This window comes from Danio aesculapii, chromosome 7 (assembly GCF_903798145.1).
Source record: "Danio aesculapii chromosome 7, fDanAes4.1, whole genome shotgun sequence".
NCBI classification, from domain to species: domain Eukaryota; kingdom Metazoa; phylum Chordata; class Actinopteri; order Cypriniformes; family Danionidae; genus Danio; species Danio aesculapii.
This window is the reverse complement of record NC_079441.1, coordinates 44,738,285-44,882,463: the sequence shown is the minus strand read 5'-3', so window position 1 is coordinate 44,882,463 and position 144,179 is coordinate 44,738,285. Positions and strand designations below refer to the sequence as shown.

The window sequence follows — 144,179 nt, the reverse complement described above, 5'->3', positions numbered from 1 at the left end:
GCTCTAGGTGAATTGAATAAGCTAAATTGGCCATAGTGTATGTGTGTGAAAGAGTGTGTATAGGTGTTTCCCAGGGATGGGTTGCAGCTGAAAGGGCATCACTGCATAAAACATATGGTGGATAAGTTGGCGGTTCATTCCGCTGTGGCAACCCCTGATTAATTAAGGGACTAAGTCAAAAAGAAAATAAATGAATGGAATCCCTGATATTTCAAGCTTGTTTGGTGGCGATAGGAACCCTGAGCCTTCGAAAGTCACATCCTGTCTGATTTATTGCAGTGCACTTGATAAAAGCCCAGTTAAGTGTGTCAAAATTCATAGTGGAGAGGAGGTGAGAAGGAGAGGAACAGTGGGAATACAAATGGAAGGAAGGCTGGGATTAATTGTCCGAGAAGCGAAATGGCTGCGGTGCGGTTGCTGTGCTTTGAGGGCTGGGGGGTCTCACTTGTTGTTGGGGTTGAGGTCAGGAGCGGGTCGATTCTAATGGTGTCACCCAGCACGCTCACAATTCCACACTCATTACACCATTCACAATTACTGCTACCTATTTCCCCGAGAGGGCTGGGCCAACCATTATCACGGCGACTCAAATGAAGTGGATAATTGTGTCTCTCTGCGGCACATCAGGAAATGGGAGAGAGAGAGAGAGAGAGAGAAGATAGAGACAGAGAGGCAGAGGAGGAGGAAAGACAGATGGATCAGGAGGTGTAAGACAGATATCAACAGACAACAAGCCAGTTCAAACACAAGAAACCCTTGTCACATTTACGCGCGCAAAAACCACATCATTGCAGATCAAGCCATCTAAAGTTGGAATAACTTCAGCAATTCATGAGGGAGAGACGCTCTGATTCGAGCTCGCTAATAACACAACCCTCGCGATCGACTGATCTGTACGGGCTCTGAAAACACTCTGTGCCACTAATGTTTAAGGAGTCGGAAAAGGGAATTCATTCATGGGAAATGACCAAAAATAGAGGCGTCTCTTGAATGCTATATTTATAAGAAATGGAGGCCAACTCTCAGACCGCAATCCTACACAGACTTGTCAAACCGCGTGCCATTACTATCCCTTGTCTTAGCGCACTTGTCATGTAAGACTTGTACTCAAATGAAATATTTATTCTGCATAATAACTTCCAAAGGGGAATAAAGTATGGAATTAATTATTAATCATATGTATATTCAAAGCTTTTTCTTTTTTGGGAGCGTTAGATATTCCCAGACAGCCTCAATCTGACGAGAGACCCCCGATTAAGTCTAAGACTCTGCAAAACATAAGCTGAAAGACGATTCGGGGAAGAGAGAAAGTAAGGGGGAGAACCGTAAGCTTTTGCCCCTTGATTTAACTAGTTCACAGGTGTCAGAAGCGGGATGTTTTGCAACACAAATTACACGGCTCATTTGACGGATACTAACTGTGCTCTAGTTCCGCGGAACAAAGTACATTTGCTGTGGAAGGGGAGTCAAGGTCAGGTCATCGGCAGACGTCATAAACTCCCATTAACGGGAGTGAGGAAATAAAGAAGGCCACTGATGAGAGGAAATGCGATCTGAAGCGATAGATATCTCATTTACTGCATTCTGCCCCATTTTGACACAATTTGCTTCAAGCCAGTTAATATGCAAGTTATCCATCTGAGAGGGCGTGAGACAGACCATTTCAGTGTCAATTTACAGCAAAAAAAGAGAATGTGAGTACCCTCCATTCTTCAGAGCTCTTTAGTCTAATTCAATTGTACCTTTCAATACCTTATGATATGCAGGAAGTGCTTGGATCGCTATATCACATTATGGGAGGATAAAATAGTAAAACGGATTTTTCTTTTTTTTTTTTAAAGGCAGCGAGTATGCACAGAGATAAAAGCAGATAAAAAGTCAAGCTTACTTTTGCCTTGTCTGGGGGTTGAAAAGTGCCTATAAGTGCTTTAGATAGTGCTTAGCAGTAAATGCAAGGCATCCATCAACTAACTGCCTCAAACAGTAATGGGAGAAGTTATTCCTTATTGACTTTATTCAACCCTCTGCCTGACAGACTATTCATAACCAGCTCTGGACATCACAGGAGCTCTAAAGGATGCAGTAAAGCAAGGCTGGCCCATGTTCACACAAAGAAAGAAACTGCAAATAAAGAGGTTAAGCAGCTGTCAAAACTGATTTGGTGTTTGTAAATTGTGAAAAAAATATCATGAAACTTGTTTAAGTACTTAACCAGACAATTTATAATTCACTTCTCTTTGTATGTTCCTTGTATGGGTCCTGAAATTAATAATAATAATTATAGTAATAATAATTCCATTTATATAGCACTTTTCTGGACACACAAAGCGCCTTACACATTTTTGGGAGGAATCTTCTCATCCACCACCAGTGTGCAGCATCCACCTAAATGATGTGATGACAACACAACACACAACAGCTGACAGAGTGATGAAGCTAATTATGATATGGGGATGGTTAGGCTAGACAAAGGCCAGTGGGCAAATGCCAGGATGCTGGGGTAAAACCCCAACTCTTTTTCAAAGGACATCCTGGAATTTTTAATAACCACAGAGAGTTAGGACCTCAGTTTAACGTCTTATCAAAAAGACACACACTGAGCAGTATAGAATCCCCATCAATATACTCCTGCTGGTCTCGCTAACAACCCTTCTAGCAGCAACCTGAATTTCCCATGTGGTCTCCCATCCAGGTACTGACTGGGCGCAGCTCTGCAGATCTGCCGGCTAAAGAGCTTACTTTAGACCTTTAATTCAGGTAAAATGTTACTCAAATTGCATTTTCTCACCCAGTAATTATTCATTCATTTAATTTACTTATTCATTTCATTATAATAATTAATAATGAAAAAGACTATTGTCCTAACCTTTTAATTTTAAAATAACATTACATACAATTTAGCATTTTTTATGCATTTTATTCTATTTTTCTGTTTTGTAATTGTTTTTTATTCTAGGATAGAGCAGTAAGGGCGTCCACTGATAAAACATATGCCAGAGTAATTGGTGGCTCATTCCACTGTGGAAACCCTGCTAAAGCAGGGAATGAGTACGTGAGTGAGCGAGTGAGCGAGTGAGCAAGTGAGTGTGTGCGTAATTATGTGTATGCAGTGTGCATGAGTGAGTGAAATTAAAACATGGTCAAAAAATATACTTTAATAACATTATTATTATTATTATAAGGGCATTCATCTTAGTAGTAGTAAGTAAGTGACATTTAGTATAAGTAGTAGTAGTTCTGTATTACTATATTCTGGCTTGGAATTTTTACTAGACCTCTTTCTTGATTTCACACAGAAACAGCAACGCGTGCGGCATGACATCACTTTATTGCAGAAACGCTATTGGTTAAATGGCGGCAAACTAGAACACGGAAGCAGCATGAAGCAGAAAGCACAAATATGTCTGCGGTCTGGAGGTATTATAAAGTTGATGATGACAACATTGCCATAGCAAACTGTGAGATATGTAAACTTGGGATTGCCTGCCGGGTATTTTAAGTTGAGGTGCTATTTGATTTTATATTACATTTTTTAATATTTACTGTTGTACTAATGTCCAAAAGTGAAAAATTTATGTTATTTATTTTTTAATTATTCAAGCCACCTCACAGAAGTGCTCCGTTTGTTAACAGATTTTTTTTTAATGTTAAAATATGTAAATTAAATAAAAAATAAGAAACATCCTGGATCAGTTTCTTTATTTATTTATTTTTGTGTGTATTAAAGATGTATCGGATATAGGGTTTTGGTATCGTTAGATACTCAAAATCAATTTACTCAGAGTCGAGGGTAAAAAAAAACTTATCACAAGCCTTAAAAACACATGCCGATGATAAACTTTTTAGTAACTTTATGGTTAAACTTTGCAATGACTTCACAAATCATGTGCGTTTTCTGCTGTATAATCACAATTCATCATTGCAGATCTTGCTATTTGACTATTGTGGATGTACACATTGCGAAATCAATGCTGCAACTATATATTGTGCAGCCCTTTTAAACACATACTCAATGTCATGTAATGAAGGCAAGCTTGTAGGAGCTGTGTGAGTAACTCACTTGGCCTCATGAGGTATACTAGCAAGTAGAAATGCACCGAAATGAATATTCTGAACCAAAATCAAAATGAATTCATAAATTCTGGAAGCGCCTGGCCAAAAACCAAAAATACTTCGTAATAATAATTTATTATTTTACAAAATAATATTGAGTAATTTTGTAATATCATGGTTTATTGACAGTGAACACATCGAGAGGCATCATTCTGTCATTGTTACCATGGCAGCATACAGTAGCACTATTGCAACAGCAAAAGCAATTCCTATCGTAAGGTTATTTGAGCAGACATTATTTTTCCGGTGAGCATGTATGGTACATGCATAGATAAGTGTGTTCCACAGAGTGAAATATTGAGCTATTTTGAACTTTGACTGTGGTATGCAAGCAAGCTAGTCAGAGGTGCACTTTGCTGCCCTCAAGCTTTGGTTAAGCAGCAACAAACTACTCTTGCACAGCACACGCCATTGAAATGAATGGGTTTCATAGCACAGCATAACATTTTGCGCATTTGGTGAGAAAGTGGTTTTAGACCGCAGGAGAGTGAAACCAGTGCACTGAATACTGCTGTAAATCATAACCTTTTTTTTGGCAGCCAAAAATTTGGTGCATGGCTACTAGCGGCTGTGGTTTTTAGTGGATTGTTAGCACATCCGCATCCCATGCCAGATGCCAGAAATGCTGGTTACATTGGTGCCATGATCTGGATAGGATGGAGGTCTAGAAAGGTGACATGCAGCTTTTCTTATATGCTGTATGACAAAAATAAGCATTTGAAAATTGCCAAGGTTCTACAATTAAATATTTTAATACATAGAGCAAAGCTTATGCAATTTGTGAAGCAAATACAGAGGATTAATAGAGCTTCAGTCTTTTGCTTCTACTAGTTCACAGGCTTGAGAAATAAAAAATAGTACATTTGCTAGGGGCGGGGGTAAAATCGGGTGGGTGGATTCATGTCACAAAATCATCGCAACTAACCAGTGGAGTGCATAAAAAGCTTCACTGGGCAAAGAGAATTTAAGTTGCAATTTATGCAAGGCATCTACATGGCCAATGCAATAAAGCAACAGCGAAGATGTGCAGCTCCTGTCTCAAGCATCCTGCATAACAGCAGCATTAAATCAGGGCATTTTAAAGCACTAGGTTTTTTCTGTGATCTATTAAAATGAAACATTTAATGTATTTGTGTGCTGTGGTCCAAAAAGTCCAGGACACAGGAATCCTACAGACTTGCAAGTAGCGCATGCATCCATACCAAAGGATATGAAAGGAAATTTCGAGCCGACTTTAAATAATCCTCACCTAAGCTGTCAGCAGGCATATTTCATAGCATTAATATTTACATCGCATCAGAGTCGAAGGACTAAAATCTGAAGATGTGTGCTCGGACAAATTTTAAATGCATACATAAATATCAGCAGCTGGCATGAAATCAGGTGACCTACACTTGACATGCACAGAGACTTGTCAAGCATGGAGAAACAGCATTTGTTTTAAATAAGTGATGTGCTTTTTAACATGCTATTATCTGGTAGCATTTACCAGTAATGGAAAATCTTTGGTATCATAATATTTTTTCAAGTTGAAACTTTAATATGCATCTAGTTTAAAAGTTTAGTAACAGTATATACTGTTATAAGGCCAGGGTTACATACAGACTGTGTGTTATGATAATCATCATAGTTGTCTGTCTGTCTGTCTGTCTGTCTGTCTGTCTGTCTGTCTGTCTGTCTGTTTATTATTTGTATGTTCGTTTGAAATCAATATTTAAATTTTTTAAAGACACATTATTTGATAACAAGTGACCTAATTCATAATTTTAGAAAGCATGTTTAACTTTTGAACTTGAAGAATCCATTAAAAAAGTATGATGGTTTCCAGAAAAACATTGAGTAGCACAACCATTGTCAACATGAGCAAATGAGAACAATTTCTGAAAGATAAAGTGACACTGAAGACTAGAGTAACTGCTAAAAATTCAGGTTTTATATTATAAATGTAAATAATATGAATAAATTAAATATAAAAAAATATATTAAATTGTAAAACTATTTTAAAGTATGTTTTTCATTTTGGTGACACGGTGGTTCAGTGGTTTACGCTGTCACCTCACAGCAAGAAGGTTGCTGGTTCGACCCCCAGCTGGGTCAGTTGGCATTTCTGTTTGCATGTTCTACCTGTGTTCGAGTGGGTTTCTTATGGGTGCTCCGGTTTCCCCCACAGTCCAAAGACTATCTGTGTGAGTGCAATAGGTTATGGGTGTTTCCCAGTACTAATTTGCAGCTGGAAGGGCATCCGCTGTGTAAAACATATGCTGGATAAGTTGGTGGTTCATTCGGCTGTGGCGACCCCTGATTAATAAAGGGACTGAGCCCAAGGAAAATGAATAAATGAAAGTTTTTAATTTTATTGTATCTTATTGCGTTCTCATTCGTTTTATTTTATTAAAAAGTTAATCTTTAATAAAAAGCATTTAACCCTCAAAAATACTGAATTATTTTATATATGTTTTTATTTACTTAATTGTTACTTACTTAAACAGACCCAAAAATGTAACCTCCAAATTCACCTTTTGCTAATCTTCAATGCCTTGAATGTACAGACCTAAGACTTTTTATTGAAAAAGTTTTAAAGCTGAAAGCTGAAAAAGTGGTCAAAGAAGTAGCATAAAAAAGCTATACTCTACTGTAAAAAAGTCATAAAGTTTAAAACTCAGTGCTGATTTCTCCAAAAAAAAGAAAAAAATAGTAAAAACATTTCGGGGTTTTTATCAAATGTCCAGACTTTTCCAATATTCCTTTCCAACAAACATTTAAATTCTGGATACATTTTAAAATGGAAATTTTATTTAATATAATGCATTTTTTTTCTCTCACAAAAAAATGTTGAAATCTGTATTTTTTCAGGAGCATAGTTAAAATGTGATGCAATATATGTTGTCATAAACTGCCATTGGATATACAGTGCTCAACATCATTGAGTACAGCCCATTTTGAAAATAAATATTTGTATCCATTTCTCAGTGAATTTAGGCAATGTATTTTGGTGCATTTAAACAAAACAGATTTATTAAACGGATAGATTTATTAAAATAATAATTTAGTCACCAAACATATTTAGAAGATAATACAATTAAATTCAAGCTAAATAAATGACAAACTACAAAATTTCAACCAAATTTTTCTTTTTTTTTTTTTTGTTTCTTTTGATTTTTCCTCTTTCTTTAAATTTGCATTTAATATTTTTCTATAACATACAAATTTGGGTAGGGCGACGCAGTGGCGCAGTAGGTAGTGCTGTCGCCTCACAGCAAGAAGGTCGCTGATTCGAGCCTCAGCTGGGTCAGTTGGCGTTTCTGTGTGGGTTTCCTCTGGGTGCTCCGGTTTCCCCCACAGTCCAAACACATGTGGTACAGGTGAATTGGGTAAGCTAAATTGTCCGTAGTGTATGAGTGTGAATGAGAGTCTATGGATGTTTCCCAGAGATGGGTTGCAGCTGGAAGGGCATCCGCTGTGTAAAACATATGCTGGATAAGTTGGTGGTTCATTCTGCTGTGGCGACCCCGGATTAATAAAGGGACTAAGCCGAAAAGAAAATGAATGAATGAAAAAATTTGGGTGTACTAGTTTTTGGACCGTTATCATAAGTTATTTTGTTAGATAAGCTCCAGATTTGGCTTCAGTACTGATTAATCTAATGTATTTGCACAAATATAATATTGTATAGCTTCCTATTAAAAATATGAATTTAAAAGATAGATTTGTGAGGGGTGTACTTATATATGCTGAGCACTGTGCATACCTACTGCACATCGCCTGTAAAGAGAAGTATATCAGTATATAAGAACAATGAGAGGCTGAACTCTCCATCTTGTTATTGGAAATGATGAGCCTCTCTTGTCGATGAAAATAGCAACTGCTGCCGCAACCCAATTATGAGCAGAATCTTCCCCATTTTGTTTTCTCTTTTTTTACCTTGTGAACAGTAGGTCAGATGGGATCGACCGGGCAGCGGCGTTCAAAACAGACAGCTCGGCCCCTATTTGAGGATCAATAGCAGTGGCTAATGTCTGATCTGTTTCTGTCCATATTCAAATTCGACGTGCTGGGATTGTAGCGCACGTCGTCTCCTCAAAGTCATGTACGATTAGGCACGCCTGAAAGACACAATGAGAAAGAAACAGTGAGCGAGACAGAAAAGGAAAATACGTTAATTAACGAGGGCCTATCCACGCTTCTGTGTCTCCGATTCAATATTAAAGGCCTTAACTGCATACATTTAAATGAGATCTCTACATATACCGCAATAAAAGGTAACAGAGAGGGTACTTCCAAATATGGAGGGGAAAAAAATTGAATGAGATGAAATGAAACACTGACTAAGAACACATTTTCTAGCTCAGTACATCATGATATAGCTCCAGGCGCTACCTTTTGTCTAAATCTCCACACTGACTTAAACTGCGCATTGTAACACGACACCTCTGATTTCATGCAATATGGAGGATTACTGAATTGAATTGAACGCTCAGCGTTTTTGTTCACATTTCTAAATTAGGATTTTCTGTCTCCATAATGACAGAGAAGTCTCTCTTTTTGCCGAATCAATGCCAGCTATTTATATGAACTGTAATCCTTCACCCGGCTCTGATCTGCCAGCACTGTGATGGTTTAAAGTAATGACTAAAAAACAAAAAAGACACCCGATGAATGGAAATTGGCTTCATTCCATGTAAAATAAGATTTCGCTCGGCATCGGGAGACTTGTACAATGCTGAAGTACAAGGAGTCTGAAATAAATAATCAATGTGGGCCTATATACATGTGTGTGTGTGTGCGTGATTCAGGGGGTGAAGGGGATGGTTAGCTGCCCCGCTTTTGTGAAAGTAAAGTGGAAATAGCTTGTGAGGAGATGTTATGGTTATGCCAGTGATTCAAATATCCTCCTTGCTTCTTGACAGAGCGAGTCAGCCTGACAAGTAGGCTATCAGCCAAGAGATCATTAAGCTAAAGGGTTGAAGTGCCATCGCCAATGTGTGGGGGATGCCATGGCAACAAGGGTTCACCCTGCTTGAGAGACAAGATAAAAAACAATGAGAGGCAGGGTGCGGGGCCGTGTAACGATCGGCACTGATCGATGGCTCACTCTTTCACTCGCACGCTCTGCCTCTGTTCTTGCCTCTTTAGAGATGGAGGGAAAAAAGAAAGGGCAGCACCGTTTAGACTTTGTGGCTAGCAGAGCTTGGGGGTCCTTAAACGCATGTGAGATGGAAAAATGGCGTGGATGGGCAAACTGTGAAAATGGCTGAAGGTGATGATATCAAATCGGTGAAATATTCTGAAAAGTTCTGGCAAGAATCCTTCACAGATTCATGCTATTTAGAAGACTAGTCATTGACTTTCTTTCTTCAATGGAGAACAAAAGATCCTATTTTGAAAAGCATCTGTGTCCATACAATGAAAGTCAATAGAGTGCAACCGTCATGTTCCAGAATTAAAAATCCCATTCATTCTCCATAGGGGAGTTGATTCTGAATGATAACTAATAATAAACCTTTAAACAGAGACCCACTGTGAGCTGTGAGCTTGTTAATCGATGGCATATGCTTTTGTTAAAACCATAAGCCTGCATTATTTCTTCTTTTTTTATATAATCGTTTACAACAGCAGAGATCTTGATTAAAAAGTAACATCACCCAACATTCTGCAAACAATTGTCAGAGGATCACATTAAGCAAATCATGCCTTAAGAGCTGCTATCTCTCATGAAGCACTGTAAATGATGTAGCTTTAATCTCTTTACACTCTCAAACTACATGCAGTTTCTAAATGCATAATATTTATATTCTAATAAATGTAAAATATATTATTATTATTATTATTATTATTTATTATTTTATATTATTTCTTTACAAAATCAACATCTTCGATTAAAAAGTTTTGTATATTTCAATCTTTTTTTTGTATGTGATGTAGTTTACAATGCTTTCCTCATACAGTTTCAGACATAGATGACAATGTTCATTTACGATGACGAAATACAAATACAGCTGCAAGCAGCAATTAAGGGGCCAAGCAGTTCAGAGCCAGAATAAGCAAAGAAGTCCAGAGGCAGAATGAGCACATTTGACCACATTTGTCGGCACCTATTGACACAAATTTCAAAACACTTGGTGTTCATGATCTGCCGATGACAAATTTGTTGATATTTCGGCAAACAGTTTAGGAGGAGTTTGCAAATTAAGTTTTTGAAAAAAATTCAATATGACGGACAGGACGTTTAGCCAAACATGGTATATTTGGTATCAATGTTCTCGGCATGACCCAAAGAATAAGTTGAGAACAATTTTACCACAATAAACATATGCAGTCTAAAGTTTTAAGCAATTTTTTTATTCATTATTGCTGGTTAGTGAACGGTTTATAACTTGTGACTACTAGATGGCGCTGTTACCAAATGTATGGCGTCATTGTGAGTTGCCAATGACATACCTAAAGTTCAACATGTTTAAGCATTGCAGTGTCGCAGCCTCAGATACACTTTGACATCATGCTAGCACAATCATTTCCCTGAACGATATGATTTCCATAACTTTTAGTCATCATGGTCTGAAGATGATTCAAATTTGGTGAAAATTGAACCAATTGTCAAGGAGAAGTTCGCAAAAAAAATGTTGTTGACCCAAGGAATAATTTTATATCTATTTTACCACAATAATTGTATGCAAACAACATTCATTAGCTATTTTGGAAGATTCATTATTGATAGTTAATGGGGTTAATGGGGTTATAACGCATTACCACTAGGTGGCGCTGTTACCAAATTTATGTGTTGTAGTTATTGTGAGGTGCCAATGAATTACAGCCTCAGTCGATCTGTGACATTGTGCTAGCACATTTGTCGGTGGCATAAACGAAAACCATGTCGTCTATTGACATGATTTCCATAACGTTTTGCTATAGCATGGTCTGAAGAACAACTGAGTCAAATTTGGTGAAAATCATAATTGCTGCAAGAAATAGGAGAAAGTGCAGATGTGATGTGGCAGAAAAGTCCTGCCTTCTAAATAAAAGAGCCAATCGCTAACTGATAAACGCATTGCATCACTGCAATTGCTATTATACACTCCAGATGCAAGGGGTGCAACTAAAAACAATAAAGCTTTTTTTAAAAAGTGAAGCTGTCTACACTGAATGTGGCACAATGCAAGCGACAATTCTGAAACAGTAAACTGATGATTCACTCTATTTATGATCACAAAGGACAAATGAGTTGCAGCGAGCGCTTGGTTAAGTCAAATGTAGACAGCCTCAAACTGTTGCGACATGCGAGACAACAGACGGATTTGATGTAAACACTGCATTAGGAGCTCCAGGGGCAATTGAAACAAACAGTGTCCTAAAAAGTACTCAGTATGGCACAAGCACATTGGCTGGTCCACCCAATGTTAGCTTTTCTTACTCTATATGAAACAGAATTAGAAAAGCTAATATTTGATAAGATACAACTTAAGCTAATGTTTGAGATATAATTTTGTCCACTTTCACACAGTCCACAAAATGTTCATGAAATGAATACTTAGAGCTGCGCAACATATCAAAATTACTGAAATATTGGAATGATTTACAATAAAAGGGTGCTTTAATACTAAATTTAATGCAAAATTGTCTTTTGTGTGCCTGTCACTATAACTCAATCCTCTGAAAGGCTTTCCAGCATATTAAGTAATGTAGTTATACTATATGCAAACACTCATCTCTGAAAACAAGCAGACAAGACATGCTGTTTTATAATTGTCAAAAAATTATTTTAGTACGATTGCTGCAAAAAATAACATATGATTAAGCAATCAAGTCATGTTATGTAAGCAATAAGACCTCAAAGAAGTAACTTGAGGGCACCTATGATGAAAATCATCTTTTGCAAGCTGTTTGGACAGAATTGTGTGTAGGTATAGTGTGTCCACAGTCATAATGGAGTGATATAAACACAACAAGTCTCTTTTATTTCATTTCCTGACATTAAAATAAGATCTAAATCCCTCAAATGTTGAGGCCCACCACAACGTGACGTAGGAATGTGGTTTCCCCACCCACCGAATTGATTGACAGCCACGTATTAACATGTCTCCGTAGTATCGCAAATAATCATATCAACAAGACAGGACGTGCACAAAGCAACCTCGATTAAAAGATCTGTTCAGCACTCTGTGATCATCAATCATCATCAAATATGATCAAGAATGAGTTTTACAATGTTTTTAATGCATGTTTGTAATGAATTACAGCGATTTTACCATCTTTACTTCATGACAGCCGCAAAGAAGACGCATAAATTCCAGTTTGTGGACGTTAAATCAGGTTTATTTTGTACATTAACATAACGGATATCCAACCAGCACTGGATATTAACGTGTATCCTGTCACATTTGCCGTGCAAAAACAGTGCAAAGTTAAACGTGTGCGCTGTGTGTGTGTGTCAGCTCTGTGTGTGCATGACTGTGTGTGTGCGTGAACTTTGCAACAACTTTGTGTGTGATTCACCGAAAGGCTTGAATTAACACAACAAATACATCAAATAATAATTGGAAAAGTTCTTACTGTAGTATTTCTCAATAACGTTAAATGAGATCTGCTTCCTTCATGTCCATCACTGTGCTGTTTATCTGACGCAGCAGAGGCGGATACTCTGACAGGTATGCGGGAACGGTGGGTGGTGAGAGCTAGCATTAAAGGCACAGGCAACAAAAACAGCTGCATTGTGTTCAGAGCAGAAAATCCAATATTCTGAAAGGTATAATAAATAATCTGACGGGTGTTTTGAGATGAAAATTTACAGACACATTCTGAAGACACAAAAGACTTTTCTTAAATCTTGAAAAAGGGGTCAAACAGGTGCACTTTAAAGTGTCTTTGTTTTCCTTTTTGTTCTTGATATAAGTACACCAATGCAGCAAAGTGGTGGTGATGTTTCTTTCCTTTTGTTTCTTTTTTTACATTGTAAAACGATTTGTTTTATGCAAAACATGGCTGTCTTTCAGATTACCCCCAGAAATAGCATATGTTCCTTATAACACTGTTTTTTTAAATATTGTATCGCTTATTGGATATTGCCTTATTTAGCAAACTATCGCAAATCACATTTTTCTTAAATATCGCGGTGCGGTGGCGCAGTGGGTAGCGCTGTCGCCTCACAGCAAGAAGGTCGCTGGCTTGAGCCTCTGCTGTGTCAGTTGGCGTTTCTGTGGGGAGTTTGCAAGTTCTCCCTGTGTTGGCAAAGTTTTCCTCTGGGTGCTCCGGTTTCCCCCACAAATCCAAAGAGGTGAACTGGGTGAGCTAAAATGTCTGTAGTGTATGGGTGTGTGTAAGACTGTATGGGTGTTTTCCAGTAATGGGTTGCAGCTTGAAGGGCATCCGCTGTGTAAAAGCATATGCTGGATAAGTTAGCGGCTTATTGCGCTGTGGCAATAATGATTCAGTAATTGGCTGAATCATAGAGATGCTGGATTAAGATCGTGTGGAGAGTTGAATTGAGATCGCGATCTTTTTTCGATTAATCATGCAGCCCTAGCCCTATGTTTTAAATTTTGGGTAATTCTGGACTCGTTTGACTGTCAACGTATAAACAAAGAGTTAAGAAATCAATCTTCAAAATATCCTCTGTGCTCCACAGCAAAAAGAAAGTCATGCAGGTTCAGAATTAGAATTTGAGTCAAAAAGTCCCTTTAAGTTCTCCAGAATGAAGAAGACATCTGCCAGGCTTTCCTATCAGGACAACCGAGTGTATCTTACCATTCTGCCACATAAGCACAATGAACAACGTCAGCCACAATCAGGCTCTCTGTGGCTGGTAGAAGCTCCTTGAGACAAGCGATAAGCACCTGCTAACCGAGCGCCCTCCTAAACGTCTCTGTGGGCGCGCTCGCTTACTAGCACCATGTCCTGATCAATCCAGTGAAAGAAATCTGTCAGGAAATCTTTAGCATTAGGTCTGCCTCCTGAATGGGGATCAGGCCCTTTCAGCGGGGCAGGTTGCGGATGGGTCTTAGGAATCTTCCTTTCCGCATCTCTGAGTGTCAATACGGATTATGAGCATAGCTTTTATCTTTTCAAGCGCACACACTATTTACTCATTTAACTGGATGAATAAGTGTTTTCCCCCCCGTTCTTCGATAAATAAGAAAAAAAAAAAAATAACGCAAGTCTGAATGCATTCAAATCCTACTCCAAATTCAAATGCAGCTCCCTTATGCATCCTTTGAGATCTAATCTGTCTTTTTAATCCACACAATTCACTGAGGGCAATTTCTTTAACATACTTCCTTAAGACCTGAACGGATAAACACATTCGCACTATTGTCACCAGCAAAGCACCTTTCTTTGCAACTTAAGACCAACAATTCGCTCGACGATTGACTGCTTGCCAGCGCATGCAAAGCAGGTGAGTTTAAGAAGCGTTTGCAGCGAAACGAGCCTGAGCCCTCGAGCAGCGCAATCATAAAGAACTTTATTTACTGCTCTTTCAATGGCTACGAAAATAGGCCTTTATATCGCCATGCCATCGACAGAAAAAAGAGCCAATAAAAGCTGTGAAGAAGCGCCACCACCATGAACAAATAAAAGCAAATTTTGACATTTCGCATTCAGCACATCTCTTTATAGGTCAGAGGCAACCCTGGCCGACCCTGCATTGTTTCTAAATGCCATTTTGTAAAAGAGGATCTCAGGAATTAATTAATGCATGGGTAGCTGCCACTGTCAAGAGGCACGCATTAAAATCAATGATTAATAAATTCAAAACACACAACAAACTCAGAGGGGAGATGAAACTAGTATTGTGTTCCCCAGGAAGCGGCCCCAGTGCGGGTCCTCCCACCAGCGAGGCGGCCACTCAGATGCCTAATGGAAAGTCGCCGATGCCAGCTGTGTGCCTGTGAATAAAATCACTTTAATTAAAGGCATTACAATGAACAGAGAATACACGCGGCAGAGTCGACAGGAAACGGCCCTCATACTTCACACACACACACACACAAGCAGCATAATACCTAAAAGGAACAGAGGTCCCCAATGATCTAAACACAAATAAATCGGAAAGCCTGCAGCTTCTTTCTCAGGCTATCAAGCACAACAATTACAGTAAAACACACATAATTACATTACACAGATCTTTCCTGATGTTCTTTATTATCAGGTAATCTGGGCGTAAGGGTGGGAGCCTTCGCCTTCTTATGAAATTTAATTGCCGTTCAGACACCAGATCATTTATTTTCAGACTACTCCAATCTTTTTACTCTAAACGCTTAAACATAAGAAAAGAAATCAGCAGAAGGACGCTGAACGCCCAACCGCAAATTGTTCATTCTGCGGCAAAAAGATTTTCAATTGTCTCTATACTTTTGAAATATCATACTGCCTCGCGAGCAAACAAAACAGCAAAATTACTGTCCACCCCCACAGAACAGACGAAGGGTTCCTCTTAATCTGATATACAACAAAGATGAGCCCTGATTATATTCACCCTCCTCTTCTTGTTTTAAATAGACTGGGAGCAGTGCCCAGAGACAGCTGGGGTAAGATCAGCCCAGCTGATGCCGGATCAGCCGAGCAGTTTGTCTGTTCAACCATAAGGGGGCGGCAAACACAAACGCACCCGGACATATGCAAATCATTCACAAGCAAATAGCATGCAAATGATCAAATGTGACACGTGCATGAGCAGCATCTTCTGTTTTCCATATAGAAGCGCTGCACATGTTTAAAAATAGGCTTAACAGTTGTTCTCGGGCTCATAAGCTTCATGCCAATGTGCCAATGTTTGGAGGGAAAACAGACATAGGGAACAAATGAGATTCTCAGATTTTGAACCGGTCAGAAGTTTGGGGTCGGTGGGATTTTTAAATGTTTTAAAATAAGCTTCTCCTGCTCACCAAGGTTGCATTTATTTCATCCAAAATACAGAACAAGGTGTAACAATGTGAAATATTATTGCACTATAAAATAAGTGTTCAAAAGTAGTTTATTATTTAATATAATAATTTATTCCAGTTATTTTAAACATAGCTTTTTAGCTTCCTTACTCCAGTTTTTAGAGTCACATGATCCTTCAGAAATCACTGTATTATTAATTATTAGTATTATTATTATTATTTATTCATTCATTCATTTTCTTGTCGGCTTAGTCCCTTTATTAACCTGGGGTCGCCACAGCGGAATGAACCGATAACTTATCCAGCACATGTTTTATGCAGCGGATGCCCTTCCAGCCACAACCCATCTTTGGGAAAATTATTATTATTATTATTATTATTATTATTATTGTTATTATTATTTTTATTTATGTAATAGTAATAAAAGCAATAATGACTGGAGTAATAATTTCATTTGAAACTGCATACAATAAGAAAGCAGTTGTTTAAAATTGAAATAAATATTTAACAATTTAACTTTTTTTACATTTAATAAATGCCGCCTTGATGAACAGAATCATTTCCTTTAAAAAATAATAAAACTGACCCCAAATCGGTAGTGTAGATCTTGACAAACTTAAAAACAGAGTTTGATGTCTAAAAATGCCTACAATGCTTACTATCTCAAACACTTTCACAGGAGTCTGTGTGTGTGTTTCTGCTGTGAACAAGAGATTGAGATATGAGAGAGGGGGCAGTATAACATTGTTAGCAGGTTGGTAAGTTTGTTGCTAGACTTATATACTTTTTTTAAAGAATATCCTGGCAACTTTTTCTTGATTACAAAACTACTGGCAACTAAAATTCATTTGGCAACTCTTGGAACGGCACACTTTTTATCTAAATCAAACGTCAATATCAGATACCACACACCTCCAAACATGACCAAATGCAAAATGTAAAAGATATATTTTCTTATATAAAGACAGTTTTTAAGTAAACCTCATTTTGAAAATGCATATTTGTATCATTTTCTCAGTGAATATAGGCAATGTTTTTTGGTGCGTTTAAACAAAACTGATTTATTAGCTATATTTATTAAATTAATATTTTATTCAACAAACTTTATTGTTTAACATATATTTTTTACTTATTCTAATACAGAAAACAATGCAATGTTTATTCATGGGGGGAGCAGTGGGTAGCACTGTCGCCTCACAGCAAGAGCCAACACTGTTGCTGGTTCAAGCCTCAGCTGGGTCAGTTGGCATTTCTGTGTGGAGTTTGCATGTTCTCCCCGTGTTCACGTGGGTTTCCTCGGGGTGCTTCGGTTTCCCCCACAAGTCAAAAGACATGCGGTACAGGTGAATTGGGTAGGCTAAATTGTCTGTAGAGTATGTGTGTGAATGAGAGTGTATGGATGTTTCCCAGTGATGGGTTCCCCATCCCCGAGGCTCGAACCAGCGACTTTCTTGCTGTGAGGTTTTTAATCATTACTAAGAAAAACTAAACTGTTTTTTTTATAATAAGCTACAGGTATACACTTTACAAGCACTAGTTGTATCATATACTGAAGAGTATAGCATCAAAGCAGGGTTGCTGACTAACAACATCTTTGCACAGCACAAGAAAACATTTTTAGAAATATTACACGTTTTCATGATCAGACAGAGTCAGGCAGCACTTGCTGTAACACACAGGATGCAGAATTTCACTTCCAGAGAGCATCAAGTACAATTCAAAGATAACATATTTCCTGTTCTCACAACAAACTAAACAAATAATAATAAATGGTTGTCTTGAAACTTTACTACTAGCAATTTATTTTTATTAGTTTAATTGACTCATCTATTCAGTTTATTTCTCTCTCTCTCTCTCTTTATATATATATATATATGTGTGTGTGTGTGTGTGTGCGTGTGTGTGTGTGTGTGTGTGTGTGCGTGCGTGCGTGCGTGCGTGCGTGTGTGTGTGTTCTTGTTCTTCCCTGAATTGTATGTATAAAATAATTAACACATATATTTTTACATTTTCATTCAACCACTTAACAGACACTTTTCAATGACATACAAATGAGGATAACATTAACAGAAGCAATCAATGAAATGAAAATGTAAAAATATATGTGTTAATTATTTTATACATACATGTCATGGAAGAACAGGGGTTTTCAACCATCAAATCAATAACAATATTGTTGATTTTGTTTCTCTTTAACATAATAGGTCGGTCCTGATATTTTGTGTTATAAAATGTCATTTAAGATAACAGTATAATTTGATGGCATTAAGATTAGAATGAACTGTCATTTTATAGTATATTTTAATCATATTTTAAGTGATCGTTTAATATATTCATTTGTATATAAATCAAAACTTTAATTCAGCCATCCTATAATTCAACATTAAGTCTTGCAAAATTAGCATTTTTACCCAAATTAAAGATGACATAATCACTATAACTTCACGTAATAAGATTCACAGCTAACTTCTGTAACTTGCTTAATCCTTTAATAACTCTCTTAATGACAATAACTTAACTTTTCTCTGCAGGTATTTGCTGAAATGCAGTTCTGTTTCGAACATTTTCGAAGTAAAGGTTCTTAAATGTTAGAATGTTAAATGTTTGTCTGACGTTAACTTATTTGCGCCAATACTTCGAAGGGGGGATCCTAATGTGAAGTACTTTGAAACTGGACTTATCGGTTGGTTCGTCATTACATTAAAGCATTGGTAAATATAATTTAATGAGAACCTTGGGACAAAACTGACCTGTAATATTTAGATAGCCCACTAAAGTCCATCCAGCAGCACAGTTGTCTGCGTTTTTCTTCCAAGTTTCTGCGCCTGACAGACTCAAAAAACCGCGCCCACGACTTTCGCTGATGACGTAAAGACGCCACAGTAAGTCACGTGTGTAAACAAAGTTGCCGCCACGTGCTTAAGCGGGAAAGCTCTTCCGTGACAGTTGAGTTTGACAGCTGAGGAGCTTATAGGTCTTGTCGAAATAGAGGTTAAATTTAAACTGATATCATTCTTTTAACAATAAAACGATTTCAAATAAGTGACATCGCATTGAGATTGAAGCTATGATAGAGTTATCATGTAGTCTGTCTTGCAAAAACATCAATATAGGATTAAAAAGATAATAAATTTAGCATTAGCCACCGCCTGTTCTCTGTGTTTTGTATGTGCGCCATTTTTGTTGTTCATGTTGTTTTAGCTGATATTGGCTCTGTTTGTTTGTTTATATATTTTTCTTTATTTTATTTATTGTACATTCCTGTGTTCATTTTGTGATCAAGTTTATATTGAGACAATAGGCATATTTTATGTATTTGTTTGTGTTTGTTTATTCAACCATATTTTAATTAATTAACTAAAGTTTTAAGCTTTTATATAATACATGTTAAAGCATTCATTGTGATAGCAGCTGAAATTACACTGCTGGTGAAAAAACATTTATTGTTTAATTGAATATACAAAAATAACAACAGCAATAGCAAAAATCATAGTAAAACTAATACAAAAAAATAAACATTTACTTAATTAAAAAATATTATATAATATATATATATATATATATATATATATATATATATATATATATATATATATATATATATATAATATATATTCTTTTTGACCCCTTATGATAGTGAGTTATGCAAGTATACAGTTTGATTCTGATAAATGAAACATGATTTGAATAAAAAACTATTAAGGAATATAAACAGACAACCGCTTATACCCTATTAGCTGAACTGTTCTTGGTGAAAACAGAAACCATAAAGATTGAATTTTCTCCTCTGAACTAAAGAAAAGTTGTGTGTGAATATAGCTTTTTAGCCCCCGCCACCTCTGAGAACCGTAGGGGGCTTTTGATGAGGATGGCTTGCTAACAACCCGAGAAAAGCCTACTTGTTTTGCCTAAAACTGAGTCATGTAAATGAATTATATAAAACAATTTACTCCCCACCTTGTGTCGTGCAGGAGACAGATCAACACAACACCGACTCATTAATGCATGTAGGCTGATTATACATTTCAACCCTGACAGCACCTGAACTACTCAATTAACAATTACAAACAAGCAATTCACTCAAGGACTGGAAAGCTGACCCTTTGTTAATCTGAAAAGAAACTCATCCTTGTGTCTGCCACGCCATTGCGTGGAGTGGCTTACATGTTAAAATGAGATGGCTCAAATCTTAAACAAAGATTTTAAACATTTTATGGCATTGATGGTTTCATGAAGAACATATAACGTACATGGAATCTTTTTATTCCACAAAAAGTACTTGTGGAGTTTGCATGTTCTCCCCGTGTTCACGTGGGTTTCCTCCGGGTGCTCCGGTTTCACACAAGTCCAAAGGCATACAGTATAGGTGAATTAGGTAAGCTAAATTGTCCATAGTGTATGTGTGTGAATGAGAGTGTATGGGTGTTTCCCAGTGATGGGTTGCAGCAGAAAGGGCATCCGCTGTGTAAAACTATGCTGGCTAAGTTGGCGAAATCTGCTATGTCAACCTATGTGATTAATAAAGGGACTAGGCCAAAAAGAAAATGAACGAATGAATGAAAAAGTACTTGGAAGAAAAGTTTTACATTAATAAAATCTGAGAAAATGGTGATTTAAAAAAAAAAAACTTTCAGTAATAGGTTGGTTGGCAACCAAAAAATGGTCCTTTTGAATTCGTCTTGGCCTCTTTATTTTTTAAGAGTGTAGATTTGATAAGAAATTTGTAAAAAATTCAGCCTTTTTACTTTTTATTTGTGACGTTCATTTGAAATTTCCAAGCGAAACTTTTTATACAGTTTATAAATCATACAAGTTTAGGTCTTACAAAGTCTTTTCAGAATTTCAATAGTATATCTATTTATCTTTTTACATTCACACAACTTAAAGAAAGTGTACTCTTCTGTGTTTTCAGTGAGAAATGATCATGAACTAATAGGTAACAAATAATTGAGTTTATATAGCAATTGTGTTACCAACTATGTTCTATTTTTTGTCACATTTTTACAATAAAACTTATTACTTTGAAAATTCTGAGAGTTACAATCTGAAAGGGTGAGAAATGCAAGTATTTTACAAGACAAAAATCAGAACTTCAAGATTAAAACAATTCTGAGAAATTAAAATAGTTACTTATAACTGCAATATAAAAAGCTGAGACTTTTTTTCTTGAATTTAATACTCAAGACTTTTTCTTAGAATTGTTGAAAGCACATGTATTTTGCTATTTAAAAACTTAAAATTGCAATTAAATCTCAAATTTGTGAAGAAATAGTTGCATAATAAACTTTTACGAGGGAAAATTAGCTAATTATATAAGCTTAATGAGAGACACTTCTGGGGTGGATGGGTGGATGGGTGGATGGATGGATGGATGGATGGATGGATGGATGGATGGATGGATGGATGGATGGATGGATGGATGGATGGATGGATGGATGGATGGATGGATGGATGGATGGATGGATGGATAGATAGATAGATAGATAGATAGATAGATAGATAGATAGATGTGATCAAACCTTTCACTGGATGATGTGGTAGTAGTTGATGGCATTATGAATATTAGTGGCAGACCGGGGACACAGAGCTCCGACTAGGTGTGACTTTTGGCAGTGTTGGCTGGGAGATCATCCAATGGGCACCTGCTGCTGCTGCCACCAGCGTCTGTGCGCAGAGAACAAAAGGGGCCATTGAGCACATAACAGCTGTTGCGCTGTTGCCTGCCTGAGGGCCCCCGGCCCCCAAGGTCTGTCTACTGGGGGAAGCCCCCTCCTCCTCTTCAATGTTGACCTCCATACAGCTCTTTCAAGAGACTGCATGGTAGCCATCCTGCTGCCACATTGTTAAATACAGAACAGTGACGTGGGATTCACTATCAGCCTCGGTCAGGTTAAAGGGGTAGTTCACCTAACACTGGAAATTCTCATCAATCACTTGAAACCTACTTGTTGGAGTTTCTCAGCGCACATGAAAAATGTTGGAAATCTGCAACTATTGACATCCATTATATTTGTATGTCCGTATATAGTACATATTTCTAACATTTTTCAGAATATTCCTTTGTGACACTCAAAGGTTTGAAACTTGAGAAAGTAAATGCTGATTAAATGTTCATTTTTGTACAAACTATCCTTATAAGAGCTTAGCATGATGGACCAAAGCTGCTTGGAGAATAAAAACAAGCTTCCAGCATCTCTTTCTTCTCCAAAACCTTACTTCATCTGCCACAAAACATATGGCGGATTTCCGATGTTGCATAACGGCCATTGTTGTAGAACAACAATGTACATGTGCACTGCTTTGTTCAAATAAATGTAAGCAAATTCAGCAGTTTGCCATTTTTATTAACCGAAATGTTACAGCCAGAGCCCCGAAATTGCCTTAAGCAGATTCCAGTCACCAGCACAGCACCCAAAACACTGCCAGACCAAGGCAGCAGAGCGATTGTCAGTGTGCAATGTAATGAATTACCCTTGTCTCAGCAGCAGCTGTTGAGGAGCTCACAGACCTCAAGTCCAGCCGTCTGATCATGACAGACAAAGCATCACACTGACATCTAGTGGATCATGTCCTGGGTCTCTCCCTAACACTCGTACTCAGGCTGCAAGCAGAGGGCACTGTGTTATGTAGATGCATGAGCGAGACAGCCATTACAGGCCCTGTTCACCATTTTGTGACGTTTCATAGATCTCATACATGATGCTGCAGTTCAGTGCATCTGCTGTTTTGGACTCATGTTGTGAAGCAGCCCCATATTTTTTTCCCAATCTGCATGAATTGCTTTTTGATAATCAGATCAGCTTAATGTAAGACTGCTCATAATGCAACCATTCCAGCTCCATTAACAGCCAAATTAGGCTGTTTCTGTACATGCATGTCAGATTAAACTTGCTGGGGGTTTTCTAATAAACTGTAATGTGGTGCACTACAGGATGTAGCCTTGAAAGTAAATTGAAGTTGTCATTAGTGTTTCTTTTATTAATGATGCATCTTTGCTTGCTCATGTGTCTTAATAAACTGGCAAGTTTATTTATTTATATTTTTATATAAATATATTTTATATACACAAGTTGGCAGTGTAATAAAGACGCATGAGCAAGTAAAGATGCATTATTCTGTAACTGCACATATTTTAGGAGAGATCGTACTGTATTTAAACCATTTTATCAAATAGAAAATAAACAATGTCAAGTTTTTTTCGAACAAGATTTTAATGTACTTTGCTACGATCCTTCAAACCACTTTTACTGATCTGTCTTAAAGAGGCATGATACTTAAAATCTAGCGATACAATCTTTCAGTGACTTTCAGCCACTTTTCTACATTGTACCTAGCATTAAATGGTGTTTAAATGTTTTATAAAATGAATATAATTTAGTGAGGTGTTACGAAAAAAAAGTGTAACACTAACTGACAAATGGACTATAGGCATTTTTTTTATATCTTCAAATGTTACTTGTTAAAACCAAACACTTCACAGTCCTTTCCAAGTGCTTAAAACTAATAAAAATCGCATTTGTGATCCACATATTACAAAAGGTGCCCGTTATTACAATCAAACTCAGGAAGGTTAAGGTGTTGTGTAAAGAATGGACTGTACAGCTGTCAAGCATGTATTGAACATAGGTGATATCCATGTTTACAAATATAGATTTCACCGCTTTGAAAATGCAGGTTAACTAAATGCTTGACAGCTGAAGAATCCACTATACACAACCCTACCTCTTCCTGTGTATGATTGTAAATTAATAACGTTCAGATGAACGAATTAACATTCAGAACCTGAATCGATCTCATTTTTCCAGGTTGATTTTGTCAATTACTTCCTCTATGTTTGAAGTCACTCTGTTAGTCTGAGGCTGATTTATACTTCAGCGGCCACTTCGCAGCCAAATCTGATCGCTGGTCAAGTGGGACGATGGACCCGTTCTTGAGTCTTACTAAAAGCATCACATTGATTATGACTGGAAGCTGTACCAGTATTCACAGGATATACAAGTTATTTTATTTAGAAGAGACACTTATTTTATATGAAAAACATTGAAATCAATAGGAAACATCGATAATTTGTTTCCAAAAGTGCAAGTTATCTATTTTCACTTTTTATTAGAAAAGTTTGTTTCAGCTAAAGTGTTTTAATTTCAATTTTTCACCATTGATATTCAATAAATAATCATAGATGGTAGATAGTGCGAGTTTCCTTCAGTTATTTTAAAATCAAGTAATGCACCCTTCATTCAGAAATCTCTCATTTTTAATATGGGAGCATTTTTACTGTCCAAAACTTGTCCGTCAACTACAAGGGCAAAAAAAATAAATAAATAAATAATAATAAAAAATAATAATAATAATAATAATTAAAAAAAAAAAAAAACTTTAATTAATAAAAGTTAAAATGTTTAATTAAACAAGATTTTGATTTTAGGCCAAATCTCCCAGCCCTAGACATGCACTTTTTCTTAAAGCTGCTTTGGAACGAAAATTGGGAAAACCACTGTATAAATAAATTTGTATTTCAAAAACCCAAATCAATAAACAAACCAAAATGGTAAACTTTAAAAACTGTCTGAGACAGCAGCTTTATTTAAACATATGATATAGAGAAATGTAGCAGCATCTCATTTAAAAACAAACCTATAAAAAAAAAAGTGAATGGTCAAACTGGGTTACAAACACTCAGAAGAGGACCAGAGGAAAATCTTAAATATAAAAATCTGAGACCTAGCTTCTGAAGCTGGTGATTTCTCTGGTCTATTCTGGCAGTGGAGACTCCACTCCCCATGACAACCTGTCAGGATTGTGCTGGTCCAAATGGCAACCTGAGCCACAGAGAGTCATGCCCATGTTTGTGTGGGGGGGGGTTCTCTATGGTCATCTTTCCATCTGCTCCAGACCCACCCTTTTTTAGCAGCAATCAGAGCCGTAACAGCTCTGATGTTTTGGCAGGTAGTCTACGTTTGGGAATTTAAAAAGATTAAAATACCACACATTTGGACCATTAAAAAGTGTTTCCTCCCCCGAAGTCGCATAGAGCGAAAGAGAGCTGAGGAGAGAACCAAAAAAAAAAGAAAAAAAAAAAAATTTTTGGTCTTGTGTCTTATGCCAATGCATCCTGTAATGCCACTGATTTGTTAAATCGGAGCTGAATTCATCAGTCAGCACTGCGTCCTATTCCATACATGAAGGAAGTCAGGAGATGGTGCTCTCTGGCTTCTCGCTGCTAGGTGGTGGTGTGAGCACTCCAGTGGGAACTGGAGACCTCTGACAGCTCTCTATGTCCACTAGCTGATAGGAGTGAACCTTTCCCTGAAACACAAAAAATAAGAAAAACTTAGAGGCATTAAAAGAAACATGCTGTGACCCTGGGGCTAATTTATGCAAAAATTCTTAACTGAGAACAAGACAGACTACCAAACGTTCAAGAAGAAAGTCTGCTCAACTGGACAACCTAAAGTAAACGTGCATGCGCGCATATGCAATCAATCAGTTTATATACTATAATATTTTGGTCTCAGTCATAATTTCTTATATTTTAGAAAACACATGTTCTTTCATTTCTAAAATTAATGAATTCTAATTCAAAATGGTTTCTATCAAGGCATGTGCACCCTGGGATTATTTTCTCTCATGCTTAAAAAAAAAAAAAAAAAAAAAAAAAAAAAAAATCACTGATGTCTAACACCTCATGACTAAAAGAAAGCCAATGCAAGCATGCACACAACATTCATTCATTTTCTTTTCGGCTTAGTCCTTTTATTAATAAGGGGTTGCCACAGCGGAATGAACCGCCAACTTATCCAGCATGTGTTACACAGCGGACGCCCTTTCAGCTGCAACCGATCAATGGGAAACACAAATACACTACGGACAATTTAGCTTACCCAACTCACCTATAACGCATGTCTTTGTACTGTTGGGGGAAACCCACGCGAACATGTTAGATGTAAAATTCTATTTTTTGTTAAAGCAGTGCCTGAAAACAGTTCTGAATTGTCTAATCGCAAATATCTTTGTGGTTACAAAGCATGCTCCCAGTGCAAAGAGAGACGAACTATAATTATACATTTAAGGAAATTATGAAAGGTGATATTCACCAACATGATGATGTATGCTGCCATTTAGTTCATCTGCTATTTGAGTCCTATTGTAAAGCAACCCACCAGTGCACACATTTTTTCCCTCCCAATCTGCATGGATTTCTTTTTGGATAATCAGATCATCTTAAGATAAGACTGCTCATAATGCAACCATTCCAGCTCCATTAACAGCCAAATTAGGTTGCTTCTGTACATGCATGTCAGATTAAACTTACTGGGGGTTTTCCAATAAACCCTAATGTGGTGTATGTTAAACAGGTTATCTAAAGCTTTAAAACGCCTCTTTAAAAAGGTCTATGCTTGACATGTGGATTAAATGTTTCCTGTTGATTCCATTATATAGTTTGTTTTATACTTTTCTCACTGTTCTGAATAGTTACAATTAATGTATTTGTTATGGAATGAGGGGAACAAAGATACACATTTATGTATGTAAACCCCGAGTAGTAACCCATTGCACATCATTTCAAAATGAAATTATGTGTGCTACTCCTGCAACACTAGTGTTTTTCCCCCTCAACACAAATGATAAAAGTGCTGTATCCAGAAGTTATTAAGAGCAAATTAGAGAAAAAAAAAAAAAAAAGATGTTAAGGAAAACTTTCAAACACCAAGTAAACGTACCAGCCATTCCAAGTAAGGCACATGTGTCTGGATATTGTGCATGTCATCTGCTGCTATTCCTTTGAATGTCTTAAGGGCTGAGCTGCCTGCTTCACGGATAGACATGGCGAAAGGAACCATCCATCGTACACACTCCTCCAAATCACACCACTTCAGCCCTGAAACACATTATTAAAAGGTCACTTCTAATTAAATTGTGTGTCATTTCTATAATATGGGGAACACCAAAAAGAAATAAAAAAACAACATAAAATAAAAAGTCAGTATTATACCTGAAACTTTTATTACTAGCTCCAAAGAGGAAAAGTGGAAGAGCGCAGAAGCTGCAAGAAGGCTGTAGGAAAACTCCAGACTCCTTACATCCAGAATACACAGATCCAAGAGCTTAAAGATATAAAACCAATTTGTTGGTGATTTGAATAACTATCATAACAGATTATTTAAAAAACATATGCCATTCATATTTCTATACAACTTCTTTTAGAATTACAAATGGTTCTGCTGATTTACTTGTGCTTCATACTTTCTGAGATTTAAAGCCTAAAAGAACTCCAGTTACAGCAGTTTTTCTGTTCTTCATTGAATGAAGTTCTTCATTCCAAATGTGGTCAAACAACTTGACTCTTACAGTAACTTTTAATAAAATGTCTGGATTAGCATGCATACGGAGTATTCTTAAAAGGGCCAGTTTAGCCAAAGATGTTAATTTTCATTCATTGTTTGCCTCCAAGTAGTTCCAAGCCTATGACTATAAAATGTTTCTCAAAATGGCATCTTTTTCAGTCAATATACAAAGTCAAACAGGTTTGGAACCACAAGAGATTGAGGAAAAATTACAATAGTTTAGGGTACAACACCCGAACTTCATACTGTCATTTTTCCTGAAGTTCATCTTTCCAAATGTAGTAAAACAACTGATCTAATCCAAAAAAAAAGCATGGTTTTGCTTAATTATATGTCTAACACCTTGTAGGGAAATGTCTGGAATGCATGCATTAAGTGTTCTTAAAGGGACAGTTCCCCCAAAGATCTAAATTATGTCAATCATACATTTTCCTTCAAACCTGTATAACTATACAGCGTTTTTCAAAAGTGCTTCATTTGCAGTCCATCTAGAAAGTTGCACAAGTTTTGCACCATAAGAGAATTGGTGAGATTTGTTTTGGGTAAAATACCCTAACTTCACAGGGTCCAATTATATTTTGTGACTGCTTTGAGAAAGCTAAAGAAAACAGAACACTGCCAGGCTACTGGCAGGATACAACATGTGCAGAATATAAATTTAATTGAATCGCATCCTTATTCAGTAAATATAGTCACACACCATATTGCGAATTTAATCCAATTAATTGTGCTATCCTACCTCTGCAATCTGCACAAATGTAGCCTGTGGGTACTGGGCCATGAGAACCTCAGCAGTCTCCTTTAGATAGGCCATCTGCATATAGATGTTGAGCCAAGCCACTGGGGTTAAAGGACTCAAACTCCAGTTTAACTCCTAAAGAACAACAAATGGGGTAAAGTCAAGTCAATTTCATCATATTACACAGGAGCTGCAGGTTTAGGCATGGTACAGAGGTTAACTGATATGAAGACAATATACCTTCATGATGATAATCTCCATGCTAAGAATGTCATCCTCTGTGCAGGCCCCATCAGTAACATAAGCAAACTGATGCACCTTAGGAGGGTAAATTTCCTTTGGAAAAAACATTTAAAAAAGCAAACAGGTTTATATTATTCTGATTATTCTGCATTTTCACTACAAACGCAAGAACACTCATAGGATATTACAGCCCTTATCCAAAGTTCAGGTTGAAGTGCAAGGGCATGTGAAAGTAAAACTTACCTCCATTTTGGCAGCAATGAAGAGACACGAGATGCCTATTAGCTGTAGCGTTGTTTTCAGGACATTCTCTTGTGTGGCCATGAAGCGATCAAAATAGTCCTGACCCAAGTAAAATGTTTCTCTGTGTAACTTGTACACCTCACAAACCTGAAAGACAGCAGACAGAGGTCAGTTAGTCAATTGTTTAACATTTTAGTACCAAATTTAAAAAAATAAACAAAACAAAATCAAACATTTCCTGAAAGAGTCCTTTGAGCTCAACCCCCCCTCAAAAAAGGACTTACTTTATGCAAAGCATAGGTTATGTACATGGTAGGCATGCATCATGTGATGTTCATAACTATGTTTTAGCACAGCAAGTGATAAAATGCAAGATGGTTTGTTTTCCTTTTTTATATTAGATTAGCTATGGCTTGGTCTTTAAATAGAAAAGTCTTTTAATAGCCTGGAAACCTTCTCTGTACTACAGAGTATGATTAGTCATAACTGCAAAATATGTATTAGTCTATTATCATGCACTATGTTGCTGCACGTGAGTTCGATGCACATGGATTGGATGAAATTTACACATCATAATAGGAGAGCAAGTTGCTTTAAAACTGAGATGTGGAACATAATTTAGTATGCATCAACTGCAAACCAGGAATACATGGTTTCTACAGGTTTCATCAAGTCAAATTTAAGACCTTTTTGAGGTAATGAATGACATTTTAATCCAACACAAGGCAAAATGTGAAAGATTTTATTTAAATGGCCAAATTAAAAACTTAAAAGAAAATTAAAAAAAAAACATTAAAAACAAATATTATTGTAAGGAAGATAATTAAAACCATATTAATCAGTAAATAGAGTTAAGTAATAAACGTTTCTTAAAACTTCTATTGAAATATACTGTTAGTGATTGGGTGGTTTTGGCCCAATAGGGTATAGCTTTTATGTAGGGAAACTAAACATAGCAAAATTAAGACCTGTTTAAAGACCTGCAGCACAATATTTCAGTGGATTTAAGACTTTAAAGCCTAATTAATTAATTAATTTATTTATTTATTTATTTAAGACATTAAGATCCCACATATACCCTAGAATAGTTACTCTTGTGGTGGAACTGAAGACTTTAAACCAGGGCTATTCAACTAGTTTGTCATGGGGGCCGGTTCATGAAAAGCATCTCAAACAAAGGGCCGGAGGGATATGACTGACTATACGAGTGATGACAACTGCATATAAGAGCCCAAATGCTGTATTTTCCTTAAGACATCCACTTTGGCTTTTTCTACATTAAAATGTTAATATATTGTATTTTGAAACTACATAAAGTCTATTGTTCAATGCACTGATATTTTCTTTTTTTTTTACAAACATTTAAATGTATTTCAGAGCACAACAAAAGCAGTGCATTGCTGAAGTAGGCTTCTTCTGTATGCAGACACATTCATATGTTATTTTTTGAACTGCATAATTAGGGATGCAACGATTATAGATTTTGGATGTACGATTGATTATATAGTCTGAAGAATAATCATGGTTTCACGGTTATCCCGTCTAATATAAATTCAAGCTTTATTTTAAGTAGCTATTTAGATTAACTGTTGTTGCCATCTGCGTTCATGCATACGTAATCAATTTAGTAATAATTAGTCAAACATTTTTGTTTACATTGCACTGAAAGACACGCACAACTCTCACCATGAGATGTTTTCTACTGCGTGCGCACGGAAAGACTCAAGTGCATGGCTCCGCTTGTGCGTGCATATTGTCATATATTCGTACATTAGAAATAACAAACTTGCAAGCGGAAAAGACGTGATATGGGAATGGCCGCTGCTATAGTTAATCCGGTGTACGTGCGTATTAGCCTCGGTATACATACTTGAAACTAGTGCACAGTTGACAACTTGGCATAACTTTGTTTAATTGCAGCGGTTTCGTTTTGTTCCGTGCAACAGAAATGCAGGTTAGAAGCCCTTACGATTAATTAACTGTGACAAATTAAATTGCAGTTAATAGTGAAATCGGCTAATATCGTTGCATCCCTATTGACGAGATCAATGCCTTTTCTACAAACATCCACACGTTTTCGGCTGCCACACCACTCGCTTTAGTGACTCATGCTCTGCGCAGCCTCTGCAGCTCTTTGGAGGGCCGGAACAAATTGCCTCGTGGGCCGGGTTCGGCCTGCGGGCCGCCAATTGAATAGCCTGTTGTAAGTTTAGAACTTTAGTCCTGTTGTTTTCACACAGCACCTTTATGTATGTATTTTCTTGGTGCCTTCGATCATTCAGACACAAACTCAAAATAAACTTGATAAAAACAATGCTGTCTTAGCTAATTTGTTTATTCTGCAATTCATTTAGTATAAAAGCTAAGCCGACAGAACCAAAAACAGAATGCATGTATGATTGTACCTCTAGTGTGATGCAGCTTTCATAAGTGATGAGCATTTGTCTAAGAATTAAAAGAGGGCAAGTGTATTCTAGACACAGTAAAGTATTTTAGTTGCAATTTCTGAAGACAAATATTGCAGACAAGGATGAAACTTTCATTCACCAATCAGAGTGCATAAAATGGATTGTTTTCTGGGATTTATTTGCAGGGATTTTCCTTTTAATGACAGGAAACCTGACAACTTGGGAAAAGCCTTTGTAAACAACTTGAGATTTAGACAAGAAAGGCTGAACTCGCAATGTCTCCACCCTTGTTAATGAGATTAGGACGTGTAAATGGTTAAACAACTATTACAAACCTCCATTAGCCAGTCCAGCAGAATCGCTCTCATTTTGGGTTGAAGATTTGGATGTCTCTCCATAACATGAGTATCTCGCAGGTATAGCTTGTCTTTTCCGAGCAGGTTGTTCCAGACTTCATCTTTGCTTGCCCAGCTATGGGAAAAAGAATTACACAGTTAGTACACTCCAAACACAACCCAATTACTTAAATCATGTCTTCTTTGCACCATACATGCACATCGGGCTGAAGATCACTCCTTAATAAGAAATGTCAACCCTTATACATTTCCCCCTGAAGACATGAAGAATGTAAACAAAGATGACTAGTCAGACAAGATTTTTTTTTTGTACAAGAAAAATTTGAAAGAATCTAATGTTGCTAAATGGCTTTTTGAAAGTAATAAATCTCACCAAAGAGCCGGAAGAGGGGTAGAGCGTGTGGGGGTGATGAAAATGCTTTCTGATGTATACTGTGTAAATCCCATGCTGCCAAAAGCAACCGGTTCCTCGACTTCATCAGGTGTGGGGATCCGCCTGCATGGGCTTGTGTAACCTGTGTCGGGATTCCAGCAGGCCTGAGCAGGAGGACAAGATGAGAGGAGAGAACAAAAAAAAAAGGCAAGTGCTCTAACGGATATAAACAAATACAAAAGCCCGCCCTCTGCAACTGGGGCAGGCTTCAATGCCATTTTGAATAGGACCATCCATGGCTCAAAAGCTTGTGACGTAAATTCAAGCCATGAGGTTAACACTTATCATATATGATCAAAAGTGTCAGTGATTACTATCAGAAAACGCCATGCAGAGGAGAAGCCCTTAAAATGTCATATTCTTGATTCTGCACTTTTTTATTTTATTTTTTGATAGGATTACAAAATGTTTTGAAGTTACAATTCCTGACTGGTGTGCCCCAGCGGTTTAACAGCACTGACTGTGTTAAAATCAAAACAACGTAGTTCACATATACTAGACTGACACGGTTTCAATTTACTAAAACTTCTACGTTAAGCTGCTATGACATGATCTACATTGTAAAAGCTCTATATAAACATGAATTGAATTTAATATATGATGAACATTAATCCTAAAGATTGATACTTCAGTTTGTGTGTGACTAAAACAAAAATAATCTGTTAACACGTTTTCAGTGTACATTTGACTTTAATAATTGACATTTAACATTTGTCAATATTACAGTCGGATCTACATTCCACCACTAAATCACTTTGTAAAGACTTGCACAAGTGAAACTGTGAATGAAACCTAAAAGCGACACTTGTATGTGTTCAAGCTACAATGTCATTAGCTAATAGGCCATTTCATATTACAGTTTTATAACGAGCACTATAACAACCAATTTACATTGAAATTCTTAAATGCAAACTTAATCGTGACACTATTTATAGGATTAAAATGTCATATTGAGTAAAATAATTTAAAACTTTTACTTTTCAATTACCATTTTCCTTTACCTACATTTAAATCTCTTATTTAAAGACTTAAACACTCCTCCTTAAAAATAAAAAGTTATAATTATGATATAAGATTACCTGCTAAATAACTTTAGCTCATCCTGGTGCATATGCACAGTTATTAAAATCACCTTGAGATCTACATAAGGGACCATACATAAAGTGGGAATTGGCTTAGCACCACTGATATAACTGGTGAGGCCATATGATACACATATCCTTACCTGGGATGCACATTGTTTCTTTCTTGTCATCTCTGTGACCTCTTCATCTGGATCTTGCAAATGCTGTAAATGAAAACAAAAAACATTGAACGACTTAAAACTTGCATTATGCTTATTAATAGAAAGTACACAAAGATGCAAGCATAGCTCCCTTACAATAGCCACGTCTGCTTTTCTCTTCCTGGGACGCACTGAAGTTGTTTTAGGAGCTTCATCTGAAGTGTTAATCTGTTCTGTTTGTAGCCTGCATCGAAAAGAAAGTTATCTTTACATTTCCAGATTGGCATGAAACTCTGTGCAAGTCACTAACTGGGCCAACTCTGCTGCAACTTTCCATGAACATCGATGGTCAAAACCGCCTTAAAAAGACACGAACACGAAACTTACACTTTCTTGCTTGGCATGATATCCACGCGTGTAACCTCCTTGAATGTCGAGAGCCTAAAAAAAACAAGTGTTACTTCATAAAATGTGCGATTTGTAGCGTTTAATCCCAACCCCCCCCCTCATGTGTGAAGTCTTCACAAAGCGCTTTGGCGCGGGGAAGTACAGCTGGCCACAGTGTTTAGGAGGTCAAAACTACATGAAAACCTCAACATATTACTTCAAGAACACAGATATACGCACTCCACAGTCTATATTTTCCAATCAACCCCAGCAGCCGCCGATATTGGCCTTGTATTTTTATTAAAACAGCACGTTTTCGTAGCTCTACCCAAGGGAGTCAGAAAATGGCCGAGCCAATCATTATTCCTCATTTCATTGAAGGCGCTCTCGCAGGAGCTCAAAGTTAAAAACTGAAGTCTAGGCAATCCGACATCCACAAAGTTGCCTTCTCAAAACCATTAAGTGTGTATTATAAGTTTAATTTTACTTTTCTCGATCTTAAACGACAACTAATCGATTGTGGAACGCGCGTACCTTAACGTGATGCTCTCCGAAAATGACTTCTCTCCAAGGGTATCCTCGACTGCAAAAGTTAGTATGATGTTACACGAGGCATTATTTAGTAAAACTCCTCCAGTAGTCTGTAAGCAGGCAGCATATGGCCGGGATGTGATGTGTTCCGCAGTCCGCTCGTTCTGCGCTGGCGCCAGTATTTTTGCGCCTTGTCTTATAACCCGCCAGCAGTCGTTAAAAGGGGCCGTCAACGCGGGTCATTTAAAATCCCCGCTCTCCTAGAATGACAACGAAGCACCGCGATCAAAAACTCCAAAGGACTGAAGACAGCGCGCAACGAGCTTGCAAAATATCTGCGATATACTTCAGGCATTAAGTGGTCAATAAAACAAAGTTTAGAAACATGAAGATTTTGCCGGCAAAATGAGGCGTGTGTTTGATGACGTCTTGTGGGGGCGGTGTTGAGGTAGCGGAAGTGCGTTGAGCACATGGCTAGCAGGCTCAAGATGTAAACAATACAAGTGCGCGGGTTGAATAGTTGGATTTTATCGATCTGTAATGTTATATATGTACGGAATGCGAAGTTTGGGCTGTGTTTGGCTGGCCGTTTGAGATGGCAAGTGTTGTCAAGGTGATAAAGCCCATTATTTTGTTAGTTTCTGCTAGTGGGTCATGCAGGCACATACGTTTCCAGTGTATTGACTGGCGCCCCCTTAGACATGCACTATATACTGCAATATACAGCAGCAGCAGTAGCAGTGTTTTAAGTATATTATTTAAGCTGTAGACTTTGTAGGGGTTGGCATTATGTCCACACTTTCTCTCAGTAACCTTTGACCAGTCACGTGATCATCATAACACAAATCTGTGCCTTTGTTGCTTGACGAAATGAAGTTTTTAAATCTTTTTGGAAGGTTACAATCAAATGTCATTGGCATGATTCACGTCCGAGCTTTGCCAGGTAACGCATTCATTTCACGAGAGTAGAAGTTTGTAGGCCTTGAGGAGAAATGCTGAATTCAATTTCTTTTCTTTTGCAGGAACCCCTTTGAACCGCTCGACTATCTCCGATATCACAGAGGAGGCCTGTCGAGAGGCGGAAATTTACCACAACGCGGGACTTGTATGTAAAATGTATCATAAACGTACATGAATGTCTCAGTTTAAAACATTATTTAAAGTAGGCTATTTTCAGTGAATCCGTGCATCTGAACGATTCTACTGAGTCGTAAACCGTTCACGAATCAACTGACTCAATGAAGCGAGTCATCTCCACCTCCTCCGACCAACTGATAGCAGTGTTGCCAACATAGCAATGTTGCTAGAGTTTGGAGGTTTTTAGACTACCCTCGCAATATTTGTTATGATAACCTCTATTTAACATTCGTTAGGCAACATTTAACGTTTGAAAAGTGACTCAAATGAAAAAGCACATACTTTATTATAATTGTACAAAAGAAGAAACCACAGCTAGTTAGCCAATTGTTAATGCATAATATATCTTGAAATTAGCTTGTACCTAAAATTATGTAACAATCTAATATCTGAGGAAAAGGCACTGGTAAGTGTGTTATAGAATGTTTACAATAAGTAAAATTTAAAGGATATTTCACACACACAAAAAAAAAATCTTTCATTTACTCGCATCCTTTACTTGTCTAAAACCTTTATGAGTTTCTTTCTTCTGCTTAACACAAAATAAGATATACTGAAGAAAACTGGAAAACATGTAACCATTTACTACCATAGTATTTGTTTTTTTCCTACTATGGAAGTCAATAGTAAAAAGTTTTCAGCTTTCTTCAAAATATCTTATTTGCGTTAAGTAAATGTAATTTTTGGGTGAATTATCCCGTTAAGATGTCTGTATGGACTTTCTTTTACACTTTTTAGTTTTCATTGTGTTTAAAGAATTGAAATTACAGGTCCAAATATTTGTAAAATGCCTCAGAGATAATGCATGAAATTGTGTAACGTTGTGTTTAAAATGTTTCCCAGTAGTGTGTTGCAGCTGTAAGGGCAACCGCTGCGTAAAATATATGCTGGATAAATTGGCTGTTCAGTCCACTGTGGCGACCCTAGATTAATAAAGGAACTAAGCTGAAAAGAAAATTAATGATTGATTATATTTAAAAAGGAAAATTTCTGATATATATATTTGATATATATCACATTTTTGCAATACTTTTTTGCCTAACCAATCTAAGTTAACATTTAAATTACATGTTTACCGAAGATGGGCAATCATTTTAAACAATCCCACTTAGTATTTTACACAGTGATGCAAATTTGTATCATGGCTATGTAAATAAATCATCACACTACATCAGAAGATAATTTAGCAACTTCTAGCAAAAATATCAACCTGCTTTTAGCAACTTCCTCTAAGGATTCATTTGCAACACTGATTGGCTGAAAACACAAGGCAAAATAATTACTGAAATTTGGTGACAAAATAGGAAATGTTTTTATCCCAAAGGGATTTTAAAAAATCTCTATTAAAACAGTATAAGCCATGAAACAATCAGGATGAAAATCACAGCATTAGTCGAGTTTTATTGTCCTTTCTCTACATGTGTGTACATACAGTAGAATTAAGTGTCATGTCTCGCAGGGTCACGGTGCAACAAAAATAAACATTGTCATAAATATGAACACAACACTGGAAGTAAGAGCTATTTTCAACCTATACATAATTAACACACAAGAGCAGTCTAACTATGCTAACTAATAACTATACATGTACTATAAATACTTAGCTATGCACATGACCTATAAGACAGACTATACAAGTAGTTTTACATAAAACAGAACAATATTGTTCGAGATATTGTGCAAAAGAGGTATTTAAGGTTGAAGAAAACAAGCAGTGCAACATGATTTGTGGTGCATTCACAATGCCCTTATTGAGTCCTTATAAGATGGAGTTTAAGTAAAGTGTCCGGTGCATATGGAGAGAACATTTCTACAGGTGGTTTTTCAAGCCAACTCATACAATGTTTTTCTAGACATATGGAATGATTGCAAGTAAATGTCAAATATGCAAACTGCTGCAAGTGTCTGGAAAAAATGTCAGAGATGAAAGAGTGTTATGTACAGGTGGTTTGTCAAGTCCACTCACCTGTGTGAGCACACTGAGAATCACATAATGTTTTGAGGTATTCAGAATTGCATAATGTTTTGAGGTTTTCGTGGTGTGGTGGGGAGGAGAGGAGAGGAAATCCTGGGTTTTGAAGTTGAGAATAATAACAACAGCTTGTGTAAAGAAACTGTTGTGTAGTTTACTGACTTTGATTAGAAAAATGTATATGAAAATCAGACTGTGTGTGTGTGTGTGTGTGTCTGTCTGTGTCTGTATACATGATTGTACCTATACAGTCAACCCCAGGTCACATGTCAACTCTAATGTCGCATGTTGTCATTTCAACATTATGCTTATTATTATAAGAGTTCTCCAAGACCTCAAGGATGATACATTTTTTAAAGGTATGGTCCAGAGTGTATTTTTAAGGCTTGGTTGTGTTTATAAGATGCTAAGCAATGTGTGCTCAAGCTTCATTTGTAAAAAATCACATTATTATTTAATATATCTTACTTTGATTAGAAACTGCTACTCAGCTAACATGAAAACGACTGTCATATTTCATAGTTCCTACCCTCAAGCCCACCCTCTCACCCTTTCATAGCCCACCCTCAAGAGGTTCTGATTGGTCAGCTAACATAATGTGCTGTGATTCGCGGATTGGCTCCATGTCACCAGGAAAAGCGTCATGCCCCTACAAGCACGCGCTGTGCCTTTGCTGTGTAAATACTGTCAGTCAGAGTAGCTGTTATCATTTCCAATTTAAGCTTTAATCGGACAGAAAATAAAATCTGACAAGTGTTGTCACATATATTCTGGTTATAAGCATGTGTAAGTAATATGAAACGTTCATATATCTTTTGGGAGTTTGTTATTTGAGATGTAGAACGCAGGGAAAGCATCCACATAGAGAGACACTGTAGCGCTGGTGAAAATTGTGAGTGTTTGCAGAGGTTTGAATGATAAATATGAATTTGTAGCTAAACTGTTAGCGGTGCCAAACAGCATTACCTGTTGTTTAAATCCTTGTTTACGTCCTCGCTACAACACACCGTTAACGCTAGAAAATATCCATGTAATAGATCAATTAATTGATTTGCCAGTCAGTACGTGTTCAATATGTGATTGCTTCTATTTATGTCCTCTGTAACAGGATGGGCTGATCATTGAAAACATGCATGATATTCCATACACCCTTGATGTGGGTCCAGAAGTGGGTGCATGTATGACAGCTGTGTGTACAGCAGTCAGAGGCCTTTATCCATCCTGGCCGCTCGGTGTACAGATTCTCTCAGCAGCAAACCACTCAGCTCTGGCTGTAGCTCTGGCCTCAGGTGGATGCCATTTCCAACCAAGGCATTCACTGACATGATCAATTTAACAAATATTAACTTGCATCTGCCTTTGCACAGGGCTGGATTTTATCCGTGCAGAGGGGTTTGTTTTCTCACATGTTGCAGATGAAGGCCTGTTAAATGCCTGCGCCGGTGAGCTGCTGCGCTACCGCAAGCGCATTGGAGCAGAGCATGTTCAGATCTTTACTGACATCAAGAAGAAGCACAGGTATGATCAGATTCGAGTGCAGAATGTGCTGGCTGACCACAGAGACTGATGTGGTTTCTGCTATGCTGTGTCGTATGAGTGATATTTTCTTAATGATCATTGCAGTGCTCATGCCCTGACTGCAGATGTGAGCATAGCTGAGACGGCTCAAGCTGCCGAGTTCTTCCTCTCTGATGGAGTCGTCGTCACAGGAAGTGCCACTGGAGCAAAGGCTGATCCGCAGGAACTGAGGGGTGAGTCTCGTTTTACCTACTTTCAGATAACACTTTATGATAAGGTTCCAGTAGTTAATGTTAGTTAGTGTATGTACGAACAATGAACAATACTTTAGTTTAGAGCGTTTTACACTTATATTAGAGCATTTATTTAATTTTGCTGACACCCACTGAATTCTATAGTATTTTCTTTCCTACTATGGATGTCAATGGGTCCCAGCAATCTGCCTTTTTCAAAGTATTCTCTTTTGTGTTTGACAGAATAAAGAAATTAATTAATGTTTAAAAGCAATTAATAATGCATTTCAGCTGTAAATGTTGAACTATTACTAAACAATGCTGCTTCGCATTTATACTCATTATTATTCATTATTTACTAACTAAACAGAACCTTATTGAAAAGTGTGTCCATATTATGTGCTGTGCTTCTTATTTTGCTGTATTCATTCTTAGTTTATCATTAGGTAAAGGTTTTGTGATGTAATGATATCCAGTATCTCCAGTTAAACTATTACATATGTATAGTACAGTATATTTCAATCTTGGAATTTATTTTTTAATGTTAGTCCATGTGCAGTGTGTATGTTGGGGCAAAAAAAAAAGATGTACAAAGATGCAAATCTCAAAGTCCACTCCAAAGGGAAAATATTTTTTCAAGACCTACAAGAAATGGCACATTTGGACTACAAGCATTGTTTACTAGGAATATTGGTGTCAGAATGCTGTACAAATCCTGCTTATGGGAATCGAATGGTTGGTATTAGGGAGGAGCAAAACAACAATGTTACTACTCTGATATGTCTTGCTGTTGCTACTTTTGTGTGCACACAAACAGAGTTTCTGCATGATGATACTCTTGACCAATATTGATTATGTTGTGAAATATCTGTTATTTTAATTCTCAATCTGTAATTTTAATAATAAAATGACAATTTTAATAATGCTTATATTCTTTGACTGTTGCGTGCCACATTGTTAGTCTGCACTGCGGTGGAGAGATTGGAGCTGCTGGATTTACAACATGTAAATATATAACATATTCTTGCAAAATACATTAAAGTAAGTGACCTGTTTATATATTTATGTACAGGGGTTGGACAATGAAACTGAAATGCCTGGTTTTATACCACAATAATTCATTAGTAAAAGGGCCTCCTTTTGCCTCCAATACAGCATCAGTTAGTCTTGGAAATGACAGATACAAGTCCTGCACAGTAGCCAGGTGAATTTTGAGCCATTCTTCTTGCACAACAGTGGCCAGGTCACTATGTGATGCTGGTGGAGGAAAATGTTTCCTGACTCCTCCTATAAAAACACCCCAAAGTGTCTCAATAATATTTAAATCTGGCTACTGCGCAGGTCATAGACATTCACTTTCACGTTCATTAAACCACTCTGTCTTATTGTGTGTATTAGTGCATTATCATTCTGATACACAGCACTGCCTTCAGGATACACTTTTTGAACCATTGGGTGCACATGGTCCTCCAGAGTAGTTCAGTACTCCCTGGCAGTGAGGCACCTATCCAGCACAAGTAATGGGCCTAGGGAATACCATGATTTTGCAGCCCAAACCATCACAGGTCCACCCTCATGCTTCACTCTGGGCATGCAATAGCCTTGGTGGTTTGTTACTTTGAGTCTTCTCTACACCATAACTGAGTTTGATGTGCACATTTAATTCTGCAGTGAGTTGGGCAGCTGTGTTTATGTTTTTTGGATACAATCCGGGTTTGCACCCGGATATCCCTTTCAGACAGCTTCCTCTTGCATCCACAGTTACTCCTGTTGGATGTGGATGTTCATCCTTCTTGGTTGTATGCTGACATTATCCTGGATACCATGGCTCCTGATACATCACAAAGACTTTCTGTCTTGGTCACAGATGCGCCAGTGAGATGAGCACCAACAATTGGTCCTCTTTCAAATTCTGATATGTCACCCATATTGTTGTGTGCATTGCAAAAATATTAATCAAAACTGTGCTATTACTCCACTGATTAAACCTTCACACTCTGCTATTACTGGTGGAATGTGCCACCAGGCTGGTCAAATTTAGCCATGAAACCTCCAACACTAAATTGGCCAGTGTTTCAGTTTGATTGTCCAACCCCTGTATGTCAAAGCTGATTTTTTACATAATTTCTCCAGTCTTTAGTGACACATGATCCTTCCGAAAGGTTTCTAGCATGCTATATTAGAAATACTTTATTAGATCTTATATAATGACGTGCTGTTTAAGAAAAAAAGTGTTTTTATTATAATACTTATATAATTCTTATAATTCTTACTGTTAAAAAGCTTTTGTATAATTGAATGCTTCCTTGCTAAATAAAATTAATGTAATGGGGTGTTTGCTCAAGAACTATTAAATTTTAGTAAGCCAGCTCAAGCGTTTCTGGAGAACTGTCATGCCATTACAAAATCACAGTGTTTAAGATCTGGTTTCTTTAAAAATCAATGATCTTCACTGCCTGACTGATATACGATATAAAGTAGGTATCAGACCAGACAAGAGGCACTATATAAAACTTCATTGTTCTGTGCCTTGTTCTTTAAAATATTGAAATCTATTTTATCCCAGTATTTTCAATGGAGTTTCTGCTTCGCATCTGCTTCTCCTGGTGGCTCTTGCATTAAACAGTCTTTCATCTCGTTTTATGTCTGAACAACAAAATGAATGCTTAAGCATAACTGATAATGCTTTAATTACAACGCAACATCAATACTGTAAATAAAAGCTCATGAAATCTTAGTCACGTTATCCTTTCACCAGAAGTTTAACAGTGGCTAAAAAAACACTAGCTGTAGTTACAGTTTGCTGCATAATCATTTTTTAAAAACTTTGACAAAATGCCATGTTTTAAGAAGGTTTACGTTAACGTTTTAGCGGTTTCATTTAATTATCTTATATTTTTTGAAAACACAAATCGTTTGTAATATTCTAATTGTCTTAATTATCTGTTACTTTTGAGAACTCCTAGGCTTCCTTGTTGAATCAAAAGTACAGTTGAACAGTTGATCTGCTACAGTACAAACCAGTCTATCTTCATATCTCATCTTGACATTTGCCAGTAGCTTCCTAACAACTCACAAAATGAAATCAAACAAGTCCGATGGCTGAAAGCAAAAGCACAGTTGTAAACATCATTTCATGGTTTACGAAGCATGAAGTTAACTGAATAAAATGTAGACTGCAAAAACAGGCATGTTTAAATGATGTTTGGCCTATTTCATACTTAAAAACGCATTGTCACACGTGCACAAACATTTTTCTTTGAGTTTTGAGTTAACAGGACTTTAGCCTTTTGTTTTTCAGAGTCTGGTAACACTTCTCATAGCATTTAAAAGGAAAATATTTCACTTAAAATGATTTCCCTACACTATCTATCTATCTATCCATTCATCCATCTATCTTTTTTAATCAAAGAATCTTGCAATTAATGCATTATGGGTTCATCAAAAATATTAAGCAACTGTTCTCAGTCATTTATAATGTATTAAAATATAAAATGTTGGCACCTTGACATTTTTTAAAAAGCCTGAATTCTATTTAATTAGATCTGAAAGCATCTAGGTACCAGGAGTGGTACCTCGATTCACTATGAGAGTGTTGCGATACAGCTACAGTTTGTACTGTAAGGAGAGTACCACGTTTTTCAGTTCAGTTTGAATATTGTTACGCCCTTCTTAAAAATAGCTTAAAATAATAGCCTTTTTTAGGAAAAGTTACATCACAAGATATACTATTATTACAAATAGTTTGTTCAAGTTGGTAGAAATAGATTAGACTTTTTTGAAAGTCAGTGTTTCTTATGTTCTTATGTCAAGGCTGCACAAAATACAATAAAAACTGTGATATTTCTTATTCAATTTTTTATTCTTCAGTGTCATTTGATTCTTCAGAAATCATGCTGATTTGTTGCTGATTAACCATTTATTTTCCATTTCTGAAAACCTCAGCAGATATTCTGATACTAGGTTCTCATTTGGGCCCGGTTTAGATTATAGCACCTACTGAGGAGACGGGTATAGTAAGACCCCATCTGATTGGTCAAATTTAGAACAACCTATGCATGCAACACACAAATGCTTGGCCCATTAATGTAATTTATAACACTCTCTGTAAATCTCCAGCAGCTGCTTTCAAATAGAGCAGGGTTTACCACATAGAGCTATAGTTCACTGACAAGCCATGCAAAGGATTGAGGACAATTTAATACCCGCGATTTTGAAATTGAAGTTAATCATTCTGCTATTTGACAGTTGTTTGCGTCACTTCTGAGTGATCGACATTTCTTTGTTGCTGCTACATCTGAAAGTATAGCTGTTTCTCAATACCAAGAAAGCAGAGAATATTAATAAAAGCAGTTAAACCCTGGGTCTCTTATTTGTGGTGTATTTGCACACGTGAGAGTGCCCTCAGTCTTTCGTCTGAGATTTACTACTGATCACATAGCTGTGCTTCTCTGACAAGATGTCCACTGCAATCATAGCTTTAACTAAATTGCAATTCATCATGCAGCCCTAAAATTGATATTGCGTACACTATTATACATGATAACGATATTTTTTTTCCAATACATTGTACAGCCTTAGTGGGGTCTTTTGGAAAGAATGATGTCACTTGGGTCGCTTCTGGCTGTAGTGACTGATGGCCTGCTTCCTGCCCTGCTTCAAAACCAATGGCCTTGTACAGGCTAACACAGACACCAGCAGTGCCAGCTATTTTAAATCCCACTTCCAGATGGCTGCCGATCATGGAAGGCTGTAAACATAGGCATGAAAACCAGGCCCAGACTAGTCTGCCACTGCCCTGCTGCCTACTTTGGAACTGTGCCTATTGCCTTCCTTAGTTCTGATCCATTGGACTGAGGAAGCTGTCAGATGGAGGACGAGGCATAGTCTGCCAGAATCCTCATTACAATGACGGAACAACATGTTTTTTGTATTTTTATGCATGCATGTAGCAGAATCCATGTCCTTACACTCATGTTTTCTCCGACCCTGTTCGTTTCACAGAGGTTTCCCAGTCTGTACGGATCCCCGTTCTCATCGGGTCTGGAGTAACTGATGACAATGTGGAGCACTACCTTCAGGCAAGCGCCATGATCATCGGCTCTCATTTCAAGAAAGGAGGTTACTGGGCAAATAGTGTGGATGCTGAAAGAGTCAAAAGGTTCATGGGAAAGATGCACACACTTCGGGAGTAACAAATGAATAAAATAAAAACCAATTGGAGCAAAGTGAAGATAAAATATTTATTTTTTCACTTTTTAAAAGATTTGATCAAACGTGTTTTTGAAGATAAAAAATAAAACAACAGCAAATAAAGGCATTTAAATATACAAAGTCAAGTAATAACAACTGACAATATGAATCAAGACATACATCATCATCAGATCTCATTTCTCTGGCACTTAAGTAACATTAAGATACATATTAACCTTATTATTTGATGTAAAAAAATGCATAGTCTTGGTAAAGTACAGTCCTCGACTGATTTTAGGCTTTAACAATGAATTATTTCACACAATTTTTTTATCCACTAAATACTCATGCAGCAGTCACATCACGCTAAGCTAAAAAACAAGCACACAATCTTTGTTACATGTTTAAAAAACACTTTATAACACTACTAATGCAAATCACTACTTTTTTTTTTGTTTTTTGAAAACATTTGAGTTTTTTCAGTGTCAGACTGAAAGTGAGACTTCCTCCTGAAGAAGAACATAATAATAATACCACACTGCATTTCTTAACCCATGTTAGTCTCGTAGGGGAATGGATTCATGACATGATTTGCCCCTTATTCAGCTATTCATTGCGCTAGTTTATTATTTGCTTTCAGTAGTTGTACAGGCGCTGAGCGGGCTGTTTGAAGTAGCCGTAGCGGCGATCAGAAGGAGAAAATCGTGTTCTTGCGAGGTTTTGCCTGTTGAGGGCACCACGGGTCAGTTTTCTGTGCTCATTATAGACTCTGGCACGCTGCACTGAGAGCAGGATGGTGCTGCAGGGCAAAGGGCTGCCCCATGCTGCTAACCGCCAAGAAACGTGACGTCTGACTGGCACAGGCCTGAAGGGGTACATTGACAAATCACAAGCCAAGGAAATATAGGTTACATGTCCGTGTGACATCAGTGGACCGGTTTTCTTTATATTATTTGAGTGTAACAGCTGTGTTTATGCCTAGAACTAGAACTGGGTTCCATAAGGAATGTTAATATGCCTGGCTATTTCAAAATGTTTATTAGATGATATCATTCCAGGACTACAGTACTCAACATCTGAAGTGCATCAAAAAGATTTTCAAAATTGTCGTAAGGCAAGAATGGCTGTTGTTGATTAGTTTTAAAATCATTTTAATGTAAGGTTTTGATACACTTCAAATGTTGACTGCTGTATTTCAGTTTACTAAAAAGAAAATTAAATGTAAAGTATTGAAAAGTTGAACTAAAATAAACATTAATTGAAAAAGTGTTGATTCGATTAAGATAACTAACCAATAAAGAAATAAATATTCTTAAAGTTACACAGGCACATAAACAGTTATAAAAATGGCAAAACATCTTTGACAATTTCAAATGAAAACAGAAAAGATAACCAAATAAACTATAAATACAACCTAAAATCACTTAGTGTTACTAAAATCATGCTGTTCTGTATATTTTTGCTGTGTTTGGGGTTATCACAAGTTACTTTGACTATTTTTAGTACCTAAATTATTTAAATTTAACTCATTTAATTACTCATAATACTTTTTTTAGTTTGCAAAGTTGAATTAAATTGGTCAAAAGTGACAGTAAAGACTTATTTCGGTTAATTAAGTCTTAGATAAAATCATTTGAACTATGTAGCTATCATTCACAAAGATATTAAAGCACTAAATCACTATACTACAATGATGAGTAATGGTGGTGATAATGAAGCTTTACCATCACAGGAATAAATGACCATTTAAAATAGAACACAGATCTTTAAAAAACGAATAACTTTATGTATTCTTGAGTAGGGCTGCACGATTCTGGCTAAAATAAGAATCGTGGTTTTTATTTTAAGCAAAAAAAAGGTGATTTTCTCACAATTCTGTAGATGAAAAATATGTAGTTCATACGAGTATAATATGGTTCATATGAGTAGGCTATTATTACTGTTATTTCTCAAACATATGGTAAAACAATAAAATTAGGCCTATGTGTAGGTCTACTGTTGGTTAAAATGCTCAATTTTATAGAGACTTGGAAAGGTGGACTTGACTTTAAATTTGTCCTGGTTGTTAATTCACAGTAAAGTGATGCATCATAATACAAGTCTTTCCAAGTACATGCAACTTACACTAACCCTAACCCCAACCTAACAGTCTACTTATAATCTAACGAGAATTAGTTGGTAGATGCAATGTAACTTCAATTCAACAAACGGACCATCAAAATAAAGTGTGACCAAATACAACTACTGATATTTCTAAAGTTGAATTATTGTGTTGAGACGTGTGCTTTAAATCTGTCATTTACGATATTATTAGACAATTTTTACTGGTAAAATGAGACATTTGTCATTATCAGAGACTCTCTTGCATTATATTCAACATTATAAAGGCTATAGTAGGTGTCCACAATGCCGAGTAATGTATATAAAACAATGTAAAGACTTATGCGACCGCCTTTCTGCTTCTCTCCTGAACTTGAAAATGTTGGCTGAATCGTAGAGATTCTGGACAAAGATTGTGTTGAGGGTCGAATTGAGATCACAATTTTTTCGATTAATTGTGCAGCCTTATTCTTGAGGAAATGAATTCAACCTTGGTGGGAATAAAAGACTAATCTAAAAATACAAAAAAATAGCAACCTTTTCAATAGGCATGGGAGGGATTTCAAGGTATACCATGATTTGGAAAAGTTAAGGTTTTAAAACCGCCAACATTTTCTGTTATACCGTTCCTATGATTCCTATGTAAGATTTTTTATTTACTTTTTTTTTGTTTTTGTTTTTTAGGACGACAGTATCTCCAGCAGAACTGATATCTAAAGATGCCATTTTAAATTGTAAAGAAATCAGTGTTTTTGAAACTAATGGAGACAGCAGAAGTCAGTGATTTGAAAAAAAAAATTATTTGAAGAGAGTTCTGGCTTCTTTTGTTTTATTTTGATTATTTAAAACAAATGAATTATTACATTTGTAAATTTTTTTTTAAATTGCAGCGCTTAGAGATTTGTTTGTTTGTCTGATTGTCTTTGTACTATTTGAAAATCCTTAATAAAAAAATTATAATAAATAAATTTTTAAAAATTAATAAAAATACAAAAAATAAATAGAATAAAAATTACAAACATCTTACCCACCCTAAAGCTTTAAACTGTAGTTTACATTATATTAAACACCTAGCATTTTAAGTTGCTTAAAGGGATAGTTCACCCAAAAGTAACAATTTAACATTTTCTCACTCTTAAATAATTCTATGCCTTAATATATTTTACAGTAACACGTTAGAATAATGGTCTATTAGTTCATGTTAGTTAATGTATTCATTACATTAAGTATGAATAATCATGTGAAGCATTTATTAATTAACTAATGCATTATTAAAATCCAAAGTTGTTCATTTATTCATTTTCTTTTTGGCTTAGTCCCTTTATTAATCTCTGGTCGCCACAGCGGAATGAACCGCCACCTTATCCAGCATATGTTTTACTCAGCAGATGCCCTTCCAGCCGCAACCCATCACTGGGAAACATCCATACACACTCATTCACACATAAATGTATGTGACAATTTAGCTCACCCAGTTCACCTATACCACATGTCTTTGGACTTGTGGGGGAACCGGAGTACCCGTAGGAAAACGAACGCGAACACGGGGAAAACATGCAAACTCCACACAGAAACACCAACTGACCCAGTCGAGACTCGAACCAGCGACCTTCTTGCTGTGAGTTGAACGTGCTACCCACTGCGCCACCATGTCGCCCCTATCCAAAGTTGTGCTTAATATAATTAGTTAATGCACAGTGAGTCAACATTAACTAACATGAACTACCATTTAAAAATCATAAGGCACTTTAAAAAAAGCCTTTATTAACCTGGCTATTGCTAAAACATACAACTATTGTGCTTTTTAAAACAGTTCTATCATAAGTAGAGTGCCTTGGACTTGTGATTTTTTTTGGTTTATCTTTATGGATCCCTTTTCCAAAGAGCACTGACAAATCAATTACCCCTGAAGCACTTTTGTTTAATTCATGAACTAACATTATTTATCTCAATATTAACTAATGTTAACAAATATTAATAAATACCGTAATGAATGTATTACTAACTGTTTGTTCATGTAGGTAAATACATTAAATAATGGATCATTATTTTAAAATGTTGACGTTTTTTTCTTCTGTTGAACTGGTAGCCATTGTAATACAAAGTATTAAAAATACTTTAGAGGGTAAGGGCTAACAGTTTATCATTCTTCAATATATATATTGTTTAACAAAAACAGAAAGAAATTCATATAGGCCTGGAACAAGGAAAGCAGATGGTGTGTAAGGGACATATTTTTGAAGGTAAACTATCCCTTTAAATAAAAATGTCTAACTACTAGAAGTGCAGCTGCACATCGATGGATTTACTCTTTTAGCAGTGAAAATTAAACCACACTGAAATGAACTAAAATAAACTTACTCTGAAAAACACAGTTTCAATCTAGTATAATTTTCTGTGTTAAGCTGCTTTGACACAATCTACTTTGTAAAAGCGCTATAGAAATAAAGATGAATTGAACTGAATAGAATAGAAGTTATACTGATATGTCTGATAGTTGTTAATCTCACCTAGCCACATCCTCCGTTTCTTCATCTGAAGCAAGGTCTCCCTGATCAGGCCTCATCTGGTAAACAGACATGCTGGGGTGCTCGATCAACAGGTTCTCAAGACTGTTTGTGTTTGATGAGCCAAGTGACTGATTCTCTGCACACAAAGCATAAATTACTTCAAAACTTTCCAAAACACTCAATATGAGGTCAGTGCTAATGAGAGATTTTCAGATGCTAAAACAAATGCAGGTTTGGTTCCAGTAAGGGATGATCCAAAGCGTTTTAGGGGTCTTAATTTCTGTATGTTTTCTAAAAGTGTTTGATAAGCTAGTGCTTGTGATTAAACCTCACTAGTCTGCAAGATAAAAATACCACCTTTTTTTTTACACATTTAGATATTAGACATATAATTTTTATGTGTTCACTGTTTTACCATTTAAAGGTTAAACTGCTTTACCATTTAAAGAGTGTTTATACAACACCATGTTCCTCCATTTTGGCATTTTGACCATTTCTTTAACAACAAAACCATTTAGGAATGTGTTATTATCCTCATGTTAACTAAAATAGTTAATGAGTGCTTCTGAAATTGAATATTTTTCTACTAAATAGTAGATCAAAAAAACAGTATATGACAAAAGCAACAAAAATGTGACCACAAAAGATATCATGATGACAACATGGCTGATAATATGTCCAGATTACACTCATATGACATCCATTTAATGTGGATGTGCTTATTTAGTAGTTGTGAAGGAATTCTTCAAAATAAGTAGTTCCTCAAGAAAGTATACGATTTGATGCAGCCTGTATATGTCGAGGCATGCAGTATTTATTTAAGTGTCATTGCCAACTACTGTCCTGGCATGCATAATACTGTGTTTTTGCAAATCTTTGACAACAGAGATTGTTTTAAAATTGTCATCCATAAAGGAAGTTTTTAAGCCTTTGTAAAACATATTATTGAACATAGACTGTTTAATACTTCCTTTGTGAATTTAAATTTAAAGGGACAGTTCACTGAAAAATGACAATTTTGTCATCATTTATTCACCTTTGACTTGTCCTAAACCTATTTGAGCTTCTTTCCTCTATAAAACACAAAATATGGTATTTTGAAAAATGTTGGTAGCTGGCACCCATCGACTTCTATAGTATTTTTTTCTGCTAAAATATAGAAGAAGTCGACGGGTTCCAGCAACCAGCATTCTCCGAAATATTTTATTTTATGTGTTTAACTAGAGAAAAGAGCTCATAAAGGATTTAAACCACATAAAGGAGAGTAAATAATGAGATTATTTTCTTTTTTGTGCGAACTATCCATTTAACTGTTATACAACTAGTAGCTACACATTGTGATAAGTTTGATTTAAGATTTATACAAACCTGAGAATTACTGGACTTTGAAAATTGCAAGTTTGCAGATTGTAACCACAATAACTCACCATCTGTCTTTATGATAACCCATTCTCCATCGTCGAACTCAAGGAGATTCGCACAGTTATCGGTATCTTCTGTAACATCGCTTTCCTTGTCTTCCCTTCCCACCAGCTGTGCGAGGATTCTGTTGATCATTTTCTGTTACGACTTTTCCAGACTGATATCTGTTTAAAGAAAAGAATAACAAATATATCAACAATAAGGAGTTGTGTTGCCCTCTAGAGGAACCAATCTCTATTGCAATGTTTTCCTTTTTTATAAAAGCATTGCAGTGAGCATATTTGTCATTCAAATGCAGTTATTAGTTTGTTTCTTTCTTTTTTCTTTCCTACACTGTAGATAGTGATTTATCTTTTCTTACAAGCTGTTGATGGTAAGCAATGTGCAGAATGTTCACATTAGACACTTAGACAGCCTTGCATAACAGTAAATGTAGGGTCATGTTCTGCTGCCCTGGTACAGCTAATGCACTTGGCACGTAAGCTATCAGCTGGTCGAACTGAGACATGGTGTTCCTTTCCACAAGCAGTTGGCTTATTTTTAACATTGTCTGGAATTCCTTTCTAAATTTTGCCTTTATTTTAGACTCATGATATATATTAATTTGATCATTAACAGGATAATAAAGTACTAGCACAGAGGTGTGGAAGTTATCTCTCTCTTCTAAAGGCAAAAGGTAAAAATGTGTTTTAATTATCTGCCCAGCACACAGAACTGCAATGATCTTTATTGCAATAATAACTTATTTTTACACCAAATTACATAAACTGGGTGGGTAAAACATTTTGAAAATGCAAGTACTATATGCTATGCAAGACCATTTAAAAGGCATATGTGGAATATTATATGATGAGATTTGTTAAATAGCCTATTATATGATGATATAAAATATTATATGATATAAAATTTGTGAAATATTATGATGAGATTTGTTCTGACGAATAAAAACACATCTATTTTGAGAAAAACAACTTGCTACAAAAGCACTTATGTACAATAATTATGAATACCCTAAAATTATCCCCCAGACGTCAGTAAAGTGGGACAGGAAGGAGCGATCAGCTGTAGCTCTGACCATGTAAAGCATCTAGACTTGTTTACAGTAATTATGTCGCTGACTGTACATGTCTTCTTAGTCTCTGTAAAAAGATAATCTACACTGTACACAATAGTACGAGAATAATTAGCTGGTTTTCTACGAAACTGAATTAATGATATAACTATGAAACAAAGAAACAAGCATATAACAATATCCCGACTTTTTGCGCATATATTCTTCTTTACGAAGACTTCAGCGGATCATTTAAATAATAAACAGTGTTAAAATATACTTGAGTGTTTAAAGACAAACCCGTTAGCTGAAGTTAACAGTACGCCCTTAAAACACGGCAACAAAAATAATAATCGACGTTTCAGAAACATGCAGTAAAAGCTGCATAGCAAGGTTTAAATTTGCCTACCTTATCAGCTTTCAGAAATGTATTATTTGCAGATTTAATGCCTCGGCTTTATCTGTTATGTATCGCAGTCAGTCTCTTCAGACGGGTGTATAGTCTGGACTTGTTTATGTACCCGAGGCTCCTCCTCCTGTTCTGTAGTGTCCTCGAGCTGACGTGGGCAGGCTCCGCCCACAAGGCGGGGCGCCTGTGGAACATATGCAGGCCTACATGCAGATGTTTTTGTTTACATATATAGCGTTACATAGCCTACTGAAGCTCTCACATGTGTTCACAGATATTTTATGTAATACTAAAGAAAACATGATCTATTTATACCTGCCAGACGCAAGCTGGACGACTTTTACTGGTTAAATGTTCACTTGTCAAACTGACTGCACAGTAGTAAAACCAGTAGGCTGCTGAGCGCAGGTCAATGAGTGCATGCGCAAGCAAATAACTATCATAAATCAGAGTATCACTTTAGTTTAAATTGATAGTTCAACCCAAAAAATGTTATTCTGTCATCGTTTACTACATCATTCTGACATCATTTACACAAAATAAGATGTTTTTAAAGAGTGCTGGAATATGTATTGACATCCAGTATGGAAACACACAGAAATCAATGGTTACAAGTTTCCAACATTCTTCAAACTCAATCATTTTTTGAGTTTAACAGGAAAAAAACTCAAAGGTTTAGAACTGCTTGAGGATGAGTAAAAAAATTTTAATGAACTATGACTTTAAGTACCAATTCCCACTACTGGCTTATTTCCTCTCTATCATTGATGACGGTAAATCAGTAAAACGGCTCAGCAGAAAACCAAATTTGTAATGGATAAAACTTAAAAGAGCTAAGAGAGTGTGATATTTTATTTCAAAATCTGATTTACAGCTTGCTTTGGTACTCAAACATGTCCCCATAAGTTGGTAAATTAGTGTCAAATCACTGTTGTTTCATGTGTCATGTTAATAATATATTTATTTAGGTATTTATTAATATTTGTTACAGCTGAAAACAATGACTTTGCTAGTGCATATATAATGTGAATGACAATTAAATTAAATCAAAATAATTATGCTGTCTCTTTTTCAAGCATTAATCATATTTGATATTTACTACAAAATGCACATGCACCCAAATTGTATTGTCTCACCTTTGTTCTGAAGGCCCACGAAGGCCCCATTTTCTGATGCGTGTCTGCTCCAGGATAGAGTAGTATAATATCTTATGTCTTTTTAATTAATAATAAAGTTGAGTTTTTAAGGGCCTAAATTATATAAAGTGTCATCCCTCTTCAGAGGAAAACTGGAATACAAGTATGCAAGCTGCCAGTTTGGATGTTGATATTACCAGTTTTTAACCAGTTTGATAAGACAGCTGAGAGTACAGGTCTGGGGTCAGCTCTGAATACCATATAGGGGCTGTCTGACTTTTGTATGTGACGCCTTCAAAGATATTGTTCGGAATTACTCACATAAACACACGCACATAGAAATGTATCTGTGTTTTAGCCAATCAGCTTCATTCATTTATTTTATTTTCGGCTTAGTCCCTTTATTAATCCGGGGTCGCCACAGCGGAATGAGCCGCCAACTTATCCGGCACATGTTTTATGCAGCGGATGCCCTTCCAGCCGCAACCCATCTCTGGGAAACATCCATACACACTCACTTACACTCATAAACTACAGACAATTTAGCCTTCCCAATTCACCTACCGCATGTCCTTGGACTGTGGGGGAAACCGGAGCACCCGGAGGAAACCCATGCAAACGCAGGGAGAACATGCAAACTCCACACAGAAACGCCAATTGACCCAGCCGAGGCTCGAACCAGCGACCTTCTTGCTGTGAGGCGACAGCACCACCTACTGCGCCACTGCGTCGCCCGCCAATCAGGTTAAAACACCTATATGTATAATGCAGTTAATGAGGTTATGTAAGAGTATATGATAGAGATTGTAAGCAGATCAAAACTATTTTATTTGTTGATGATCTAAAAATGTCATAAAAGACCCATCTTATGAGAAACATCTCACCATGATTAAACAGTTTACAATGGATTTCATCTAGTCATCTTATTTGAGTGTCTAAAGGATCTTTAGAATACTCTATTATAGTGTGTGATGTGTGTCATACATACCACAGATGCAAATGGTCATGATGAACTGATTATTTCCAACTTCACTATGTTTGTTAAGGTTAGATGGATTTTAAAAACCATGCTTCATTCAAGACATGGGAAAAAGTGCTGATTGAGTAGCAGTGTTGTGTATTAATAGGGTATGTGGACATGTGCTGTGATTACCTTGAAAACAATATGGATCATTTTTTGGTTAAAGTATAAATATTCAAAGTGATGCATAGATTACACTCTATCTAATCTTAAGCCTAATTTAATAAGCTGTATCTTTCTATCTCTTTGTGGGATATATGCAAAGGCGCAGTCGGAACCTACGGTCATGTATTCTGATCCTGTCCAGAAGTATCTGAATTTATACTTATATACAAACTTTATTCCCAGGCTTTTGAAATTGACATTAAAATTGGTGTGGAATTAGCATTGTTTGGCTGTTCAGACTAGGCTCCAACTTGGCCGAAACATCAACAACTCTCCCTTATGTTTGGCATGGTGCTGGCAAGAAAGTGATGGAGTGGAAATCCACAACACCTCCAGGTTTTTTAAATGGTAAAATGGTTTCTGCCCTCAAGCTGCAAAGGTTACGTTTCTTTAGATTTGGCAAACAGACGATGTATGACAAAATATGGGGCCCCTTCCTTAGATGTACAGGTTAATAATGTCTCTGTAATTATTTTTTTGTAATGTTATTTTTTTCTCCTTCCTTTTTTTACATGTCATTCTATTTTGTTTCTCATTCCTTTAGTCTGGCTGAGATTTTTTTATTTATATATTTTTTGATGGTGCTGTATAATTGCTGTATTGTTTGCTGGTGTTTTGGTGCATGTTCTAGTTGGTATCAGGTAATAACACAGAGATAATTTTGTTAACATATATACATGATATACACTATTGGATTTGGAAGTTTCATAAAAACTTCTATAAAAAAGTAAAATAAAAGTATAAATATTCAGTACATGCCAAATGATTTGTCATAGATGAAGTAATGGTGGCACTTTTACTTTAAAAACATGGTAAAACATGGTTACTCATGGTTGCGACACATTTTTAAAAGAATTTCTTTAACAACTTCAGTGTTAAACTGTATCTCCTTTAAAAACTAAAACGCTGGAAATCAAAGCAAACAAATGAACATCATTTTACTGATTATTCCTATTATATTATTCCGCATGTTATGATATGTCTATGCTGGACATAAGGGGTATGTGTGACTTCACTTGATTCAAGACAATAGAATCAAATATAATCAGTCTTTATGTCTACACTGGATTGGGACATTCCAAATTTCCAGCACTGAGCACTGTCTTTCTGATGAAATGTTACACCGAAGTCCAAACTCTGTGGCCATTAAAAACATCCTGTGGCATTAAAGGGTAAGGTGTGTAACCCCATCCTGGCCAAATTCCCTCCATCAGCCCTCCATGGCCTCCCAGTTATCCACACTTACTCAACTGGCTCCATCACTGTCTCCACCTACAGCTGGTGTGTAATGGGACATTACATGTGCGCTATACATCTACATACCTTCTTTCCAGTACCAAGGTAGTAATGTTTGACAAAACACAACAACTATGTACTGTACAACAATAAAAACAACACTTTAGTAACTTAAATACTTTAACCATTATATTAGCACTGTTAATAAACTAATAAACTGTTATGAATACTCTAGTAAACTTCTGTTTTTACAACTGTGAACTGTTGTGTTTTTTGTTTTATCTAGAGAACTTAATGAATTGGGTAACTTGTTAGTAGCTGTTGTATTACCACAGCAACTATTTACCACAACAGATTAATTCAAGTAATTCTCTGTAAATCACAAACAGTAGTATATAATTTATAATACTATAGTATTTTTTCATGGGTAATCTTCTGTTTTAACTCTTTTTTATTAATTTCTTAATGTCTACAAATTAGTGGTACAGTGATGTCAAAAGCTCAAAGGGAATTAGAATTTTCATTTCATGGCCCCTTTAAAGCGAGAGGTTCCACAAGACGGATTACACCAGATCAGTTGAGAAGACTGTGAAAGTGTGGAGTACTTGAGCAACCCCACACTGATTTCAGCCAGTGTGAATGAAGCATCAGGGAGCTCCTCTCTAAAGAAGAAAAGGTAAGCGCTTCAAAAACAAGTTCTAAAGTTTTAGTGCTTATTATACTAGTATATCATCATTCATGTTGATTATGCTCCAAACAAGTGTACAAGTTTTGTTTATACACTTCCTGTGTTTGCTTGCAGAATTTAATGAAATATTAATAAATACTATTACTAAGTGCAGAGAAACTTGAATCAACTCATAAAGAAAGTTATGAGAGCTGTCTCTGAGAGGTATCTTTTCACATTTGTACCTAATAGTATACAGTGCTCAGCATGATTAAGTACAGCCCATTTTAAAAATGAATAGTTGTATCTATTTCTCAGTGCATATAGGCAATGTATTTTGGTGCGTTTAAACAAAACAGATTTATTAAACAGACATACTTATTAAAATAATATTTTAGTCACCAAACATATTTAGAAATTGAAAGATAATACAATTAAATTCAAGCTAAATATTGCAAAAACAAATTCAACCTACAAAATGTCAACTAAATATTCCAATTTTTTTTCTTCTCTTGATTTTTCCTCTTATTAAAAATTGTTTTTAATATTTTTCTATAACATAAATTTGGGTGTACTAGTTTTTGGACTGTTATCATAAGTTATTTTGTTAGATAAGCTCCAGATTTGGCTTCAGTAATCTAATGTATTTGCACAAATGTAATATTGTACAGCTTCCTATTAAAAATATGAATTTAAAAGAGAGATTTGTGAGGGGTGTACTTATATATGCTGAGCACTGAATATATATTAGAACCTTTATGAACAATTTCAAGTTGTACAATTTTATACTTTCTACATACTATTATGTACCTTTGAAGTACAAATGGACACTTTAGATTCAATTTAGGACATTTTTGCAAAGGTACCTCTCCAGTAAAAGCTCTCATATCTTTATTTCTGAGAGTGTATCACAAAAATAAAGTATATGCTTGAATCAGTATGCTAGTTATAATGGTGCCTGATGCTCAAGAAGAAACTTGATCAAAATACAATGAAAAAAACTATTCAAAGATGATTCCTTGGATTTACTCAATTTTTTTACGTTAAGTGGTTATAAACAATTTATTTAGGCTGAATTTAAACAAATAAAGTTGAACATCATTAAATTTAATATGTTTGTTTAAATTCAACACAAAATAAACAGTTTTGCATGCAACACTTTACATTTGCACATGAATGCAAGTTATTCTATTCTTCTCATTCATGTGTAAAAGGGCAAATTATATATTATTGTTTATTTCTAGAGTCTCTTCTGACATCACAATGAGCAGTCGAGTGGATGATGTGATGCAGCTTTGCTGTGAGGTCTCAGACAGCAGGAAGATTAAAGCAGCAGTGAAGAGCTCTGGAAAGGGAGCAGCAGCAGCGGGTGGAGGTGCTTTCGTAGGGGGAATGGTCGGAGGCCCAGCCGGTATAGCTGTTGGTAGGATCATGCCTCTTTTTTCAGTGCAATACATGAACTTTCATCTATTTCATCACAGGGTGGTGCTGAGTGCAGTGTTTCACAACCTTATTTTTACAGCCCACTTTCCTCTCACCGGGGCAGTTCTAGGGTCAGTGGTTATTTGGGGCTTTAGTCTAGACTTTTGTCAATGCATAAAAAGGTTTTGATTTCATATTAGAACACTACAAAGATGGGGAGGTGCTAGGGAGACATACAATGAGTTTTTTACAGTGATGCCAAAGAAGAAACCTTTTGGCTCTACAAACAACCTTTTAGGAAAAGATCTTCAAATGACCATTTTTTATAGTGTGAAGAATATTTTTATAATCTAAAATAAGTTTTCATGTTAAGAACCTACTGTTCAGTCAATACCATCAATACCAATATAAAACCTTTAGGTTATGCTTATTACCTTATTGGGTTGTTATTATTATCATTACTTGAATTCATGAATTCCTAGTACTCAAATTTTTGCCTTGATGTAATGTTTTGAAAGATGAACACGGATTTTATTAATGCTATGCGCCTTTACAGATAGACCCCCAGATATATTCATATGTCATATTATTCTAGGTGGTACTTTGGGAGGTCTGCTGGGAACTTGGATGACCAGTGGCCAATTCAAACCTTTTCCTGAGATCATTGCAGAGCTTCCCCCTAAATACAAGGAGATCCTGTACTCTGATGTCATGGCTGCTCTGGGCTCTCTGGACTGGACAGATGTGGCTAGTCTCATTGCTCTGGTTATGGGAAGCTTCACTCTGCAGGAGCAAGTTCTTGCTGCTATAAACACATACGCCACCAAAGAGCTCAATGCTGAATTGCAGTATGGAAAGTGACCAGTAAAGAGTTAAAGCAAGCAGCAGTGTTTCCTTTCCAATTATGAAATGCAGACAGATCTGCTTCTGTTCCTGTTTTTCTGCAACTTCTCTTCTTTATTATTAAAACAAAACGCAATATCATTTGTATGGTGTGAAACACATTAATTTCTTGTGCATAATGGAAGTTACTCTAATAAAGTTATTTCTGTGGATCAATTCTTTAACATAATAACAATTCAGTTTCTGGGATGGATCAAGGTGGATGTTAAACTTGAGTGAACTTATTTTAATATATTGATTATATGAAATTACATGTGAAATGTTCTTTGTTCTAGTTTCTTGTCATGTTAGGTGATTTTCTTGCTGGATGAGTAAACTACGGTTCTACCTGATTAAAATCAGAGTGACTGAAGTGAACATTTAAATGACTGTAGTGAACAATGGCACGCACGAGCTGCTAAGTGCGGAAGTCCATGTCATAAGAGCTATGAATGTAAGACCGAAAGTAAGTTGAACGTGCTCCAACTCTGCATTAGTAGGCTACCTCAGGTAAGAACTTTAAACCCTCTAAAACGTTCAGTAGCCTAAAGTAAGGCTATAGGTAGGCAAGTGATTTTTAAAGTTACAGTTTGTGGTAAACTGGCTTGAAAAATAAAAACTACTAAATGTTTAAATGATTTGTTTATATCAGCTACTAAAAGCGTGAATAACACCTTTATTTTTGAGTTTGAACTCGTTTATCGTTGTTTATCGCCAGGTTTATAGGCTATAACACGTCAAAATGGCGAATCGAAAAGATGATATTATAAAGTTTTGCTGTGAAATCTCCGCCGATAAGAAGATACAAGCCGCATTTAAAGGCTCGGCTAAAGGAGCAGCAGTTGCCGGTGGAGGTGCTTTTGTCGGAGGACTGATTGGAGGTCCAGCTGGCATTGCAGTCGGTTCGTTTTCAGATGTTTTTTTTTAACGTGTAACTCTCTGTTTAACCACAAGATGGTGCTGTATTATCATTGCATGTCATTATGTCATTTTATTTCATCATTGATTTACTGAAGGTGCTGCTGTGGGAGGTGCGCTGGGAGCATGGATGACCAGTGGTCAGTTTAGACCCCTTCCTCAAATCCTCATGGAACTGACTCCTACACAGCAGGACAAACTGTACTCTGATGTCATGGCCATAGTGGGTTCACTCAAATGGACTGACGTTCCTCAGCTGATGGCTCAAGTTCATGGGAATTCTACTCTACAAGAGCAAGTGCTGGGTGCTATACTCAATTACACTAAAAACCAGCTCAAAGCCGAGGTCAGGTTTGAAGATTGACCACTAGAGAGTTAATGTTACAGGTTTGGTCAGCTTTCTAAGACACATGTAGGATAGTTATTCATTTGGCAACTTAAAGGGATGATAAAAGAAACACTTCAAAGAACTAGCAGTAAAGTAATTGTAAACAACTATTGATTTAAAAATGCTCTATTTAGCTAGATCATCATGCATCTGTTGCATGTGTTTATTGGTCATTTTAAGAGGATCTGACATGACATCCAAATATAAGTGAGCAATTTTAAAATGTATTTTTTTATTCTTGTTATAGAGTTTATTTTTGCTGTGTTGAGTGCATGTGTCTAAGAGTGCATGTCTGAGACTTCATGTCTGAGAATGCATGTTCAAGTCTGCTCCCAGACACTGGACGTCAGCATCAGTTCTCCAGTCTTCTATGCCACGTGATACTTCAGAACTCATTTAATATGCAGATTTGCTGCTGAACAATGAATAGATAAAGATTTTCATTTTGTTTTCCCCAAGATTCAATAATGAAAAGAAAGATTAAACTGAACACTCTTTGAAACAGAAATGTGTACTCTCACTTCTAATCAGGGTAATGCATCCTCACTGAATAAAAACAAATGTTTAAAATCATCTCACTGACAGCATCAGCTTGTAAATGTGAATTTTCTTTGATGGCATGGCTGTTCTAAAATGTTTTTTTTCTTTTCTTATTGTACTTTGACACCTCAGTGGGGAAAGGTGACCATTCAAAGCAGCGATCAAAAATAAAACTCGCTATATGATTACAGGACATGATGCTTTTATATGTTCAGTAAACAAGATGTTTGCATGAAGTAGCAAATGTTGTACTGGATATGACTGTTGGAGTCAGGGACAGGGTGAGACACAATTTCAGGCCGGGAAATTACACACCCACCTTGACCATTCTTTGGTAAGTGAGCTATAACTGTCTGACGATTTGCTAAATGCATCCGTATGAAGTGTCACTCTTCCCAGAATGTCAACCATTTCCTATTGTAATTAGTCTTTGTTTATGAATATTTTAGGAAGGGCGTGTTTTGGTTTTTGCTTTGGATGTAAGTGAAAAGAAGATGTCTAGATCCTTGGGCTGATTATTTAAAAGCCTTTTCTTTAATGTTATCTCTTCCCCTTTCCATCTTCTAATTTTCCCCAATATCGTGTTGAAGTCAGAATTATTAGCCCCCCCCGGTTTATGTTTTTCCCCAATTTTTGTTTAATGGAGAGCAGATTTTTTTCAACACATTTCTAAATATAATAGTTTTAATAACTCATCTCTAATAACTGATTTATTTTATCTTTGTCATGATGACAGTAAATAATATTAGACTAGATATTTTTCAAGACACTTCTATACAGCTTAAAGTGACATTTAAAGGCTTAACTAGGTTAATTAGGTTAACTAGGCAGGTTAGAGTAATTAGGCAAGTTATTGTATAATGATGGTTTGTTCTGTAGACTCGAAAAAAATATAGCTTAAAGGGGCTAATAATTTTGACATTAAAATGGTTTTTAAAAATTAAAAAAAACTGCTCTTATTCCAGCCGAAATAAAACAAATAAGACTTTCTCTGGAAGAAAAAATATTATCAGACATACTGTGAAAATTTCCTTGCTGTGTTAAACATCATTTGAGAAATATTTCAAAAAGAAAAAAAGGGGGGCTAATAATTCTGACTTCAACTGTTTCTGCATTCCTTTCACCATCATCATTCTCAAACACTGAGCAAAGAAGAAAACAATTTTTTTCTGGAAATTTATACACGTTATCTCAGTGGAAAAAATAATTCTCAATCATTCTTCCTGCTCTAGTGTAACAAACAGATCCATCTCCAGCTTGATGCAAAACAGCCGCATTTAAATTTGCATTACATTTATTTGTTTACGAGACATTTTTTCCTCCAAAGCGACTTAGAAATTGGAATTAGATTGTTCAAATTCTAAATAAATATGTACACATTTATTTATTTAAATTAAAATAACCATCTTAGACCCCAAAATTACAAAAAATTTAAAAAATAAAAAAACATTTAATAAATATAATAAAAATAAGACAATTTAATTTCCCTTCTGCAGGTTGCACATTTGAAAAAGATAAAAAGTTTGAAACTTCATAAAGCAAACATTTTCTAAAACTCCTAAATTAGTTTAGTGATGACTATAAGATTTAGATTTATGATTAGAGAAATTGTGAATGTCGCAGTTTTATGGCATATTAATGTTTGCTCCATATTCACTAAAATGTGAGTATATTGTCTCTTGAAATGCTCACTTTACAATAAACAATATACATATTTCTTTTATTCTAAATTATTATTTTTTCTTCTTAATTTTATATTTTCCCCTAACATTCCCCTATATTCAGCCTAATTAGTTTTAGTTTTGGCTTGGTTATGATTCATTTGTTGTCAAAAAAAATTATTATTTGCACACATATCTTATCGCATCCTATAGAAAGTATCAATTTAAAAGCTAGATTGAGTTTTCTATTTTTTTATTTTGCTGCATGGACACTACTACCCAGGGATTTATTTCCTGACAGGTATACTTTTTAAACAGGTAGATCTAATGAGAAGTGTATACGACACTGCACTGTTTTCTTGCTGATTGTTTGACAGTTTCTCAATCACAGTTGTATTATGTTGCGGTCATACTCTGATACATGCATTATCAAACAAGCATCATGCATTATCAAACAAGCATCATAAAAGGCGGAGGAGCACAGCGCGGAAGCGTGATGATGATGTCACTCGCAGACTGATTTCTCAATCAGAAAGTAAAGTCGAAGCAGAGGTAGGCTAAAGTCTGAAAGTTTACCAAAGCTCTAGATTATTTTGTTAACTTTTCATAGCGTTAAACACTGTAGATATTTTATGTAGATACGTTATTATGAGTAACTAGTTTAGTTTTGTTTTTCACATCATAGGCTGGTTGTTGTTGTTTTCTTTATAACCATAAGTTAAATGCGTTGTGTACAGTGTTCAGTCTTTCTGCAATTGAGAATAGACAGCTTTTTGATTCATGTTTTTCTTCTCTATAGGCTGTGTTTTTAGCACAACACAATGAACCGTCAGATAGATGATGTGATGGGTCTCTGCTGTAGGGTTTCAGAAAGCAGACAGATTAAAGCGGCTCTTCAAAACTCCAGCAAAGGGGCTGCTGCCGCCGGCGGAGGGGCTTTTGTAGGTGGACTACTCGGAGGTCCACCCGGTATATTTATTGGTATGTATGTACACTCGTGTCGTGCATGATTTCATGTCATCCGTAAACTTTAACCTAATGCACTTCATAACCACTAGGTGGTGCTTTAATACAATCTAAACTAAAGGATATTTTTGAAATATTGACATGAAATCAAAATTGACAGTATTTAGGCTACTTTGTTTGCGTATATTGATATTCTTCTGGTGAATAATTATTTTGTGCAATTTAGTCCACGTTAAAAATGTCTTGGCTAATCAAAATCTGAAAATTCCTTTTTAAAGGGATAATTCACCCAAATACATCATTTACTCACCCTGAAGCCAATTTATTTCTAAGCCAATCTGAGTTTTTAAATTATGTTAAGCACAAAATAAATTATTTTGAAGATATCTGAAAACATGTAATCACTGACATCTATAACAGGAAAATCAAATACTATGGAAGTCAATGGTTACAAGTTTATAACATGTTCTATATCCTATATATTATTTTGTGTTTAACAGAACAACAACAACAACAACAACAACAAAAAGTCAAGGTTGAATAAATGGTGACAGAATTATTATTTTTGTTGTTGCTGCTGCTGCTGCTGTTGTTGTAAGGAATTGATTTAAGTCAGTTTGACAGCTTGAGCAGAATATCCTCAGCCACTTTTCTATATAATGAAGTTTAAGGGATAATTTGACCAAAAATGAAAATTCACTCACTCTCCAGTGGTTCCAAACCACTATGAGTTTCTTTTTTTCTGTTGAACCTAAGAGGAGATATTTTGAAGAAAGCTGGAAACTGCTTACCCTTGATTTCCATAGTAAGTAAAAAACAAATGCTATGGAAGTCATTGGTTACAGGTTTCCAGCTTCCGTTTGTCAGTATCCTCTTTTATATTCAACAGAAAAAAAAAACCTCATATAGGTTTTTGACAAGTGGATAGTTGGGAAGTGTGCGATTGTGGATGTATCACAAGACAAAGTTACCAATAATTGAGTTTAATAAAAAAAATAAAAGATAAATAAATAAAAACTGCACACTGAAATGACAAAAAAAGTGTTGTTTGACATCTCCAATTATAATTAAACCATATAGAAAAAGTTAAAATAAATCAATCAACACAGTGAATGTTAAAGCCAGTTAGCATGATTACAATTGAAATTGAATACATTTAGTTTCTTTGTTTTTCTTGATGCTTATAGGCGGTGCTTTGGGAGGTGCGTTTGGATGGTGGATGACTAGTGGCAAATTCCATCCTCTTCATCAGATCATCATGGAGATGTCTCCCCAACAGAAGAATAAGCTGTACTCTGAGGTCATGGTCGTGCTGGGCAATCTGGATTGGGTTGACATGGCACAACTCATTTTTCTAGTAATGGGTAACTCCTCTCTACAGATGCGAGTGCTTACTACTTTGATCTCTTTTGCAACAAAAGAGCTTGGAGCCAAAATAGAATATGCACAAAAATAGTGGATTATTGACAGCTGTTTAGTCTACGATTGACTTGGTAACACATTAGTTTAGCTCATAATTCATGCTATTAACTACTGGCTTATTACCTATCATTAAGATATTAACATAATTCATTAGTAGTTCATCCCTAATCCTAACCAAAAGCTAAACCCAACTTCTAGCTTACTAACTATTAATAAACAGCTAATTAGTAGTTTATTAAGCTAGGAGTGCATGGTTTGTTAATACAATGAATTGTGACTTAAATTAAAGTGTTACCTTTGACTTTATGAAGAGCTTTGTTGGTTGTTTCTTTAGTATCATGCTGTAATAATATGTGTATTGTAAGTGTCATGGTCTATTCCTTTTCATTTTAAAAGTTTTATATGATAATTTGAGGGTGACGCAGTGGTGTAGTAGATAGTGCTGTCGCCTCACAGCAAGAAGGTCGCTGGTTCAAGTCTCGGCTGGGTCAGTTGGTGTTTCTGTGTGGAGTTTGCATGTTCTCCCTGTGTTCGCGTGGGTTTCCTCTGGGTGCTCCGGTTTCCCCCACAGTCCAAATACATGCGGGACAGGTGAATTGGGTAAGCTAAATTGTCTGTAGTGTATGAGTGTGAATGAGTGTGTGTGGATGTTTCCCAGAGATCGGTTGCGGCTGGAAGGACATCAGCTGCGTAAATATATGCTGGATAAGTTGGCGGTTCATTCTGCTGTGGCGACCCCTGATTAATAAAGGGACTAAGCCGAAAAGAAAATAAATGAATGAATGATCATTTGAATTTAAAAAATTTAGCATGTTTAAGCTTCTGATTAAGTAATTGTTTATCATTTCTAAAACATATGATTTCAAAAGCACATGACGAGCCATTTCAGTGCAGTTTAAAGGACAAAAAAGAAAAACAAATTCTGTCATTAGTCACCATGACGTTATTCCAAACCTGTAGGACTTGTTTTGTTCTATGGAACATAAATAAAAAATGAACGTCAGTTTTGTTTACACTTGCACATGCACTGTGTGGATTTAAATGACATTTCTCAAAATACAATCTCTGCAAAAGAGAAATGAGAAAATAATGACAGAATTTTTATTTTAGGTAAACTGTCCTTCTTACTAGTTATCTAAAATAAATAAAATAAATAAATAAATATATTTAATAATTTATTGAATTTGCTAAATTATACTTTCTAAAAATGCAGAACATGACCAGAATCAGTCAGATATAAATGTTCATTATCTGAAAAAAATAAAAAAATAAAATAATATATATATATATATATAATATATATATATATATATATATATATATATATATATATATATATATATATATATATATATATATATATATATATATATATATTTAAATGCTTAGGGTGACATGGTGGCTCAGTATTTAGCACTGTCACCTCACAGGAAGAAAGTTACTGGCTCGAGTCCCGGCTGGGTCAGTTGGTGTTTCTGTGTGGAGTTTACATGTTCTCCCTGTGTTCACGTGGGTTTCCTCCAGGTGCCCTGGTTTCCCCCACAGTCCAAAGACATGCGGTATAGCTGAATTGAATGAACTAAATTGCCTGTAGTGTATGTGTGTGAATGAGAGTGTATGGATGTTTCTAAGTACTGGCTTGCAGCCTGAAGGGCATCCGCTGTGTAAAACATATGCTGGATAAGTTGGCGGTTCATTCCGCTGTGGTGACCCCTGATTAATAAAGGGGTTAGTTTTAATTTGCATTGTTAACTGAGGAAAGTCTAAGAGAACACTAAATACACAATGACATCTTTATCGCCTTCACCACGTTTGAGTTTTTTTAATTGTGCTGCAAACTTTGTAACAACATGTACTGTGACAATTATTTTAGCATGATTAGCACAGTATTATTATATTTGCATGAAAACCAGTCGATACATCTACTCTAAATTCTTTGTTATTTTGTTTGTGTTTACCTTTGTATATTATAGCTGCTACACGATCTCACGGCAATTCGTAACTTTTTAGTTTAGTGGATAATTCGTATGAATTTGTACTGTTTAGTATGATTTGCTCATCCCCCAGGGACGGCTGGGTTTAGGGGTGGGGTTTGGTGCCACACCTCCTTTTTAAAATTGTACATTTTCGTACGACTAAACTACAAATTTGTATAAATTAGCCACTAAACTGACCAATTGTAAAATAGTTATGTTTCCTTGTGAGATCAGGCTGATATTTACAACCAGAATACTCTTATGCTCACCAAAACTTCTGCAAAACACGCATGTAAACATGTACGATTACACATGCACACACATATGTACAGACACACGCAATATAATGTAATGCATGCCTGTTAAGGCAAATCTTAATGTAAGATTCTTAAATAAGATAATTAAATCACATGATTTTGTCAGAAATCTTTGTAATATGTTGATTTGTTGTTCAAGAATTTTTTTTGTCATTATCAATATTAAAAAGAGAAAGAACATTTATCTGACATCGAAATCATTTGTAATATTTTACATGTATTTGCTGTGATATTTCATCAATGTTAAGCAGCCTGGTTGAATAAAATTTCTTTAAAAACATTACTGAGCCCCGACATTTGATTTCACAGAGCATTACTAGAGTCGTTTATAGAGAATTACTCTATAAATAGTTACATACACTCACTGGCCACTTTATTAGGTACACTTTACTAGGGCGTTGGACCCCCTTTTGCTTTCAGAACTCCCTTAATCTCTTGTGGAATAGATTCAACAAGGTTCTGGAGTCTGGAAATATTCCTCAAAGATTTCGGTCCATATTGACATGATAGCATCACACATTTGCTGTAGATATGTGTATCAATGGTGCTCTATTGGATTGAGATCTGGTGACTGTGGAAGCCCTTTTAGTACAGTGAACTCAATGTCATGTTCAAGAAACCAGTCTGAGATGATTTGCGCTTTATGGTGTTACGTTCCCCTCAACTCTGTCTAGGGGGACACAGGAACGCAACAATATTAGTGGAGTTTTGTGTGTGTGTGTGTGTGTGTCAGCAATGAGGTCACATGAGCAACTTCTCAAAGGACTAAACAAAAAAAATGCAACTTGAATAAAGATTAACAATATTTATTAAAGGATTAAGGGAGGGTTCGAAAAGAAAAAGGCTTCAAGAGGGGGTTCAAGCCAAAACAACAAACGTTCTCTAACTGAGAGAAAGGGAAGAACTGAATAAGCTATCATAGAAAAGAAAAATGCATCAAAAATACTCACTCCCTTACTAACTTCAACAGGAAAAAATGGTTACAAAAAGAAAAATGGCATGCCCTCCCTACTAACCCAATCCCAAATTAACAGAATAAAGAGTGGATAACAAAGTAGTATTGAAAACAAAAATTAACTTGCACTCAAAAAGAGTTCGAGGCAAAACCAATTTAGATGATCAACAACATCAACAGAACTTAAACAAATTAAAGCTCCTAATCAACAAATGATGCCTAAAGCAGTGTTTCCCAACCCTGTTCCTGAAGGCACACCAACAGTACACATTTTCAACCTCTCCCTGATCAAACACACCTGAATCAACTCATCAGAACATTAGAAGAGACTAAAACACCTGAAGTTAATGGGTCAGAAAAGGGAGACATCCAAAATATGTACTGTTGGTGTGCCTCCAGGAACAGGGTTGGGAAACACTGGCCTAAAGAATCAAACTAAATATATATTTATAAAGCCTCACAAAAACAAAGCCTCCACACACACATACACAAAAACACCCTGTTCTAGAGGAGAACTGCTGTTTAAATGCCCACTGCTTTTCTCGTCCTCCAATCACGGAGTGGTTCATAAGTGGCAGCAGGTGATGGTCATTAGCTCCTACTAGGGTGTAGCAGAGAAAGAAAGAAAAAAGAAAAATACAAAACAGAAACAAATACGTCCTGGGACGTAACAATGGCATGGCACATTATCCTGCTGGTCTTGACCATGTCTACATGCTTAGATGCATTAAGTTGTTGCCATGGGATTGTCTGATTAGAAATTTGTGTTAACGTGCAGGTGGACAGCTTTACCTAATAAAGTGGCCGGTGAGTGTAAATATTTACAATTACAATGAACAAAAAGAATCATTGTAATTGCATTGAAATAGCATGTACATGATATTTACTATTTAAATCTACTCATTGTTTCACCTGTAATTCTGTGCTGGCAGTATTGCGTCTTGAGTTTAGAGAAGAAAGTGTGTTTTCATGTTTGGAAAATTGGTTGATAATATGAAGTCGTTGATGACATCATTTTGTTCAGTTTTCCTCATCACAGCATTTCTTTAAAAATGAGATGTGGTTGGGGCATTAAACCACAGTGTCCCATTTATTCTGGTCAGTGGTGATTCAGTGTAGTTCACATGTGCTTAAAATAACTTTTCCAAGAGCACTTACTACATTCACATCCTGTCAGAACAGAGAAAATCAGGTGCACAAGTATTGGAAATTTGTACACGAAATAAAAAAGAACATAATAACTTCAGACAAATTCAGTGTGTAGTGTAATCTGCTTTTGCACTGAACTTTTTAGATCAACTCTTCTGAAGAATACCTGGTTCTTCATGAAAAAACAGCACTTCCTCAACGTTGTCTTTAGATTGTTTTTTCTTGCCTCTATTCAAGATCACATACTGTCTCTATAATATGCAGGTCTGGACTCTGTGGAGTTCACTTCATAACTCTTAGTGTTTCATCAACAGCTTAGGTGGAGGCCAAAATATTAACTACATGTCGTCATTATGCCAATGCTAAAATAACAAATGCAGTGATTGCCAAAAAGGGCGTGGGGAAAAACAAAACAAACAGAGTGCCGTGTATAGCCCCAAGCATTGACTGTAATTTTGTTGGCAGCAAAAATAACATTTATTTTAAGTGTATGAGGGTTGACACGGTGCTTGAATAACGTCAGTGATTTGCCAACAACAACAAAAAGTTACTTCCTTGTATGCTACACTTGAATTTACTTCATGACTGTTACAATATAAAGTATGAATGTGGATAGTATGCATGAAACACATTCAAAGACAAAAATTTTATGGTCATAATTTAAATTAAGGTGCAATTATCCATATTAACAAACCATTGACTATGACTTTTAGTTCAATAAACTCCCAAATTGCAGCTTATTAATAGTCTTAAATGTAGAAGTTAGGTTTATGTATTAGTGTTATGGATGTCAAATAAGATCATGCAGAATATCTACATTATAAGCACTAATGAACAGTTAACATCTTAATGAAATCCAGGTAATAATGCACTAGTTAATAGTGAGAATTGATACTGTTACTAATTTATTTTATTTTAATTTCATTTTTGGTAACGCTTTAGAACAGGCATGTCCAAGCTCGGTCCTGGAGGGCCGGTGTCCTGCAAAGTTTAGTTCCAACCCCAATCAGACACACCTGGGCTAGCTAATCAAGCACTTACTAGGCTTTCTAGAAACATCCGTGCAGGTGTGTTGAGGCAAGTTGGAGCTAAAATCTGCAGGACACCAGCCCTCCAGGACCGAGTTTGGACACCCCTGCTTTAGAATAATGGTCCATGTTAGTTAATGTATTTACTAACATTAACTAAGTATGAATAACTTGTAAATCATTTATTAATCATCGTCAGTGGTGTAAAGTAACAAATTACAAATACTCAAACTACTGTAACTGAGTAGTTTTTTTCTCAGAAATTGTAATTTACTCAGTAGTTTTAAACATGTGTACTTTTACTTTCCCTTCAGTACATTTTTAGTGCTGTATCTGTACTTTTACTCCACTACTTTCCTTCAACCTGCAGTCACTACTTAATTTTTTCTTGCATCTTAATGAAATACCTCAAGACATGGGTGATTTATAATTGCAGCAAGCTGTTTGGAAGCATTAAAAGTGTTCAAGAAGATGTCCAAAATCTTAACATGCATTGACCCAGAGACTGTTTGGATGCATGTCACTGATGAGAAAATGACGGATGTTTACTGAATGAAGACCGAAATGGCCTAAAACACCCAGCAGATTGACGTTGTACACTAACGTTGTGGGGCTATTGCGTTTCGTTTGGAAAATGAAAGTCGGGTTGACGTCAGAACCCAACATCAGGCCGACGTCAATGTCCAACGTCCAATCTAAAATCAACCTTTAATGATGTTACAGTTTTTGATGTTGTGTGGACGTTACCACTATGACGTCTATCAGATGTTGGATTTTGGTTGCCATACCTGAAGAATAAATGTCAGTATTTGATGTCAATTTGAGGTTGTTTTAAGATGTTGGCTCGACATTGGATTTTGGTCACTTTCATATTCACTACTCACTAGTCTTGAGTACTTTTAAAAGGTTTTTACTTAACTTTCTACTCATATTTTGAGAAATATTTACAACAGATACTTTTACTATACTTGCACTACATTTTTAGGTAAGTAGCGGTACTTTACTTTCAGAATGATTTTTCAGTACTCTTTCCACCACTGATCATAGTTCAATACTTACTAATGCATTATTAAAATCCAAAGTTGTGTTTGTTAACATCAATTAATGCGGTGTTTCCCAACCCTGTTCCTGAAGGCACACCAACAGTACACATTTTCAACCTCTCCCTGATCAAACACACCTGAATCAACTCATCAGAACATTAGAAGAGACTAAAACACCTGAAGTTAATGGGTCAGAAAAGGGAGACATCCAAAATATGTACTGTTGGTGTGCCTCCAGGAACAGGGTTGGGAAACACTGAATTAATGCACCATGAGTTAACATGAACTAATGTTTCTTCACTTAAATAACATTAACAAACATGATTAAATACCATAATAAATGTATTACTATGTTTATGTTAGCTAATACATGATCTAACGGACCATTATTTTAAAGTGTTTTTTTACCCAAGCCTGTCCATTCACAGTAGTCACATTTATTTACTGTGTATTTTTCTTCCTTTGTGCTTCCACAACTTTTTACTGCCATTCTGCTTACAAATAATCTTTAAACTTTATCTTGAGCTTTGCTTCACTCCAATTCCCAGAATCAAGCCCTGCTCAGACGGTAAGTTATGTGTAGGAGTTTCTGCACAGTATACAGCTTGAATCCTTTCATAATGTGTCACCTTTCTATAGTTTGTTTAGACACTTTTATTATTATTATTCCGCTGGTATAGGCAGTGAGTGTTTTTAAAAGTACAGAACATCCAAACATGAAAATTCTGTCCTCATTTACTCCTCCTTACTTGTTCCAAACCTGTTTGAGTTTTGTTTTTTCTTCTTATGAACACATTTTTTTGGGGTTTGCTTTTTATTTCTTGCTTTTGTTTTCAACAGAAAAAAAAGATTCATAAAAGTTTAGAGCCATTTTTTGCTTTTGAGTAAATGATGAGGAAATGTTCATTTTGGGGTGAACTATCACTTTAATTAGATTAGTGTGTTCTGCTTCGTGTTTGTCTATTTATGGTAACCAGTCGAGCATGTGAAAGTTGAACATGCCTGCTCAACTGGTTTTCTTAGTTACTGTATATGTATTTTTCCACCCATGTTGCCAAAAGCCTGTCGTGCGTTTTGCAGGGCACATTAAGCAAGAGTGAAAATCAGTTTTTTTAACAGTTGTTTACTCCTTTCCTCCCACCATATACTGAGTGTGCAATTGTTATGAACTTCATCATCTTGTATGCGTATATTACAGCTCGCTTAAGACTCTAAGCCTTGGCAAAATGATGCTAAATTGATGCTCTCTCTGATCACTTTGAGAGTAATTGCCTAAAACAAAGTGATTGTTTAACACAGAGATGGATGTTTTTGATTTGTAAGTCACACAATTATGCTTGTTCTGAGTCTGTTCTATGTCAGATTCTTTACTCATATAAAAGATCTTTTAAAAACAATTGTGCCTCATGAACAGTTTTATACTTAAAGTGATAGTTTATACCCAAAATGAAAATTCTAACATTTGCTCAACTTTTACTGGTTTCAAACCTTTATGAGTTTATTATGTATTCTGTTCTGTTGAATATATTTTGAACAAAGCTATAAAAACTGTAACTATTTACTTCCGTAAGATAAACAAATACTATGGAGGACAATGGTTACAGGTTTCCAACATTTTTAAAATATATTATTTTCTGATTAGCAGAAGAAAGAATCTCATAAAGATCTAAAACAAGTAAAGGGTGAGTAAATGTTAGAATTTCCCTTTAAATGCTTCTTTGTGTTGGAAATGTTGTTGTCTTCAGGTTCACCTGTGTAGGGAAATTTCAGCACGTCACACATTCAGATCAGAAATACAACACAGAAGTAGACTAAACAATACAAATCAATAATTATTCATTTCTAGGTATATTCACATATAAATAAAGCAAAGCTGTGAAAATGTAACGATTATCAACATGCTCTAAAGACTTGTTTTCCACTCATTTGTGTCTATACATGTATTACATTATAGATAGGTATAGGTATTTTACATGCTATCTATATTACATATTTTACAAGACGAGAGGTGTTTATTTTTTCCAAGACATTTTAAAATGTAATAGTTTTAATAACCAATTTATAATATTTATAACCAATTCGACCAATTTAGAATTCATGTTAAAGTGCAATTTAAAGGCTTAACTGTTAATTAGGCAAGTTATTGGACAATTGTTTTGGATTATTCTGCTGCCAGTCGTAAAAATAAAAAAAAATCTAAAAATTGGTATTAATATTGAACATTAAAATGATTTAAAAACGTTTTTAAAAGCTTTCAAACTTAAAGAAATAAGACTCCATATTTCCAGAATATACACATATCAACACAATCTCACGACAATTCGTAATATATATATATATATATATAATATATGTGTGTACATACATTATCTGACAAAAGTCTTGTCATCCTTCCAAGTTGTAAGAGCAACAAATAATAACACGACTTGTAGTTGACCTTTCAGAAAAGTGGCAGAAGGTAGATTTTTCTGATCTTCATCTGTTGAACTGCATCTTAATCATCAAAAATACTACAGAAGATCTATTGGACCCTGCATGGACCCAGGATTCTGACAGAAATCAGTCAAGTTTGGTGAATTAAAAATCATGGTTTGGGGTTACATTCAGTATGGGGGCATGCGAGAGATCTGCAGAGTGGATGGCAACATCAACAGCCTGAGATATTATGCTGCCCATTACATTACAAACCACAGAAGAGGGCAAACTCTTCAGCAGGATAGCACTCCTTCTTAAGCATCATTCATACTACAAGAGACTAGCAGCGGCAAAGCAACAAGCGACCGTTCATTTCAACGGATAGCGAGCGACTTCCGGTGACCTTTGTCTACACGAGCAACAGCGACCAGGTGGGCATGTCGAGCGACGAGACAAAGTTGAGAATCCTTCATCTTAATGCAAATGAAGAGCGACTTCTAATAGGAGCACCAGTACAACTTATGTGATCCTCTGTCAGCTCCCTCAGTGGTTGGTTGCATTCGTGCTTTATATACCTACACAGACCTGCGTTTGAAGCAGGTTGCTGCCCAGAGCGACAGGCAGCTACAAAGTTGCTGCTAGACTGAATTAGGCATTATACTTCAGCCTCCACATCAAAGTTTCTGAAAGCAAAGAAGGTCAAGGTGCTCCAGGATTGGTCAGCCCAGTCACCAGATATGAACAGTATTGAGCATGTCTGGGGTAAGATGAATGAACTCTGGGAGTATTGCAAGAACGCTTTCTTTCCCATTCCAGATGACTTTATTAATAAGTTATACACAGTCATTACAATACACAATATTAATTCTTTTTCCACTGCACCATGACTTTATATTCTATACTGTACATTATTTCTGTAAAGTGGACAAGACTTGTCTAAGCAGTCAGACCTTACTGTCCTAATTAAATAATGGAAAAAAGGCATGATCATATTTTATTTTGGTAAGATAAGTGTAATCTAGAACCTTTGCCTTTTCATATAAGCCACTTCTGATACCAAATGCCCAACTAGAAGTCAAGTTATTATTTGTTATTCATAAAACTTGGATAGCCAACAAGACTTTTGTCAGGTAGTGTACATAGGACACTGTGAATATGTCCTTGCTCTTTTAAACATCTCTTGGGAAATATTTGAAACAGAATTCATATTTCATAGGAGAGCTAATAAGTTGGCTGCATCTGTAAGTATATCATCTAGAATTTCAACTTATATAAATTGCTTGGTCATTCATGTGTCAGCAATATTACTCTGTGGCAAAATTCAATCATTAATTCATTCCTTTTCCTTTGGCTTAGTCCCTTTATTCATCAGGAGTCGCCACAGCGAAATGAACCGCCAACTTTTCCAGCATATGTTTTACACAGCGCATGCACTTCCAGCTGCAACCCAGTACTGGAAAACATCCACACCCTCTCATTAACACACATACACTACAACCAATTTAGCTTATCCAATCCACCTACCTCATGTCTTTGGACTGAAAAAACCGAAGCACCCAGAGGAAACCCATGCCAACACAGGAAGAGCATGCAAACTCCACACAGAAATGCCAACTGACCCAGCCGTACTAACCACTGAGCCACTGTGTCACCTCACATTACATTCAACTCAAAAATCGTGAAAAACAAAAGATTGTTGTTGTTTATTTTTAAGAAAAAACATGAAGCTTTGTGACTTCCATTGTGTAAACAAAATTACAAACAAATTTTCTATTCATGTTCCAAGAAAGAAAGTCATAGTTATTAAAAGATTACACCACACATTTCTGAAGAGGAACTGATAGTTTGTAGAAAAACAAACGTAGAAATGTAGTGGAACTTGACCTTTTATGCATTTTCCTGTTAATCAAGGAACTGGTTTACTTTTTAGGATGAGAGAAGAACGTTACAAGAAGGTTTAATGAGTGAAAAACGTTATATTTATTAAATCAGTTGAGCATTTATTAACTCTTTATACACTTTTTAAAAATATTTAATGCTCAGTTAAATTAATGTATTAATATGTTCAGTTAATTATTGTTGATTGATATGTTCCACAAGATAAACAGAAAATAAAATCTTTTACTTTCCTCAAATAAAAATTAATACAATGTTTTTTTGTGTGTCCCACTTTATATTAAGTGGCCTTAACTTAATAATAATATGTACTTAAACTGAAATTAATAATTCATTACAATGTACTTTTTTTGAGGAAATACATGTTTTTACATTGTACTTATGCTTGATTAAATACCTGGATGTAATTACATTTATTATCACACTGTTGTCCATTCCTTACACATTAACCCACTCTTAAACCTACACATACCACCAATACATTCTGCAATACATTATAAACACATTAAGTACATTGTATTTATATTTGGATTTAAGCACATAGTAGTTAATAGAGACACTTAATATAAAGTGGGACCACCTTTTTTCAACACACATAAACTGTCAAAATACATGTCCCCTAAACTGTGTGAAAAGTGTTCATTGGAAAGTACATAGCCCGATTTGTGCACTTGACAAAAACACTAAAAATCACTTCCTGGAAACAGTGTAATGCTATGTTATATAACACAGCATGATGTCATTGTCTACTCGGATAACAGAGTATAAACATCATTAGCCTAACAGCAGCAAGCGGTGTCTAATATTGAAGACACTTAGTTTGTCTGTTATTAAATTTAATATGTCTGCATTAATAGAATATTTGGAGCTTGGTGGCTCAGTGTTAGCATGTTCTCACCATCTTTCCATGGGTTTCCTCTGGGTGCTCCAGTTTCCCCCACGATCCAAAGACATGCGGTGTAGGTGAATTGGGTTAACAAAATTGGCTGTAATGAGTGTGAATGAGTGTGTATCCCAGTACTGGGTTGCAGGTGGAAGGGCATCCACCACGTAAAACATATGCTGGATAAGTTGGCGGTTCATTGCGCAGTGGAGACCCCTGACAAATAAGAGACTAAGCTGAAGGAAAATGAATGAATGAATAGAATATTTTTGATTATTTACCCAGTCACACTGTTCAATTATCTAACCTTTTCACAGCATGAATTAAGAATGGACAATACAGCACTTACTAATGTATTAATAAAAACCAACTCTGTGCTGGTTGACATTATCTAAAGAGATAGTTCTTCAAAAATAATAATTGTCATTTACTCATCCTCCACTTTTTTTCAAACCTGTTTGAGTTTTGTTTGAGCGTTGAACACAAAGTAAGATATTCTGAAAGAAAAAAAAAACAGTCCTTTACTTTTATAGTACTTTTGTTCGTACTATGGAGTCTGTTTTTTTCAACATTCTTCAGAATATCTTGTTTGGTTTTTGAAGTTTTAAAACTCATTTGATTTTGAATAAATGGTAGGATTTATTTTTTGGGTAGGGGGACTAATGACAACTTTATTTTCATTAATAACTAACATTACCAAAGATGAATAAATACTATAATAAATGTATTGTTCTTTTTTTTTTACCATGGTAGTAAATGCTTTAATATGGAACCTTATAAAAAAAAAGTGCTGTCACAAAAACAGTGTGTTTGTGTGTGTGTGCATTTAAAACTGCCAGAAAGTATTTTTTAATTACACTTTATTAATTCCCACCGCAACAAGGCACATAGTTCTACATATACATCAGCTATAATACAAAATACAAAAATTTGAACACATAACAGAAACAGAATATCCATTCAAATATACAAACAAATACAAAACAAAAACACGTGCAAAAAAAAGTGACTCATAATTTAGTGCAAAATACTTCACAGTTTTTCATCTGTCCTTATTACAGCAGTTTCTCCAGTTCAGTGTCCACTAACCGGAGGACTTCTGTGCTCGGGCTTAATGTAACAGTACGCGGAGAAACTGTCATCCTCCTGGCTCTGGAACCACTTGGTGGGCACCTGGTGGCACTCATCCACGTTTTCATTCTCCTCATCGCTGGAGTTCTCAAACTCCGGCAGTGTTGGCGTGCCCTCGACGGAGTTCTTCTTCCAGTGATTTCCCTTTGCTCTCATCTTCCCCTGTACCTGTCTCATTCCGTCTGTCATGTCGTTCTTGCAATTTCGGCAAACCCTCACGGGCCTGTTGGAGATGTGTGGCAGCACGGCTCGGCCCTTTGAGCAAGCTTGACATACGATATACCCGCATCTTCTGCAGTGGTGCCTCCGATTAGCAACAGTGAACCGTTTGGAGCAGCGCATGCAGATAGCCGAAGCCACATCAGGGATCCACGGTGTCGCGAAGTCATCTCCGCTGTTTTTAGCAGGAAGGCCTTTATTTTTCACATGGGCTGTCCTGTACTGCTCAATGTGACCCATCCATGCGATTTTCTCCTCTGGTGATTCAGCAGAGACATAGAAAGACTTGCGTGGTGTTCGGATGAGCCATTGGTTTGCCATGGCCATTCCGTCTTCCAGATTTTCCTGCTGTACCTCTTCTAAAGGGATGATGTTTTGCTTATTGTTCCAGCGACCGGGCAGCATGATGCTCCCGTAAACCAGGATGTCGTTGAAGAGGTAGAACACTTTGGGTTGGGGACCACGTCGGCAAAGTTTATGCAAACACCCCTCTCCGACAAGAACACGGCCGGGTTTTTGAAGCATCTTTCCGGTGCGGCCAAACGAGCTTTCTACTGCTTGGATTCGCTCACGGTTCTGAATGGTAAAGGCCAAGTGTTCTGCCATTGCTGCAGCCTGCAGAAGGACAAAAGAATATCAAGGAAAAGTTGAGTTTGGTTTTATTTTATACAATTGAAAATACCAGTACTTTCAAACCAACAGGGTCAGGTAAAGTTATTTCACATACACTTAAGGATTTAATACAGACTATAATATAAATGACAGCCATGCACTTTTTAAAATAATCTTGAAAAGAGAGCTAAAAAATACCTGATTTCAGTGGAAAGCAGTCAATAATTGTTGGGTGTGGATTGTTTTCTTCGTTTTTCAAGCAACTGTAAAATAATCCTCTCAGTGTTCAGCTCTACAATCTCTCCTTCTGCTTTGCAGGCTGGTGGATGTCTTTTTATAGTGCTGCCACAGGTTGTCTTTCCTGTTTACAAAGGGGAATTTCCAGATCTGCTTTACTAGAGGTTTAGCCTTCCTTGTTCTTGACTGGCACAAACTTGGATAAATACTCAAAACATACACTGTAAAAGGTTTCATGATCAACTAGTCCTGACAGCATATGTTTTTAAGTCATTGTAACTTATCAAACTAAGTTAATCATGTTTTAACCTAATTATATAACTTACGCAAGCTGTTTTAAATCAGTTTAACATAAGTTCAATGGACTCATAAGGTTCATTTGATTCAGCTTAAAAAATTAAGGCAACCAGGATTTTTTTTTAAGTGTATTGATACACACATGAAAACAAAAAGGTTTTGAACTGACATCATTGTTTCTGATTCAATTGCTAGTCCAAGACTAGGCTATTTCACATTGCATTCATTTAAAACATGTATTAATTAAAATCATGCATAAAACTAATTAGGTAATATTACTTACTGAAATGTTAAGGCTTAAGCTCATTTAAACTAATTAATAAAAATAGCTAAATCTAACTAAAATTAAGTAGACAACTGCAAATTATGGAAAGCTAATTCAAGGGAACAGTTGTAGCTTTAAAAAGTGGACATTAAGGGCGACTGTTGTGGGAAACTTAAGTAGATGTACAATATAGAATACCTAATAATAAAAAGGCATTGGACATTGTGGATTTAAATGATTCGAATTAATTTTTCCAATATACATTTAGTTTTTAGAAATACAGAAATAAAATCGACAAATGAATCGCATACATAAAACTTCAAATAAACACTGAAACCCTCTGCACAAAGCTCCCATGTACCAGTATAGAAGTAGATTTAAAAAAAAATTAAATACTAGTCAAACGTAAACTATAATTTCCACATTAGTCAATATGTTGCACACAAACAATCCATGCTCACTAAAAAAAAAAATCACATGAAAGCATTAGAGTAATGGAAACGAAGTATGAAGACATTATGGGTCTTTTAAAAAAAATGAAGTGACATTTATGAACATGCCCATTTACAATTTGTAAAAATGTGGGGTGAAGTGAGCCAATAAGTCTCTATTTGTTGATCTGATAAACATGATGATCATAGATAACTGAGAACTTCATTATCTGATTTATCAAGCGATAGTTTCATAAGAACAGCAGAACTTTGATCGGAAAACCCGATGGGTGTGGCACAACCAGCCTAACAAGTTTTTTAGAGAGAGAAACAAGGTTGCTGTATGAAAACAACAGGCTAGTTAGAGTTTGATTGTATATTTAATATACAGAACACGTGAAATTCATTTTACAACTAATAGGCTACCATATAAGATTCAGAGGAAGTGCACATACCTATTAGCAAAGTCTGTCTTACACTGTTTTCCTAACAGGAAGAGGCATTAAATGTAAGGGACCTCTTTTCTCATAAAAGGCATTACAACAGATTGGTAAATTCACACTGGTAGCATGGTGAAATCAGCTTGCATAACTCAAAACTCTGTTTCAGAAATCTGTGCTATAATCAGTACTAACTATTAAATAAATTAAGAGTTCTTATAAAGCCACAATTATAGAGTGATATATAAAAACAAACAAGGTAAAATTAACACTGTATAAAAATAGCTGTATCATAATAACAATAACAACAGACACTGTTGTGTGATGCGTCTTGCAGGGAGGGGAATCCCTGCATTACCAGAAGATGTGTCAATCAGTCACATAATGAGAAAAAAAACTCAATCCATTTTACCTGGGAAAGTTTCACTTAAAAAAAAAATTAGTTCCTTGTTTCGCAAGTGGGCAAGGATTACATGAACTTCAAAACATTGTACTTATTTCCCCTCAGTATATTTTAAAATGGAGCTCTTGTTAATCACAGATGACTAAATAACAAATGTTAATATAATAGTTCACCCAAAAGTGAATATTCTGCCAGCATTTATTTATTATTATATCATATTATTTTGAGTTTTATTTTTCCTTCCGTTGAACACAAAAGGGATCTTTTGAAAAATGTTGGAAACTTGTAACCGTTGACTTCTATAGTGTTTGTTTTTCTTGCAATGGATGTCAGTGGTTATCGGTAGGCCCACACGGAATCTGTGTGTGCAGAATTCTGCAGATTTTTAGCACATCATTAATCCTGTTTATTTACTTGAGTAAATGTGTGTAAATCAATATTTATTCAGTTTTTTAAATAATAAAACAGTAAAAGACTAATATAAAAATATTGTGGGTGACGCAGTGGTGCAGTGGGTAGTGCTGTCGCCTCACAGCAAGAAGGTCGCTGGTTCGAGCCTCGGCTGGGTCAGTTGGCGTTTCTGTGTGGAGTTTGCATGTTCTCCCTGCATTCGCGTGGGTTTCCTCCGGGTGCTCCGGTTTCCCCTACAGTCCAAAGACATGCGGTACAGCTGAATTGGGTAGGCTAAATTGTCCGTTGTGTGTAAGTGTGTATGAATGTTTCCCAGAGATGGGTTGCGGCTGGAAGGGCATCCGCCGCGTAAAACATGTGCTGGATAAGTTGGGGGTTCATTCCGCTGTGGCGACCCCCAATTAATAAAGGGACCAAGCCGAAAAGAAAATAAATGAATGAATGGAAATATCTTGTTTATAAACAATGCAGTTTGTAAAGTAATATTTTCTGTCTTTTAGTAGATGTATTTTATGAGACATGCTTTGTTTATCAAATAAACTGAATCTGGTTGCATTTGCATTGTAAACATTAAACACAAGTTTTAAAGGTATTACTTTATTTCATATATTAAGGTTTTAGTTATGATGTTCCCAAAATAACCCTGCAAATTTTTACCAAAATTCTCAGCAGAAATATCAAAAAAGTTCCGCAGATTCCGTCTGGCACTAGTTATCGGTTTCTTAAATTCATCAATCTGACGTGTTCAAGAGAGACAAAAACAATTTAAAAAAGCAAAAAAAAGTCAAACTGGTTTGGAACAAGTCAAGGGTGAGTAAATGATGATCGTTTTCACTTTTGGGTGAACTATATCTTTAAATCTTAAAGATAGTCCTCCTAGAATGGCATTATATGCTGCTTTCTAAACAAGGACAATCATTTCATTACAATAAGCATTATGCTGTGTTTTCCAATGTCGCTTGAAACTGGGAATTTCAACCAATAGAAACTGAATCTCAAGTAATGGATGGATATAGCGATTAGGAACAATGGGTAGAGTGCGGATGGGTGTTTGATACTAATATCAATACAATGCAGGCACTTTTGGCTGCAATAAGTGAAAGATGACAGAAAGAGAAGCATTGTGTGGAGTGTTTTTATGATTGTAAATAAAAACATTGCAAAGTTGAACTTTTATGCACTTTTTAAATTGTATATTTGTTTCAAATAAAAGACAAAGATATTTATTTTTGTCTGATTGATAATCTCAGACTGGAATAATGACTATATTTAAGACTTAATCCAAATAAAGAAGCTAATAAATTACAAGTTTGCCATTTAAACATAATGCAAGCCACAATTTAAGTTAAAACATTAATCATTTTCCAACAATAAGTTTGTGCAAATTTCAGATTTGACATTCAGTTCATTATAGTAAAATTTTATTATTTTTTTTAAATCTGTCCTTGGATTTAACATTTACAGTGCTCAGCATATATAAGTACACCCCTCACAAATCTATCTTTTAAATTCATATTATTAATAGGAAGCTATACAATATTATATTTGTGCATATACATTAGATTAGGCAGTACTGAAGCCAAATCTGGAGCTAAACTAAAAAAATAACTTACGATTATGGTCGAAAAACTAGTACACCCAAATTTATGTGTTATAGAAAAATATTAAATACAAATTTTAAAAAAGAGGAAAAATCAAAAAGCAAAAAATGTGAACATTTTTGTAGGTTGTAATTTTGTTTTCCAATATTTTGCAAGAATTTAAATGTATTGTCTTTATATTTCTAAAAGATGTTCTATGATTAAATATTTTACTAAATATATCTGTTTAATAAATCTGCTTTGTTCAAATGAACCAAAATATATGACCTATATTTACTGATAAATGAATCAAAATATTCATTTGCAAAATGGGGTGTAATCATTTGTGCTGAGCACTGTACATTGTTAATTACAGAAGCTTTAAGAACATGAATCACTAAATCTTTAAGAGCTCATAAAAACAAATGTGTTCCAATTTAGCATATTGATGATGCAACCACTCATAAATCATGACACACCGCTCAACCCTTCAGAGACGTATGTAGATTCAAATGTATGCTTTTAAGGTAAAGAGTATTAGTGATCATCTGCATTAACATACTCTCTACTGGATCACTAACAATTTCTTGCCCGTTTTATTGTCAGTTTGACTAAATCAACTAAAAAGACTGACAGTTCTTGCATTTACCATTTGACTCAGAACAGAACAGTGTAATACCTGTGCACAGTCACCAGGATGTAATACTTTCACATGTTTGAGCAACTATTGCACTGTATGCAGGATTTTACATCTATCAAATAAAAAATAATTAATAAATAAAAAAATATCCCAAAAACTGCACCAAACTCTATAAACACAGCATCTTAATGTACTTTGTTAATTAACTATACACTATAAACAGATGTGAAGTGTGGATGTACTGTAATGACATTAAAAGGACACTTTAAATAGGCTCTTAAAGACAAGTCTTTTTGTGTTTTTTTATTTTTATTTATTTAAAGTATTTACAGTCTTGCCTTTGTCCTAGTCAAATAAATGAGGTCATAAATACAAAGAATAAATTGGGTGAATTTCCTTGTTCCTCTGCAAAAAAAAAAAAAAAAAGGGGGGCTGGGGGACTGTCTCCCCCTTGTGGACGTTAAAGGTAAAGAGTATCACTAACATTAAAGGAATCTAGTTTTTCCAGATACAAGCGATGGAAATAAAATCTGTCCTTAAATTAAAAACAAAATAAATGACATGATTAATGAATACTGACTGGATGTCTTGTCTTCAACATCTCCTATGCTCCAGTATAGGACATCAGTTATAGATGACAATGTGAATGTGTTCCGTTACAAGTCAATAGTCCCTTTGACTTTGAATTTCTTGGCTGATCGCTCACTGGAGCGCAGTTCAAACTTGCTGCCATAGATGTGAGATACGAAACCACCAACCTCCACACTGAACACACTGTTCCTCTTTGGTATAACTGCAAAAGGAGGAAGAGTGGGGAAAAAGTCAGTCTTCAAGACATTCATTTGGTACAAAGAGGTTGTGAAAGGTGCCTAATGACTGGGAGTAGACTGAGGAAGAAGATGATATTTATTCAGTCTGGACTAGATCTGATCACAGAGGGAAAGTTTTTCTATCATTCAAGATATTAAGATGTTCATAAACAATCAAATATTTGATGTAAATAACAAAAAGTGACAAATAACTATTGTAAATATGATGAAAGGAGTGGTTCCTGAAGTTGTGTCAATAAAAAAGTTGATTATTTAAAAAAAATAAATAAATAAATCACACTATCAGATTTAGGGCCAAAAGAACCAAATCACTGTGATATCTATAAAGAAAACAAGCTATATATACTGCAATCAATCAAATTCATATTTAACATTTAAAACAGTGTAACAGGTGATAAGTTGTTACAATATTATAGAAAACATAGTATTAACAAGTATTTAATTTTGGAAATATTGTGGTTGACATCAAAAATTGGTACACCACAACAACCCTAGTATGAAATTTGACCAATAGACCTTTTGCACATGTCTGGTTTTCTCAGTAGCGGACGACATCATAGTTGCATTAGACACTGCATTAGAAACACCTCACGTAAGCGGTAATTTGTTTTTTGTAATTTGACAGATGATATAATACATTTATAAATGCATATACAGGGTTTCTGAGTTAAATTTAGGACTTTTTTAAAAGACATTTTTAAGACCATTATGAATGAAATTTTAGACTCATAAAGTGCTAAAGACTAAGGAATTTTTCAAATGGTCAAAGGAAAAGATTTTTATTTGCCCTATCAAATAAAATTATTATAATTTAATACATTTAATAATAAATTCATATTTTAGATTTTATTTCTTAGCAAAATATTTTAAATGTTGTGTAAAAACAAGCAAGCTTTACGTGTATCCATACACTTTTTTCTAAACATAAAACAAATGAACAAATTAAAAAAAAAAAAGTTTAAAAACTATAATAAAATTAAATGTATGTTCAACAATCTGTCCAGGTCAGTGTCCTCAGCAGTAAATCCATGGAGCACTTTTAAACAAATGTTATTGTAAGGAAAATAATTTAACCATTAAAGTAAATAGTTAAAATGACCTTTTAATAAAATTTTAAAGTTTTATTGAGATGGATTGTTGGTGATTGTTTGGGTGTCAGCCAGATTGGGTAGAAATACATGAACCAAGGAAAATTAAGACCTGTTTAAAAAAAGATTTAAGACCTACAACACAATATTTCATTAAATTAAACACTTTAAGGCCTAAAATTTGGATTTTGAGATTTAAGGCATTAAGACTTTTTAAGACCATGCAGAAACCCTGATATAGATGTTCATCCATTTTTAAAAAAAAATCTGAATATAAACCGTCTTGTGAAAAGGGTCAATTAAAAAAATAAATAAAAATGTTATAATTTTATTTAAATTATTACATTTTATTAATGTTGTGTTGACCACTACAACTCAAAAAGTCAAAGGATTAAAAAAATAATAATAATAGTTAATTTCTCCTTTAATAAATCCTTTTACATATCACTTGTTTTCTCACTCATAAAACTGACTAAAGGCAACACTGTCATCTGGTATCCATTACATTTTAAGAAACATTTCAACTAGTAAATAAGCCTAAAACCGCCTAAAAACAGAAAGATGTGTTTTGTAGTGGAAGGCTGAATAACACAATGTTCTCTTAACCAGAATGTTCTCTGTTGCCATGTCCACTTATTAAAAGCTTTGCTGGGCGCAATATTTTAGAACATCTAAAGTGGATTGCCATATTTGTTTTTTATTTTCAATCTAAATGACTGAAATTAATTTTGTTGATCAATGGCATGGTTTTATTTGCAGATTATGATCTTGCAAGATCTGGCAACAAATGAAAAAAAGCTTTTCCACGGTGCTTATCTTGAACTGAACATAAGAAAACATCTATGAAATGCGTGTAAATTAGGGGTGTAATGGATCACAACCCACAGTTCGGAACACATGTGGCCCGCAGATTAATACATTTTTTTTTAGAGGTAGATTAATCTTAAATTTGTAATGATCACAGAGAGATCTCCCCTCGCATCATTCAAATAACATATATGAAATCATTTAGGCTTTCCTGTAAAATATAATGACAGGAGAAGTCGTGGCTGGTTATCTGGGATGTGGCGGGTTTTAAAGGCGTTATCTGTCACTACTTGTTTAGCCTGCATTAATGCATTCACTGTAAGCTGCACTATTAATTAATATAAGATTGGGATCTCAACACCCACGCAACATAAATTATAAATGATGGTAATTTTTATCCTTTTAATCGCTGCAGTCGAATCTGAAAATGCAAAAATCAAGAAGGAGATTGAGTCTTTAATCTTTTGAGTTAGTTGTGAAGTTACAAACAGTCAAATTACACAGAAGTACTAGGATAACAGTTTATAGTTTAGATATAACCACTGATGTTCGTGATAAAGATTAAAGTCACTCTCACTAAAGTTGTAGGCAGCAATTTCATTATTTAACCAATAGGTGGCGACAAACATCCATCAAAAATATGCCACAGAATAATTCTACAAAAATGATCCATCTAGCAATGAAACATGAAGTGTTATGAGTGAATAACTGAATCATTTATTGAAAATGAGTCTAAAAGTAAATATGTATTTATTACTTGTATTCTGCTGATGATTTCTTCATTTAATTTTTTTATAAAATTACAAGTTCTAAGTTCTGTTTGGTAAACCAAAAGTCTCCTTCTGTACTGTTTTTGTAATAAAATGGAAAGCAAATTACATTTGTCTCCTCCCTTTTTTGGCTGATCCAAAAATGGTCCGATCCATGACTTTACAACCATAATTGTAGGAACTGCGATGACGACACCGATATTACACAACTGGCTGAATTCACTGCATAACAACTACGTGTTTTGGGTTTATTATTGAAAAAATTCCGTCTCACAAATTTCAAAACAAACAATTAACTTTTTATACCCTCTCCATCTTGTACACATCATGCTTATTAAAATACTTCAAATATTTTACTGCAGTATCATCTCTTGTTACATAATTTGTTTATAAAGTCTAGCTTGTTCGCACAGGTTTTTTTTTTTTAACCTTTTTTAAACAGACTATTTACTGCATTCAGCCCCATGAGCTATTTAAACTATACATCTAAAATCTATACAATAAAATAATTATTATCATTGATCCTGACACCCTAAAGGTTTCTTAAATTAAGTTAAAGAACTATTTTATTGAATAATTATATGATTATTTATACGATTATAAAATATTTTATTTCCTCTCAAGCCGTTTATGCACAACTTTTTAAAGTGACATTGATGTACCTTGCTCTTTCTAGGAAATTTCTACTTAAAGTGCAGCTCACTTACTTTGGGAATGTCCTTTTGTTCAATCTTTTCAGATTAAAGAGCTTTTATTTTAAAAAGCTTTTATTATCCAACAATTAATCATTGTTTGAGACTTAATCAAAACACCTTGTTTTGGGGTTTAAACTAACATATATTGGAAAGTTTTAAATCTATAAATATAAATCCTTTTTAGCATATTCAAAAAAGAAGTATTAGCCTAAAGTGTGATGTTTAAACTCTTAGAATTTGTGCTTATTGCTTCATATTTAATAGGCCTGTTCGTTTTTATGTTCATATTACCCTCTTGTTTCCCCTTATTTCTCTCATAAGTTTGTTATACATTTAATTCATAATTGCCTTATTGTTTAAAAATGAACTCATTTGTAGAGACCGTATTCTATTTTATCTGTACTGCAAATCTTTTGTTGTAATAAAAAAATAAATAAAAATGATGATGACGCCATGTGATCGGTCATCATGACTGCCGCAACTTTGAGCCCGGAAGTGTCCGGCTTCACGGCTCCATTTTTTAACTCTGCCCCCCGCCTGCGCTCGGCTAATCTCATTGATCACTGGCTGCAGCTGTGGTTCAAGTCGAATGCACCTATTGTGATCCGAACCATGAGATTTTTTGATCGATTACACCACTAGTTTAAATAAGTCAAAAGATTGAAATGATTTTTATAAATGCAACTGACACAACTAACAATCAGAATTGGCTGCGGTATGCACACGCTCACACATTTCATTTAAACGTCGCACACATTACACAACATAAATACCTTTTAGTTTGTCCTCTTTTGTAATGAGTTTGAAGATGTGCTTCAGTTCCTGTACAAGAATGCCAGTTAGACCCACATACGAAGGGCATTTCGATCTGACAACTAGAAGGCAGAGAAATGAGAGTGAAATCATGAGGTTCCTCCATACGCTCGAAATATTACCCTTACATTGAAATTCTGGAAATACAGCAGCTGAACCACAAAATGTGTGCCTTTGTGGGTTGACATTTCCAAATGTGCATGACGGCGTACCTGTTAAGATGGCACCATGGAAATCAGCTTTCAAGAGCTTCTGCTGGATCACTTGTGGGTTGCTGTATTTAAAGGACACAAGCAAGCAGCACATTCATGGAGCGTTAGCAAGACTGAAAATGAAATGATATCCACAAGCCACAAATTCTGAAGAGCATCTTCCTGATACCTTCCTGGTTTCAATCCATTGCACAGATCCTCAATATAGCTTTTCCACAGCTCATGCAGAGGTAGGAAGAGTTCATATCTACAATAATAATCATACAATAAGCAGAACCTTTAACACAATACATTTCTATAATGTAAAACATAGCATAAGCATCAAGCTGAAATGAAATCTCCAACACCTACTTTTGATGTTCAGGTTTGAGCTGGAATATTTGCAGCCGTCTTCTTTCTTTGGCATTCAGTCCCTTGGCTTTTGCCTTCTTCACCTTTTTCTTTGGTCTTTTATATTCCAGGACCACCGCCTTGCGTGCCATCATATCCTCGATAGCTGCATCTTTCATATGGGGAATGCTATTCTTGACGAATGCTTTGGTGAAAGCCTCTGCATCTGCGCCATGTTGAGACTGCGAAAAGCCACATTCCACAGTTGACTGGTTTGCAAAGTTTCTGTACATCATACAGTGTGAATTTATCAGCATCAGTCAGTCCCTCCGGGATTTTGTAATACTGCGACTGATAACAGAATTAACAGTATTTAACACAAAATCAAGCAAACGAGGCAAAATTCAGAGGAGCTTGCAAAATAAAAAAAAAAAAATGAAGAAAAGCAGCACCACTGCATATTTTGGACAGTCTTTAAACAAAAGAGAGAAAGTTTGAATTCTTTATTACTACAGTTCTTTATTAATACAGCCTACAACAGGGGTGTCCAACTCAATCCTAGAGGTGTCCTAGATAGTTTAGCTCAGGGGTGTTGCTAGACATAAAGCTCTACCGGGGCACGTACCCCCTTCGCCCCTGGTTTCCAACGCATGAGCGGCGCGTAACAAGCAGCCTGCTTTTTTGGCGCGCATGTTTACTATCGGGACTCTCAGAAGAAGAGCAGCGCGTGCGAGAGGCGCGCGTGTTCTCTGCGCACACGCGGAGATGAGTCAGTTTGCTTTTTGATTACATTGCTATTACATTGCTTTCACCAGCGTTGGTTCAGTTGCACATAGAGAATAACGTCTTTATTTCGGAATGACCACTCTTAATAAATACACTTGCATATGAAGTAAATCATATCTCAATGCATTTACTGGGGCACTGGAGATTTTCACTGGGGCACGTGCCCCAGTGAATTGGGTCTAGCGACGCCCCTGGTTTAGCTCCTAATCAAACACACCTGAACCAGTGACTCAAGCTCTTGCTAGATATACTAGAAACTTCAGGACCGAGTTTGGACACCCCTGGCCTGAGAATGAGTAAGAAATAAAAAGTTTACTTTGACTTAGCAGCATTAACTGGGCAAATACTGCAATTTACTACACTTGCTATTTATATGAACACAAATGTACATAAACACAGAGTTCAGATACAAAAACCTTCAAGTGTTGTCTGAAATTTTTCTCGAAAATTTGCATTTTTCTCAGCCTCCTATATTTAAATTAATTTACTTCATTTAAAGGGGATAAAAATAACTTATTATTTCCACTAAGGGTAAAATACTGAAACTACACACAACAGCCTGAGAAAAAAATGCTCATTTTAGATGAGAATTTCTAATGGCACAAAGGTTTTTTCATCTAAACTCTTCATTTGTTCCTCTCTATAAGTACGTTTACATGGACACCAATAATCCAATTTTAATCCGACTAAGACAATACTCTGATTAAGAGTCTACCATGTAAACAGCGATTTATTTATTTTTATTACCATAATCTGTTTAATCCGTTCAGTACAGACATGTAAACACCTTAATCAAACTATTACCATCATGTAGGACTTTGCTGCGTCTGCGACAGGATAGTCCACACACGGCTGTTTGACACTATTTTTTTGCACCTACCGAGTCAGTGAAGACCACAGACACATACACTTCAAAATGCGGAGTGTTTTTCCCCCATACAGCTTGCGGTATGAAATTCCATTAAAACACTTTTCCAGCAGTTCATACTCGCCTCCAATATTGCATTTGTCATAGGAATGAAAAGTGAAAGTGCCAAACTGCAGTTAAGGTTGACCAATTAAAAATGAAACCCCAAAAATCACATGAAACTGTGGAGGAAACGTGGATAGCGCGGTGATGCAATGACGTTAATCAAATTATGTGCTATAACATGTCAAACGGCATCATGAAATGAACATTCAAAAGCATCTCATGTAAACACATTCATATTATTTTATTCTGATTAAGGCAAATAATTAGATTACTGATGTCCATGTAAACAGTCTATGCTTTCTTTATATAAAGAGCCAAATCTGAGGCCATAAATAAATAAATATATATATATATATATATATATATATATATATATATATATATATATATATAGAGAGAGAGAGAGAGAGAGAGAGAGAGAGAGAGAGAGAGAGAGAGAGAGATATAAGTATTTAATTTTTCATTCTAGGCTGAATAAAAAATGGAAATGTTGAAGAGACTGATCATTTCAAACCTTAAAAGAGACATATTAAATATATAAATATTAAAATATTATATATGCCAAGTAACACTGTCCACACACCACTTTCATTAACTACATTACTGACACACTTCTATACAGCATAATGTAATAACAGATAGTTAATAAAAAACGTTGAATAAATGCGGTGTCTAATTGCGTGTAAACTGGTAAATAAAGGTTAACAATACTGAACATACATCACCTCAACTCCCAAAAGATGGCTTTGATCTGATGGGATTTCTGACTGCACCACACCTGTGAGTAAAACATATAACGTCAGCGTACATATAGTTACGACAGTCCATCCTCTTGTAATGAGTTAATGTTTGAAATTTAACATAACAATATCGATGATCGTCGCAAAAATATATATTTAGAAACCCAACATTAATAGGATCATGACAAATATAAAACTATTTTAACACTAACGTTCCATAGCTCAAAAGCTCAAAACACAAGATTCCAAAACACTGCCGCTGTAGAAAAACACGTGCTGCCAAAGCGGATCTTCTTCTTCTGTGTTACCAGCAGCTTGCATTCTACATGTTGCACTACTGCCATCTTCTGTTTTTACATGTCATATCATCTTTGCTTTAAAATTCTGCATACGGTGATAAGCATGGGTCACATTGCAAAATACATAATAATACTACTATAATAATACTACTATAATAATAATAATAATAATAATAATAATAATAATAATAATAATAATAATAATAATAATAACTTACACATTATTTGCATATTCCCACAGTCTCCAAGAAAAACACCAACGTTTAGCTCATTGTTATTCCAGCATGTTGTTTTTTACACACACAATAAGCTATCTTACATAATTATATCAATATCATATGGAATCAAAAAAGTAACACTTAATTGTGAATTTATTAATAGGCTATTGAATGACTTTAAATGCTTTAAAAAAGCATACAACTTAAAGGTTAAAATGTTTGATAAACCTACATATGTAGACAATAAAAGTAACAATGACTACGTACATACTAATATAATAACATAGCCTACATTCAAACATAAATTAAGTTCATGTTTCTAACAAAAACAAAACCCAGACTTATCATTAACAGTGTATATAAACATAAATAAACTATAAATATTTATAGAAGAATATATAAAATAAATAGCATAAATAATTACACCCCTCCGTGTTTGCGTGGTTTCCCACACAAGTCCAAAAACATTTGGTATTGGTGAATTGGGTAAGCTAAATTGTCTGTAGTGTATGAGTGTGTATGGATTTTTTTTTTCTCGGTAATGGGTTGCAGCTGGAAGGGTGGTTAGCGGTTCATTCCGCTGTGGTGAACCCAGATTATTAAAGGGACTAAGCAGAAAAGAAAATGAATGAATAAATGAATGATTACACCCCTGAAAGATCCCTCTTTTAAATGAATATTTTCTAGGATGCTATTATATTTGTGCATCTACATTAGATTAGTGACCATAGCCAGATCTGGAGCTAATCTTACAAAATAATTTAACATGACTCTCCAAAAATTACTACACCTAAATAAAAAATATGTTTACAAATAAAAACAATTTGAGTAAAGAGGGAAAATAAAGAGAAACAAAAAATATATACATTTTAGTTGAAATTGTAGTTTGTAAGTTTAGTTTTTGCAATACTGGAGTCGGAGTTTGAGGTTTCATGGCTAAATTTATCCAGCCTGGTGGCCAATCTTCATTGATTGCACATATTCCACCAGTAGGTTCAAAGCAGTGGTCACACTGCACTTTTCTCCCCATAGACTTTCCCCACAGGTTTCGCAGTTCGCTGCGTTGGAAAGTTCAAGCTTGGTGAACTCTGACCTGCAAAATCGCATCACTTGACTGCGTGAGACCAATCGAGGATCAAAACAAGACCTCTCTGGACAGAAATTTAAAATATGGACCAATCGCTCGCTTTTTTTTTTAAAAGTCTAATCATCTAGTTTAATCCCGCCCCTTTTCGCAGCGCCATACGTCAGAATTTCGCACACACAACTTCTAGTGTGACCACAGCTTAACTCCACAAGGTTTAATTAGCAGAGTAGCACAGATTTGCTTAACACACCGCACTGCACAGAGCATTATGGGTGACATATTCAAAAGAGGACAAATTGTTGGTGCACGTCTAAAGCTATTTGAAAGGGATGTCCGATTGGTAGCCCGGATTGTATCCAAAAAACGTAAAACCACAGCTGCCCAACTCAGAGTCTGTCTGACTAGCTTGGTTTGGTGTGTTCCACATGTCGGTTTTTGAGCATGTTGGCCTGATTTAGCATGGCCGTCAACTGAACAGAGTGCTATGACTGGGGATGAATGAATCCAAGTGTAAGTGAAGTAGCAAGTAAACAAACCAAGTCAAGAAGAAACCAAAGAGGTCGGCTTCAATTTCACTACATTTATCACATTTTTGCAAACAATATGAATAATTTGATTATCAGACATATTTGCAGGAGCTAATTAGCATGCATGCTTTGGAATTTCCGGCTTTGCTGTTCAGAATGAGGAAACTGATACTGCTCCCCGTGGTGTTTGGTGTGTTCATGGGCAGCTTTTTGGTCCAGATGGAGCAGCACATGAGCTAATGCAAGGTGAGAACACAGTTGAGTTCTGTCTGTGCTATTTGTCATGTTATGTTTTCATCCACTCTGGGGTGATTTTTTTGAGTCTTAATTTGGCCACAACTCTTTCTGTGTTTCAGCAAGCAGAATGATTTTTTTGAGAAATATTGAGAAAATGCTTGGATTTTATTTTTATTTATTTATTTATTTATTTATTTTAAAGAACTCAACAATACACTCGGGGCAAAATTGCTACCCTTTTGTTATTGTTGGAGCCATTTTTGGGTTGCAATTTTCTTTCACGCCACTAGAGCGTGTATATGGTATTTATGCTTTCCTCACGAAGAGCTGAGGAGGTAGAAGAAGGTCAAACAAACTTTTTGACCGTCATGGCTGTGAGAACGGGTTTAAATTTGTTTTGATGTTTACTTTTTTAATTTTGACAAAATGGACAATAAATGGATTGGAATATCCAACTTTATTTGCAAAGGTATGGACATTTCACTTTAATATTGACCCGTTCAAGCAACAAACGCGTCAGAACCAACGACCAAAATATACACATCTACAGTTATGTTAGGGATAAAAACAACCACAAAATTAAACTGCTGTAAAAATGATCAGATCTTTTTTTTTTTTTTTTTTGGATAAATCTGTTAATCAACCTCAGTCCTGATTAAAACTACTAAATTGTTATTAAATTACAGGATTTTAACTCTTTAATTACCAAATCTGTAAATGTCACTGATGTGATGTAAAAAAACACACAAAATGACATTTTCAATATAAAAAGTAGTGGACTGTTTATTTTTTTATGTTTATCACAGTCTTGGACATTTACTGTTTGTGGCTGTTTTTTCCCCATTAACTTCCATTATAACTTTTTTCTTAATTGCAAAACCATGACAAATGCATATAGTCATGCATTCTTGATTGTTATTGGATTTTGTTGGGAAGAATTTATTTATTTATTTATTTGATCATCAGTTGGCACCACTAAGCTTTTTGCACAGGTCTATATAAAATCCAAAAAGTTACATTTTAAATAGAGTATAACAGCAAATTAATGTGTGAGTGCATTTACCTTGATGCGTCTGAGAAAATCTAAATATGCATCACAACTCTCAGAACTACATGGAGTAAACAAAAACTGGTGTAATTTTAAACTTTTTAATTTAATGTGGTGTACTGAAAAGTAGTTCAAACAAACAGCAAACAATGTATTCACTTGAAACCGGTGAACCAATTTTATTACTTTAGGATAGAAAATTAGCAATGTGCAGAGTGCAATGCAATCAACAGTTTTCAAAATAAACACTCTTTTAGAGTACACTCTTAAACACTGCTGATTGGCCATTGTGTTCTTGTACTTAACATATTCATGACTAGGATTGGCAGTGAGAGTAATCAATTTTCCCCTCTTCACCAAGTGCAAAGTGAAACGTGCATTAATGATCAACAATTCAACAAAAGTAAAATTAATGTAAAAGAACAAACGTGATGAAAAAGAGAACTGAATTAGTTTAATAAATTACATATTTAGGCCTCAAACACAACACAAAGACCATCAGCATCTAACTTATTTTTTATTTACTGTGTAATCACAATATAAACATTTCTTAAAGAGAAAACTAAACCAACTTTACTGAAGGGACAGTTCACCCAAAAAGGAAAATTCTAAGAGCACATTCTATTGTTATCTTCTGATAGGTCCTAAGAGTATGTCTTGATGAATCCAGATTGTAATTTAGTATTTAGTCTTGAGAAAACAACCGGGTGCACGTTGATGGTCCGGCCCAGGCTTTACAGTTGCATTCCCTTTTGCTGTGGCTAACGTAGACACTACAATTTCTGTAATTGGGCTGCTTGGTTGCGTCAATAAGGGTATGCAGAGCTTAGAGCCACAGAAAAATGTGTAACAAGTGTTTAAAATTTGATATAAATAATTAAATCAGTCATTACCTTTTAATTGTTTTTATTGTAATCCTACTAGGCATTTAGTCTTTCTCTAAAGACATTTTCAACTAGATGAGGAGGTTTTCATTTTTATTCATTTGAACATGCTGGTGTGCTACTGAAATATACACAATCTACAATTATTAGGGTTAATAAGAAATTGCTTGATCAATCATAGGACTTTGAGAACTGACATTCCTAGTTGAGGTTGAAATGGGGTCAATATATAATAATTAAGCAACATTTACCTCATCCACACTGATCCTCAACGCTGGTGCTCCACAGGGCTCTATTCTCAGCCCCCTCCAGCACTCCCTGTACACATGGACCGTACAACCAAACACAGCTCCAATGTTAAATTCTCTGATGGCACAACAGTGGTGGGCCTGATCACAAACAATGATGAGATGACCTACAGAGAGAAGATGCAACTTTGACACATATGTGTAAAATAAATAAATAAAACACCGGTCACTCAATATCAACCACACCAAGGAGCTGGTGGTGAATTTCAAAAGAGAGAACTCAATTCCATCACCCTCGACAAGACAGCTGTTCAGCAGGTCAGCAGTTTCAAGTTCCTCAGAGTCCACATTGCTGAGGATCTCACATCATTGGTTCACACAGATGCAGTGCACAAAAAGCATCTCTTCCTCCTCAGGAAATTTGGAATGAGCCCATACGTATGTCCTCCATTCATTCTACACCTGCACTGTGGAGAGTGATCCTGATTGGCTGCATCACAACCTGGTGTGGTAACAGCACCAGCAGCATTTGCAAAAGTTCTGCGAAGTTTTGAGAGAACTGCTCACCATGTGGCAGGAGGTCAGCTTCCCTCTCCTCCAGGAATCTACAGCAGAGGCCTCTTGCACAAAGCCAGTTTGGCATTTTACCCAGGTGCTTTTGCAGTTAGTTTGAGTTTTGGGGCTCAAGAAGAGGCTTGGTTTTGATCAGGTTTCTTCACCATTTTAACATATCCATGCCAAATCCACCCCAAAAGCAAAATGCATACCACAGCAGTGCCAGATGTAGCTTGATTTGCTGATCTCCAGATATTTCTGGAAAGCATAATATTTGGCCAAGGTGATACGACATAAAATGATAAACAAACAAAAATGCATTTAAAGATGAAGGGTCTGAACAGTAAGCAATGCCATAGAGTGCAATAAAAATCTTTAGCATCAATACAATTGCATACTAGTGAGGATGAGAGGGTTGTAGATGAGGTGTCAACACGGCTCCTTCCCTGTTGAAGTCTGGACTAGTTTTATTTCATTGATCTCTGCATGAATTTCAGGGATTTTGGATCATCCAGCAAAGGATACTGAAGTAGGAGATGGAAAACAGAAGGGGAAAATGGAAGGTACATATTCATTACTGTTATAAATAATCATACCAGTGAAGAGTTTTTTTTTTTTTTTTTTTTTTTTTTTTTTTAATCTCCTGGACTTCCTGGTGAATTAATTGGATTTCATCAGCCTCGTCTGGCTTCTGCTGCTGATTGACTGATGATGTTTGAGCCATTTCTTGGCTGTCTTTAGGAACCACTTTATCCTTTAGACCAAGATAAGAAAATGGGTTGTGAAGACAAAAGAAACCTAATGGTACACAAAAAAACACTATATTAAACAAATCATGTCATTTCACAGTTAAGCTTCAGTCACATTGGGCTTTTCTCCCCATAGACTTCCATTCATACGCACGTGAATGGGTCAGACCATAAACGCAAGGTCATACGTCAAGTTTCGCAGGTTGCTGCGGTGCAAAGTTCAAGCTTGGTGAACTGACCTGCGAAATCGCACCACTTGACTGCGTGAAATCAATCGAGGATCAAAACAGGACCTCTCTGAACAGAATTTTAAAACATGGAGCAAATCGCTCACTTTAATGTCAAAACATCCTGTTTAATCCCGCCTTTTTTTGCAGTGTCGTACGACAGAATACAAACACTAACTCTAGTGTGACCGCAGCTTCAATCTGAAAGATTTGTCAGTTAACTCGCCCACATCAGCTATTTTTGTTTTAAAATTGGTCTCCCATTGTTTTTTTCCAAAGACAGTTACATAGGTTTGGAACATGATGGTAAGTAAATGACAGACTTGTATTTTTGGATGAATTATCCCTCGAGTTAAAGGCCCTTCAACTCCCCTTTTTAGTGCGCTTGATATTAACAACCTGCTCACATCTCTCATGGGAGTCTTCCAGGAGTCTTTTTTTTTTTTTTTTTTTTTTGTACCCCCTTTCTTTTTGGAGCCACAGCGTAATCCTCTTTATCTGGGAGACAATGCTGAAGGGCTTGTTTTTCTTTCTATAAATGATAACATACAGTATTCGACATTTGACAACCTGATTTAGCAGTGCAGTGTCCTAGAAGTACCTCAAGCAGCCAGCACAATGGTCATAATGATGACGTCCTGGATGCTGTACTGTAGGGAGGAAGGACCTGGAATGCATGCCCAATTTCTAGGCTTTATTAGGTTATAATGGACAGGATTATTGGACATTTATTGGCTTTTCAGCTTATAAGTAGAGGACAGAAACTAGCCAGACAGTAAAGTGTGAATTGTTGAAAGGGCAAAATAAAAAAAAAAACTTTTTTTTTTTTTTGCTTTTATTCTGTCATAATAAAAAATCAAATTGTTGAGCAACCCATTTTCTCTTGTCACTGATATTTAAATTTAATAGGTAGAACTGTCCGAGATATGAACAAAAGCAAGTGATGCATCAAAGTTTGATTTAAAAAATCTTGAATGGTTATAAAACTTTATAATCATTCATTCTTTTTTCAGCTTGATTCATTTATTAATCAAGGGTCACCACAGAGGAATGAACCGCCAACTTATCCACCACATTTTCTGCAGCGGATGCCCTTCCAGCTGCAACCTATCACTTGGAAACACCCATACAATCTCATTCACAACTACGGACAATTTAGCTTACCCAATTTACCTAAAGCTCATGTGTTTGGACTTATGGGGGAAACTGGAGCACCCGGAGGAAACCCACACGAACACGGGGAGAACATGCAAACTCCACACAGAAATGCAACTGACCCAGCCGAGGCTCGAGCCAGTGACCTTCTTGCTGTGACTGCGCCACCCCTTCGCCCAACTTTGTAATCATTATAATAAATTATAAAATTAATTACAATTATTTAATTAATTAATAAATTAATTATTTAATACATTTAATTATTTAATAAATTATAAAATTAATTCATTAAAAATTAGTTTTAAAATCTTGAACGATAATGATTTAAACTTTCTACTTCTTCTACCGGAAACTTCCTACTTCTTTGTTTATCCGTCTGACTTTATGGTGGGTTTCTTTTGACTGGCCCCTAACATTTTAAAGAATATCACAACGGCGAACGTGTCAAGTATAAAAGCCTCATCCGTTTCATGAGGTGCTCGCACAATCAGCGGAGGTGTGTAATGTGGCACCAGGCGAAAGTATAAATCAGCCTTAAGATGATTGTTTTTTCTGTAGTTCAGATTATAATATTTAATAATCATAATAATATATATATATATATGACGACTGCACTCAGAGACCGCGACCGTTGAAATGGGCGCGTTAGATCAGCGCATCCGCCCATGGTCTGTTGCGAGCCCACGAACTGACAGTCCGCCGTCCGGAGGCAGGACATATTGTTTGCGAATAGCCAAACTGATTCTGACAGCATTGCAGAGCTGGCGACTTGAGGGCGAATCCGCCCCGGAGTCTTTTGCTATCAGGGGAGGACCAGAGAGAGAGAGAGCCAGCGCTCCTGACAGAACCCAGCACAGCAATCCCTCTGGTTCCAGCTGAACACACAACAGTCAACAAGATCACACACACCATCACTCCTCTAAACTCATTTAACTGACTGAAATCTTATCTCAGGTAACAAAAGCCCAACCCAGCCCATCCCTGATTGTGGCTATTTTAAGGCAGTGTTGTGGAACTGATTGCCAATGTTTTTAGGAATTCATTTAGTTCCTTAAAGTAAATAATTATATGAACATCCCCTTTTGGTCACATCACCATACAGCTGTCGCCGCCCCCCAATTGTCTAACAATGATATTTTCTTTGATTTATCAGGGGAAGATGTTAAGATTCAATTTGTATTGCATAATTATTTTAGAGAAATTGTATTCATAACTGCAAAGTGCCTTAAAACAAATCCACAGTAAATCTTTAAAGATGTTAAAATCAACATTGGGAAGAAAACTTTAGTTTATTGAAACAAAATTAAATGGACAGAAGACCCTGTAGTGTCATTACTTGTCTGTGTGTGTTTGTCTATTCTATGTCTTCATTTATTTTGTTATTATATTATTGGTTTGAATATTATTTGTGCTCTGTCCTGTAAATGTAGATGAAAATGGTCGAATTTTGTCTCGTTTTATTTGTGTTATACTGCAATAAACAAATTAAAACACGTGACCAGATTTCTGACGTGGAAACGTATGACGCGATTTTCAAGTTCAAAGGTGAAAATATTTTAATAAAGAAAAACGGGGACAATATTTATTTATCTGGGTATATGGGCCCTCTATTGTTATACCTAATATTTATTAAGAGATTTTCTGTGTTTAATAAAATGTAACAAAAAACTGTACAAACACACAGCTCCTGCTGCTCTAATTGACTTAACGCTGAAATTGTGTACATTTAAATGACCCTCGTCACTCTGTCACCACGGCAACTTGAGTTGGTTTTCAATCCCCACAACTGTCTATATCTGATCATCCCGCTACACAACTCTGAACAAATCTCTCCTTGGCTGAGTTTCATCTGTTTGGAAAGTTGTTTTCAAGTTGTTCACGATGACGCTGAGACGCTCTCAAAGGACCAGGACTCTCCCCGGACACCTCAAGGACTTCTTGCTGGAGCGACACCTGAGGAACGCGGCCGTCCTTCCTGTCCTCCGTCCCGCTGCCTCAGTCTCCCCAGTGGGTGAGTGTCCGCAGGAGGAGCCTCTCTCCATCCATGGCCGGAGTGTGCAAGAATATCAGGACATCTACCGCAGTGTGATGGACTCCACTGTGAAGAAACGCGCTGGCAGATACACCCTCCAGCAAGGATTAGAGGTAAAGCAGCGGCTGTGGGAAAAGCTGAACCGGCCTGCACTGCTGGAGACCGTGCAGCCTGATGGACGTGTGGTCATCACAGAGATCAGGTCCGAGTCCAGCGTCCCCCCTCAATTCAAGGTGGACATCAGCAAAGAGCCGCTGCCCAAGGAGCCCCGGAGGAAGAGGCCCAGGCACTGAGCCATCCTAGTGCCAGATGGAAGATCATGGGCACGTATGTACATACTGTATATAGTTATTGAATAAGTTTTCAATAAATCAAATTAAACTTTTCCTTCAAGTTGATCACATTGCTGGATGTTTCGGTGTTTGTCCGTGCTGCTGATATTCGGCTCTTGGGTTCTTTTGGATGTCGACATGCGTTTAGCAAGGTTTTCTAGGCGGTTTCTTGCGTGTTGCTGGTCTCCTCTGAGTGTTTTTTGGCACATTAGTGGTTGTTGTTAGGGTTGTTAGTGTTGGCTGTTGGGTTAGGGTAGGTTAGGGTCCCTCACATGGTTTGCAGCTTGACGTGCTGTGAGGGCTTGTGTGCATCAGTGATGCTGAGAGCTACGCCACTGGTACTTCACAGCTACCGGTAGGGTCACCCATAGTGGACAGGTCTCAGCTGAGATGCCCGACCAAGACAAACCACCTAATTCTGGACAGCAGAAGATTGGCCTGATGATCCAGACAGAAGATGCCACCCGAATGACCGGAAGAAACTTTAAAATTACAGATTATGTGGAGTTCCAGATGGACCAATTCAAGCTAGGGTTACCTCTTCTCTGGAATATAACACAAATACACACAGACACACACACACACGCACACACAGACACACACACATATACAAAAAAGATAGAATAAATCTTGCAGACGGTAAGAATTAAATATTTATTGGTAAAATATTAATTAATTTAATAAAATATTTTTATTATTTTGTAAATAAAACACTTTTCAGTGTCTTGAAATGGGCGAGTTTGACTAAAACACATGAATGAAATGAATAGATTGTGTCATCAAACATGTAATACTTACGGCCCTGAAGAAAAATAAAAACAAATGACCACTTAAAAAGTCATTATTGGGTTTTCTGAATTAAATTCATGCAAATTATTGCAAAAATTCTGTTTAAAGTTGTAAAATTGACTCAGAAATGACCATCGAAAGAAGATTTCTGTTCATTATTGTGTTAAATGTGAAAAGAAGCAAGTAAACATTTACAAAAAATAGTCTACAATACAGAGAAAGTGATACAGATTTAAACGGCACAAAAGTGTGTGAATGATGACGACATTATTTTGTGTGTGAACGATCCCTTTATTTCAAAGAATAGAGTTTATTGTACTTTATTGCATTTTAATAAGAAAAGTGTGATTTTGATTAAACATGAAAATAATCCTCAAAATAAGAATCTAAATCTTCCAGCAGGTGGTAGTAATGTCTAACCAGTGAGACCATTCGCTCAAACAACTGAATCATTCAACAAAGAAGTAAAGCGCTGTCTGGACTGTTTAAAACAGGGATTTGTTCAGAAAGTAGACACACACAAGATCTTTTGAGGCTATTAAGGTAGTGTTTAATGTGATTCTCAGTACTTTTTCATTGTTAAATAATAAAAAAGCATAAATTTGACCTAATTTTCAACATGTGTATTCTCAAACCTGAGTGGCCATGAGCATAAGATCTGAGTTCAGAGTTTTCATTAAAGAATTATTATTGATTACTAATACTATATTACTACTACTAATAATGAGGCCAGACATTTTAAAATACGTGGACCTTGGTGGAATAGGGTTGGGCCTCAGTGCCTACTCTTATACTCTTAACAGTGTAAAATAACTAGTTTCTTATATTTATGATCTCTGATAATTTAGTAATTGATTTAACGAGTGGCGTTTTTGAGTATACATTCCTCATTTTTAAATAAATAAATTGCAAAAATGTGCAGAGAATCTGAAATCAATCACTTTACCACGAGCCAATAGAAAAATGACATGATAAAATATGATATAAAATGTGTTTTTTCTTTATTAAGCTAGAAACAAAAGCAACAAAAACACTCAATGGAAATATGACAACATAAATTAGGTGTTTATTTGCTTTATTACAGGCTGTGGTTAACTGATTGGCAGTTCAATTATTGCCAACCACTGCAGTAACAGTGATCCACACAGTGGCCATTAGCTAGCTTGAGTTGTTGTTTATTTAAAGTCGATTTCTTATTTCAAAATAGGAATTAAATGCATAATTAGAAACATATCTTAGCTTGGTGAAGCTGCATTATTCACCCCTGTAGAAAACACTTTGCAGAATAAAAATTCTAAATCACTCTCTCCCAGTAGCTGGCGCGCACAGATCAGTAATGATGACCAGTGAAGAATCTGATAGTAACAGTAGACTGAATTAAGCCCATTAATAAAAAATTAGGTTTAGATTAGGGATGCTCCGATCAGGATTTTTGCAGCCGATACAGAGTACCGATTTCTTGTCACGGTGATCCGCTGATACTGAGTACCGATTCTGATGCTTCAAGCTTTGAAATGCATTAAGCACATTTTCCCTCTAAGTATGATACTTCAGTGGATATCTTTCCTTACCTAAGAGAATAAATGAAGGATGTTGCATATAATCTCTTAAACATGTCTCTTGTAACCATTTAGTGTGGACATGTCAAGGTCAGAAGCAGCTTTACAGAAAATAATAGCCAAAACAGATGAAAAAAATCAGTAAGAAACACGAATAACAGTGCAATTTAGAAACATTGCAAATGAGGATAAAAGAATTCCACATGTGTCAATGAAGAAAAAGTGTGGAGTAGATATTTGATGCATAAGAAGTTAAACTGTACACCTATAAATACATATTTCATATTGCGACAAGTATATTACATAAAGATATATTATTAAATATAAATGGGGCGATGCAGTGGCACAGTAGGTACTGCTGTCGCCTCACAGCAAGAAGGTCGCTGGTTCGAGCCTCGGCTGGGTCAGTTGGCGTTTCTGTGTGGAGTGAATCCGAACCAGTTTAAAAACGCTTATAGTTCTGTTTTTGACTGGCCTCGTGAAAAAGTGAATGATTTCGGATTCTTGACACATTTCTGCAATTTATTTATTTATTTATTTTTGCAAAAGGGTTGGATACTCAAAAAATGATTTAAAATTTCTGGCCTCGCCCCTGGCTGCATATCGAGGGTGACATAGCCACTGGACTAAGACAGTATCAACGCTTATAATGCCAGGTCTAAAAGGAGGATATTGCTGCATAAGGTAAGGCAATGGCTATTATTTATGTTGACTGCCCTGCCAAAACACATTTTTGTTTGTTAGACAGAAGGCTACCATTAATCTATAATATAACATAATATATACAATTTATAATATTTATTATTATTATTATTATTATTATATAGATCAGTGGGTTTAATAAAATAATTTAATCTCTGTGTTGAATATAATAGATGTTTGTTGATAGACGGTGCTTTTGTTAAAACCTCTTCTTTGTCGGTCGCAAATCTTTTTAAATGCATTAAAGGATTGCGCATATATTAGCCTTACTCTGGAGTTTGTTCACCCTCCGCCTATGCTTCACCTTGTACAATGTCGCTTGTGTGTCTGTCCTTGAGTGCAGGAGAAGCATTGATGGAGGAGCTGGAGCTGGAAGCAGTGGAGAGCCAGATTCGTGATCTTGAGATGAAGCGAGCGCAGCACTGGGAACAACGGGCCTTTCTCGGTGTGCGCCGCGCTGCGGCTCACTCATCTGTGGCAAGTGTGATACAATCTCAACACTTCGTCTACCTCAACCCCACGTGTTTCTCTGTCCAGGCCCAGTGCACCAAGGGCGCGGTTCGCCCAGGTGTCGTTTACGCCGGCACCTGGCTACCACGGCCCCTGGGTGCAGCCGCGTTAGGTGCTCACCAGATCCCGGGGCAGAACGTCTCCTCCTCCTCTTCGCGAGACAGGTCCCGATGTGGCTATCATCGGTGACCCCATCATTTGCCACATCCGCGCTGCTTCTACCAAAGGTAACAACGTACACACTCACTGCTTCCCTGGTGTTCGTGTTAACAATATTTCTGCCCAGGTACCTACTGTCCTGAGCGCTGGCAAGAGCATCGGAGCTGTTGCCCTCCACGTGGGGACAAATGACACTGGGCTGTGGCAGACGGAGATCCTGAAGAGGGTCTTCAGGAGCCTTATCGAGATGGTTTGACGCACCTCGCTTGCCATGCAGATCATTGTTTCTGGACTGCTTCCTACCTACCGTGAAGAAATGAAAGGTTCAGTAGACTTTTTGCTCTGAATGAATGGCTATTAACATGGTGTAAAGAACAGAAATTGCTCTTTGTTAATAACTGGAATCTTTTCTGGGAGCGTCCTAGACTTTTCCGTACTGACGGGCTGCACCCCAATGGAGCTGGAGCTGAACTCCTGTCGAACAACATCTACAGGACACTTCATTCTGTCTGACTAGTAAGTAAAAATTCACAATATTCACATTTTAGCCATATAGACTCTTGTTCGTCCCACTTAAATAACAGTAATGCATATCTGGCTAACCCCATAGAGACTGTGTCTGTTCCTCGTATTATTAGATCAAGAAATAAACACACTGTGTGCTCTAGAAAAAATCTATTAAGAATCAAACCAGAAAAACCACTAAAAAGTGAAAAAACAAATTTTGTAAAGCTTGGTCTCCTAAATATCAGGGGCCAGTTTCAGAAAGGAGGTTAAGTGAAAACTCAGAGTATTTTAACCCTGAAATGAGAGAAACTCTGGGTTTTTACGTTTCAAAATGGCAGGTTTGTTAAACTCGAGAAAGCAGGGTAAGTCAAGCCTGTTTCTGAAAGAGAGATAACTTTAACTCAGAGTCAGTTACTGTGGTAACTTACTCTGTGAACCTAACCTGGTCAGGAGCAGGTTTTATTCTCTAAACGCTGAGTTTCTGATGGTTCAACAAGGTACTGGAAATATTCCTCAGAGATTTTGGTTCATATTGACCTGATAGCATCACGCTGTTGCTGCAGATTTATCGGCTGCACATCCATGATGCAAAGCTCTTGTGCCGAGAAAATATCCCCCACACCATTACACCACCACCAGCAGCCTGAACTGTTGAGACAAGGCAGGACAGATCCATGTTTTCATGTTGTTGACGCCAAATTCTGACCCTACCATCTGAATGTCACAGCAGAAATCGAGACTCATCAGACCAGGCAACGTTTTTCCAATCTTCTTTTGTCCAATTTTGGTGAGCCTGTGTGAATTGTAGCCTCAGTTTTCTGTTCTTAGCTGACAGGAGTAACACCCGGTGTGGTCTTCTGCTGCTGTAGCTCATCCGCCTCAAGGTTTGATGTTCAGAGATGCTCTTCTGCATACCTCGGTTGTAACGAGTGGTTATTTGAGTTACTGTTGCCTTTCTATCAGCTGGAACCAGTCTGGCCATTCTCCTCTTACCCCTGGCATCAACAAGGCATTTGCTCCCACAGAACTGCCGCTCACTGGATATTTTCTCTTTTTCGGACCATTCTCTGTAAATCCTAGAGATGGTTGTGCGTGAAAATCCCAGTAGATCAGCAGTTTCTGAAATACTCAGACCAGCCCGTCTGGCACAACAACCATGCCACGTGCAAAGTCATTTAAATCACCTTTCTTCCCCATTCTGATGCTCGGTTTGAACTGCAGCAGATCGTCGTGACCATGTCTACATGCCTAAATGCATTGAATTGCTGCCATGTGATTGGCTGATTAAAAATTTGCGTTAACGAGTAGTTGTACAGGTGTACCTAATAAAGTGGCCGTTAAGTGTACACTATATCTGCTACATCGTATGCCCTAGGAACATTTTTTTCATCCATATCTGAAAATTTTGTTGTCATGAAAGTAATTTTAAACAAAAAGAGGACGATTTACTGGTGAACGGCTTGCATGCTTTCATTATTTTTCGTCGATGACAATGTGAACTCAAGTTTGATTCTATATCTCTTGCAGTTACAGGTTTCAGACATGAACTGTGTGAAAAAGGCTCAGAATAAAATGTAGATATCAGTTTAAAATGAATAACAACAAGCTGTTTGTCCCTTCAGGCTAAGAATAATGAACAATGCTGCCCCAAAGGTCAGCAAGTTTCTCTCACTTGACCAATGTCTTCCTTCAGAAGGTAATGATCCTGCCGTCATCCAGCATGGTAGTGAGATCCAGATGTAGATTCAGTTGTTTTGTCATTGCAGACTGTGGCGGAAGCTCCTACGAGAAGCTTGAGTTTGATCCAGAATGGCTGGCCATCTTGAAATCGTCAGACAACCTTCAGAAACCATCCCAGTTTCAGGAACCCTCCGCTGGACAACCGACTGCACAGCAGATACAAAACACATGACAATGATCACAGTTGCTCATTTTCTGAAAGCTTTCTGATACCACATATTCATTTCTAAGTATTTTAGCATCCTGTTCCTCTGCTTCTTTCAGGTGGGATTTCAGTCCATCAGACAGACCTCTACGTCCTGGTGCAGGGCAAAGTGGACAGACATACAGGGAGGAGTTTTTTCAACATCCTTGATGACGTGAAGTTTCAGAAGAACAGCATTTATGGGAATTAAAAATGTAAGCCATTATAAATGACTTTATCGTCACTTTAGTTCAATTTAAAGTATCCTTGTTTAATAAAACTCTTCATTTTAAAATGTTCTTTGACAGAAAAGAAGAGAAAGGGGAAAAATATACTCGCTCCAAGCTGTTCAGTATTGTAATATAATGTTACAAAAGCTTTTTAATTTCTTTAGAGAGTTAGCTCAATAGATGGTGTTCTTCCCTATAAAACAGTCAACTGGTCATGTTAAAATCAAAGAGATTTGACTCATTTTTGATTTTGAACATTTCTCTGGTAATTAGTCATTAGTTTTTGTTTTATTTTGTAAATTACTGGTGAAATTTTCTAAACATAGAAATGACGTTTAAACATTTCTCTCTCTTTTTGACTAAAATATCAAGATAGTATCAAGTTTTCAGACATGCTCATTATAGTCACCACGATATTAATGTTTTAGCTTTAGAGGAGTTAGTCAATTTTCAGTCACAGTGAGTTTTTCTGACAGCTGCTGTTTTCTGAAGAACAGTGGTGTAGTCCTAAAAAAAGGTGGTGTACTATTACACTCGACCCAAATTTTAAATGAAAGTAGGCAAAGAAACGACAAAAGTCAGTGTTTCTTTGATTCATTAGCTATATATATATATATATATATATATATATATATATATATATATATATATATATATATATATATATAAGCTAGCCTTGGCAATTGGCTGTATGTATACAGAATATGTAGCTTATATAATCATTTTAATACTGAAAAAAAACAGAGTCAACCAAGATAGTTACAACAATTTACTTTTATTTAAGTTAACTCTATTGGGCCTGTGCATACATGGAAAGACAAGTTTTTACTTACTTTCTTTACTGGCTTATTACTTTACATTTAATTTGTTCCTTTAAACATCAATCAGCCATTATTTTTGATTGTCACATTCATGCATGCTTGTTTTAAACCAAACTATTAGGAGTCTGTCTTCTGTTGTTGCTATTATATACTAGTAGTTACTCTTTTAAATCGCACATTGTTACACGATTTATGAGTAGTCTTAGCCTCATCGTTTTTAGTGTATATATATATATATATATATATATATATATATATATATATATATATATATATATATATATATATATATATATATATATATATATATATATATATATATATTAGTGTCGTTCCCTGTAGCGGTAGGCACAATTAAGACAAATGTGAAATATTGTTGTACGGGGGCGATTTTAGGATTTTCATTTTAGGGCGGATCAGGAACAGATCATTTTGCGCTAAACAAAGAAAAATGTTTATACATTTACACACATATACATTTTTAAGTAAGAATTTAAAATAATACACTAAAATTAGGGAAGTTTAATCAGAAAAATAAGTGAGTATACCTAGGGTATATGCAATTGTTGATTCTCAGAAGTGGTAATACCCAAACAGCTCGTGGAAAAACTAAGCATACTGAGTATACGTGGGTGTAGCAACACCACTGCTGAAGAAATGCTCTAAATGACAATATTTTTACTTGACAAGTTGAAGAAATGTTATCAGACTGTTATAGAATAAAATGCATGTGAACATTTTACTTAAACCCATAAATTCAGAGAAACTGAGTCCTTGGTCTCCCATTTCTTCCGCCACAACTGTATTTAATTGGGATTATTATTATAAATAAAGTACATTCATTATCAGCATCATTAAATATCAAAGCAAATATTTTGGCTTAAATGGGTACGACCCACAAAAGAGTTGGGATTCCTTTATCAAATGACAAAAGTATGCATGGATCACAGAAATAAAATGGAAAAGACAGAATCAATGAACTTTGAATTGTTTTACTGCCATTCTTCACGGATGCGCCGGCGCCGCCATTGGAATCTGTTTAGCTGGAGACTTCCGGTCTTGTTCACATAGATTTTTATAGGTTAAAAACAGCTCGTTACGCTGCTTGATGCTCTGATATTTTCTTGTTGTATTATTCTACTTTTTATGTAAAGTCATGAACACACTTGTTTGTAGAGCAGTTAGTAAAATTGCCGTAGGCTCAGCTCAGGTGAAAACACTGAACTGCAGAGGAACCAGAATGAAGGAGAGGACCAGAGAGAGAGCCAGCGCTCCTGACAGAACCCAGCACAGCAATCCCTCTGGTTCCAGCTGAACACACAACAGTCAACAAGATCACACACACCATCACTCCTCTAAACTCATTTAACTGACTGAAGTCTTATCTCAGGTAACAAAAGCCCAACCCAGCCCATCCCTGATTGTGGCTATTTTAAGGCAGTGTTGTGGAACTGATTGCCAATGTTTTTAGGAATTCATTTAGTTCCTTAAAGTAAATAATTATATGAACATCCCCTTTTGGTCACATCACCATACAGCTGTCGCTGCCCCCCAATTGTCTAACAATGATATTTTCTTTGATTTATCAGGGGAAGATGTTAAGATTCAATTTGTATTGCATAATTATTTTAGAGAAATTGTATTCATAACTGCAAAGTGCCCTAAAACAAATCCACAGTAAATCTTTAAAGATGTTAAAATCAACATTGGGAAGAAAACTTTAGTTTATTGAAACAAAATTAAATAGACAGAAGACCCTGTAGTGTCATTGCTTGTCTGTGTGTGTTTGTCTATTCTATGTCATCATTTATTTTATTATTATATTATTGGTTTGATTATTATTTGTGCTCTGTCCTGTAAATGTAGATGAAAATGGTCGAATTTTGCCTCATTTTATTTGTGTTATACTGCAATAAACAAATTAAAACACGTGACCAGATTTCTGACGTGGAAAAGTATGACGCGATTTTCAAGTTCAAAGGTGAAAATATCCTAATAAAGAAAAACGGGGACAATATTTATTTATCTGTGTATATGGGCCCTCTATTGTTATACCTAATATTTATTAAGAGATTTTCTGTGTTTAATAAAATGTAACAAAAAACTGTAGTGTACAAACACACAGCTCCTGCTGCTCTAATTGACTTAACGCTGAAATTGTGTACATTTAAATGACCCTCGTCACTCTGTCACCACGGCAACGTGAGTTGGTTTACAATCCCCACAACTGTCTATATCTGATCATCCTGCTACACAACTCTGAACAAATCTCTCCTTGGCTGAGTTTCATCTGTTTGGAAAGTTGTTTTCAAGTTGTTCACGATGACGCTGAGACGCTCTCGAAGGACCAGGACTCTCCCCGGACACCTCAAGGACTTCTTGCTGGAGCGACACCTGAGGAACGCGGCCGTCCTTCCTGTCCTCCGTCCCGCTGCCTCAGTCTCCCCAGTGGGTGAGTGTCCGCAGGAGGAGCCTCTCTCCATCAATGGCCGGAGTGTGCAAGAATATCAGGACATCTACCGCAGTGTGATGGACTCCCCTGTGAAGAAACGCGCTGGCAGATACACCCTCCAGCAAGGATTAGAGGTAAAGCAGCGGCTGTGGGAGAAGATGGACCGGCCTGCACTGCTGGAGACCGTGCAGCCTGATGGACGTGTGGTCATCACTGAGATCAGGTCCGAGTCCAGCGTCCCCCCTCAATTCAAGGTGGACATCAGCAAAGAGCCGCTGCCCAAGGAGCCCCGGAGGAAGAGGCCCAGGCACTGAGCCATCCTAGTGCCAGATGGAAGATCATGGGCACGTATGTACATACTGTATATAGTTATTGAATAAGTTTTCAATAAATCAAATTAAACTTTTCCTTCAAGTTGATCACTTTGCTGGATGTTTCGGTGTTTGTCCGTGCTGCTGATATTCGGCTCTTGGGTTCTTTTAGATGTTGACATGCGTTTAGCAAGGTTTTCTAGGCGGTTTCTTGCGTGTTGCTGGTCTCCTCTGAGTGGTTTTTGGCACATTAGTGGTTGTTGTTAGGGTTGTTAGTGTTGGCTGTTGGGTTAGGGTAGGTTAGGGTCCCTCACATTGTTTGCAGCTTGACGTGCTGTGAGGGCTTGTGTGCATCAGTGATGCTGAGAGCTATGCCACTGGTACTTCACAGCTACCGGTAGGGTCACCCATAGTGGACAGGTCTCAGCTGAGATGCCCGACCAAGACAAACCACCTAATTCTGGACAGCAGAAGATTGGCCTGATGCTCCAGACAGGAGATGCCACCCGAATGACCGGAAGAAACTTTAAAATTACAGATTATGTGGAGTTCCAGATGGACCAATTCAAGCTACGGTTAGCTCTTCTCTAGAATATAACACCACACACACACACACAGACACACACATACAAAAAAAAAATAGAATAAATCTTGCAGACGGTAAGAATTAAATATTTATTGGTAAAATATTAATTAATTTAATAAAATATTTTTTATTATTTTGTAAATAAAACACTTTTCAGTGTCTTGAAATGGGCGAGTTTGACTAAAACACATGAATGAAATGAATAGATTGTGGCATCAAACATGTAATACTTACGGCCCTGAAGAAAAATAAAAACAAATGACCATTTAAAAAAGTCATTATTGGGTTTACTGAATTAAATTCATGCAAATTATTGCAAAAATTCAGTTTAAAGTTGTAAAATTGACTCAGAAATGACCATCGAAAGAAGATTTCAGTTCATGATTGTGTTAAATGTGAAAAGAAGCAAGTAAACATTTACAAAAAATAGTCTACAATACAGAGAAAGTGATTCAGATTTAAACGGCACAAAAGTGTGTGAATGATGACGACATTATTTTGTGTGTGAACGATCCCTTTATTTCAAAGAATAGAGTTTATTGTACTTTATTGCATTTTAATATGAAAAATTGTGATTTTGATTAAACATGAAAATAATCCTCAAAATAAGAATCTAAATCTTCCAGCAGGTGGTAGTAATGTCTAACCAGTGAGACCATTCGCTCAAACAACTGAATCATTCAACAAAGAAGTAAAGCGCTGTCTGGACTGTTTAAAACAGGGATTTGTTCAGAAAGTAGACACACACAAGATCTTTTGAGGCTATTAAGGTAGTGTTTAATGTGATTCTCAGTACTTTTTCATTGTTAAATAATAAAAAAGCATAAATTTGACCTAATTTTCAACATGTGTATTCTCAAACCTGAGTGACCATGAGCATAAGATCTGAGTTCAGAGTTTTCATTAAAGAATTATTATTGATTACTAATACTATATTACTACTACTAATAATGAGGCCAGACATTTTAAAATACGTGGACCTTGTTGGAATAGGGTTGGGCCTCAGTGCCTACTCTTATACTCTTAACAGTGTATAATAACTAGTTTCTTATATTTATGATCTCTGATAATTTAGTAATTGATTTAACGAGTGGTGTTTTTGAGTATACATTCCTCAGTTTTAAATAAATAAATTGCAAAAATGTGCAGAGAATCTGAAATCATTCACTTGGCCAATAGAAAACTCACATGATAAAATATGATATAAATGATATAAAATGTGTTTTTTCTTTATTAAGCTAGAAACAAAAGCAACAAAAACACTCAATGGAAATATGACAACATAAATTAGGTGTTTATTTGCTTTATTACAGGCTGTGGTTAACTGATTGGCAGTTCAATTATTGTCAACCACTGCAGTAACAGTGATCCACACAGTGGCCATTAGCTAGCTTGAGTTGTTGTTTATTTAAAGTCGATTTCTTATTTCAAAATAGGAATTAAAAGCATAATTAGAAACATATCTTGGCTTGGTGAAGCTGCATTATTCACCCCTGTAGAAAACACTTTGCAGAATAAAAATTCTAAATCACTCTCTCCCAGTAGCTGGCGTGCACAGATCAGTAATGATGACCAGTGAAGAATCTGATAGAAACAGTAGACTGAATTAAGCCCATTAATTAAAAATTAGGTTTAGATTAGGGATGCTCCGATCAGGATTTTTGCAGCCGATACAGAGTACCGATTTCTTGTCACGGTGATCCGCTGATACTGAGTACCGATTCTGATGCTTCAAGCTTTAAAATGCATTAAGCACATTTTCCCTCTAAGTATGATACTTCAGTGGATATCTTTCCTTACCTAAGAGAATAAATGAAGGATGTTGCATATAATCTCTTAAACACGTCTCATTACCATTTAGTGTGGACATGTCAAGGTCAGAAGCAGCTTTACAGAAAATATTAGCCAAAACAGATAAAAAAAATGAGTAAGAAACACGACTAACAGTGCAATTTAGAAACATTGCAAATGAGGATAAAAGAATTCCACATGTGTCAATGAAGAAAAAGTGTGGAGTAGATATTTGATGCATAAGTTAAACTGTACACCTATAAATACATATTTCATAGTGCAACAAGCATATTACATAAAGGTATATTATTAAATATAAATGGGGCGACACAGTGGCACAGTAGGTAGTGCTGTCGCCTCACAGCAAAAAGGTCGCTGGTTCGAGCCTCGGCTGGGTCAGTTGGCATTTCTGTGTGGAGTTTCATGTTCTCCCTGCATTTGCATGGCTTTCCTCCAGGTGCTCCGGTTTCCCCCACAGTCCAAAGACATGCGGTACAGGTGAATTGGGGAGGCTAAATTGTCCGTTGTGTATGAGTGTGTGTGGATGTTTCCTAGAGATGGGTTGTAGCTGGAAGGACATCCGCTGGGTAAAACGTGCTGGATAAGTCAGCGGTTCATTCCGCTGTGGCGACCCTGGATTAATAAAGAGACTAAGCCGAAAAGAAAATGAATGAATGAATAAAGAATAATTTTACTGTTTTTTTTATTTTTCAGCCAGGTTTTAGTGAATAATGTCAAAAACACATCACATCACAGAGCCTCTCACAATCTGTTTTCTTGCTAATTCACTCTCCTCTCTATGATTTCTGGGGTATTTTATCTAATTCGCGGGTGTCCCTTCCTCTGCATGTAAGCAAACACCTGCGATCGGTTTATGAGATCGGCCAGATTGGCGAGTACCGATCAAGTCTTAATGTGATTATTGGCCAATACCAATCTCCGGCAGATCGATTGGAGCATCCCCGGTTTAGATGCTTAATAACTGCAAATAAGCAGAGGTCTAAATAAGCCCATACTCTTTAAAAACATAATAAATAACACACACTTTCACATTACTTTCCTTAAATAGTACCTAAGTAACACATTTAGCTACCTTTTTAATTGACTTTAGATTGTAACGTTTTACTTTTCCCTCAACAGGAAGAAGTTCCTCAGACAGGAAGTGGAGAGCAGTACTTTGGGAAGCCCTGCTGCTGCTGAGCTTCTAGAGCACCTGCAGTCCAGATACTGGATCTCTGCTCACCTGCACTCGACTCAACTGTGATGCAGCACCAGGTGGGTCCTCATTCACTGTGACTCTGTGCTTTTGACAATTAAAAGCTTTTGGTTCCTTTGGATTAAGCCTGTTTCACACACTACATGGCATTCATTCTAATATGAAGTCAAAGTTATTAGCCCTCCTGTAAATTTGTTTCTTTTTCAAATTTTTCCCAAAGGATGTTTAACAGAAGGAATTTTTCACAGTATTTCCTGTAATATATTTTCTTCTGTGTAAAGTCTTATTTATTTATATATTGACTAGAATAAAAGCAGATTTTATTAAAAAAAAAACACTTAAGGTCAATATTAATAGTTCTCTTAAGCAATTTTTTCTCAATTGTCTACAGATCAAACCACTGTTATACAATGACTTGACTAATTACCCTAACTTGCCCAATTAACCTAATTAACCTGTTACGGTAGCCTCACTGCGTGTGTTACCCTTAATACATTTATACAAACAAATCTACATTAAAACATTCTGTCTCTCGAGCACCCGCTTGTTTGTAGCTTTAGCCTGCTAGCACCGCTAGTCAGCTAAAGCTACCGACTTCTTTCATTCACTCTTTTTCTCACTTACTGGCTTTGCTGTTCACCCCATAGGCAGAGCGTGTGTAATGCTGGGAAAGGTTTAGCCTCCCCCTGGCCAGAGACCACGGAGATAGCAGCAAAGAAAAAAACTGCATTAAAAACATGTAACAGGTGTAAGGCGGAATATGATTGTAATTTAATGTTGATGATTAACAGAACACTTTAGTTATTGTAAGTTTGTCAATTAAATTTAAACTCCCCCTGGGCACAATAAAGGGAACTGTCTAACTCCACAATTTGCTCTGATGAGCGCTGCGTTTGACTGGAGTTGGCAGCAGCTCTAAAAACGAAACCAAAACTGCTGGCCAGCGAACTATTCTGATTTGCTGGTCAAGGACACAAGTAATAAAATGACAAATGAGTATTACGAGAGAGGTATAATAATATATTATTCTGGTGTATTATTATTGTTTTTAACATTAAATGAAATTGGTAGTTTCATTGTAATGTAGTGGTCTAGCCTAGTGTAGTAATCTTGTTTAGGCGATCGTTTGGAGTTTTACATTTCAAAGCTTTGAAAAATATAACATTTGTTGATCTTAGTTACTTTTTAAGGTAAGTAATGTGAAAATACGTTATTTATTTATGAAATAATATAAATCTAATTTAAATAAACAATTACTCAAGCTAGCTAATGGTTACTACTGGATCACCTACTCCGCAATGGTTGCCTCTAATTTAATTGCCAATAAACTTACCACAGCCCGTTATAACGCAAATAAACACCCAGTTTATGTTGTCATATTTTCATTGTCTTTTTTGTTGTTTCTAGCTTAATAAATAAAAAATTAATTCTGTATCCGAACCAGTTTAAAAACGCTTATAGTTCAGTTCTTGACTGGCCTCGTGAAAAAGTGAATGTATTCAGATTCTTGACACATTTCTGCAATTGATTTATTTATTTTTGCAAAAGGGTTGGATACTCAAAAAATGATTTAAAATTTCTGGCCTCGCCCCTGGCTGCATATCGAGGGTGACATAGCCACAGGACTAAGACAGCATCAACGCTTATAATGCCAGGTCTAAAAGGAGGATATTGCTGCATAAGGTAAGGCAATGGCTATTATTTATGTTGACTGCCCTGCCAAAACACATTTTTGTTTGTTAGACAGAAGGCTACCATTAATCTATAATATAATATAATATATACAATTTATAATATTTATTATTATTATTATTATTATTATTATTATTATATAGATCAGTGGGTTTAATAAAATAATTTAATGTGTGTGTTGAATATAATAGACGTTTGTTGATAGACGGTGCTTTTGTTAAAACCTCTTCTTTGTCGGTCGCAAATCTTTTTAAATGCATTAAAGGGTTGCGCATATATTAGCCTTACTCTGGAGTTTGTTCACCCTCCGCCTATGCTTCACCTTGTACAATGTCGCTTGTGTGTCTGTCCTTGAGTGCAGGAGAAGCATTGATGGAGGCGTTGGAGCTGGAAGCAGTGGAGAGCCAGATTCGCGATCTTGAGATGAAGCGAGCGCAGCACTGGGAACAACGGGCCTTGCTCGGTGTGTGCCGCGCTGCGGCTCGCTCATCTGAGGTAAGTGTGCTGTACAATCTCAACACTTCGTCTACCTCAACCCCACGTGTTTCTCTGTCCAGGCCCAGTGCACCGAGGGTGCGGTTCGCCCAGGTGTCGTTCACGCCGGCACCTGGCTACCACGGCCCCTGGGTGCAGCCGCGTTAGGTGCTCACCAGATCCCGGGGCAGAACGTCTCCTCCTCCTCTTCGCGAGACAGGTCGCGATGTGGCTATCATCGGTGACCCCATCATTTGCCACATCCGCGCTGCTTCCACCAAAGGTAACAACGTACAAACTCACTGCTTCCCTGGTGTTCGTGTTAAAAATATTTCTGCCCAGGTACCTACTGTCCTGAGCGCTGGCAAGAGCATCGGAGCTGTTGCCCTCCACGTGGGGACAAATGACACTGGGCTGTGGCAGACGGAGATCCTGAAGAGGGTCTTCAGGAGCCTGATCGAGATGGTTCGACGCACCTCGCTTGCCATGCAGATCATTGTTTCTGGACTGCTTCCTACCTACCGTTGAGGAAATTAAAGGTTCAGTAGACTTTTTGCTCTGAATGAAGGGCTAATAACATGGTGTAAAGAACAGAAATTGCTCTTTGTTAATAACTGGAATCTTTTCTGGGAGCGTCCTAGGCTTTTCCGTGCTGACGGGCTGCACCCCAGTGGAGGTGGAGCTGAACTCCTGTCGAACAACATCTACAGGACACTTTGTTCTGTCTGACTAGTAAGTTAAAATTCACAATATTCACATTTTAGCCATATAGACTCTTGTTCGTCCCACTTAAATAACAGTAATGCATATCTGGCTAACCCCATAGAGACTGTGTCTGTTCCTCGTATTATTAGATCAAGAAATAAACACACTGTGTGCTCTAGAAAAAATCTATTAAGAATCAAACCAGAAAAACCACTAAAAAGTGAAAATACTAATTTTGTAAAGCTTGGTCTCATAAATATCAGGGGCCAGTTTCAGAAAGAAGGTTAAGTGAAAACTCAGAGTATTTTAACCCTGAAATGAGAGAAACTCTGGGTTTTTCGTTTCAAAATGGCAGGTTTGTTAAACTCGAGAAAGTAGGGTAAGTCAAGCCTGTTTCTGAAAGAGAGGTAACTTTAACTCTGAGTCAGTTACCGTGGTAACTTACTCTGTGAACCTAACCTGGTCAGGAGCAGGTTTTATTCTCTAAACGCTGAGTTTCTGTTGGTTCAACAAGGTACTGGAAATATTCCTCAGAGATTTTGGTTCATATTGACCTGATAGCATCACGCTGTTGCTGCAGATTTGTTGGCTGCACATCCATGATCCAAAGCTCTTGTGCCAAGTAAATATCCCCCACACCATTACACCACCATTAGCAGCCTGAACTGTTGAGACAAGGCAGGACAGATCCATGTTTTCATGTTGTTGACGCCAAATTCTGACCCTACCATCCGAATGTCACAGCAGAAATCCAGACTCATCAGACCAGGCAACGTTTTTCCAATCTTCTTTTGTCCAATTTTGGTGAGCCTGTGTGAATTGTAGCCTCAGTTTTCTGTTCTTAGCTGACAGGAGTGGCACCCGGTGTGGTTTTCTGCTGCTGTAGCTCATCCGCCTCAAGGTTTGATGTTTAGAGATGCTCTTCTGCATACCTTGGTTGTAACGAGTGGTTATTTGAGTTACTGTTGCCTTTCTATCAGCTGGAACCAGTCTTGCCATTCTCCTCTTACCCCTGGCATCAACAAGGCATTTGCTCCCACAGAACTGCCGCTCACTGGATATTTTCTCTTTTTCGGACCATTCTCTGTAAATCCTAGAGATGGTTGTGCGTGAAAATCCCAGTAGATCAGCAGTTTCTGAAATACTCAGACCAGCCCGTCTGGCACAACAACCATGCCACGTGCAAAGTCACTTAAATCACCTTTCTTCCCCATTCTGATGCTCGGTTTGAACTGCAGCAGATCGTCGTGACCATGTCTACTTGCCTAAATGCATTGAGTTGCTGCCATGTGATTGGCTGATTAGAAATTTGCGTTAACGAGTAGTTGGACAGGTGTACCTAATAAAGTGGCCGCTGAGTGTACACTATATCTGCTACATCGTATGCCCTAGGAACATTTTTTCATCCATATCTGAAATTTTTGTTGTCATGAAAGTAATTTTAAACAAAAAGAGGACGATTTACTTGCGAACGGCTTGCATGCTTTCATTATTTTTCGTCGATGACAATGTGAACTCAAGTTTGATTCTATATCTCTTGCAGTTACAGGTTTCAGACATGAACTGTGTGAAAAAGGCTCAGAATAAAATGTAGATATCAGTTTAAAATGAATAACAACAAGCTGTTTGTCCCTTCAGGCTAAGAATAATGAACAATGCTGCCCCAAAGATCAGCAAGTTTCTCTCACTTGACCAATGTCTTCCTTCAGAAGGTAATGATCCTGCCTTTATCCAGCATGGTAGTGAGATCCAGATGTAGATTCAGTTGTTTTGTCATTGCAGACTGTGGAGGAAGCTCCTATGAGAAGCTTGAGTTTGATCCAGAATGGCTGGCCATCTTGAAATCGACAGACAACCTTCAGAAACCATCCCAGTTTCAGGAACCCTCCGCTGGACAACTGACTACACAGCAGATACAAAACACATGACAATGATCACAGTTGCTCATTTTCTGAAAGCTTTCTGATACCACATATTCATTTCTAAGTGTTTTAGCATCCTGTTCCTCTGCTTCTTTCAGGTGGGATTTCAGTCCATCAGACAGACCTCTACGTCCTGGTCCAGGGCAAAGCGGACAGACATACAGGGAGGAGTTTTTTCAACATCCTTGATGACGTGAAGTTTCAGAAGAACTGCATTTATGGGAACTAAAAATGTTCGCCATTATAAATGACTTTATCGTCACTTTAGTTTAATTTAAAGTATCCTTGTTAAATAAAACTCTTCATTTTAAAATGTTCTTTGACAGAATAGAAGAGAAAGGGGAAAAATATACTCGCTCCAAGCTGTTCAGTATTGTAATATAATGTTACAAAAGCTTTTTAATTTCTTTAGAGAGTTAGCTCAATAGATGGTGTTCTTCCCTATAAAACAGTCAACTGGTCATGTTAAAATCAAAGAGATTTGACTCATTTTTGATTTTGAACATTTCTCTGGTAATTAGTCATTAGTTTTTGTTTTATTTTGTAAATTACTGGTGACATTTTCTAAACATAGAAATGACGTTTAAACATTTTTCTCTCTCTTTTTGACTAAAATAACAAGATAGTATCAAGTTTTCAGACATGCTCATTAAATATGAAAGCAAATATTTTGGCTTAAATGGGTACGACCCACAAAAGAGTTGGGATTCCTTTATCAAATGACAAAAGTATGCATGGATCACAGAAATAAAATGGAAAAGACAGAATCAATGAACTTTGAATTGTTTTACTGCCATTCTTCACGGATGAGCCGGCGCCGCCATTGAAATCTGTTTGTCTGGAGACTTCCGGTCTTGTTCACATAGATTTTTAGAGGTTAAAAACAGCTCGTTACGCTGCTTGATGCTCTGATATTTTCTTGTTGTATTATTCTACTTTTTATGTAAAGTCATGAACACACTTGTTTGTAGAGCAGGTAGTAAAATTGCCGTAGGCTCAGCTCAGGTGAAAACACGGAACTGAAGAGGAACCAGAATGAAGGAGAGGACCAGAGAGAGAGCCAGCGCTCCTGACAGAACCCAGCACAGCAATCCCTCTGGTTCCAGCTGAACACACAACAGTCAACAAGATCACACACACCATCACTCCTCTAAACTCATTTAACTGACTGAAATCTTATCCCAAAACTTTAGTTTATTGAAACAAAATTAAATAGACAGAAGACCCTGTAGTGTCATTGCTTGTCTGTGTGTATTTGTCTATTCTATGTCTTCATTTATTTTGTTATTATATTATTGGTTTGATTATATTATTTGTGCTCTGTCCTGTAAATGTAGATGAAAATGGTCGAATTTTGCCTCGTTTATTTGTGTTATACTGCAATAAACAAATTAAAACACGTGACCAGATTTCTGACGTGGAAACGTATGACGCGATTTTCAAGTTCAAAGGTGAAAATATCCTAATAAAGAAAAACGGGGACAATATTTATTTATCTGGGTATATGGGCCCTCTATTGTTATACCTAATATTTATTAAGAGATTTTCTGTGTTTAATAAAATGTAACAAAAAACTGTAGTGTACAAACACACAGCTCCTGCTGCTCTAATTGACTTAACGCTGAAATTGTGTACATTTAAATGACCCTCGTCACTCTGTCACCACGGCAACGTGAGTTGGTTTACAATCCCCACAACTGTCTATATCTGATCATCCCGCTACACAACTCTGAACAAATCTCTCCTTGGCTGAGTTTCATCTGTTTGGAAAGTTGTTTTCAAGTTGTTCACGATGACGCTGAGACGCTCTCAAAGGACCAGGACTCTCCCCGGACACCTCAAGGACTTCTTGCTGGAGAGACACCTGAGGAACGCGGCCGTCCTTCCTGTCCTCCGTCCCGCAGCCTCAGTCCCCCCAGTGGGTGAGTGTCCGCAGGAGGAGCCTCTCTCCATCCATGGCCGGAGTGTGCAAGAATATCAGGACATCTACCGCATTGTGATGGACTCCCCTGTGAAGAAACGCGCTGGCAGATACACCCTCCAGCAAGGATTAGAGGTAAAGCAGCGGCTGTGGGAGAAGATGGACCGGCCTGCACTGCTGGAGACCGTGCAGCCTGATGGACGTGTGGTCATCACTGAGATCAGGTCCGAGTCCAGCGTCCCCCCTCAATTCAAGGTGGACATCAGCAAAGAGCCGCTGCCCAAGGAGCCCCGGAGGAAGAGGCCCAGGCACTGAGCCATCCTAGTGCCAGATGGAAGATCATGGGCACGTATGTACATACTGTATATAGTTATTGAATAAGTTTTCAATAAATCAAATTAAACTTTTCCTTCAAGTTGATCACTTTGCTGGATGTTTCGGTGTTTGTCCGTGCTGCTGATATTCGGCTCTTGGGTTCTTTTGGATGTTGACATGCGTTTAGCAAGGTTTTCTAGGCGGTTTCTTGCGTGTTGCTGGTCTCCTCTGAGTGGTTTTTGGCACATTAGTGGTTGTTGTTAGGGTTGTTAGTGTTGACTGTTGGGTTAGGGTAGGTTAGGGTCCCTCACATGGTTTGCAGTTTGACGTGCTGTGAGGGCTTGTGTGCATCAGTGATGCTGAGAGCTACGCCACTGGTACTTCACAGCTACCGGTAGGGTCACCCATAGTGGACAGGTCTCAGCTGAGATGCCCGACCAAGACAAACCACCTAATTCTGGACAGCAGAAGATTGGCCTGATGCTCCAGACAGAAGATGCCACCCGAATGACCGGAAGAAACTTCTCTAGAATATAACACCACACACACACACACAGACACACACATACAAAAAAAATAGAATAAATCTTGCAGACGGTAAGAATTAAATATTTATTGGTAAAATATTAATTAATTTAATAAAATATTTGTAATTATTTTGTAAATAAAACACTTTTCAGTGTCTTGAAATGGGCGAGTCTCACTAAAACACATGAATGAAATGAATAGATTGTGTCATCAAACATGTAATACTTACGGCCCTGAAGAAAAATAAAAACAAATGACCACTTAAAAAGTCATTATTGGGTTTTCTGAATTAAATTCATGCAAATTATTGCAAAAATTCTGTTTAAAGTTGTAAAATTGACTCAGAAATGACCATCGAAAGAAGATTTCAGTTCATGATTGTGTTAAATGTGAAAAGAAGCAAGTAAACTTTTACAAAAAATAGTCTACAATACAGAGAAAGTGATACAGATTTAAACGGCACAAAAGTGTGTGAATGATGACGACATTATTTTGTGTGTGAACGATCCCTTTATTTCAAAGAATAGAGTTTATTGTACTTTATTGCATTTTAATATGAAAAATTGTGATTTTGATTAAACATGAAAATAATCCTCAAAATAAGAATCTAAATCTTCCAGCAGGTGGTAGTAATGTCTAACCAGTGAGACCATTCGCTCAAACAACTGAATCATTCAACAAAGAAGTAAAGCGCTGTCTGGACTGTTTAAAACAGGGATTTGTTCAGAAAGTAGACACACACAAGATCTTTTGAGGCTATTAAGGTAGTGTTTAATGTGATTCTCAGTACTTTTTCATTGTTAAATAATAAAAAAGCATAAATTTGATCTAATTTTCAACATGTGTATTCTCAAACCTGAGTGACCATGAGCATAAGATCTGAGTTCAGAGTTTTCATTAAAGAATTATTATTGATTACTAATACTATATTACTACTACTAATAATGAGGCCAGACATTTTAAAATATGTGGACCTTGGTATACCTTGGTGGACCGTCTAAGTATGATACTTCAGTGGATATCTTTCCTTACCTAAGAGAATAAATGAAGGATGTTGCATATAATCTCTTAAACACGTCTCATTACCATTTAGTGTGGACATGTCAAGGTCAGAAGCAGCTTTACAGAAAATATTAGCCAAAACAGATAAAAAAAATGAGTAAGAAACACGACTAACAGTGCAATTTAGAAACATTGCAAATGAGGATAAAAGAATTCCACATGTGTCAATGAAGAAAAAGTGTGGAGTAGATATTTGATGCATAAGTTAAACTGTACACCTATAAATACATATTTCATAGTGCAACAAGCATATTACATAAAGGTATATTATTAAATATAAATGGGGCGACGCAGTGGCACAGTAGGTAGTGCTGTCGCATCACAGCAAGAAGGTCGCTGGTTCGAGCCTCGAACTGGGTCAGTTGGCGTTTCTGTGTGGAGTTTCATGTTCTCCCTGCGTTTGCATGGCTTTCCTCCAGGTGCTCCGGTTTCCCCCACAGTCCAAAGACATGTGGTATAGGTGAATTGGGGAGGCTAAATTGTCTGTAGTGTATGAGTGTGTGTGGATGTTTCCCAGAGATGGGTTGTGGCTGGAAGGTCATACGCTGGGTAAAACGTGCTGGATAAGTCAGCGGTTCATTCCGCTGTGGCGACCCCGGATTAATAAAGAGACTAAGCCGAAAAGAAAATAAATGAATGAATAAAGAATAATTTTACTGTTTTATTTATTTTTCAGCCAGGTTTTAGTGAATAATGTCAAAAACACATCACATCACAGAGCCTCTCACAATCTGTTCTCTTGCTAATTCACTCTCCTCTCTATGATTTCTGGGGTATTTTATCTAATTCGCGGGTGTCCCTTCCTCTGCATGTAAGCAAACACCTGCGATCGGTTTATGAGATCGGCCAGATTGGCGAGTACCGATCAAGTCTTAATGTGATTATCGGCCAATACCAATCTCCGGCCGATTGATCAAAGCATCCCCGGTTTAGATGCTTAATAACTGCAAATAAGCAGAGGTCTAAATAAGCCCATACTCTTTAAAAACATAATAAATAACACACACTTTCACATTACTTTCCTTAAATAGTACCTAAGTAACACATTTAGCTACCTTTTTAATTGACTTTAGATTGTAACGTTTTACTTTTCCCTCAACAGGAAGAAGTTCCTCAGACAGGAAGTGGAGAGCAGTACTTTGGGAAGCCCTGCTGCTGCTGAGCTTCTAGAGCACCTGCAGTCCAGATACTGGATCTCTGCTCACCTGCACTCGACTCAACTGTGATGCAGCACCAGGTGGGTCCTCATTCATTGTGACTCTGTGCTTTTGACAAATAAAAGCTTTTGGTTCCTTTAGATTAAGCCTGTTTCACACACTACATGGCATTCATTCTAATATGAAGTCAAAGTTATTAGCCCTCCTGTAAATTTGTTTCTTTTTCAAATTTTTCCCAAAGGATGTTTAACAGAAGGAATTTTTCACAGTATTTCCTGTAATATATTTTCTTCTGTGTAAAGTCTTATTTATTTATATATTGACTAGAATAAAAGCAGATTTTATTAAAAAAAAAACACTTAAGGTCAATATTAATAGTTCTCTTAAGCAATTTTTTCTCAATTGTCTACAGATCAAACCACTGTTATACAATGACTTGACTAATTACCCTAACTTGCCCAATTAACCTAATTAACCTGTTACGGTAGCCTCGCTGCGTGTGTTTGGAGCTTTGTTGTGTAGATTTGCAATTTACATTTTTATCATAAAATACCTATACATTCGCTAAGTTTTTGTCTCCCCTACTTGGGGTGAACAAACCCTTAAAGAGCCCATATTATACATGAAATAGGGTCATATTTAGGTTGTAAGGGTCTCCAACAACAGTCTAATATGCATGCAAGGTCAAAAAACACTTTCATTGTCTTATAATCTGCATTTATTTTTACCTAATTATCCCAGCGACTCCCATATGAATCGTTCAGCGATTCATTTGTACCCAAACCCGTCCTCAGCGCGAAGCTAATCTGCGCTGATTGGACCGATGACAGCCTGTTGTGATTGGTCGAAACTGACAGCCTTCAGCGCGAGACAGAGTGAAATGCCCAGCAGATTATCAACAATATAAAAGTAGTCACAGTGCACACACGCTTCATAGTGTAAGGTGTGGATTTTGGCTGCCAGTGGGTGAATGTAAATACAGACGATGGACTTAAAAAAACAGATGACAAACTATTTTATTGAGCAAAAACTCCAAGAACTGGCGAAGAGCCCTTCACCTGCTCTTTTCACACAGACACACACACACACACGCACACACACACGCACACACACACAGACACACACACACACACAAACACCTCCTCCTCCTCCTTAGAAGACACAACACCAATAGAGAGGGAGACGTCCGCGACACCTCCCTCACCACCCACGTCCTCGGTTATATCCGCGACACTCCCCGGTCCTCACGTTGCTAACGGGTCACTTTCGTTTTCACTTTCGGGTTGATGGCGGTGTGATCGTCCTTAACCTAGAGCGGCAATTCACCTCGTGTGTAGGAATAGCTGGCGATCCATAAACAAAGCGGCACGCGTCGCGTTTTCAACGTGGCTTTACACGCGATATAAGAATAAAGAGATAACCTGATACAGTACACACGGTTACAAGTAACAAAACACAACTAAATGCATAATTTGCAAGCTAGAGTAAACGAGGCAACAGTTTTAATCACACGTACTTACACTTGTGAAATGGGGGAAGAAACTGATCCATGATGCACTGATCCATGTTCTGACAGTCTATACTGATCCTTCCTTTTACAAACCGATGAAGTCTTCTTTTTAAGCATGTAATTTCCAGAAGCACTCAATCTGCTCAAGGCTGGGCTACTGTATATTGCTGAGGTTTCATCTTTAATTAGACTGTCAATAATATACATCTGCACAGCGTGACTTCATACGACCGGTGTCTGTGTGTGTCTCTGTGTGTGTGTGTGTGTGTGTGTGTGGGGCTTTTTTTCTGTCTTAGTGGGCGGGGCCGCAGGTTTCAAATGTCCCGGGTTTGCACACGCAACTACTTGTGTTTCGTAGCCGCGTCATCACGAAACACCTAATGACTCGTTATCAAGACGACTCGTTTGAAGCACTATGAGTCAACTCTTTTATAGATGAATCAATAGTTTTAAACACTGTACACTTTCAGATTTAAGCCTTAGCTGGATATTTCACTTCACTTAGAGCTGTGTTACACACTACATGGAAGGGCATTTTCAAAAACCCATAATATGGGCTCTTTAATACATTTATACAAACAAATCTACATTAAAATGTTCTGTCTCTCGAGCATCCGCTTGTTTGTAGCTTTAGCCTGCTAGCACCACTAGTCAGCTAAAGCTATCGACTTCTTTCATTCACTCTTTTTCTCACTTACTGGCTTTGCTCTTCACCCTGTACAATGTCGCTTGTGTGTCTGTCCTTGAGGAGAAGCATTGATGGAGGCGTTGGAGCTGGAAGCAGTGAAGAGCCAGATTCGCGATCTCGAGATGAAGCGAGCGCAGCACCGGGAACAACAGGCCTTGCGTGGTCTGCCCCGCACTGCGGCTCGCTCATCTGAGGTAAGTGTGCGATACAATCTCAACACTCCGTCTACCTCAACCCCACGTGTTTCTCTGTCCAGGCCCATTGCACCAAGGGCGTGGTTCGCCCAGGCGTCGTTCATGCCGACACCCGGATACCACGGCCCTAGGGTACAGCCCCGTAAGGTGCTTACCAGATCCCGGGGCAGAACCTCTCCTCCTCTTCGCCCCTGTCCTTGAGACAGGTCGCGATGTGGTTATCATCGGTGACCCCATCATTCGCCACATCCGCGCTGCTTCCACCAAAGGTGACAACGTACAAACTCACTGCTTCCCTGGTGTTCGTGTTAAAAATATTTCTGCCCAGGTACCTACTGTCCTGAGCGCTGGCAAGAGCATCGGAGCTGTTGCCCTCCACGTGGGGACAAATGACACTGGGCTGTGGCAGACGGAGATCCTGAAGACTTCTGAAGCCTGATCGAGATGGTTCGACGCACCTCGCCTGCCATGCAGATCATTGTTTCTGGACTGCTTCCTACCTATCGCCGAGTAAATGAAAGGTTTAGTAGACTTTTTGCTCTGAATGAATGGCTATTAACATGGTGTAAAGAACAGAAATTGCTCTTTGTTAATAACTGGAATCTTTTCTGGGAGCGTCCTAGACTTTTCCGTACTGACGGGCTGCACCCCAGTGGAGCTGGAGCTGAACTCCTGTCGAACAACATCTACAGGACACTTCGTTCTGTCTGACTAGTAAGTAAAAATTCACAAAATTCACATTTTAGCCATATAGACTCTTGTTCGTCCCACTTAAATAACAGTAATGCATATCTGGCTAACCCCATAGAGACTGTGTCTGTTCCTCGTATTATTAGATCAAGAAATAAACACACTGTGTGCTCTAGAAAAAATCTATTAAGAATCAAACCAGAAAAACCACTAAAAAGTGAAAATACAAATTTTGTAAAGCTTGGTCTCCTAAATATCAGGGGCCCGTTTCAGAAAGGAGGTTAAGTGAAAACTCAGAGTATTTTAACCTTGAAATGAGAGAAACTCTGGGTTTTCCGTTTCAAAATGGCAGGTTGGTTAAACTCAAGAAAGCAGGGTAAGTCAAGTCTGTTTCTGAAAGAGAGATAACTTTAACTCAGAGTCAGTTACTGTGGTAACTTACTCTGTGAACCTAATTTTATTCTCTAAACTCTGCGTTTCTGTTGGTCTCCTCCCCTTTTTTAAAGACGAAGCGATATTTCTCGCCTTAGCCTTACGTTTCCACCCACCTCTTTTAATGCTCATTTTGGAGATACGTCATGATGCACATAACTTTTGAAAATACGTTTAAAAAAACACGGGGATAACCGAGTAGGATAAACTTTATTCCATAGAAAAGATGCGCCTAAACTACGATGAAAACACTTTTACTGAACAAATTTCAGTATGTGCATTAAAAAAGGTTTGTTAAGAGATCATATGTTGTTGAAAACCTGTGTGAATGGACAAATAAGCAGGCTGAGCACACTGTAACACATCTTAAATGTTGTTTTGGTCATTCATTCTAAAACGCCTTAATCGTTTCAGTATTAATGTTATTATATTATTAATGACCTCCAGAGCGGCTGGAGCATGTCAAGAGCGTCTGTTCTCAACGTCTCATGGCTTCAAACGCCCCCACGTGTTCATTGTGTGTCAGTGTTGTCTTCTGAGGTGCAAGAACATTTATTAAATAAAGATAAGATTGACGCAGCTTCTTCTACCGCAGTAAATTCTGTCTTTACTGCTGATATTTGGTGCCCGTTTAATCCGGAAGTGACGATTTTGTTCTCTTTGACTCGTTGGATAGAAACGCTGCTTTATTCGCATGTCTTTTATGCCTTATTCCAGTTTTGCACATAATTTTAATTAATATATTTGGATGGAAATAAATTTTAGTCACACAAAGAACAAAGTCACGTATGAGAATGGCTTGTCCTTTTTTAATAAATAATTAGCTTAAATTCACAGACCTTCGACAGGGACATATACTGTAATTAGATTAATGGGATTATTACTCGATCTAAAAACTATTGTTTAGTTCTGCTTAAATTCTAAATGTCATATCAACCTCTATCACTTGATCAATAAAAAAGGCAGACACACAAGTGCACTTTTAAATCTATTAAAACTGATCAACGTGTGTAAAAGTGGGAACGCGTGTAAAAATCTTATAAACGTCACACATAACATTACTTATTTTAATATACTTAAATATTTAAATATTTTAAATGTAAAATTATGCATTAACTTGAGCAGCTGTTTTCCCACGCTAACTGTCTCTGTTTCACTGATGCAGCGGTGTTGCTTTTTAAAGGGCACCTATGATGAAAAATCTACTTTTCAAGCTGTTTGGACAGACATATGTGCATGTTTGGTGTATAGACCGTCATATTGGGGTGATATAAACACACCCAGTCCTTTTTTTTCAATTTAGCAACATAAAAACGGTGGACCCCCCGCCCACCGAATTGATTGACAGCTGCGCGTAGTAACATCATCAAATGTGATCAAGAGTGAGTTTCACATGTTTAAAATGTTTTAAAACAGTGCATGTGTGTAATGAATTACATTTACTTCAGCTTTACTTCATCAGCACAGCCGCGTGTCAGAACAATTATAAAGGAAGACGCTTCAATCCCAGTTTGTGGTTTTATTTTGTGTAGGTTTATTTTGTACATTAACATAACAGATATTCATACAGCAGTGGAGAATAACCTGTATCCTGTCACATTTGCGTGCAAAAAGAGTGCAAAGCTAAATGGGCGCTCTGTCTGTGTGTGTGTGTCTGCTGCTGTGTGTGTGCGCGTGTATCTGTGTGTGCTTGTGTGTGCGCGTGAACTTTGTGTGACTCATCGATGCAACTGCACAACAAATACTCATTGGTAAAGTTCTTACTATAGTATTTCTCACAAACGCTATGTGAAATCTGCTTCCTTTAAGTCTGTCTGTTGTCTGACGCTGCCGAGGGAGGAGATTAAGGCACGCAGAAAGGCACGTAGAAACAGTGGGCGGGGAGGACTAGCCTCAAAGTCGCAGTACGACAAAACAGCCCCCTAGTGTAAAAATGTATGAAATAGAATCTTGGTAAAGGTATAATGAATAATCTGATGGGTGTTTTGAGCTGAAACTTTACAGAAACATTCTAGAGACGCAAAACACATATTAAATCTGAAAAAAGGGTTTAACTCTGAGTTGGTCTACTCAAAGTTGATTGACCTAACTCAGATCCGCTATTCTGAAATCGAAAACTCAGAGTTTTTAATCTCACTGTAAATCAACTCAGAGTTCAAGTTTAAACTCTGAGTTGATTGAACCTCCTTACTGAAACAGGCCCCAGGTCACTAGCACCTAAAGCACTTATAATAAATGAAATAACAACAGATAACAATCTTAATGCACTCTGTCTCACTGAAACTTGGCTGAAACAAAATGACTATATTAGTTTAAATGAAGCAACTCCTCCAGGATTCCTATATAAACATGAAGCTCGTCAAACTGGTCGTGGTGGTGGAGTTGCATCAATCTTTAGTGATATACTTAATGTTAATCAGAGAAACGCACCTATGTTTATCTCCTTTGAAGTATTAGCGCTTAATGTTATGCTTCCAGATATTATGTTATCTCTCGCTCTAATCACCATGTATAGACCCCCAGGACCCTATGTCAATTTTCTAAAAGAGTTTTCGGATTTTATTTCTGACTTACTAGTGAATACTGATAAAATACTAATTGTAGGAGACTTTAACATCCACATAGATGACGCTAATGACACATTAGGGCTTGCATTTATGGATTTACTACATTCACTTGGGATAAAGCAAAACATTGTTGGTCCAACCCATCGCCTAAAGCATACACTAGATCTAATTCTGTCTTATGGAATTGAGGTCATTGATGTAGACATTATACCACAAAGTGATATTACAGACCTCTACCTCTTACTATATAAGCTGTGTTTACCTGAAATTAGCAGATCCTCTCCGATATACTGCCCTGGTAGAACTATCGTTCCGTCCACCAAAGATGAATTCACAAATAACTCACCTGATCTTTCTCTAATTCGAAATGCACCCGCAAACGCAAATGACCTTGATGCAGTAACCAGTAATATGGATGCCATCTTTACTAGCACACTAAATACTGTGGCACCCATCACATTTAAAAAGGCTAGAGAGAATAAAACTACACCATGGTATAATAGTCATTCCCGCGCTCTCAAAACAGCAACCCGTGCCCTGGAACGTAAATGGGAAAAAAACCTATTTTAGAGGTCTTTGTGTACAAAGATGGTATATCCAGCTAAAGGAGGGCTCTAAAATCTGCCAGGGCTGAGCACCTCCGCAAACTGATAGAAAATAATCATAACAATCCTAGATTTTTATATTTCACCATTGCTAAATTAACAAATAATCGGTCATCTTTGGAACAAAACGTTCCACCGCAAATTCGTAGTGATGACTTATATAATAGAAGGCTTTAGACAGAAAATAGAAGATGTTAAACTTTCTGCACCGCCTTATACTTCAGATCCAGTAAACAAACCTGAATCAAAAAACAAACCTGAATCAAAATATCCTACAGTGCTTCAAAATCATAGAACAGGAAGAGCTAGATAAAATTATAAATAGTTCTAAACCAGCTCAATTCCAACAAAGTTACTGAAAGAATTGCTACCTGTTATAGGAGAACCTCTTCTTAACGTGATCAACTCTTCTTTATCTTTAGGCCATGTTCCAAATGCTTACAAGCTAGCTGTTATTAAGCCTATTATTAAGAAACCACAGCTGGACCCCAGCAACCTAGCTAATTATAGGCCTATTTCAAATCTTCCATTTATGTCTAAAATACTAGAAAAGTTTCTGCCCAATTATGCTCCTTTCTGCAGACGAACAATGTTTTTGAAGTGTTTCAGTCAGGTTTCAGGCCTCATCACAGCACAGAAACCGCATTAGTGAAAATAACCAATGATCTACTCTTAGCTGCTGACCAAGGGTGCATCTCGCTATTAGTTCTACTTGATCTTAGTGTCGCATTTGACACCATTGACCACGGTATCCTCATAAATCGCCTAAATTCTACAGGTGTCCAGGGAAAGGCTTTATTAGCACGAAAAAACTGCTGTTGTTGAGCTGATAGGGCAGCTGCTAATTGTTTTACTTTTGCTGAAGGCCTGATGTTTTGTTTCATAATGTCTTTTAATATTATATTCCTTCATTAATGCAACTGATTCCTGGAAAATTAAACAGACACATTTCCCGCTGACCTCTGTAAAGAAATATTCTTTGCCCTAACGTGACTGAAATTTCCTGCACTCACTGTTGATTTTTCTTTTTCTTGGTTGCGCCATGGCTCGTCAAAACGTGATTATCAATTATGTTTTCTTCAATTTGTTCGGTTTGTTTTACTTCATAATAGGAACTGCTGCCTAATTGAAGGCATGTCATAGCGACACCTGGTGGTTATTTATTGAATATATTGAATATCACTCTAGTAATATTTATACAAAGACTCGCGGGCCACCACAAAACGGATTGGGGGCTGCAGATGGCCCACGGGCCGTAGTTTGGACACCCCTGGTCTAAGCTAACTGAGTGTATTAAAGATGTTAAAGACTGAATGACCAACAATTTTCTTCTCTTAAACTCAGACAAAACAGAATTATTACTTATTGGGCCTAAATCCTGTACACAGCAGATCTCACGACTCAACCTGCAATTAGAGGGATACAAAGTTAGCATTAGCTCTACTATAAAAGATCTGGGGGTCATTTTAGACAGCAATTTAACTTTTGAAAATCATATATCCCATGTCACAAATACATATAAAGCTTTAAATAATCTAGCTCCTGTTTATCTAACCAACCTTCTGTCTTGCTAAAATCCATCCCGCTCTTTAAGATCTCAAAACTCAGGGCTTCTGGTAGTACCTAGAATAGCAAAGTCGAGTAAAAGAGGTCAAGCCTTCTCATTTATGGCTCCTAAACTCTGGAATAGCCTTCCTGATAATGTCAGAGGCTCCGACACTCTTGCAGTTCAAAACTAGATTAAAGACCTATCTGTTTAGTAAAGCATACACTCAGCGGTATGATACATGACTCACTTAGCGGTATGATAGTATGATACATGAATGTGCCCCACACAGGTTTTTGCATCTCGTTTATATACACTATGAACAGCAGCTACGCTAATTATTCTCTTTATTCTCTATTTCCACCTGGGAATACTCATCCCGAGACCCTCAGACTATGCAGTGCCGCTGATTCGATCCAAGACCAGCGGCGAGTTGATCCCAAGGTTTCCATAATCCTGGACCAGGCCGTATCCTGAGCAGCTGCTGTGTTGGTCATGGAGGAGAGGAAAGCATGAGACTGATTCCTGTGATGCTCCAGGGACAGACGAGTCTTTACTGAGGTCCAGTATTCTTCAGCCTTCAGCGCCTAGACTGCAGCTCTGCACAAGACGTTTGGCCATAGGAGAAATGGTCGTGTGCAACTGAGCCTGGTTTCTCTCAAGGTTTTTTTATTCTTCACTTTCACCAATTGGTGAAGTTTTTTCCTCACCACTGGCTTGCATGGTTCGGGATCTGTAGAGCTGCGCATCAATGGATTTGCTCTTCAGTGTTTGGACTGTGTCTGATCTAGTGATTATTAAACCACACTGAACTGAACTGAACTGAATTGAACTTAAACTCTGAAAACTGAACTACACTGTTTCAATTTACTATGATTTTCTATGTGAAGCTGCTTTGACACAATCTACATTGTAAAAGCGCTATACAAATAAAGATGAATTGAATGAATATAAATTGTAACATACAGTACTCTCGCCGGCCACTTCATTAAGTACACCTTACTAGTACCGGGTTGGACCCTCTTTTCCCTTCAGAACTGCCCTAATTATCTGTGGCATAGATACTGGTACTGGTACTGGTAGATACTGGTATACTGGTATTCAACAAGGTACTGGAAATATTCCTCAGAGATTTTGGTTCATATTGACCTGATAGCATCACGCTGTTGCTGCAGATTTGTCGGCTGCACATCCATGATGCAAAGCTCTTGTGCCAAGAAAATATCCCCCACACCATTACACCACCACCAGCAGCCTGAACTGTTAAGACAAGAAAGGACAGATCCTTGTTTTCATGTTGTTGACGCCAAATTCTGACCCTACCATCCGAATGTCACAGCAGAAATCCAGACTCATCAGACCAGGCAACGTTTTTCTAAGCTTCTTTTGTCCAATTTTGGTGAGCCTCAGTTTCCTGTTCTTAGCTGACAGGAGTTTCACCCGGTGTGGTCTTCTGCTGCTGTAGCTCATCCGCCTCAAATTTTGATGTTCAGAGATGCTCTTCTGCATACCTCGGTTGTAACGAGTGGTTATTTGAGTTACTGTTGCCTTTCTATAAGCTGGAACCAGTCTGGCCATTCTCCTCTTACCCCTGGCATCAACAAGGCATTTGCTCCCACAGAACTGCCGCTCACTTGATATTTTCCCTTTTTCTGACCATTCTCTGTAAACCCTAGAGATGGTTGTGCGTGAAAATCCCAGTAGATCAGCAGTTTCTGAAATACTCAGACCAGCCCGTCTGGCACAACAACCATGCCACGTGCAAAGTCACTTAAATCACCTTTCTTTCCCATTCTGATGCTCAGTTTGAACTGCAGCAGATCATCTTGACCATGTCTACATGCTTAAATGCATTGAATTGCTGCCATGTGATTGGCTGATTAGAAATTTGCGTTAACGAGTAGTTGGACAGGTGTACCTAATAAAGTGGCCGTTGAGTGTACACTATATCTGCTACATCGTATGCCCTGGGAACATTTTTTTCATTCATATCTGAAATTTTTGTTGTCATGAAAGTAATTTTAAACAAAAGGAGGACAATTTACTGGTGAACGGCTTGCATGCTTTCATTATTTTTCGTCGATGACAATGTGAACTCAAGTTTGATTCTATATCTCTTGCAGTTACAGGTTTCAGACATGAACTGTGTGAAAAAGGCTCAGAATAAAATGTAGATATCAGTTTAAAATGAATAACAACAAGTTGTTTGTCCCTTCAGGCTAAGAATAATGAACAAGTTCACAAATCACAGTTGCTCATTTTCTGAAAGCTTTCTGATACTACATATTCATTTCTAAGTGTTTTAGCATCCTGTTCCTCTGCTTCTTTCAGGTGGGATTTCAGTCCATCAGACAGACCTCTACGTCCTGATGCAGGGCAAAGCGGACAGACATACAGGGAAGAGTTTTTTCAACATCCTTGATGACGTGAAGTTTCAGAAGAACTGCATTGATGGGAATTAAAAATGTAAGCCATTATAAATGACTTTATCGTCACTTTAGTTCAATTTAAAGTATCCTTGTTTAATAAAACTCTTCATTTTAAAATGTTCTTTGACAGAAAAGAAGAGAAAGGGGAAAAATATACTCGCTCCAAGCTGTTCAGTATTGTAATATAATGTTACAAAAACTTTTTAATTTCTTTACAAAGTTAGCTCTAGTTTTAGCTTTAGAGGAGTTAGTCAATTTTCAGTCACAGTGAGTTTTTCTGACAGCTGCCGATTTCTGAAGAACAGTGGTGTAGTCCTAAAAAAAGGTGGTGTACTATTACACTCGACCCAAATTTTAAATGAAAGTAGGCAAAGAAACGACAAAAGTCAATGTTTCTTTGAATTATTAGATTCATATATATATATATATATATATATATATATATATATATATATATATATATATATATATATATATATATATATATATATATATATATATATATATATATATATATATATATAAGCTAGCCTTGGCAATTGGCTGTATGTATACAGAATATGTAACTTATATAATCATTTTAATACTGAAAAAAAAAGAGTCAACCAAGATAGTTACAACAATTTACTTTTATTTAAGTTAACTCTATTGGGCCTGTGCATACATGGAAAGACAAGTTTTTACTTACTTTCTTTACTGGCTTATTTACATTTAATTTGTTCCTTTAAACATCAATCAGCCATTATTTTTGATTGTCACATTCATGCATGCTTGTTTTAAACCAAACTATTAGGAGTCTGTCTTCTGTTGTTGCTATTATATACTAGTAGTTACCCTTTTAAATCGCACATTGTTACACGATTTATGAGTAGTCTTAGCCTCATCGTTTTTAGTGTTTATATATATATATATATATATATATATATATATATATATATATATATATATATATATATATATATATATATATATTAGTGTCGTTTCCTGTAGCGGTAGGCACAATTAAGACAAATGTGAAATACTGATTTTCATTTTAGGGCGGATCAGGAACAGATCATTTTGCGCTAAACAAAGAAAAATGTTTATACATTTACACACATATACATTTTTAAGTAAGAATTTAAAATAATACACTAAAATTAGGGAAGTTTAATCAGAAAAATAAGTGAGTATACCTAGGGTATATGCAATTGTTGATCCTCAGAAGTGGTAATACCCAAACAGCTCGTGGAAAAACTAAGCATACTGAGTATACGTGGGTATAGCAAGACCACTGCTGAAGAAATGCTCTAAATGACAATATTTTTACTTGACATGTTGAAGAAATGTTATCAGACTGTTATAGAATAAAAGGCATGTGAACATTTTACTTAAACCCATAAATTCAGAGAAACTGAGTCCTTGGTCTCCCATTTCTTCCGCCACAACTGTATTTAATTGGGATTATTATTATAAATAAAGTACATTCATTATCAGCATCATTAAATATCAAAGCAAATATTTTGGCTTAAATGGGTACGACCCACAAAAGAGTTGGGATTCCTTTATCAAATGACAAAAGTATGCATGGATCACAGAAATAAAATGAAAAAGACAGAATCAATGAACTTTGAATCGTTTTACTGCCATTCTTCACGGATGCGCCGGCGCCGCCATTGAAATCTGTTTGTCTGGAGACTTCCGGTCTTGTTCACATGGATTTTTAGAGGTTAAAAACAGCTCGTTACGCTGCTTGATGCTCTGATATTTTCTTGTTGTATTATTCTACTTTTTATGTAAAGTCATGAACACACTTGTTTGTAGAGCAGGTAGTAAAATTGCCGTAGGCTCAGCTCAGGTGAAAACACGGAACTGAAGAGGAACCAGAATGAAGGAGAGGACCAGAGAGAGAGCCAGCGCTCCTGACAGAACCCAGCACAGCAATCCCTCTGGTTCCAGCTGAACACACAACAGTCAACAAGATCACACACACCATCACTCCTCTAAACTCATTTAACTGACTGAAATCTTATCTCAGGTAACAAAAGCCCAACCCAGGCCATCCCTGATTGAGGCTATTTTAAGGCAGTGTTGTGGAACTGATTGCCAATGTTTTTAGGAATTCATTTAGTTCCTTAAAGTAAATAATTATATGAACATCCCCTTTTGGTCACATCACCATACAGCTGTCGCCGCCCCCCAATTGTCTAACAATGATATTTTCTTTGATTTATCAGGGGAAGATGTTAAGATTCAATTTGTATTGCATAATTATTTTAGAGAAATTTTATTTATAACTGCAAAGTGCCTTAAAACAAATCCACAGTAAATCTTTAAAGATGTTAAAATCAACATTGGGAAGAAAACTTTAGTTTATTGAAACAAAATTAAATGGACAGAAGACCCTGTAGTGTCATTGCTTGTCTGTGTGTATTTGTCTATTCTATGTCTTCATTTATTTTGTTATTATATTATTGGTTTGATTATTATTTGTGCTCTGTCCTGTAAATGTTGTTGAAAATGGTCGAATTTTGCCTCATTTTATTTGTGTTATCCTGCAATAAACAAATTAAAACACGTGACCAGATTTCTGACGTGGAAACGTATGACGCGATTTTCAAGTTCAAAGGTGAAAATATCCTAATAAAGAAAAACGGGGACAATATTTATTTATCTGGGTATATGGGCCCTCTATTGTTATACCTAATATTTATTAAGAAATTTTCTGTGTTTAATAAAATGTAACAAAAAACTGTAGTGTACAAACACACAGCTCCTGCTGCTCTAATTGACTTAACGCTGAAATTGTGTACATTTAAATGACCCTCGTCACTCTGTCACCACGGCAACGTGAGTTGGTTTACAATCCCCACAACTGTCTATATCTGATCATCCCGCTACACAACTCTGAACAAATCTCTCCTTGGCTGAGTTTCATCTGTTTGGAAAGTTGTTTTCAAGTTGTTCACGATGACGCTGAGACGCTCTCGAAGGACCAGGACTCTCCCCGGACACCTCAAGGACTTCTTGCTGGAGCGACACCTGAGGAACGCGGCCGTCCTTCCTGTCCTCCGTCCCGCAGCCTCAGTCCCCCCAGTGGGTGAGTGTCCGCAGGAGGAGCCTCTCTCCATCCATGGCCGGAGTGTGCAAGAATATCAGGACATCTACCGCAGTGTGATGGACTCCCCTGTGAAGAAACGCGCTGGCAGATACACCCTCCAGCAAGGATTAGCGGTAAAGCAGCGGCTGTGGGAGAAGATGGACCGGCCTGCACTGCTGGAGACCGTGCAGCCTGATGGACGTGTGGTCATCACGGAGATCAGGTCCGAGTCCAGCGTCCCCCCTCAATTCAAGGTGGACATCAGCAAAGAGCCGCTGCCCAAGGAGCCCCGGAGGAAGAGGCCCAGGCACTGAGCCATCCTAGTGCCAGATGGAAGATCATGGGCACGTATGTACATACTGTATATAGTTATTGAATAAGTTTTCAATAAATCAAATTAAACTTTTCCTTCAAGTTGATCACATTGCTGGATGTTTCGGTGTTTGTCCGTGCTGCTGATATTCGGCTCTTGGGTTCTTTTGGATGTTGACATGCGTTTAGCAAGGTTGTTGCGTTTCTTGCGTGTTGCTGGTCTCCTCTGAGTGGTTTTTGGCACATTAGTGGTTGTTGTTAGGGTTGTTAGTGTTGGCTGTTGGGTTAGGGTAGGTTAGGGTCCCTCACATGGTTTGCAGCTTGACGTGCTGTGAGGGCTTGTGTGCATCAGTGATGCTGAGAGCTACGCCACTGGTACTTCACAGCTACCGGTAGGGTCACCCATAGTGGACAGGTCTCAGCTGAGATGCCCGACCAAGACAAACCACCTAATTCTGGACAGCAGAAGATTGGCCTGATGCTCCAGACAGAAGATGCCACCCGAATGACCGGAAGAAACTTTAAAATTACAGATTATGTGGAGTTCCAGATGGACCAATTCAAGCTACGGTTAGCTCTTCTCTAGAATATAACACAAACACACACACACACACACACACACACACACACACACACACACACACACAAAATAATAGAATAAATCTTGCAGACGGGAAGAATTAAATATTTATTGGTAAAATATTAATTAATTTAATAAAATATTTTTTATTATTTTATAAATAAAACACTTTTCAGTGTCTTGAAATGGGCGAGTTTGACTAAAACACATGAATGAAATGAATAGATTGTGTCATCAAACATGTAATACTTACGGCCCTGAAGAAAAATAAAAACTAATGACCACTTAAAAAGTCATTATTGGGTTTCCTGAATTAAATTCATGCAAATTATTGCAAAAATTCTGTTTAAAGTTGTAAAATTGACTCAGAAATGACCATCGAAAGAAGATTTCAGTTCATGATTGTGTTAAATGTGAAAAGAAGCAAGTAAACATTTACAAAAAATAGTCTACAATACAGAGAAAGTGATACAGATTTAAACGGCACAAAAGTGTGTGAATGATGACGACATTATTTTGTGTGTGAACGATCCCTTTATTTCAAAGAATAGAGTTTATTGTACTTTATTGCATTTTAATATGAAAAAGTGTGATTTTGATTAAACATGAAAATAATCCTCAAAATAAGAATCTAAATCTTCCAGCAGGTGGTAGTAATGTCTAACCAGTGAGACCATTCGCTCAAACAACTGAATCATTCAACAAAGAAGTAAAGCGCTGTCTGGACTGTTTAAAACAGGGATTTGTTCAGAAAGTAGACACACACAAGATCTTTTGAGGCTATTAAGGTAGTGTTTAATGTGATTCTCAGTACTTTTTTCATTGTTAAATAATAAAAAAAAGCATAAATTTGACCTAATTTTCAACATGTGTATTCTCAAACCTGAGTGGCCATGAGCATAAGATCTGAGTTCAGAGTTTTCATTAAAGAATTATTATTGATTACTAATTCTATATTACTACTACTAATAATGAGGCCAGACATTTTAAAAATACATGGACCTTGGTATACCTTGGTGGACCATCTAAGTATGATACTTCAGTGGATATCTTACCTTACCTAAGAGAATAAATGAAGGATGTTGCATATAATCTCCTAAACTCGTGTCTTGTAACCATTTAGTGTGGACATGTCAAGGTCAGAAGGAGCTTTAGGTGAATTGGGTAGGCTAAATTGTCCGTAGTGTGTAAGTGTGAATGAGTGTGTGTGGATGTTTCCCAGAGATGGGTTGTAGCTGGAAGGACATCCGGTGGGTAAAACGTGCTGGATAAGTTGGCGGTTCATTCCACTGTGGCGACCCCGGATTAATAAAGGGACTAAGCCGAAAAGAAAATAAATGAATGAATAAAGAATAATTTTACTGTTTTTATTTTTCAGCCAGGTTTTAGTGAATAATGTCAAAAACACATAACATCACAGAGCCTCTCACAATCTGTTCTCTTGCTAATTCACTCTCCTCTCTTTGATTTCTGGGGTATTTTATCTAATTCGCGGGTGTCCCTTCCTCTGCATGTAAACAAACACCTGCGATCGGTTTATGAGATCGGCCAGATTGGTGAGTACAGATCAAGTCATAAAATGTGATTATTGGCCAATACCAATCTCCGGCCGATCGATCAGAGCATCCCCAGTTTAGATGCTTAATAACTGCAAATAAGCAGAGGTCTAAATAAGCCCATACTCTTTAAAAACATAATAAATAACACACACTTTCACATTACTTTCCTTAAATAGTACCTAAGTAACACATTTAGCTACCTTTTTAATTGACTTTAGATTGTAACGTTTTACTTTTCCCTCAACAGGAAGAAGTTCCTCAGACAGGAAGTGGAGAGCAGTACTTTGGGAAGCCCTGCTGCGACTGAGCTTCTAGAGCACCTGCAGTCCAGATACTGGATCTCTGCTCACCTGCACTCGACTCAACTGTGATGCAGCACCAGGTGGGTCCTCATTCACTGTGACTCTGTGCTTTTGACAAATAAAAGCTTTTGGTTCCTTTATATTAAGCCTGTTTCACACACTACATGGCATTCATTCTAATATGAAGTCAAAGTTATTAGCCCTCCTGTAAATTTGTTTCTTTTTCAAATTTTTCCCAAAGGATGTTTAACAGAAGGAATTTTTCACAGTATTTCCTGTTATATATTTTCTTCTGTGTAAAGTCTTATTTATTTATTTATTTATTTTTTTACTAGTATGAAAGCAGATTTTATCAAAAAAACACTTAAGGTCAATATTAATAGTTCTTGTAAGCAATATTTTTCTCAATTGACCTTTCGCTAAGCCCCGCCCTCCTCAGTTACTGTTACTACGTCTGTCAAGCGTTCGTGCCTGCAACGTCTATTACAATGTGCATGCGCCGGTGTCAGACATTCCCAGGGATATAATTAGTCATTTTTGGCAAACAAGTGAGATATCCGAGAAAGCAAGACAAAAAATGACTGCAGTATGCGCTACAGGGGTATATTCACCACATAATAGGCAACGATTAGAAAATAACTGAATCAAAATTGAAGCTCAGTTCATGCACAGCAGGAGAGGTGAAATTTAAAAATAATCTAATAATAACACATTAAACTGTGATTTCTCTTTTTTAGCCAAAAAGCCTGATAGATTAATTGTTGTGCAATGAAATATAGCGTTACTAACTGATGAGGAAACACGCATTGACATTTCTTTTACATCAGGGCTGCTCAGTTCTGTTCCTGGAGATCTACCTTCCTGCAGAATTTAGCTCCAACCCTAATCAAACACAACTAAACCAACTTGAAGCACTTGTTAATTAAAGTCAGGTGTGTTTGATCAAGGTTGCAGCTGAAATCTGCAGGAAGGTAGATCTCCAGGAACAGGGTTGGGCACCCATGTTTTACATCATTCATTCATAAAAGAACAGCCAGAAAGAAGAAATTGATGGATTTGTGTTGAATATTAGCATTATTTACCCATAACGATGTACACCTATCACTGTCTGTATGTATATTTGTGTGCTCTTTATACCGTTTCTATTCTAATGTGCAGTTAAGTGGAATAAATAAATAAATTGAAATGCAAATCAAAGTATAAATAGCAGAAGTGAACAAAAAGATTTTCCCTACCAGCAAATATTAATCTGACACCAAATATAAAAGCAGACACTGACCCGCTATAACATAGTCACCAACGGCTAAATCTCCAAAAGACTGACAAAAACATCAGTGAGTTGTACGTCTGACATGGACATGAGGGTTATAAATTACTCAAAAACAGCTGCGGATCAAGTATATTGATCCCAAGTGCTCAGATTGTGAATATATCTCTGTTCCCATCTATCAGCAGATTTAAACCCAGATTTATACCAAATTACTGCACCATTTTCAGGTTATTGACCTCTGAACTTAACATAAATCGCAATACAGCAAAGCAAACAGGCATGTACCATTGCACTCTTGGCACAATTGGTGGCGCTATATCTTAGCAGTCTTTGAGGGTGCGTTGAATATCTCACTTGGGTCTTGTAGACAATGTTCCCATCTATCAGCAAACCCAGATTTATACCTAATTACTGCACCATTTTCAGGTTATTGACCTCTGAACTTGCCATAAATCGCAATACAGCAATGCAAAAACAGACATGTACCATTGTACTCTTGGAACAATTGGTGGCGCTATATCTCAGCAGTGTTTAAAAGTGCGTTGAATATCTCACTGGGGTCTTGTTGACAATGTTCCCATCTATCAGCAAACCCAGATTCATACCAATTTACTCTACCATTTTTAGGTTATTGACCTCTGAACTTAAATCGCAATACAGCTATGTACCATTGCACTTTTGGCACAATTGGTGGCGCTATATCTCAGCAATCTTTGAATGTGCATTGAATATCTCACTAAGGTCTTGTAGACAATATTCCCATCTATCAGCAAATCCAGATTCATGCCAATTTACTCTACCATTTTCAGTTTATTGACCTCTGAACTTGCCATAAATCGCAAAACAGTGATGTACCATTGCACTCTTGGCACAATTGGTGGTAATGTATCTAAAGAAGTAGAGTTAAGTTGGTTTTGTTTTTGATATTTCTGACACATTCAGTGATGGACGGCAATAACTCACACCTCTTACGTTACCCTAAACAGATCTAAACTGTGTTTCCTACAAAAATAAAAAGCAGGTTATGTTTCACAGCTGTCTTTTTCTTTTTTTTTTGCTCGATATTATGAGCACTGCTCTGTTTAAACCTTCGCCATAGTAGTCATACTAATTAACAATCATATTTCATCTGTTTCTAGCTACGAATATTTAAAATTACATATCAACAGAATAAAGTCCAACACAGTCCAAAGACATGCGGTACAGGTGAATTGGGTAGTTTAAATTGTCCGTAGTGTATGAGTGTGAATGAGTGTGTGTGGATGTTTCCCAGAGATGGGTTGCAGCTAGAAGGGCATCCGCTGCATAAAACATATGCTGAATAAACTGGCGGTTCACTGTGTATGCCTCTCTTACTCTCTTGAATAAAGTTCAACATCATCTAGACAGGCCAAATATTTATGTTAGAATACTTTTTATTGATTTTTCAGCCGCTTTTAATACTGTTCAACCTAACCTTCTTTTAGAACGTCTTTATAATTTAGGAGTAAGTAGTTGGTTGATTGTATGGATCAGAGAGTTTTTAAAAAACCGACCACAACGCGTCTGTGTTAATCATGTTATGCCCGACTGCTCTGTTTTAAATATAGGGGTACCCCAAGGATGTGTATTATCCCCTATTTTATTTTCTATATATATATTAATGAACTGCAGTGCAATATTGATGACAATCTCACACTCATAAAAAACGCTGATGATCTGGCATTGGTTTTCTGTCAGGAAGAAATGAATAGCTCCTTATATTTTAAATATATTAACAGTGTTACAGATTGGTTTGGCAAAAGTTCATTACACCTAAATATTGGGAAAACAAAGAGTTATGTCTGGGGAGTCAAACAAGATACTAGACTTTATAAACCAGTCATCATAAATGGACAAATAGTAGAGCAGGTCTTAAATTTTAAGTATTTAGGCACAATTATTGACAATAAACTGAATTTTAATAGTAATGTAGAGGCGGTTTATAAAAAGGCAAGTCAGCGCCTCTGTCTCCTCTGCAAGTTGAGAAGTTTTAATGTTAGTACACAGACTTTACACATGGCATATAGATCATTAATAGAGAGTGTCCTCACATATAATATTGTTTCATGGTTTGGTAACACGACACTTAAACAGAAGAAGAAATTATCGCAAACTATCGATCAGGCAAATAAGATAACTGGTCACAAACAACATTCACTGCAGATTTTATTTGACTCCTTTATGGAAAAAACAGCAGTTGTGATTTTTAAAGATAATACTCATCCCCTTCACTCTGCATTTGAATCGTTACCATCAGGACGCAGGTTTAGAATTCCTAAAGCACGAAGAAAAGCTTATAAAAAGTCAGTTATCCCAATGGCAGTTGTTATTTTAAATCAGATGACTGTTTGAAGTGAATGTGGTGGTTGCCAAGAATGATCTGCAGTAGTTTGTATGGAGCTAATTTGGTTTTTAAAATTTTAACTTATGTTGTTGTCTTGATGAGTGTTATTGTGTGGTTGTTGTATGTTTGCAATTGTTGTCTTAAATCCAGTGTTTATATATATATATATATATATATATATATATATATATATATATATATATATATATATATATATATATATATATAGTTGAAGTCAGAATTATTAGCTCTCCTGAATTATTAGTCCCTCTGTTTATTTTTTTCCCCAATTTCTGATATTCTTCAAGACACTTCTATACAGTGACATGTAAAGGCTTAATTAGGTTAACTAGACTGGTTGGGGCAATTAGGCAAGTTATTGTATAACAGTGGTTTGTTCTGGAGACTATCAAAAAAAAAAGCTTAAAGGGGCTAAAACTTTGTCCTTAAAATGGTTTTTAAAAAATTTAAAGCTGCTTTTATTCTAGCCGAAATAAAACAAATAAGGCTTTCTCCAGAAGAAAAAATATTATCAGACATACTGTGAAAATTTTCTTTCTCTGTTAAAAATAGGAAAATATTTGTAAAAGAAAAAAAAAATTCAAAGGAGGGCTAATAATTCTGACTTCAGCTGTATATATATATATACATTTGTTTGTTTGGGGGAGTTGTGCCCCAGTACAGCTTTATGTCTAGCAACACCCCTGCCTTATACTAACCTACAGGGATGAAATCACACCCTGATAATGTTAGATGCTTATAGAAATGTTTAATCAGTTATATATGTCATCCAACAATTAAATATAAGCCTAAATAGTGATCCTTGATAATCTTGTTGAGAAAGGTGAGAAAATAACAGCTCTGTATTTTGTAATATTTA

General features: G+C 36.7%; 8 protein-coding genes across 11 annotated transcripts; 4 read left to right on the top strand and 4 right to left on the bottom strand.

The window, feature by feature from the left end:
• Positions 1–24,538: 24,538 nt before the first annotated feature.
• Positions 24,539–34,228, bottom strand: ccne1 (cyclin E1). Its single transcript, XM_056462912.1, has 12 exons — positions 33,903–34,228; positions 33,369–33,422; positions 33,138–33,225; positions 32,982–33,044; positions 31,697–31,860; positions 31,303–31,438; positions 28,560–28,706; positions 28,314–28,409; positions 28,074–28,208; positions 26,983–27,094; positions 26,711–26,868; positions 24,539–25,295 (listed from the first exon to the last, which is right to left on the bottom strand). The coding sequence occupies exons 2-12, from the start codon at positions 33,383–33,385 to the stop codon at positions 25,179–25,181; spliced, it is 1,233 nt and encodes a 410-aa protein (XP_056318887.1). The 5' UTR covers positions 33,386–33,422; positions 33,903–34,228; the 3' UTR covers positions 24,539–25,178.
• A 142-nt stretch (positions 34,229–34,370) lies between these two features.
• On the top strand, positions 34,371–44,085 carry zgc:162297 (uncharacterized protein LOC555865 homolog). Of its 2 annotated transcripts, XM_056461993.1 has the most exons (7): positions 34,371–34,512; positions 34,796–34,842; positions 34,922–35,004; positions 38,117–38,297; positions 38,376–38,526; positions 38,632–38,759; positions 43,764–44,085. In XM_056461993.1, the coding sequence occupies exons 2-7, from the start codon at positions 34,818–34,820 to the stop codon at positions 43,952–43,954; spliced, it is 759 nt and encodes a 252-aa protein (XP_056317968.1). In that variant the 5' UTR covers positions 34,371–34,512; positions 34,796–34,817; the 3' UTR covers positions 43,955–44,085. The 2 variants fall into 2 exon arrangements, with proteins under 2 accessions (XP_056317968.1, XP_056317967.1); XM_056461992.1 differs by lacking the exon at positions 34,371–34,512 and having other exon boundaries at positions 34,567–34,842.
• si:ch211-260e23.9 (uncharacterized protein LOC555795 homolog) lies at positions 43,989–51,559 on the bottom strand. Its single transcript, XM_056461994.1, has 4 exons — positions 51,445–51,559; positions 49,990–50,148; positions 48,563–48,698; positions 43,989–44,817 (listed from the first exon to the last, which is right to left on the bottom strand). Exons 2-4 carry the CDS (start codon positions 50,117–50,119, stop codon positions 44,589–44,591), a joined length of 495 nt encoding a protein of 164 aa, XP_056317969.1. The 5' UTR covers positions 50,120–50,148; positions 51,445–51,559; the 3' UTR covers positions 43,989–44,588.
• A 4,010-nt stretch (positions 51,560–55,569) lies between these two features.
• si:ch211-260e23.8 (protein C19orf12 homolog) lies at positions 55,570–58,075 on the top strand. Its single transcript, XM_056462910.1, has 3 exons — positions 55,570–55,678; positions 56,914–57,092; positions 57,687–58,075. The coding sequence occupies exons 2-3, from the start codon at positions 56,933–56,935 to the stop codon at positions 57,950–57,952; spliced, it is 426 nt and encodes a 141-aa protein (XP_056318885.1). The 5' UTR covers positions 55,570–55,678; positions 56,914–56,932; the 3' UTR covers positions 57,953–58,075.
• Positions 58,076–58,376: 301 nt separating this feature from the next.
• On the top strand, positions 58,377–60,012 carry zgc:101715 (Protein C19orf12 homolog-like). Of its 2 annotated transcripts, XM_056461990.1 has the most exons (3): positions 58,377–58,483; positions 58,692–58,875; positions 58,990–60,012. In XM_056461990.1, exons 2-3 carry the CDS (start codon positions 58,716–58,718, stop codon positions 59,253–59,255), a joined length of 426 nt encoding a protein of 141 aa, XP_056317965.1. In that variant the 5' UTR covers positions 58,377–58,483; positions 58,692–58,715; the 3' UTR covers positions 59,256–60,012. The 2 variants fall into 2 exon arrangements, with proteins under 2 accessions (XP_056317965.1, XP_056317964.1); XM_056461989.1 differs by lacking the exon at positions 58,377–58,483 and having other exon boundaries at positions 58,509–58,875.
• Positions 60,013–61,938: 1,926 nt separating this feature from the next.
• Positions 61,939–65,119, top strand: si:ch211-260e23.7 (protein C19orf12 homolog). The gene is made up of 3 exons (XM_056462909.1): positions 61,939–62,032; positions 62,280–62,461; positions 63,634–65,119. The coding sequence occupies exons 2-3, from the start codon at positions 62,302–62,304 to the stop codon at positions 63,900–63,902; spliced, it is 429 nt and encodes a 142-aa protein (XP_056318884.1). The 5' UTR covers positions 61,939–62,032; positions 62,280–62,301; the 3' UTR covers positions 63,903–65,119.
• An 11,260-nt stretch (positions 65,120–76,379) lies between these two features.
• Positions 76,380–77,806, bottom strand: plekhf1 (pleckstrin homology domain containing, family F (with FYVE domain) member 1). The gene is made up of 2 exons (XM_056462908.1): positions 77,691–77,806; positions 76,380–77,495 (listed from the first exon to the last, which is right to left on the bottom strand). Exon 2 carries the CDS (start codon positions 77,484–77,486, stop codon positions 76,605–76,607), a length of 882 nt encoding a protein of 293 aa, XP_056318883.1. The 5' UTR covers positions 77,487–77,495; positions 77,691–77,806; the 3' UTR covers positions 76,380–76,604.
• A 4,678-nt stretch (positions 77,807–82,484) lies between these two features.
• pop4 (POP4 homolog, ribonuclease P/MRP subunit) lies at positions 82,485–90,462 on the bottom strand. Of its 2 annotated transcripts, XM_056462906.1 has the most exons (7): positions 90,453–90,462; positions 90,226–90,278; positions 87,763–87,983; positions 87,581–87,658; positions 87,412–87,473; positions 87,160–87,261; positions 82,485–82,989 (listed from the first exon to the last, which is right to left on the bottom strand). In XM_056462906.1, the coding sequence occupies exons 1-7, from the start codon at positions 90,457–90,459 to the stop codon at positions 82,853–82,855; spliced, it is 660 nt and encodes a 219-aa protein (XP_056318881.1). In that variant the 5' UTR covers positions 90,460–90,462; the 3' UTR covers positions 82,485–82,852. The 2 variants fall into 2 exon arrangements, with proteins under 2 accessions (XP_056318881.1, XP_056318882.1); XM_056462907.1 differs by lacking the exon at positions 90,453–90,462 and having other exon boundaries at positions 90,221–90,275.
• Between the last annotated feature and the right edge of the window lie 53,717 nt (positions 90,463–144,179).

Excerpts from the sequence above, each read along its gene's own strand:
- pop4 (XM_056462906.1), bottom strand. Across the intron at positions 87,262-87,411 it reads CCATGGTGCCATCTTAACAG|TTGTCAGATCGAAATGCCCT; the intron begins GTACGCCGTCAT and ends TCTGCCTTCTAG. Across the intron at positions 82,990-87,159 it reads AAAAGAGGACAAACTAAAAG|TTATACCAAAGAGGAACAGT; the intron begins GTATTTATGTTG and ends CTCCTTTTGCAG.
- plekhf1 (XM_056462908.1), bottom strand. The coding sequence starts at position 77,486 with ATGGCAGAACACTTGGCCTTTACCATTCAGAACCGTGAGCGAATCCAA.
- si:ch211-260e23.9 (XM_056461994.1), bottom strand. The coding sequence starts at position 50,119 with ATGATCAACAGAATCCTCGCACAGCTGGTGGGAAGGGAAGACAAGGAA. Across the intron at positions 48,699-49,989 it reads GGTTATCATAAAGACAGATG|AGAATCAGTCACTTGGCTCA; the intron begins GTGAGTTATTGT and ends CTTTGTGTGCAG. Across the intron at positions 44,818-48,562 it reads GAAACGGAGGATGTGGCTAG|GCCTGTGCCAGTCAGACGTC; the intron begins GTGAGATTAACA and ends GTACCCCTTCAG.
- zgc:162297 (XM_056461992.1), top strand. The coding sequence starts at position 34,770 with ATGAAGTTTTTAAATCTTTTTGGAAGGTTACAATCAAATGTCATTGGC. Across the intron at positions 35,005-38,116 it reads TTTACCACAACGCGGGACTT|GATGGGCTGATCATTGAAAA; the intron begins GTATGTAAAATG and ends CCTCTGTAACAG. Across the intron at positions 38,527-38,631 it reads GACATCAAGAAGAAGCACAG|TGCTCATGCCCTGACTGCAG; the intron begins GTATGATCAGAT and ends TGATCATTGCAG.
- si:ch211-260e23.7 (XM_056462909.1), top strand. The coding sequence starts at position 62,302 with ATGAACCGTCAGATAGATGATGTGATGGGTCTCTGCTGTAGGGTTTCA. Across the intron at positions 62,462-63,633 it reads TCCACCCGGTATATTTATTG|GCGGTGCTTTGGGAGGTGCG; the intron begins GTATGTATGTAC and ends TGATGCTTATAG.
- ccne1 (XM_056462912.1), bottom strand. Across the intron at positions 33,045-33,137 it reads GAAAAGCAGACGTGGCTATT|CATTTGCAAGATCCAGATGA; the intron begins GTAAGGGAGCTA and ends TTTCATTTACAG. Across the intron at positions 27,095-28,073 it reads CATTTGTGCAGATTGCAGAG|CTCTTGGATCTGTGTATTCT; the intron begins GTAGGATAGCAC and ends TATATCTTTAAG.
- si:ch211-260e23.8 (XM_056462910.1), top strand. The coding sequence starts at position 56,933 with ATGAGCAGTCGAGTGGATGATGTGATGCAGCTTTGCTGTGAGGTCTCA. Across the intron at positions 57,093-57,686 it reads CCCAGCCGGTATAGCTGTTG|GTGGTACTTTGGGAGGTCTG; the intron begins GTAGGATCATGC and ends ATATTATTCTAG.
- zgc:101715 (XM_056461990.1), top strand. The coding sequence starts at position 58,716 with ATGGCGAATCGAAAAGATGATATTATAAAGTTTTGCTGTGAAATCTCC. Across the intron at positions 58,876-58,989 it reads TCCAGCTGGCATTGCAGTCG|GTGCTGCTGTGGGAGGTGCG; the intron begins GTTCGTTTTCAG and ends GATTTACTGAAG.